General features: G+C 41.7%; 2 protein-coding genes across 4 annotated transcripts in view; both read left to right on the forward strand.

Annotated features, from left to right (window-relative positions):
* Nucleotides 1–21514: 21514 nt before the first annotated feature.
* Nucleotides 21515–77155, forward strand: LOC140465047 (N-acetyllactosaminide beta-1,6-N-acetylglucosaminyl-transferase-like). Of its 2 annotated transcripts, XM_072560871.1 has the most exons (3): nucleotides 21515–22478; nucleotides 49947–50036; nucleotides 75462–77155. In XM_072560871.1, exons 1-3 carry the CDS (start codon nucleotides 21515–21517, stop codon nucleotides 75644–75646), a joined length of 1239 nt encoding a protein of 412 aa, XP_072416972.1. In that variant the 3' UTR covers nucleotides 75647–77155. The 2 variants fall into 2 exon arrangements, with proteins under 2 accessions (XP_072416972.1, XP_072416973.1); XM_072560872.1 differs by lacking the exon at nucleotides 49947–50036.
* An 18494-nt stretch (nucleotides 77156–95649) lies between these two features.
* Nucleotides 95650–144179, forward strand: part of stmnd1 (stathmin domain containing 1) — a 57882-nt gene continuing 9352 nt past the window's right edge. The window contains exons 1-3 of one of the 2 annotated variants that reach the window (XM_072560998.1): nucleotides 95650–95806; nucleotides 122268–122430; nucleotides 127509–127666. In XM_072560998.1, coding sequence (XP_072417099.1) covers nucleotides 95729–95806; nucleotides 122268–122430; nucleotides 127509–127666 — 399 coding nt within the window. In that variant the 5' untranslated portion in view covers nucleotides 95650–95728. The remainder of the gene's footprint in view (nucleotides 95807–122267; nucleotides 122431–127508; nucleotides 127667–144179) is intronic. The other variant, XM_072560999.1, reaches the window with a different exon arrangement.

Raw genomic sequence — 144179 nt, forward strand, 5'->3', positions numbered from 1 at the left:
TACAAATATCTCAGCAAACGGCCTAACTTCCCACAGAATTCTAGGGTACACCTGATCAGGTCCTGGGGATTTATCCACATTTATGCATTTTAAGACATCCAGCACCTCCCCCTTTGTAATATAGAGATTTTTCAAGGTGTCACCACCTATTTTCCCACATTCTGTGTCTTCCATACCCTTCTCCACAGTAAACACTGATGCAAAATACTTGTTTATTATCTCTCCCATCTCCTGTGGGTCTACACATAGGCTGCTTTGCTGATCTTTGAGGGGCCCTATTTTCTTCCTAGTTACCCTTTTATCATTAATGTGTTTATAAAATCCCTTTGGATTCTCCTTAACCTTATTTGCACTCATCCACAGATTCAATCAATAAGCACATTGACCTGGACCCAATATAGCGACCACTGCAACGGACAACTGGAACTGACAACCGGAAGCGGCAGATTCAAACACTACAAATGCCGGAGGAAAGATCACAGAAGCGCTTCACAGGAGGCTCCCAAGCACTGAGGATGTCACCTAGACAGGGGACGAAACGTCTGCAACACAAATTCCCAGCTCGGCGAACAGAACCACAACAACGAGCACCCGAGCTACAAATCTTCTCACAAACTTTGATTGCCTAAGCTATGTTCCCTTTGTACCCTCCTGATTTCCCTCTTAAGTATACTCCTGCTGGTTTTATACTCTTATAACGATTCACTCGATTTCTGCTGTCTATACCTGACATATCTCAGCAAAGGGCCCAGCAATCACTTCCCTAGATTCCCACAAAGGTCTAGGGTACACCTGATCAGGACCTGGGGACTTATCCACATTTATGCATTTTAAGACATTCTGACATACACTTTCTTCTTTTTCTTGAACAAAACCTCAATTTCTCTACTTATCCACCATTTCCTACAGCTACCAGCCATTCCTTTCACCCTAACAGGAAAATACTGTCTCTGGACTCTTATGATCTCATTTTTGAAGGCTTCCCATTTTCCAGCTGTCGCTTTACCTGCGAACATCCACACCCAATCATCTTTTCAAAGTTCTTGCCTAATACCATCAAAATTGGCTTTCCTCCAATTTAGAACTTCAACTTATAGTTCCGGTCTATCCTGTTCCATCACTATTTTAAAACTAGTAGAATTATGGTCGCTCGTCCCAAAGTGCTCCCTCACTGACACCTCAGTCACTTGCCCCGCCTTATTTCCCAAGAGTAGGTCAGGTTTTGTACCTTCTTTAATAGGTACATCCACATACTGAATCAGAAAATGTTTTTATACACACTTAACAAATTCCTCTCCATCTAGTCCAAAGATGTGCGGGCCATGTGAATTGGCCAAGGTAAATTGCCCATAGTGTTAGGTGCATTAGTCAGAGGGAAATGGGTCTGGGTGGGTTACTCTTTGGAGGGTCAGTGTGGACTGGTTGGGCCGAAGGGCCCCTTTCCACACTGTAGGTAATCTAATCTAAACCCTTATTACTATGACAATCCCAGTCTATGCCTGGAAAGTTAAAATCCCCAACCATAACTACCCTATTATTCTTACAGATAATTGAGAACTGCTTACAAATTTGTTTCTAAATTTCCTGATGATTATTGGAGGGGTCTTGTACAATCCCAATAAGGTGATCATGGGGGTTTGATTCCCTTCATGTTTCTTTTGTTCTTGAGTTCTTGTGATATTCTGAAAATGTTCCTGAATAAAATGCACTTGTAAATTATGTAGGTCATCTTATTAATCTTGTGAATAGAATCATTAAGACAAATAGTAAATAAAATGAATCACTTAGGTAACTACTAATTAAAGAATTACGGTCACTCTACGGGTGCTCCAACAGAGTCTATAGTCTGCTAACTACTGCACATGTGCCCTTAAAAAAGTGTCTCATGATAGATTGCTGCAGCCTGACTGCTCAGCCTTAATTGCCTGACTCTACCAACCACCAGCTCTTCCTTTAAAATCTGAATGGTAATCCTACCACCCACCCCTGTCAGCCACCTTCTCCATGGTGTCATTCATCTGACTGTGAACCTCCAGCATCATTTAATACAATCATGGGTGATCCTCAGCTTCACTTTCCCCATATCGCTCAATTCTCTGAGAGTCCAAAAATCTGTCTCTCTCATGATACACATTTGGAGTATTGCGTTACAGTTCTGGTCACTGCATTAGAGGAATGTGTGGAAGTTTTGGAAAGCGTTTAGAGGAGATTTACTAGGATGTTGCCTGATTTGGAGGGAAGGTCTTACCAGGAAAGGCTGAGGGACTTGAGGCTGTTTTCGTTAGTGAGAAAAAGGTTGAGAGGTGACTTATTTGAGACATAAAAGATAATCAGAGGGTTAGATAGGGTAGACAGTGAGAGCCTTTTTCCTCAGATGGTGATGGCTAGCACAAGGGAACATAGCTTTAAACTGAGGGGTGATAGATATAGGACAGATGTCAGAGATAGTGTCTTTACTCACATAGTAGTAGGGGCTTGGAACACACTGCCACAACAGTAGTAGACTCGCCAACTTTAAGGCCATTTAAATGGTCATTGGATAGACATATGGACAAGAATGGAATAGTGTAGGATAGATGGGCTTCAGATTGGTTCCACAGGTCGGCGCAACATCAAGGGCTGAAGGGCATGTACTGCACTGTAATGTTCTATGTTCTACATTTAACAATGAAAAACCCACAATTCTCTGTGGTAGAGATTTCCATAGATTCACAATTCTTTGAGTGAAGTAATTTCTCCTTATCTCAATCCTAAAAGATTGAGTCCTAGGGGTTGACCATAAGATGGTCAACCCCTAGGTGAAGGGTTTTTGCCTGAAGGGTTTTTGATGAAGGGTTTTTGCCTGAAACGTTGATTCTCCTGCTCCTCAGATGCTGTCTGACCTGCTGTGCTTTTCCAGCATCACACTCTTGACTCTAATCTCCAGTCCTCACTTTTGCCATAAGACTGTGCTCCCATGTTTCAGATACACCGACTGACAGAAATGTCTTCTCAGCATCTACCTTATGGGGCCCTTAAGAGTCTTGCATGTCTCAGTGTGATTGCTTCTTAGTCTTTAAAACTCCAGAGAATTATAGACACAGCCATTCATCATTGGACAACTCCTAAAGCCAGCAACCAAATTTGTGAACCTTTGCTGTGTGCCATCCAATGCCAGTATATCTTTTCTGAAACGTATTCACAAAACTCCAGATGTTGTTCACAAAAATTCTATGTAATTTCGCAAGACTTCCTTATATCAGTATTAGTGGTCAGGATTCCTGATGAAAGGCTTTTGCCCGAAACGTCGATTTCGAAGCTCCTTGGATGCTGCCTGAACTGCTGTGCTCTTCCAGCACCACTAATCCAGAATCTGGTTTCCAGCATCTGCAGTCATTGTTTTTACTTCCTTATATCAGTACTCTAATTTGCTCAGGTCATCATGGCATTGAATTGATTGCTGAAACTTTCAAACTTTGCAGTTCAGCAAACTCCTGAGAGACTATCTTCCAAACCCACAGCCACTAACATCTCAACAGACAAGTGCAGCAGATACATGGGCACACCACTGTCTGCGAGAACCCCTCCAAGCCACTCACCATCCAGAGTAGGGAATCTATTGCTACTCTGTTCCTTCAGCGTGGCTGAGTCAAAATCCTGAACTTCCCCCCTTAATGGCATTGTGGATCTACGTATTTGACTTCAGCAGTTAAGTAAGGCAGGTCACCACCACCTTCTCAAGGGCAACTAGGGGCGGGCAATAAATGATATCACCCACCTTAACAGACCAAGACACATAAATAAATAGCAAGAGAGAACCCCAGCACTTCACCAGAGGCTCACTGATGATGTCACCGAATATGATGATGAAACATCTGAGAACAAACCTACCAGCTCAGCGAGCAAACATACAACCTGAACCTCAACCTGAGCTACAAATCTTCTCAAAAGTCACAAACACTGCTTTTACAGTGTGTGTTGGCTGTAACATGATTACAGTGGCAACACTTTAAGTGCTGTTTGTAAAGTGCAATTTTTCTATTACACGGAATTGCACAAGAACACAACCATCGGGTTATAGAAAAACTGACTGTAGCCAGGTGGACCTCATAAAATGGGTGTTCACTGATTGGACCAGGATAACAGCTCCAAATAGGGAGCCCAGGCTGACAAATTTAAACAGGAGTGTCAGATGTTCTGAGCATTCAAAGCTGGCTCTGAGAAAGCTGGATCAGTATCAAGGAATTTCGGCGTGTAAATAAAGGGTGACTTGGTAATAGGACACCAACCTCTGTGGAGTTATTTCAGGATGGAGAAAACCTTACCAACTCAGATGATAATATCTTCCATTAAGTTTGAAAAAGCTGTGATTCATTGTGAAACAAGGAACTTAAATTTAAAAATTGTTTAGTTGGAGGAGCAAGTTAGCTGTGTTGGATTGGAGGAAAAATAAAGAATAAATAACACAGAACAGTACAACACAGGAACAGGACCATCATGCCTCCATGCCTGTGTCAACCAGGAAGGTTGATGGGGGCAGGGCGGTCGATATAGTCTATATAGATTTCAATAAGGTTTATGATAAGGTTCCACATGGTAGGCTGCTCTGGACGGATAGATCACATTGAATCCTGGGAGACCTAGCAAATTGGATACACAACTGGCTTGATGGTAGAAAGTAGAGGGTAATATTTGAAAGATGCTTATCGGTTTGGAGGCCTGAGACTCGTGGTGAAACTCAGGAGTCGATGGTGGGCCCACTGCTGTTTGTTATCTATATCAATGAGTTGGATGAGAACATATAAGGCATGATTAGTAAGTTTGCAGATGACACTGAAATAGGTGGTATAGAACATAGAACATAGAAAAGTACAGCACAGAACAGGCCCTTCAGCCCACAATGTTGTGCTGAGGATTAATCCTAATGTAAAATAAAATAACTTAACCTACACACCCCTCAACTCACAGCTATTGATTTGCATGTCCAGCAGTTGCTTAAATGTCCCTAATAACTCTGCTTCACCACCACCACTGGCAACGCATTCCATGAATTCACAACTCTCTGCTTAAAGAACCTTCCTCTGACATCCCCTGTATACCTTTCTCTAGTATCTTAAAACTATGACCCCTCATACCAGTCAATCCTGCACTGGGGAAAAGTCTCTGGCTATTGACTCTATCCATTCCTCTCATTATCTTGTATATCCAGATCAGGTCTCCACTCTTCCTCCTTCTCTCCAGAGAGAAATGTCCGAGCTTATTCAACCTCTCTTCACAAGGCAAGCCCTCTAGTCCAGGCAGCATCCTGGTAAACCTTCTTTGCACCCTCTCCAAAGCCTCTGTATCTTTCCTATAGTATCATGAGGAAGGTTATTAGAAATTGCAGCAGGATCTTGATCAGCTGGGGAAGTGGGCTGAGAAATGGCAAATGGAATTTAATAAAGATAAATGTGAGGTTGCATTTTAGAAAGTCAAATCAAGATAGGAGTTTCATGGTGAATGGTAGGGCCTGGAGGAGTGTAGTGGAACAGAGGGATCTTGGAGTTCAGGTGCACGGTCCTCTGAAAGTGGAGTCACAGCGAGATTGGGCAGTAAAGGAAGCTTTTGGCACACTGGCCTTCATCAATCAGGACATTGAGTATAGAAGTTGGAAAGTTATGTTACAGCTGTGTAGGACGTTGGTGAGACCGCACTTGAAGTATTGTGTTCAGTTTTGGTCACCTTGCTATAAGAGTGCAGAAGAAATTTATAAGCATGTTGCCAGGACTCAAGGGACTGAGTTATAGGGAGAGGTTGAACAAGCTAGGACTTTTTCTTTATAGCAGAGAAGACTGAGGGAAAATTTTATAGAAGTGTATAATTTGTATAGGGTGAATGCACACAGTCTTTTTCCTAGGGTTGGAGAAATCAAGAGCATCCATTTAAGGTTGGAGGAAAAAGAATAAATGGGAATCTGAGAGACAACTTTTTTTACACAGAGGGTGGTACAGATATGGAACGAGCTTCCAGCCAAAGTGGTTGAGGCTGATACATTAACAACATTTAAAAGGCATTTGGACAAATACATGGATGTCCATGACAACTTTTTTCATACAGTATTCTGCTCTGCATCTCATGGAATCATGCTGAAAGAGAGGCACAGTGTTTGCTGATGCTGGGATTTTGTGATATTCACAATACTGGTGCTCTATTTGAACCCCAGCTCCAGAGCACTTTAGGTGCTACATGCCAGGGACTGGTCTTCAGATTGTGGTATTCATTTTAGGACTGCATGCACTCCCTGATTATGCTTTTCAACTGGTTCCCCAAATATTTTCCATGAAGACTTTGTAGTATACTGGATGCAGTCTGTTTAAGGATATCTGAGGTCAAGATGACTCTGATTGGTAATCTGTTGATACGAAACCTCCTAAATGTAGTTCCAAATATAGGAAAAATTGTTGGTTGCTCATCCAGTTGCATCGATTCGAAGCCCCAATCTGAATTAGGTTTTGTGACAACTCTACTTTTAGATAGTTTAACTAACCTTGTATGAACTGTAGACATTAGATACATTTTTCTTGCCACGACTTTGCTGAGTTGTGTAAGGGCAACACAAATTTTATTTTTTTAAAATAGTCATGGGATGTGGGAGTCACTGGCTAGAACAATATTTAATGGCTAAAGGGCAATTAAAGATCAACCACTTTGCTATAGAATCATAGAATCCCTACAGTGTGGAAGGCAGCTATTCAGCCCATCGAATCCACACCAATGTCTGAAGAGCATTCTACTCTGATCCACTCCCCTACCCTAACCCTGTAACCCTCCACTGCTCATGGCTAATCCAGTAAGCTTCACATCCCTGGACACTACTAGACAATTTAGCATGGCCAATCCACCCAACCTGCACACTTTTGGACAGTGGAAGGAAAGTGGAGCACCTGGAGGAAACCCATGCAGACACAGGGAGAATGTGCAAACTCCATACAGTCACCGGAGGGTGGAATCAAGCCTGGTTCCCTGGCACTGAGAGGCAGCAATGCTAACCACGAAGGCACCGTGCCACCCTAACGCCTAATAGGTCTGGAGTCAGATGTAAGTCAGACCAGGGAAGGATGGTAGACTTCTCTCCCTAAAAAATAATTAGTGAATACCATTGCACTCAATATGGCTGCAGACTCAGTTCTGACTTGAGGAGTCAAAGTGAAAGCATTGCCTTATTGCAAAGTGAAACCTCCAGTGATGAGGCTCTCTCAAACCTTGCCCTGCCACCAATATCTGCTGTGGTGCTGGAACATACTTTTCTACAAACAATACTTCTCTTTGACCCCACTATCTGCAGAGGCTCCAAACTTGGATGTCTCTTCTTGAATTTGCTGTTCAATGGGCTAAATTAACTGCTTGTCATTGATCAGTCTCACATTCAATAAAAGGAGGATCAGGGAGCTGAACTGATGCAAGCCATTCTGTCTCCATTCTTATATCCATGGAGCCAGTAACATTCTGCTCTGTATCCTTCTCACAACTTGACTTCTTACATATACCTACAGAGGCAGAAAATTTGGCTATAATTCACTAAGTCCTAACATCTATGCTTAAGACAAACTGTAAATAATAGAGGCCCCAGCTCTGACCTCTTTGACACTCCAGAACTTTCATATTTTGAAAACTGTATGATTTATTTATCACAAGTCTCTTTTCTGGCAGCCATCCAATTCTCTATCTGCACTAATACGTTACTAATAATACGTGTACTTGTGCAGTAATTTTTTACGCAACACTTACAGGAAGATTATTATTAAACTGGAGAGGGTTCAGAAAAGATTTACCAGGGTATTGCTGAGAATAGAGGGTTGAAAAGTAGACTGGATAGACTGGGACTCTTTTCACTTGAGTGTAGGAAGTTGAGGGGTGACCTTATAGAGATTTATGAAATCATGAGGAACATAGATAAGGTGAATAGCAAAGGTATTTTCTCACTGGTTTAAAACAAGGGGGCATATTTTTAAGATGAGAGGAGGAAAATTGAAAAAGGACATGAGGGGCAACCTTTTTTATAGAGAGGGTGATTAGTGCATGGAATGATCTGCCAGAGGAAGGTATTGGTCAGTGCCGGTAGTTGAATATAGGAGTTGGGAGGTGATGTTGCAGCTGTAAAGGACACTGCTTAGGCCACTTTTGGAATGCTGCATTCAATTCTGGTCTCCCTGTTGTGGGAAAGATATTGTGAAACTTGAAAGGGTTCAGAAAAGCTTTACAAGGATATTAAGAGGGTTGGAGAGATTGAGCTATTGGGAGAGGCTGAATAGGCTGGAGTTATTTTCTCCAAAGAGTTAGGGATGACCTCCTAGATGTTCATAAAATCATGAGGGGCATGGATAGGGTGAATAATCAAGGTCTTTTCCCCAGGGTAGGGGAGTCCAAAACTAGAGAGCATAGCTTTAACATGAGAGGGAAAGAATTTAAAAGGTGCATAAGGGGCAACATTTTCACAGAGGGGTGTGTGTGGAACTAATCACCAAAGGAAGAGGTGGAGGCTGGTACAATTACAACACTTAAAAGGCATCTAGACTGGTATATGAATAGGAAAACTTTGGAAGGATATGGACCAAATGCTGGCAAATTAGACTAGATTAATTTAGGATATCTGGTCAGTATGGATGAATTGGACTAAAGAGTCTGTTTCCATGCTGTATAATTCTGTGACTCTATTTAAAAGGCATTTATAAAAGTACATGAAAAGGAAACGTTTGGAGGGTTAAAGGCCAAATTCAGGCAGATGGGATTGGTTTAGTTTTGGGAACATGGTTGGTGTGGACTAGTTGGACCGAAGGGTTTGTTTCCATGCTGCGTGACTATGATTTTATGAATTACCTTTTGAGGGTGTGACAAGAAGGTAAATAAGGGGGTACCAGTGGATATGGTATGACTGGAGTTTCAAAAAGCATTCAGTAAGATCTCATAGAAGAGATTTTTGTGCAAGAGGGGTAAGGTTCATAGGGTTGGGCAATACAATACAAGCATTGAGAACTGAACAGAGAATAGAGAGTAGGAATAAAAGTGCCATTTGCAACATTGCAGTGTCAGAGATCAAATGAACTCTTCTTCTGCCAAGGGTACCTTCAGAAAAAAAGGAAGTGTCTACCTCAATTTTGTGAAGAGTTTCTCTTTGGTTTTCAGGGGCTCCTTTTTTCATTTTCACACGAGTTAAGGATCCATGTCCCCAATGATCCCTTGGCATTTTCTCAGATTTGGATTCTAAATACAATTATCAATTTACAACAATAAACTAAGATCATATTCATCTTAAATTCCAACTATTTGATGCAATGGAACAGAAATATGATCGACATAAGAAACAATTGATGCCTGTTAGTAACAGACCAAATGAATTTCTGCATGGTTTGGTCATGGTACTACATACCATAATCTCTGGAGACTCGAGTAGTGATGATGCAGCTTCACATAACTCATGGATGATGAAATCAAACATTTGTGGAAAGATACAGAATATAGAATTTGGATATGGAGTACAATATCAGAAAAATAATCAGTGTAGCTGGCATGAATGAAATCAGTCACAATTGGAATAAATTAATTATCCAGTAGCTTGTCTGTGGACTATGCAAGCTTTCTAGAATTGGATCACAACAGAAGCAAATGGAGAGTGGTTTCTACAAGAGGAACTTGTTCAATATTTGGAGTTCCTTCACCAGCTGACTGTAGTGTACATTTACACTCTGTAGTATTTACATTATCAGCTTAAGAAAGCTGTTTAAATTCAAGAAGGATCGATAGAGTAAACTGTTTCCAGTGACCTAAGGGTTGGTCAGCAGAAGACACAGACTTAAGATAATTAGAAAAATAATAAAGAATGGCATGAGCAAAAAACCCCAGTAATTTATGATCTGAATGGAAGCACAATAATTAGTTTTGAAAGGATATGACAAATATTAAAAAATAAAAGAATTGCAGGGCTCTAAGAAAAGAACATGGGCACAAGCTTAATTAGATAACTCTTTCAGGGGTTGAACAGGTTTAATGGGTCAAGTGAATTGCCTCAATCTATGAGGCTCTATTTTACCTTGAATGTATTCAACTCACTTCTTCTGCACTTACCAGCACACTTATCACATTTCTATTGAGGAGACTGAATGAATGACTTCCCAGTCATTACATTGATTTGTAATCTCACACAAGACAGCATCAATTGAAACATCTTATTCACATGCTGATTGACTTTTTTTTCCTCTGTATTCTCAGTCAATAAAAGTTACTCAGTTGCTTACTGTGTTTAAGTTAAACATATTCCAACAGGGTACCAACAATGTTATGGCCCAATGTGTAAATATAGAAATAATACTGCCCCTGTCTTAGGGGAAAACTGGGCCCAGGGTGTGGTGGAGGGAGGCTGATGGAACCAGGAGTGCAGCCTCAGAATGAGGGATCATGTATTTACTAACTTTTTTACTCAAAAACTGAGCATCTCTATAATTGTCCATTCAGGAGGGCTGTGGAAGCTTATTCATTGAACAGGTTCAAGACAGAAATTGATAGATTTCTAGATACTAATCTCATCAAGAAAATGGGGATATATTAGTAAAAAGGGCATGCCCACTATTCACTTGAGCTCTCCCATTTTTACAAATATCTCGACCACTCCACCACCACCCCACATTCCCCACTTCAACACCCACACCCCTTCTGGCAGTGATCCCCACTGAGATGCAAAAGAGAATCTCAAAAAGGCCAACCCACTAACAAGCAAGGCATGACAAGCAGGTGCTAAAAGTGAGCAAGTGGGTAGGCAGCAAGTGAGTGAATCAGATGCAGCCTGATTCAATTTGTGAGCTGGGGAACTGTCTGCATGTACAAAGTGGATATGCTGCAGCCTTTCTATCTTAGGCATCAGTTTTTAAAAAAAAATTCATTCATGGGATGACGGCATCACTGTCTGGGCATTTATTGCCCATCCCCAATATCCCAGACAACGGTTAAGAATCAGCCACATTGCTGTGGGTCTGGAGTCACATGTAGATCAGACCATGTAAGGATAGAAGTTTCCTTCCCTCAAAGACATTAGTGAACCAGGTTTTTCCAACAATCGACAATGGTCTCATGGTCATTATTGAATTCAAATTCCACCATCTGCCATAGCGGGATTTGAACATTGTCTGGGTCTTTGGGTTAACAGTCTGGCGATAATTGCACCCTGCATTGCAAGTCTGCACATCATGAGTGGCCTGAAAGTGAGCTGAATCTGTCATGCATCCACCTGTCAAGTTGTCCTGGTGTCATCCTTACCTCAATCTCAAGGAGTCAAAGTAAGTAACTATGTAAATCTATAAAATCAGAAATTTTCAAGCCTCTAATGACAACATTGGTTAGAGACAAAAGAAACTCTGAATGCTGGAATCCAAAGTAGACAAGCAGGAGGCTGGAAGAACACAACAAATCAGGCAGCATCAGGAGGTGGAGAAGTTGACGTTTTGGATGAGAAGAGAGTCGAGGAAAGGAAAGGGATTTTACTTGAAATTGGAGAACTCGGTGTTGAGTCCTCTGGGCTATAGGCTGCCCAGGTGGAAGATGACGTGTTGTTCCTTCAATTTGCAGTTGGTTTGTTGTAGTAATGGAGGAGGCCAAGGATTGTCATGTCAGAATGGGAGTGGGAAAGGGGAGTTAAAATGGGTGGTGACTGGGAGGTCCAGTTGCCCCTGCGGGCCTGGCTGAAATGCTTGGCAAACCCTTCCCTAAGTTTACAGTTGGTCTCCCCGAAGTAGAGAAGACCATATCAGGAGCACCTGATACAGTAAACTAGGTTGGAGGAGAGGCAGGTGAACCTCTGTCTCACCTGGAAGGACTGTCTGGGGCCCTGGATGGAGGGGAGGGGAGTGGTGTGCCGGCAGGTCTTGCATCTTTTCCATTTGCAGGGGTAGGTACCTGGGGGTTCAGGGGGTTGGTGGGGAGAGTGGCGCAAACCAAGGACTGTCAAAGGGAACAGTCCATGTGGAAGGTAGAGAAGGGTGGGGGAAGGGAAGATGTTCTTGGTAGTGGGGTCTATTGGAATTGGTGGAAATGTTTAAGGATGATGTGTTGGATACGGAGACTGGTGGGATGGTAGGTGAGGACAACAGGGATCCTGTCTTTAATGCATTTGGGGGGGGTGTTTAGAGCAGTGTAATGGGGAATGGAAAAGGTGCAGTGAAAGGCTGTCTGGATGACAGAGGGGGGGAAAAGCACATTGTTCGAATTAGGTGGACATCTGGGATACTTGGGAGTGGAATGTCTCCTTGTCTAAGCAGATGCGATGAAAGCAGAAGAGTTGGGAGAATGGAATGAAGTTTTTTCAGGATGCTGTGAGGGAATTGTTACTTCCTCAAAAAAGCTCCAAAAGGTTAGTCAAACATGACTTCCCTTTCACACACTATGTTGACTCTGCCTGATTGCAAACAGATTTTCTTGTGTTCCACTATATCTTCCTTAAGAAAAGATACCAGCATTTTCCCAATTGCAGATGATAAACTAATTATCTTGTTGTTTCCTGCTTTGTCTTTTCCCCACTTCTTCAGTAAAGGAGTTACATTCATGCTTGCCAATCTGATGGGACCTTCACCGAATCCTGACAGCTTTGGAAAATTAAAAACCACAAATCTACTATTTCGGCAGCCACATCTTTTAATACCCTACTTTAAAGTCCTTCAGGATCACGGGACTCATCAGCTTTTAGTTTTAATAATTCCCTCAATACTTTTTCCCTGGTGAATGTAATTTCTCAAATTTCTTAATTCCTTTTCCTCCCAGATTCACAATTATTTCCAGTATATTGTTTAGCTTTATGTTACTGTGGAAGATATAAAGTTGCTATAGTCCCAGAGGACTAGTATCTCATCAGAGAGAGATCATTTAACCCAAGGGTCAGAGTGCATCAGGCAAGAGATGAGGGTGAGAAGGTGGGACTGTCATGGTAACCTTAGTTGGTATGGGAATTGAACAATTTGAAGATGGGAGGACGTGGAGTTTTTGTTGAAACTGCAACAATGATAGGCTGAAAGGCTTTTGACCTTTCAGTATCTTGTAAAGCCATTATTTTCTTTTATTGATTTTCTGACAACTCCCTCTGTGTGGTCTTTCTGTACAATATTAGAAGATTCTGCTAGAAAATCCAGAAAATAATTGTCCAAGATGGCAGTGCCAGCAAAGTAGGTAACATTTGGGCTCCTGGACCTGTCTGCTCCAGACCAACCACTTCCTCCCTTCTTTCCTTATCCTTGTTGTCTTCTTTCTGGTTTTTCATCATCTTCCTGTTGATGCCAGTGGAAAAGGTGACAGCACAGAGGAGGGTGGCCAGAGTGGAACTCTTGGCGAGGTGTTGGCTTGGCCTGGCAGTGGAGGCAGGGCTCCTGGTTGCAATAGGCCCAGACCAGGGCTCCTGGTTATCAGTGAGGCGGTAGCAACAGCAGAGCAAGGGGGTCCTGGTTGTGGGACAAGTGTGGGTCCAGCACAAGACCTGGCATCAGCAGCCTGTTGGCGATGTGGGCCCAGTGACAAAAAGTTGGCACCTGAAGAGTAATGACTCTGACATTGGTAGATTGGGCACAGGCAACAGAGGGATAGTGGTGCAGGTTTCATTGGTGATCCAATTTAGGGCTTATGGCCGAGGCAGCAGAACGATGATGGACTTTCTTTCAGCTATATCGTTTAATATTTTCCATAGAATCCCTGCAGATTGGAAGCAGGCCATTCAGCCCATCAAGTCCACAACCACCCTCCAAAGAGCATCCCACCCAGAACCACCCACTTACGCTATCCCTGTAACCCTGCATTCCCCTGGGCTAATCCACATAGTCTGCACATTCCTGGACACGGTGGGTAATTTAACATGGCCAATCCACCTAACGTGTACATCTCTGGTTAGAGTGCTGCTGGAAAAGCACAGCAGGTCAGGCAGCATCTGAGGTGCAGGGAAATCGATGTTTTGGGCCAAAGCCCTTCATCAGGAATTTCATCGATTTTCCTGCTCCTTGGATGCTGCCTGACCTGCTGTGCTTTCCCAGCACTACTCTAATCTGGAGTCTAATCTCCAGCATCTGCAGTACCCACTTTTGCCTGGAACAAAAATGAGCTGAACACTTCCTGCTTAAGTTGCTTTTTTAAAAATATCTTTCATGTGCAAATTACAAACCAAAATCTGTTCTAGCTCCAAGTGCGATGAATGCAGTGAACAGAATTAGATTATTCAGAGTGAACTATTAATTGCAGTCTATAATTGCATTTATTGATGAAGAGCTGGGTAATTACTATCATCCTATCGTAATTATTCCGTGAATGAATACACATGTATTGCCTTAGAAATCATATCACCTCCAACATTTATATCTTCCTGGATTTATTTTTTGTATGCATAACAAAAACAAAGTTTTTAGTGTTGCAAACTCTAAACAAAGGATGATAATACTTGGTAACTAAAGCACATGTGCTTGTTGCTTAGCGATTTGGTCACAATAGCTGAGGTTGACAACACACCCATGGAATGAACTCTAGAGCCGAGGCGATTTTAACATTTCTTTTAAACTGGGCAGCTCTGTCCTTTGCTTCACGCTCCCACGTGACTCTGCCTCATTTCTGATGACTCCTTACATTAGAACGAATGGGCACAATCTACAAATTACAGCGGTTCATTATTGGCAGCAACAGCCCTACCCGATCCCTTTAGTAACTTCTTTAAAAACATGTCTCCTCTATCATGCTGGCCTCCCCTAAACATGCATCCACCTGGAAAACCTTCTGACCAATGTAATAATTATCTCAGATACGTTAATCAGAAAGTAAATTCACCATAGTCCCAGAGGACCATAGGGTTGCTCTTTCATTAGAGAGATGACTAGTGGTGTTTTACCCGGAGGGTCACCATGCGTCAGGCTAGGGGAGAGGTTCAGAAGGACTCCTTTATGGTAAGCTCAGCTGGTGCAGGAATTGAACCTACACTACCACAATGCCTCTGATCGCAAATCAAACATCCAGCCAACTGATGTTGAGATGTATCCCCTATCAGAATGATGAGCAAAATGTAAACAGAAGACAAATATTATTCGAATATCATAGGTGAGCAACTGGAGGAGACATGTGTGCATAAATATTGTGCTCACAGTTGGGGTTGTATGTGATTGGAGATAAACGCGTGGGTTTTATTTAATGGCAGCGATGGAGATCTTATCCTTGGCTGGACAGCAGTAACAGTACTTCATTCCCTCTTTTTTACAGGATGTAGCATATTAAATTAACTGGACAGCAGCAGCTCTTCCATAGGACCTAGAGTTTGACTGCAGCCTGTTTGATCTTCCCTGCATGCCATTGGCAATGACTGGTTTCCCAAAGGCATAGCACTTCAAGATTGAGATCCTACCAAGCTGTGGACCATTTTTATAAATGTACTTGGAATACAAAGTATAATTCAAATTATCACAGTCCAGAGAGCAATAAAAACTTTTGAAAGGATATGGAAACAAGCAACCAGAATGATTAAGAGGATAGAGGGATTGGATTACACAGGAAAGTTATTTATATTGGGTATATTTTCATCAAAATACAGAGAATAAGTGGTGAAATTATTCCTGTTTTTAGGATTCAGGTAAAACAAGATTACGTAAACCAGAACATAAAGGCAACCTTAAATAAAAACACAAAATGCTAGAAATACTGTTCAGATCACTGATGTGAAACACTAACTATTTTTCTCTAGACTCACCAGCAAGGGGCAACATCCATCTTGTCATGCCCTATAAGAATTTTGTAGGTTTGAATGAGTTTAACTCTCAATCTCCATGCTGGATCCATTCTCCTCATAAAAAATCTTACCATCCAGGGATTAATCTAGTGAACCTCTAATAGACTGCCTCAATTGCAAAAGTATCCTTCCTGAGAAAAGGAAACAAGAACTGTACACAATACTGTAAAGTGAGGTCTCACCAACATAGTTTACAATTGCAGCAAGACATCCTTACTCTGTAATCAAATGCCTTGAAATGAACACCAATGGATAGTTTGCCTTTATAATTGCTTGCCTCAGCAACATACTAGTTTTTGATGACTCATGAATAAGGTTCCAGACCACTTTGGATACCCATATTTCCTATTCCCTCATCATTTAAGCAGTTTTCTTCTGCTTCTCTACTCTTACTAAAGAGAATAACTTTATGTATATTTACATTATATTCCATCATGAGAATGTGGTGCTGGAAAAGCACAGCAGGTCAGGCAGCATCTGAAGTGCAGGAGAATCGACGTTTTGGGCATAAGCCCTTCATCAGGAAGGCTCTGATCTCCAGCATCTGCAGTCCTCACTTTCTCCTATTATATTCCATCTGCCATATTCCAGGCCATTCATTAACCTGTCGAAATCTTATTGAAGCCTCCATGCACCCTTGTCACAACTTACATTCCTACCTAGTTTGGTGACATCAGCAAATTTGGAAATATTAAATTGGTTCCCACACACAAATCATTGGCATTGATTATAAATAGTTGTAAATCAAGCACTGATCCTTGCAATACCTCATTAGAAAAAAGCTATCCATGCAAATATATCCCACGCCCCCCCCCCCACCCACCTCCAATCCTATGAGCTCAAATTTTACTTATTAACCTCTTATATGGAGACATAAGCCTTCTGAAGATCCAAGTACACCACAGTCACTGGGTAATCTTTTTTCTATTCTACAAATAACACCCTCAAAAAACTCCAGCAAGTTAATCAAGCATTATTTCTCTTTCTCTAATTCATTTCGGCTCTCTCTATTTTAGACATTCTTCTCTAAATATTAAATTATTACTTTCTTTATATACACACACTCTTATATTTTCCTTCTAGAACATCAAGCTGAAAGGTCCGTCGTATTCCAAGTTCCCTCCTTTCTTGAGTAGTGTGGTTACATTTGCTATCTTCTGCTCAGAAGGACCTTGCGAGAAGCTATAGAATTGCAAAAGATAATCACCAAGCATCCATTATCTCTATTGCTACTTCTTTTAATACTTCAAGATAAAACTCATTTGGTGCAGGAGATTTATCAATTCTTAATCCAGTTAATTTTTCAATTATTACCTCTTTAACAATATTATTTTCTTTTCATTCTTCAGTTACACAGGTCACTTGGTCACCTAGTATTTATGGCAGATTTTCTGTCCCTTGTTCTATGAAGACAGATGCAAAGAAACTTTAGTTTCTGTCATATTTCCCTGCTCACTGTAAATTTTCTTGTTTTCCACCTGTAACAGACCAAACGTATCCTTGCTAATTGTTTTCCCTTTCACATATAATACTAGCTCTTACAGTACACCTTTACGTTCCTTGCTAACATTAATTCCCTTCACTTATCAATTTCTTGACTTTCCTTTGCTGGGTCCTAAATTGCTCTGAATCGTTGTGGTTCTGTTCACCGAGCTGGGAATTTGTGTTGCAGACATTTCATTCCCTGTCTAGGTGACATCCTCAGTGCTTGGGAGCCTCCTGTGAAGCGCTTCTGTGATCTTTCCTCCGGCATTTGTAGTGGTTTGTATCTGCTGCTTCCGGTTGTCAGTTCCAGCTGTTCGCTGCAGTGGCCGGTGTATTGGGTCCAGGTCGATGTGCTTATTGATTGAATCTGTGGATGAGTGAAGCGGTAATGCAAAGGTTAGAACAAACAGTCTTACCGCAAATTCAACCCAAACTCTGGGTCAGATATGTAGATGACACCTTTGTAATAATTAAAAACACAGAAATAGAGAACACACACCGGATCATCAACGCCACACTCACAGGAATCTGATTCATTAGAGAGGAAGAAAAGGACAACCAACTCCCAATCCTAGACATGATGGTACAGAGAACACCGAACAGAGAATTCACCACAAAGGTTTACAGGAAAGCCACACACACAGACCAAGTCCTAAACTACGAAAGCAACCACCCTAACTCACACAAAAGAAGTTGCATCAAGACACTGTTCAAAAGGGCCACAACACACTGCAGTACACCAAAACTGCGAAAAGAGGAAGAAGAACACTTATACAATGTATTCACCAAAAACGGATACCCCCGCAATTTCATCAACAGATGCCTAAGGGAAAGACAACAGAATGAGGACATGCCACAACCCAAAGGACTACCACACATCAAAAACATTTCTGAACTGACAGCCAGACTACTGCGACCACTAGGACTCATAACAGCATACAAACCAGCAGCCACTCTCAGACAACGACTCACCAGGACAAAGGACCCGATACCCAGTATGAGCAAAACCAATGTAGTGTACAAAATTCCATGCAAGGACTGCACAAAACACTACATAGGACAAACAGGAAGACAGCTAATGATCCGCATCCATGAACACCAACTAGCCACGAAACGACATGACCAGCTATCCTTAGTAGCCACACACTCAGATGACAAGCAACATAAGTTCAACTGGGACAACACTACTATTATAGGACAAGCCAAACAGAGAGCAGCCAGGGAATTCCTAGAGGCATGGCACTCATCCACAGATTCAATCAATAACCACATCGACCTGGACCCAATATACCGGCCACTGCAGTGGACAGCTGGAACTGACAACTTGAAGCAGCAGATACAAATCACTATAAATGCTGGAGGAAACATCACAGAAACGCTTCACAGGAGGCTCCCAAGCACTGAGGATATCACCTAGACAGGGGACAAAATGTCTGCAACACAAATTCCCAGGTCAGCGAACAGAACCACAACAACGAGCAGCCGAGCTACAAATCTTCTCCCAAACTTTGCTCTGAATCTTCAGGCTTAACACTATTTAATATTTTATAAGCTATTTTCACCAATTCCCAATAACATTTGCTTCTCCTTGCTGTTTCATAACTCCATTCAAACTGCTTCTACATCTTAATACTTTAAAGTTCCTCTCTTCCTAATGTAACGATGTCGTCCTGTCTCTGGCTGGCCATGTCTCTGTAACAGCAATTACATCAAATGCACTTACCTCAATTTTGGGACTTGCAGATCTTGATCAGATGGGCCAATGGGCTGAGAAGTGGCAGATGGAGTTAAATTTAGATAAATATAAGATGCCGCATTTTGGGAAAGCAAATCTTAGCAGGACTTATACACTTAATGGTAAGGTCTTAGGGAGTGTTGCTCAACAAAGAGACCTTGGACTGCAGGTTCATAGCTCCTTGAAAGTGGAGTCGCAGGTAGTTAAGATAGTGAAGGAGGTGTTTGATATGCTTTCCTTTATCGATCAAAGTATTGAGTACAGGAGTTGGGAGGTCACGTTGCGGCTGTACAGGACATTGGTTAGGCCATTGTTAGAATGTTGCGTGCAATTCTGGTCTCCTTCCTATCGGAAGGATGTTGTGAAACTTGAAAGGGTTCAGAAAATATTTACAAGGATGTTGTCAGGGTTGGAGGATTTGAGCTATAGGGAAAGGTTGAATATGCTAGGGCTGTTTTCCCTGGAGTGTCAGAGGCTGAGGGGTAACCTTATAGAGGTTTACAAAATCATGAGGGGCATGGATAAGATAAATAGATAAAGTCTCTTCCCTGGGGTGGGGAAGTCCAGAACTAGAGGGCATAGGTTTAGGGTGAGAGGGGAAAGATATAAAAGAGACCTAATGGACAAGTTTTTCACACAGAGGGTGGTACGTGTATGGAATGAACTGCCAGAGGAAGTGGTGGAGGCTGGTACAATTGCAACATTTAAAAGGCATCTGGATAGGTATATGAATAGGAGGGGTTTGGAGGGATGTGGGCCGGATGCTGGCAGGTGGGACTAGATTGGGTTGGAATATCTGGTCAGCATGGACTGAAGGATCTGTTTTCATGCTGTAAATCTCGATGACTCTAACTCATTCACTTTTTTGTGAATGCATTCAAATAAAGTAACAAATTCAGTCTTTTGCCATCATTTTTCATTTTTTTTTCTTGTAATTTCATCTGTCTTTTATTTTTGCTTGCTGCACTTCTGCTTTTGTTTATTAATTATGCTTCCTTTGAGTCTGAGCTGCCTCTTGGGTTCAAACCCACCTCCAGCACAAACATGGAGAAAATAGCTTCCAGGTGCAAGATCCAATGCATGATTGAAATGGGCAGAAGTTCAGGCACAATGGGCCAAACAGCCTAATCCTGCTTCAAATTCTTATCTTCCTAGACTATTTTACTTTGCCCAGAACAGCTGAACCCAAATAGAAAGTGAAAATTCAAAAACAATACTTCAGTGATTTAGTGAGCAGTTTCTGCAACAAGTTCTGTTGGGGGGTGGGGGGAGGAGGAAGGTGGGGATGGGGTTGAAGAGATGGTGGAACTTGACAATATTGGATGTATTCCAATGCAAACAAGATAGATTTGAAAATAAATTCAACATTTTGTGAGTAGATTGTGATAAACGCCTTGGTCTTCGGAGGAAAACTGTGCCCTTTATTCCCACCACGAGGAGTTTCCTCATATGGTATTTATGTTTTCCCCAGCCGACCTGTTCAGGCTCTTATTCGACAATAGAGTAGGTGGGTTAGTGGTGCTGGAAGAGCACAGCAGTTCAGGCAGCATCCAAGTAGCTAATCCAGAATCTGGGTTCCAGCATCTGCAGTCATTGTTTTTACCTTATAGAGTAGGTGGGACATGAACTCGGTCTCCCAGCCCCGATATTGGGACACTATCACCAACTGAAAAATGTGGTGCTGGAAAAGCGCAGGTAGTATCCAAGAGGTAGGAGAATCGACGTTTCGGGCATAAGCCCTTCTTCAGAAGAGCCGGACGAACTCTTCTTATACTGCCTACTTTGTTATTGATTCGAGATTGATTAATTATCAATTTCATTAAATCGCGTGACTACCAGGAAATGGAAAACTGGAGATTTTTTTTTCTCTCCACGAGCGTTTCCTGATTCTCAATTTGGGCATTTGTTCTGTCCTGTGATCACTAATGTTTCTAAATCGAAATTCCCGTTTGTGAGTCTCTCAAACAGTTACTCCTCCTTATTCCTAAATCACATCAACAATAACAATTTTTCGTCCGTCGCCAGCAACGTTTTCCTATTACCCATTGTCCCTCAGAAGATAAAGCACCTGTTCAGGAACCGAGCTGATGTTTTGCCTGGAATGTGTGAAATACAAATTAACCATTTCACGGATGGTGTTTATTTTGGAAGTCAGTGGTTCATTTCTGAGCCTGAATGGATTAAATCGTCACTAAACAAATATGGTCAAGGTTATATTTCTTCCAGCCCCTCGTTGTCTGGTGTTAATAATTTGTTCAGCTATATTGATTAGGTCCAGCGGGTTCAAGAATAACGCCAGCGAATTGTTCCTGAGCGGAAAGTGTTAAAACTGTTAGAATTGAAAAGCAGTAAGCAGACTCTATACAGATTACCTCCACCGCGTTAGTGCTGGCTCATTGGGAGGGATCAGTGTGGCTTATTGGGGCTTCTCTTCCACACCCAGGTCGGTCCAAATGCAGGAAGAGCAGATGTACGAAGGGGCTTCCTTCGCCAGACGTTGCCCCCCTCGGAATAATTAGGTACGAGCCGAAAGAGAGGGACTCCGAGGAATGCAAGTGATGCGCAGGATCCAGATCGGTTTCTTGGCGATGGTGCTGTTAATGGTCTTGAGTTCCTACTGGTTTAATCGGATTCGGTCCGATAGGAAATCGCATAAATCGAAGAAGCGCGGTGGACTCGCACAGCGAGAGCTTTCCAATTGGGAATCAGTCTGCGAACCTCTCTTCAGGGGGGAGAAACTCTTCCTATGGAAGGAACAACCCTCGGCGGTCCTCCGGCCCTCGGACGCTGCAGAGCCCGAGGATTACTGCAGTAACCTGAAAGCACAGCTTCACTATTCCCAGAGCCCGCCGACTGCCGAGGAGATCAGCTTTCCCCTGGCCTTTATCATGACTGTGCACAAAGAGTTCGAGACCTTTGAGAGCCTCCTCAAGGCGATTTACCGACCTCACAACCTCTACTGTATCCACGTGGATGAGAAGTCTCCTGCACAGTTCCACTCGAATGTGCAACGCCTGCAGAGCTGTTTCGGTAATGTCTTCCTCGCTACCAGGATGGAGCCCATTATCTACGGAGGGATGTCCCGGTTGGAAGCGGACATCAGGTGCCTGATGGATCTCTTACATCTCCGGACTAACTGGAAGTACGTCCTCAACCTGTGCGGTCAAGACTATCCTCTCAAAACCAACCTGGAGATCATTCGACACCTCAAAACATTTAAAGGCAAAAACATTACCCCTGGCGTTTTGCCTCCAAACCACGCCAAAGTCCGCACCAAATTTGCATTCAGGCAGGTGCTGTTACCAAATCGATCCTATGTAGCCAAAACCAAAAAGGAAAAATCCCCACCTCCACACAACATAACTATTTACTTTGGGTCTGCCTACTATGCTTTGACAATCGAATTCGTCAAATTTATTTTTAAGGACCAACGAGCTTTGGATTTGTTAGACTGGTCTAAAGATACTTACAGTCCTGATGAACACTACTGGGTGACACTAAACAGAATACCAGGTATGTACAATAGCTTCATTTTCCATACCCACTGTGTGGTAACGGGACTGTACCTTAGATTATGCTTTCAAAGCTTGTTAAAGCAGGGATCTCCCATTTTAGGCCAAACTGATAAAATGGAGTCTTACTGAATGTCAGCCTATGGAAAGTGCATAGAGATGTTACTTCTGCAGAAAGCCCAAGGCTAAATCATGAAGGTATGTGCATACTAAGGATTGATCGTAAAGTGCTGTGGTGAAGTGATAAAACTATAAATGCTTGCACAAGCAGTTGCATCTTGCTCTTGCAGAAATCGCACAGTGGAATCATGAGGGTCTGTTTGCCAAGAACTAACAGAAAAGGGAAGTGGTTGACTGTTAGAACCATAAGTATCTGCATGATAGTGGCAATTAGCACATACACAAGGAGCTTGCATGGACACCGATAACCAAATAAGACCCAAAATAAACATGGGTAGGAAGGGCAATAGAATTAGAGGAAAGGGAGAAGTAAACAGAGGCAGAGTGAAGCTAGGACTTGTGGTAGGTTTGATGCTTTACATGCTAAGCCAATGAAGTAAAAGGGGAGTACTGAGAGACTCCGCTTAACTGTATAACTTGCAATGTAACATACAGATCAGTGTACCTACTTTGGGTTCCCCACTCTTGCAAGAACATATGAATAAAAGCTGCTTCGGAATTTGACTCTGATAAAAATTATTTGGCAGTGAGCTTTATTTCTCCAAGCCATAGCTCACCTGTGGCCCCTCACTTAGAAGATTGTGGATTTGAGTTCCAGTCCAAAGATTTAAGCATATAGTCTTGACTTCATTGCCCTATTAAGAGGGGGATGTGCTGTCCTGACTCTTCCTTTTTGGTGTCTGGGTGGGAGGTGAGATGTAATACTGAGATCTGATCCACACTTAGGTGGGCATAAGATGCCAGGACACTTTCAAAGAAGAACAGTTCTTCCTGGTGTCCCTGGGAGTTTTTATCACGCCCATCATTTTAACGTCTAGATTATTATCATAGGTAATTATTATTTGACTGTGGAAGTATACATGTTGACTGCCATGTTTCCTGTATTATAACATTATTCTTCAAAATGTATTTCAAAGACTGAAAAGCACATTTTTCTTTATAACTCTTAAGCTCCTTTTATAAATGCATGGAATTCTTTTTTTTTAATTTTGCTCCATCTGTTGCATGCTTAGGGGTGCAGTGCAAATGGGACCATGCAGTTTCATTTTGGGTTTGATTGAGTGTGTGTGGACCTAGTCTGTAAAACTCTACTTTTATTCCTCCCAAAAGACCCTAGAATAGCTGGGGTGGGGTGGAGTGGAAAGAGGAGAAAGGTCACACTGGCAGAGTGTAAGGTTGGGCATCATGCATGTTTGACAAATTAAATAATACTTTTGCTCTGTTTTTGACATTGCTTGATCCCGAAGCCAACATTTAAAAATAAGAATTCTATTCTAAGTGCTAACATTCTTCAAGTTCACAATATTTTAGAAAGTGAGTGGGTGGAACAAGAACTTTGGCAATGAGCTCATTTGTTTTCTTAACTCAAAAGTCGAGCGCAGTCGGTGCTTTTACACAAGACCCTCTTTGTAAGGTTAAATTTTCAAGTTAGTAATTGGATTTACTTGCCAGCTATTAGATATATTCTGGATGAGTTTTAAAAAGCCCTCTAATTCCAGAGTCATGATTCCAAGGTGAACAATGAAAAGGCATAGTAGTGTCATGGTAATTTTACTAGATAGTAATCTGGAACCCAAGTTAATGTTTTGGGACACGGTTCAGTAGAATCCAGAAGAAAACTGATTAACAATTTTTTTTGTTGTAAAAGCCTATCTGCTTTAATATCCTTTTCTGATCTGTCCTAAATGTAATTCCACACCCACAGTAATGTGATTGTTTAACTGCCCCCTGAAATGGTCTTGCAAGTCTCTCAGTTGTATCAAATCTTCAGAAATCCTAAAGAAAGGAATGAAACTGGATGGACCAGTGGCATCCACCAAGGTGCCTGAAATAATAACAGCAAGCCTAGTCCTGTTAACCCAATAACATCTTTGCGAAAATTTGACAGATTGTACCAAAACTGGAAGGGCTGTCGCACAAAGCCTGATATTGTTGTTTGCACAAAATTACACCTTTTGCAGACCACACATCTGACTCCAGCACCAAAGATGGTGACAGTGACGTATAGTTGGTGGAGTGTTGCTCGTAGAGTCCTCAACATTGGCTTCAGATTCCATGAAGTCTCATGATGACATCTAGTCAAAAACGAGCAGTCTTCTGCTGATTAACCATGTTTTGCCTCACCACACTTTCAGTAGGAGTGCTACCGCTAGTCATTGTGGAGATGAAAACCCCTCTTCCCATTGAGAAGCCCTCTACTGTGTTGTGTGGCACTACTACTGTGCTAAAGGAAACTTTTTTTGAACAAACCTGGCAACTCAAAACTGGGCATCCATGAGGCATCATGGGCTATCAGGAGCTGAATTGCTTTCAACAACATGTCCCTGTATGGCCCAGCATAAACCCCAATCTGCCATTGCAGGCGATTAACTCTGGTTCAAACAAGAGTATGGGGTAATAATTAAAACATGTACTAGATTATTGTAATTACTGCCATTCATGTTGGGCTCCTTTCCTACTTCCTTTGCATAGATTTTCTATAAATAAAGTATATGTTCTAAACATTTTTTCATTCTGCTTCAAACTGAAATGGGCAGACTATCAGAACCATAAACACTTACAGAATTCAAGGAGGCAATTTACCTTGATGGATTACATTGATCTCTTGGTGTTTGGGAGTAACACGTATGGAATCATGGAATGGTTACAGCACAAAGCAGGCCTTCCAGCCTATTGTGTCTATGCTGATCATAGCTAATCCCACTTCCATGCCCTTCCATCACAGCCCTGAAAATCGTTTCTCTTTTGGTAATTAGTGTTCCTCAGTCTTGCCTTGATCTGTGTCCACCATACTTTGGAAGTGCATTTCCAAATCATAGTTAAACTTTGTATAAAAGCTTTGCCATAAGAAATTGGATCAGGACTAGATCGTTTTAATCTTGAACGATTTCTCTCCTTCAATAAGATCTCACCTAGTCTGTTTGTGGCCTTCATTTCACTTTTTCTGTCTGTCCCACACCTGCATAAACATTTATTCCCTTGTTGATCAAAAATCTATCTACTTAAAAAAGCTTGGTTCTGAGAGCAGAATAAGCACAGCATTAAAAGTATCAAGTGAAATTAGGAAAGCAAAGACAGGATATTAAAACATGGGCAAAGATAACAAAGTTTTTATATAAATATTGAGGGAATAACCGAAAAGATTAGGTGCCAAGAAATTTCAGAGGCGGAAGATGTGGACTTGATTCTTCTTGAATACCTTGCAAAAGACCTCTCAAAGGGTCTCCTACCCTGGAGAGAGAGAGGCTTTCACTATTCACCCTATCCATGCCCCCTGTGATTTTAAGTTTTTTTTAAATAAGATGTTACAATGCAGATGTCAAACCCCTCTGCTAATTAAATTAAAACACTCAGAGAAAATCATCTCGCCTCATAATCTGTTAATGTGAAAGAAAAAAGATCCCTGATGTCTACTGTATAAATAAAAGGTAACAATTTATTTAACCCAAACAGTGAACACTGAACCAAACACACTTCCCCTGAACTAACCACTAGCCCTTAGCTGACCACCATTCTAGTACTATTCTGTTCCAGTAACACAACTAATATTAATGGTAAATTAGCCCTTACTCTCTTAAAGTCCACACAGATGGCCTTCTCTTCTTCCTTCAGTCAGCATTCCCCTTTTTTATTTTCCCTGGAGCTGCTGTCTTCTCCTGGATCATCCTCTTAATTTTTACTGTGAATATTTTTATCTATCAAATGCCTTAGTACCTTTTTCAAGTAGAGAGCTTTTAATGTTAGATGGGTAGTTAGCTCTGAGCAATTTTTAAAATGCCTTTCTTTATGAACCCCATTACTCCTGCCATTCATTGTATTGACAACATTGGACCAATGAAATTTAAATTCAATTGAACGTAGAACATTACAGTACTGTACAGGCCCTTCAGCCCTCGGTGGTCCTACAGGTCAGTGCAACAATCTAAAGCCCATCTAACCTACACTCTTCCATTCTTGTCCATGTGCCTATTCAATGACCATTTAAATGCCCTTAAAGTTGGCAAGTCTACTACTGTTGCAGGCAGTGTGTTCCACGCCTCTACTACTGAGTAAAGAAACTAACTCTGACATCTGTCCTATATCTATCACACCTCCATTTTAAAGCTGTCCCCTCATGGTAGCCATCATCAAAGGAAAAAGGCTGTCACTGTCCAACCTATCTAATCCTCTGATTATCTTATGTCTCAATTAAGGCACCTCTCAAACAGTCTCAAATCCCTCAGCCTTGTCTCCATACCAGGCAACATCCTAGTAATTCTCCTCTGAACCCTTTCCAAAGCTTCCACATCCTTCCTATATTGCTTAAAAATCACAACAGTTTGACTTGGAAGCACTAGCTTTCAGAGCACTGCTCCCTCATCAGGTGGTTGTGGAGTATAAGATTGTAAGACACAATTTATAGCAAAAGTTTACAGTGCAGTGTAACTGAAATTATATATTGAAAAAGACCTGAATTGTTTAAGTCTTTCATTATTTAGAATGAACATGTTGGTTTCAGTTCTTTCATATGTAAATCACAGAGCATTCAAAGTTGCATTCTCAGGTGAATTTTAACAATTGGTGTCATGTTGGCCCAGATAATGCCTTTAATATGTGAGCTGCCTATAATGCGGTGACCAGAACTGTACGCAATACTCCAAATGTGGTCACACCAGAGTTTTGTACAGCTGCAGCATGATCTCATGTTCCGAAACTCAATCCTTCTACCAATAAAAGCTAACACACTATATGCCTTGCCACCCCTATCAATCTGGGTGGCAACTTTCAAGGATCTATATACCTGGACACCAAGATCTCCCTCTGCTCATCTACACTACCAAGGATCTTACCATTAGCCCCGTACTCTGCATTCCTTTTGCTCCTTCCAAAGTGAATCACCTCTCGCTTTTCCACATTAAACTCCATTTGCCACCTCTCAGCCTTGCTCTGCAGCTTGTCTATGTCTCTGTAACCTACAATATCCTTTGTCATTATCCACAACTCTATCGACCTTCGTGTTATCCGCAAATTTACTAACCCATCCTTCTATGCCCTCATCCAGGTCATTTATAAAAATGACAAGTAAGTGGACCCAAAACACAGGATAGCCAATCATCTTCCCTTCTTCAAGAAGAGAAGTAGAGACAACCCTGGAAACTATAAACTGGTGAGCCTTCGGTTGAGGGTAAAGTGTTGGAAAGGGTTATAAGAGAGAGGATTTATAATCTTCTCGAAAGGAAGAAGTTGATTAGGGATAATCAATATGGTTTTGTGAAGGGTCGGTCATGCCTCACAGGCCTTATTGAGTTCTTTGAGTTACGGTACCCCACTAGCAACTGAATTCCAGAATGAATATTTCCTATCTGCCACCACCCTCTGTCGTCTTTCAGGTAGCTAATTTCTGCTCCAAACCACTAAATCACCCTCAATCCTATGCCTCCATATTTTGTCCAATAGGCTACCATGGTGAACCTTATCAAACGCCTTACTGAAATCCATTTGCACATCAACTGCTTTATCCTCATCCAGCTGTTTGGTCACCTTCTCAAAGAATTCAATAAGGTCTATGAGGCATGACCTACCCTTCACAAAACTGTTGACTATCCCTAATCACCTTCTTCCTTTTGATAGGATTTATAATCTTATCTCTTTTATAACCCTTTCCAACACTTTGCCCTCAACCAAAGGAAGGCTCATAGGTCTATAATTTCTAGGGTTGTCTCTCTCCTCTTGAACAAGGGAAGAACATTTTGCTATCCCCCAGTCTTCTGGCATTATTCCCGTAGTCAATGATGACATAAAGATCAAAGAAAAAGGCTCTGAAATCTCCTCCCTGGCTTCCTAGAGAATCCTAGGTCAAATCCCATCCAGTCCAGGGGACTTATCTATTTTTATACTTTCCAGAATTGCTAACACTTCCTCCTTGTGAACCTCAATCCCATCTAGTCCGGTAGCCTGTATCTCCATATTCTCCTCGACCACATTGCCTTTTAATGTGAATACTGACGAAATGTATTCATTTAGCACTTCCCCTATCTCCTCTGATTCCATGCACAACTTCCCACTACTATGCTTGATTGGTTCTAATCTTACTCTAGTCATTCTTTTATTCTTGATCTACCTATAGAAAGCCTTAGGGTTTTCCTTGATCTTATTTGCCAACGACTTCTCACATCCCCTCCTAGCTCTTCTTATCTCTCCCTTTAGGTCTTTCCTGGCTAACTTGTAACTCTCAAGCGCCCTAACAGAGCCATGATGTCTCATCCTAACGAGCTACCTTCTTTCTCTTGACAAGAGATTCAACTTCCTTAGTAAACCACAGTTCCTGCACTTGACAACTTCCTGCCTGCCTGACCGGTACATACTGATCAAGGACCCGCAGTAGCTGTTCTTTGAATAAGCTCCACATTTCAACTGTGCCCATCCCCCTGCAGCTTCCTTCCCCAGCCTATACATCCTAAATCTTGCCTAATCTCATTGTAATTGCCTTTTCCCCCAGCTATAACTTTTGCCCTGCAATATATACCTATACCTATCCCTTTCCATCACTAAACATTAAAGGAATTGTGGCCACTATCACCTAAGTGCTCACCTACCTCCAAATCTAACACCTGGCTGGGTTCATTACCCAGTACCAAATCTAATGTGGCCTCACCCCTTGTTGGCCTGTCTACATGCTGTCGGGAAACCCTCCTGTACACATTGGACAAAAACTGACCCATCCAAAGTGCTTGAACTGTAGTATTCCCAGTCAATGTTTGGAAAGTTTAAAGACCCCACTGTCACTGTCACTCCCATCGAGGATCATTTTTGCTATCCTTTCTTTTACAACTCTGGAACTATTTGGAGGCCTATAGAGAACAACAGAATAACTTTGCCTTTCCTTTCTAATCACAGCCCATACTACCTCAGTAGATGAGTCCCCAAATGTCCTTTCTGCAACTGTAATACTGTCCTTGACTAACAGTGCCACTCCACCCCTCTTTTCCCCCCCTCCACTTTTTTTCTCTGTTCTTACTGAAACATCTGAATCCTGGAATAACCATTCTTGTCTCTGAAATTACCACAACATCGAAGTCCCAGGTACCAACCCATACTGCAAGTTCACCTACCTTAATCCAGATGCTCCTGGCATAGATGTAGCCACACTTCAAACCGACTTCTTACTTGCCGGTGTTTTCTTGCGATCTTGAAATCTTCATTTTGACTTCACTACACTCAACCTCCTGTATACTTTAACTACAATATCCTTTCTCATCCCCCTGCTGAATTAGTTTAAACTCACCCGAAGAGCATTAGTAAATTTTATTCCCCCCAGGTTATTGGTGGTACTCTGGTTCAAGGGAAGACCATCCTGTTTGTAGAGGTCCCACCTACCCCAGAAAGAACTCAAATTATCCATGAACCCAAAACCCTCCCTCCTGTATCATCCCTGTAGCCATGTGTTCAACTCCTCTCTCTCCCTATTCCTCACCTTGCTAGCACGTGGCACAGGCAACAAACCAGAGATGGCAATTGTTAGTTCTAGCTCTAAGCTTCCACCCTAACTCCCCTGAATTTCTGCCTTAAATCCTCATCTTTCTTCCTACCTATGTCGTTGGTGCCTATGTGAACCATGACCCTGGGCTGCTCCCGCTCCCCCTCCCCCTCCCCCTCCAGGATCCCAGAAATATGATCAGAGACATCACTAACCCTGGCAATTTCATAACACAGGTGAATTCGCCATGCTAAGTTGCCCGTAGTGTTAGGTGAAGGTGAAGGAGTAAGTGTAGGGGAATGGGTCTGGGTTGGTTGCTCTTCAGAGATTCAGTGTGGATTTGTTGGGCTGAAGGGCTTGTTTCCACACTAAGTAATCTAATCTTCCCCCACCCCCATAAAAAATTACCCATCATAATGGAAGGATGGCTTCGTTTTTTTTTCTGTAAATATTAGCTCCATTATTACGGACGACATGTCGTAATCTAAAGTTACAATCAGTTATGTACTGGTTCTATCTGATCTATACCTAGTTATTTTAAGTCTGGTAATACATCTGCAATAACACTTCTGACCCGCAACATGTACAATTTGTAAGTTAAAAGCCTGTAACATCAGACTCCATTGAAATAGCCTCTAATTTTTTTGTCTTCAGTCTACCCAAAAAAAAGGGTTGTGGTTGGGATACACAATTTTTAATGGTGGAATATTTTCTTTGAGAAATAACCAATTGGCCTTTCAATTATATCACTATCTCCTGCATCAATTGCTGGTGTTGATAGCAACTTTAAAGGGTTTTACAATTGTGGCTAAAACTGGTGTAGTAGTCAGTATAACTTTTTAAATTTTCACATGTCTCTTGGTAGTGTTCTTTCCACCAAAATTGTGTTTTTCAGCAAATCTGTTAGCGATGCCACCACACTGCTGAAGCTTCTACCAAACATTCTGTAGAAGCCCCTCCGTTCTAAATGTCAAAGCACCTCTTTTGAGGATGGTTGTGGAAATTCCTCGATGGCCTTTGGCTTCAACTTCTTCAGGATCATCCTTCCACATCTGACGTTATGTCCAAAGAACATCACCACTGCCTTCACAAATTCGGTTTTAGCTAAATTTATAACCAGTTTTGTCTTCCATAATCTTTCCAAGAGCTCTGCCAAGTGCACCACGTGATCTTGCCATAAATGGTTCAAGATCACTAGGTCATCTGGGCGACACGGTGGCACAATGGTTAGCACTGCTCCCTCACAGCGCCCGAGACCCAGGTTCAATTCCCGCCTCAGGCGACTGACTGGAGTTTGCGCATTCTCCCCGTGTCTGCGTGGGTTTCCTCTGGGTGCTCTGGTTTCTTCCCACAGTCCAAAAATGTGCAGGGGAGGTGAATTGGCCATGGTAAATTGCCCGTAGTGTTAGGTGAAGGGATAAATGTAGGGGAATGGGCTTGGGTGGATTGCACTTCGGCGGGTTGGTATGGATTTGTTGGGCTGAAAGGCCTGTTTCCACACTGTAATCTAATCTATTTAGATGACTTAATCAGCCAATCCTGCCACACCTCTGTTCATGTCTTTGAAATGTGGCTGGTGGTATTCATGCCAAAGGGTATTACTTTAAATTGATATAGAGGTAAAAACAATGACTGCAGATGCTGGAAACCAGATTCTGGATTAGTGGTGCTGGAAGAGCACAGCAGTTCAGGCAGCATCCAAGGAGCTTCGAAATCGACGTTTTGGGCAAAAGCCCTTCAGGAATAAAGGCAGTGAGCCTGAAGCGTGGAGAGATCTTTAAATTGATATAGCCCATTTGGGTTTGCAAATGCAAAAACTTATTTTGCTTTCTCTGGTAAAGGTACCTGCCAATAACCACATTGTAAGTCCAACTTTGTGATGTAAATGGCCTGTCCAACTTTTTGTACACAGTCTTCCAACTTTGGTATTGGTATGAGTCCAATTTCATTATGGCATTGACTTTCTGGTAATCCATGCAGAACTGTTGAGAGCCATAAATCTTTGGAAGCACCAGATCAGCGAACTCCACTTAGCATGACCGGGCTTGCTGATGTATTCTCGAAGCATCACTTCCACTTCTGTCTGGTTTTAAGAGGATTAAGCCTGTTGGGGGGGTGGTTTATCGGAACCGCATTCACTACTTCAGCCTCATGCATAATAGTTTTAGGCCTCCCCATTCTAATCCTACATATGCCCTCATACTGCTGTAACAAACCTTTCAACTCAGTTATTTTGCTTCTGAGAGACACCGCTCACTCTTTTATCCCATTGTCTAATGGCTTCCTTATTATTTAACTTATTTTGAGGTACAACAAAATAAAAAGATTCAGTTTCTGATTCCTCCCTCTGCGGGACAGTAACTAATATCTGTTTCTCTGGTCTCTTTTCTGTAGGCACTGGTATTATTGCTGTCTGAGGTTTTCCGATTACTGGCACATATGACATGTTTGACAAAATTTCAACCACATCCTGATGTCATCCAGGCCAATAGAAATGCTTTTGTATTTTAGCCTGAGTCTTCCTCACTCCTAAATGACCACCTACCGGTAATTTGTGTGCTACACTTAATATTTCCTGCTGGTATGCTTCTGGCAATACAATCTGGTGTACTGATGCCCACTTCCCTTCTGTACTAACCTGCCGTGGTCTCCATATTTTTGCCTCCAGATTCTATCCTTAAGATAATCCCCTTCAGCAATACATTTTGATTCCTTTTGAATATACTTGATATACATCTTTTTATCATCTCATCTTTTTTTTGTTGTAACTCTTAGGCTATCAAAACTAAATACCTCTGCCTGGTCCTCTACCTGTACAGGCTTTTCCTGTAGCATTTCAGAAAACAGGGTGTCAGCTAACTGGACCTCACCTCCTTTTGTCTTTCTGTTTTAGTTTTTTCCTTTCTGCAACTTATGACAATGGGATCTTGTTACTACACAGCCTGAAAGAATTCGAGTATTTTTCTTTTAACTCCATTCCCTGGTTTTCCTTCGGCGTTTCCACTATAAAGGGTTTGAGCCTACTAGGTTGTTTCCAAGAACAAACTGTATTGCTGGAACTGACCTTCTTAATCACTCCAACTTCCCAGTCTTGAGTGGACATTCCAACCTGATCTTACACAGGGGAATGCTAAATCTGTCTATCTAATCCACAAATTGCCACACTCTCAGGTAACATGTCAGCAAGAATGCAAATACTTTCATCCCTCTCTAATAGAGGGACTGATTTAGCTCCTGTATCTCTCAATATGGTAATTTCTTTACCATCTCGCCCATTCTTCCTGAGTAAACTTCGCCCACAGAGGTGAAGTCTTTGTAGTGATCAGGCACTATCTCTCTATCCAGCCCCTGACTAGGATGTGCACTCTCCTGCAGCACCTCCACTAATCCCACTGGTTTAATTTTTTTTACCACCTCCTTTTTCCCAGTGCCTTTCTTCAATGACCAGCACTGTGATCTAGTATCCCACCATCTGGCAGTGAAAACACCTTTTCACAGTGCCTTTCTCAAACCACTGGCACTGATTTTTGTCCCATTCCTTTTCTTCCACCCTCTTGGGTTTCCTTTTCAACAGTGGTAAATTATTTCCAGTGTGATCTAAGTTTTGTTTTGTAGTGAAGGATCTCCTCCTCTTCCAATTTCTCTCCCTCCTGGAATGAAATTCCTGTCAGAAGCTAAATTCCAACTTGTGCACCAATGCATGTTCATCTGCCATCTTTGCTGCTCTTCTCATGTCTTGTTCGTCCACAATTCTTATCTCCTGGAAGTGACTTTAAACTCCTCCAGCAGAATAATCTCAAGAGTGCCTCTCTCTTTTTAAGGCCCACACCCATCTATCAAAATTACTGATTAATTCTTTCAAATTCAACAGAAGTCTGACCTGGTTCCTTCTTTGCTTCTGAATCACTGGCTATACACTTCTGGTACTAATTCATATGCACGCAAAATAGCCTGTTTGACATCTGCATAGTCTCTTGACCCCTTACTTGACAGTGCTGCAAACCACTCACTAGTCCTGCCTACCAGCTTAGTCTAAATTAACATTACCCACAAGTTCTCTGGCCAATCTGTCAAGCCAATTTTTCAAATGAAATAAAGTCTTTACCACATTTCAATGAAAAAAGGTAGTGTTTTAATGTATTTACATGTATCCCATCTTCTCCCTTCATCTCCTTTTTTAAATTGACTTTCTTGACTACTTTACAACTTCTGAAGTTCAAACTTTGTTTTTGCCTTTTTGCTCAGCTAAGAATCTTCCTTGCTTTCCATATCCTCTGCTTGTAAATATAATTAAAACCATTTTGCTTCCTTTTTTCTTTTCCTTCTTTTTGCCTCTTACTCCAGCTGTTTCACTTTCTCAGATTCTGAATTTTCCAGCACATTTTTAAATGTCAAGCTATTTCTGTAATTACTATGTATGTCTTCATGGACACCAGCAACCCCAACCCTAGCTTGTCTGTCAACTCTAGCAGCTTTTCCTTGCTTACTTTTTGTAAAGCTCCCAAAGTCACTACTTCCATCTGCAGAAGTGTGTGTGTGTGTCTCTCTCTGAGCTCGCTCTCTCACGCTCACGCTCTCTCACTGATGCTAGAGATCAGAGTGGAGAGAGTGTGGTGCTGGAAAAGCACAGCAGGTCAGGCAGTCTCCTGAGGAGCAGGCGAATCCATGTTTCAGGCGTAAGCCTTCCATCAGGAAATCACATTATTCCTGATGGAAGGCTTATGCCCAAAACATCGTTTCTCCTGCTCCTTAGATGCTGCCTGATCTGTGCATTTCCAGCACCTCACACTCTCCACTCTGATCTCCATTTATGTAACATGAGCATGAACAAACCGATCAACAAACTAAACACACTTTTTCCCCGAACTGATCACAGATCTATTTAGTATTCTGTTTCAGTAACACAATTATTATAATGGTAAATTAGCACTTAATTTCTTTTAAGTCCACACAGATGGCCTTCTCTTCTTCCTTCAGCCTTTTGTCCTTTTTTCTTTATTTCCCCCTTTTTTTTCCCCCCCCCCCCCTCCCTTTCAAAACTCCCTCCTTTATAAATCCCATTACGCCTGTCATTGCATTGGTCCAATGTTGGCAATTCAATCAAATTTAAATTCAGTTGGTTTTTGGTGTCCTGGGTATATTTTAAATTGATTTGGTTAAAGTCAACTCAATTTCAAAATAGTAATCCAACCCAAGCTAATGTTAACCCTACTGCCAATTATTACATTTCAATTCTTTAATACTCTGACCATCAACTAGAGAATGTGGCACTGGAAAAGCACAGCAGGTCAAGCAGCATCCGAGGAGCAGGAGAATCTATGATTTGGGCATGAGTCCTTTGTCAGGAACAACGTGATTCTCTGATGAAGGGCTTACACCCAAAACATCAACTCTTCTGCTCCTCGGATGCTGTCTGACCAGCTGCAATTTTCCTGCGCCACACTCTCGCGCTGATCTCCAACATCTGCAGTCCTCACTTTCTCAGACTGTCAGCTAATCTTACACACACGTGCTGTATGAAATCACTCTGTTGGAAAAATGCCCTCTCTCTTAAAGGGACCATACACGCTTTGGATTTCATAACAAAGGTCACCCCTCAGCCAGTGGGGGGGGGGGGGGGAATAGGCCCCAGCATATTCAACCTCTCCATATTAGCTCAAATCCTCCAATCCTGGCATCATCCCTTGTAAATCTTTTCTGAACTCTCTTCAATTTTAACATCTTCCCTATAATAGGGAGACCAGAATGGAATGCAGTATTCCAAAAGTGGCTTCACCAGTTTCCTGTACAGCTGCAACATGACCTCTCAACTCCTGTACTCAATGTATTGACCAATAAAGACAAGCGTGCCCCACTTTTGCCACCTGTCTACCTGCAGCTCCACTTTTAATGAGCTATGGACTTGCATCCTTCAGTCTCTTTGTCCAGAAACACCTCTCGGGAAATAAGGTTTTATATTCCATCTTTATTTTAAGAGTTTAGATTTTTGAACAAGTGGCGAGTGTCTGGTCTGTCTGTCTGTCTGTCGGGGTTTAAGGATTAACTAGTTAAGTATAGTGATTTTCTTTCCAATAGTGAAACACAAAACTGCTTTCTCTCTCCCACAATCTAATTAGACAAAACGCAATTCCTTTGTGCAAGCATGTACAAGGAAAACACAACCATCCCACTGAGGGTTGGGGATAAATAATTTCCAAACATTCCAGGGTTGGTACCATTCTACTCTCACTACTCTAATATACTACCCAATCATAATTTACTTGACCTGAATCATTATATCACTACTTATAAGGTTCTGGCTACATTCATGTAATCATTTAACCTCTCTTTTGCCATCCAGATAGTGATAACATACTGGTCTTAAACAAAAACAGAAATTGCTGGAAAAGGCTCAATAGGTCTGGTAGCATCTGTGGAGAGAAATCAGTTAATGTTTCTGGTCAAGTGACCCTTCCTCAGAACAGATCTGGTCTTAACTAGTTTTAGCAGCTTGTATCGGAAATGTTTCCGAACCTTGCTTATGTTCCCACTTCAATTCCCCTTGTAGGCATTGGCAAAGCCCAATCAAGCCGTAATACGTTTGAGAACTGCTCCTTTTGCTTCAGATGGCCAATCTTTTGGATATTGAGAGGAATTCTAAATTATCATCCTCTGATAGCAACACAAATGAATAGCAGAATAACTCCAGGAGCTGTTGTGGTTCCCTGCTCGTAATTCCTAGCCAAGTTATTCATTCTCCAGTAACCAATGCCATCAGTGATTTCTTGCTGCTGCTTCACTTTCCCATTGTAGCACAAGCTCTTTTGATGTCACTATGTACTTTTTTTTTGTGGTGATCTATGTGTGGCTGTTGATGAGGCTAATTAAACCATTTTGCTAAGAGTGTGGTCTGTGGAAAACTTTATTACCCTACTGACTTTCCAAATAAATTGGAGTTTCCAATTGTAAAGGAGTGATCCACCTGGATGCAGAAATTTACATTAGTCACACATCCAGGTTACCAGAAGTGTTTCAAGACTTTTTTTTAAAATTCTCTGACATATTTCTGATCTCTTAACCCCCAGTTGCACTTCCCTGGCCATTTTGTGTCCACCCAAGTAGCACTGTTATTAATAGAAAACATTCTATAAGTTTCAGGTCAGAATTGGTATTAAATCAAAAACATCATCTGTTACTTCAAATGTGACCATGGTAAAGAGTAATCCTATACTAATAACCTGAGCTCCCCTATCCTAATTATTCCATTTGGTGTTAGATTTACAATTGTCAGGTTGCATGGGGTTCTGAGAGAACAAAGATGATGCTATATCCTTACAGTCCTGTTGATGTATTTCATGTTTTCGGAGTCCTTGGCAATACTACCCCTTTATATTCTCAATTAATAAACCTAACTGATTTAAGACAAGTCTTTTAAGATTTAAATTAATTAGTCATGTTATTTTTCTGCCTGGGTCTGAAGACTGGGTTATCACCTTGTCTGAAAATCAAGATCTGCTCTCCAGTTTCTCCCCACTGCAGTTAGACATACTGCACCAGGTCTTTCTGGGCTGCCAATCTAATCGCACTCTGTTGGCTCCTCCCTGAAACCTTCAGAATACCCTCTTCCATTTGCAGATCTTTTACTGCTGCTACAAACTCCTGTCCTTCATTGTTGATCATATCCACCAAAGCCTTAACTGGCTATTTCCCAACTGTTTGGATGTATCAGTGTTAAATATTCACCCTTGTCTCGAATTTCTAAAGAACATTTCACCAGTATGGATCAAGAATATACAAACATTTGGTCTTTTTGTGAAAATGCAAAAATGTTTTTTTTTTTGGAGATCCTGATTCCTAGAATCTTGGCAATGCTGTAAATAGCAAGGTCAACGCAATTTAATAATATTTAAATAATTTTAAAGTTTCACGTTGCTTTAAGTTCTGAATAAAGTATTTGACAGTTTTTAGGGGGGGGACAAAAGACTGCTTAATGACTTGTCAGAAGTGCCTGTCCAAAAATTTAGTTTTATCCCACATTGACATACTTATACAATAGAAGGGGGGGACTTTAAATCCAATGCAATCTCACTCGAGTGGTTTAACTAGCATTGGAGGTTGTGGTTCTGACTTTGCCTGTATATTTATACACATACTTCCTACACTGCTTGCCTTTACCCAATAGGATAGCATTTATTTCCTTGGTCTGTTAATGTCATTGAACTTCAATCACTTTCTAAATCATAAATATAGATGCACATGATTGAAATCTGTTCTTCCATGAAATATTTCCCATTCTTTTGAACAAGTCTATTTTTAAACAACTGTCCATTGCGAAAACTGAGTACTGCTGGATGTTGACTTTGATATTAGTATTGCCAAGATGCTAAGCATCAGGATCTCCAAAAATACTATGTACATTTTCACAAAAAGACCGAATGTTTGCATATTCTTTAGCTCCAGTATAGAGGAACCTACTGGAGTAGAGCTGAGAAACTGTAATGATATCATTGGGGAAGGCATTAAATATGAATTATAGATGTAAGCAATAAAAGCTCAGTTGTGATTGTGGGTGACTTTAATGTACATGTAGATTGGGCAAATCAGTAACAATAGCATGGAGTAATTCCTGGAATTTGTACGAGATGTTTTCTCGATCAATACAGTAAGGAACCAACTAGACAACAGGCCATCCTGAACTAGCTATTGTGTAAGCAGAATAAAATTGACAATTTTCTATGCAAGAAAATGGCCATAATATGATAATTAATCATACCATTGTAGTTCCCTTTTAAGTTACTTAAAAGGAAGTGGGAACTGAAATTGTTTTCTGCTTCATGTTTCTCGGCTCTACTCCAGAAGGTTTCTCTGTACTGGAGCTACTATCCTTCCTCACTGTTGCATTAATTTTAACTTTATAACTAGCAATGTTATCCCACCAACTTTTATTCTTTCTTTTTACTCCCTGGATGTTCAGACCCTATCTCTGGTCACCCTGCAACCAGTCTTCATTTATCCCAAACGTATCATACTGGTTTCTATCTGTGACTAATTTATCCACTTCCTTAGTCTTTTTCATGTTTTGTAGACCCATTGGCATTACTTTACACTGACTTGTTTTAATTGTAGCCCTTAGAAAAGAAACATGATAGGCAGAGAATCTCATAATTCTGTCGTTTTGTTTTTGCCTTTATTACCCTCTCTTCTGTCTCCTCATGCAGTTCTCAACCCTCAACCCTTTTAGATTAAACTCTCCCCAACTACACTAGCAAATACTAACCCGAGAGCGACAATTCCAGTCTTGCCTGGATGCAACCTGTCTGGTTTGTATTGCCTCACTTCCTTGGAACTGGTCCCAAAACCTCAGCTATCTGAAACCCTGCCCCTTGCACCATATCTCCAGCCACCTGCTGATGTGCTTTTGCCTGCTATTTCTATTCTGACTAGCATGTGTCACTGTAGCAATTCTGAGATCACTACGTTTTTGAGATCCTACATTTAACTTGCTTCCCAAGTCCCCACCTTCTACTTCTGGGACCTCTTCCTTTTTAAAGAAAACCCATTCCCTCCTTGCCTGTGGAATGAACACCACCTATGCACTAGCTATCATCCTCTCAGCCTAGTGGATGCTAGTGTGTTCTGTCACTACTCCAGCTCCAAAACTCCGTTTCAGGAGCTGTTGCTGGAGATGCTTCCTGCACTTATCTGGTACTGGACACTACAACTATACCTGTCTCTCGTAGAGCAGGAGCAGCACATCTTGGCATAAGCTGTCATTTGACTTTCCCCTCTAAATAAACCCTTGTATTGCTCCTGATGTTTAAGGGCAGTTAATTGCTCCAGAGCCCTTCTGTGATCTTCCAAACTAAAGGAGTATAAACCTCACCTGACTGTGTAAACTCAACCAGCTGCTTTCTTTTTTTCAAAATATAATCTACTTATAAATCATCCATAGGTACATAGATTCTAAATCATCTTGGTAGTTGTATAGAGAAACAAAAACATTTGAAATTTTAACATTTCTCAGTTTCTCTAGAGTTTGCTGAGGGGGGAAAAAATATTTCTGACTTATGCAAGAAACTATTTGTTCCTTTTTGAGGTAGTAAGAGGGTCTGACAACTAAAGAGACCCTCGCTAAACTTTGGCAGAAAGACCTCGACAGGAATCTCCACCACTACACCTTGACAGCAGCTGCCCCAATCTCTTTGCTCAGCTTGGAATGTGCCAAGTCTGCAGCACTTGGTCGAGGTCAACCCTTTTACTCTGGAAGACAAAATTTCAGAGAGGCCAACGAGTGTCTTTTACAGAGTTGATAGTCCTCCAGGTGCAGTTGATGGTTATCTGTTTGTCTTTTAGTGTGCGCTGTGGGGAATGGACCATAGACCATAGTGCTCCATCACCTGAGTTCCTTAGAAGGAACCTGGGCACAAAATAACTATATTTCTCTTCAGACCTTGTTGTAAAGGCACATTCCAGAAGAAGATCTGTGAAAGTCTCTTTTCTAATGCAGCTGGTTCAAGGGTACCATGTGGTGCTGCAGCGAAACCAAATGTGTATGAAGGATTTGACTGGCAATGCCCTTCTCACCACAGCCAAGTGATGTCTTGGTGCTTGTTGTAAAATTCTGATGATGAGGCATTTTGCCAAATTATTTTGACAGTCTGCTCAGGAATCTTCCAACAGGATCCACCATTTCCTTTTTCTGCAGAGTTTTGGATGTTACGCAGTGAGCATTGCCTGATGGACTTGTTTCTCCTTTTGCAAATTTTTCCACAAGGGACAGATTGCATGTATGAAATAGTCTAACGACTTGCAGTATTCCACAGCAGCTAGGCCTGGTCCATTCTTCATAACACTGGGGACAGATAGAATCTTATAGTGACACTTGGTGTTTGCATACCAAGAAACTGCACACAGCTTGCTGCAGCTGCACACAAGGGTGGCCATCAGAATGAAAGCAGCATTGGGTACTTCCTTCCCATAAGCTCAGTGCTCTCATCTGTCCAGTTTCTGACTCATCATGGTGATGCACTCCATTTATATTTTGGCGCACGTTCTGGACCATCCAAGTTTACTCCCAACTCCTTCAGATAATCTGCCCTGACAGTGAAGGGGATAACCGATCAGTTGGTTATGTTTCCAAAGAACTTAGCCTCGCACTTGCCTTTGTTTTTACCTAGTCAAGGTAAACCATAACTGCAGATGCTGGAAGCCAGATTCTGGATTAGTGGTGCTGGAAAAGCACAGCAGTTCAGGCAGCATCAGAGGAGCAGTAAAATCAACGTTCTGGGCAAAAGCCCTTCATCAGGAATACAGGCAGAGAGCCAGAAGGGTGGAGAGATAAATGAGAGGAGGGTGGGGGTGGAGTGAAAGTAGCATAGAGTACAATAGGTGAGTGAGGGTGGGGATGAAGGTGATAGGTCAGGGAGGAGGGTGGAGTGGATCAGTGGAAAAGAAGATAGGCTGGTAGGACAAGTCATGGGGACAGTGCTGAGCTGGAAGTTTGGAAATGGGGCGAGGTGGGGGAAGGGGAAATGAGGAAATTGTTGAAGTCCACATTGATGCCCTGGGGTTGCAGTGTTCGGAGGCATTCTCTTCCTCCAGGCATCGGGTGGTGAGGGAGCGGCGGTGAAGGAGGCCTAGGGCCTCCATGTTCTCAGTAGAGTGGGAGGGGGAGTTGAAATGTTGGGCCACAAGGTGGTGTGGTTGATTTTGGTGTGGGTATCCCAGAGATGTTCCCTAAAGCGTTCTGCTAGGAGGTGTCCAGTCTCCCCAATGTAGAGGAGACCGCATCGGGAGCAACGGATACAATAGATGATATTGGTGGATGTGCAGGTAAAACTTTGGATGTGGAAGGCTCCTTTTAGGGCCTTGGATGGAAGTGAGGGAGGAGGTGTAGGTGCAGGTTTTGCAATTCATGTGGTGGTAGGGGAAGGTGCCAGGATGGGAGGGTGGGTTGTAGGGGGGCGTGGATCTGACCAGGTAGTCACGGAGGGAACAGTCTTTTTGGAAGGTGGGAAGGGAAATATATCCCTGGTGGTGGGGTCTGTTTGGAGGTGGCGGAAATGTTGGCGGATGATTTGGTTTATGTGAAGGTTGGTAGGGTGGAAGGTGAGCGCCTGGGTGTTCTGTCCTTGTTACGGTTGGATGGATGGAGTCTGAGGGCGGAGGTGCGGGACGTGGGCGAGATATGTTAGAGGGCATCTTTAACCATGTGGGAAAGGAAATTGCGGTCTCTAAAGAAGGAGGCCATCTGGTGTGTTCTGTGGTGGAACTGGTTCTCCTGGGAGCAGATATGGCGGAGGTGGAGGAATTGGGAATATAGGATGGCATTTTTGCAGGAGGTAGGGTGGGAAGAGATTTAATCCAGGTAACTGTGGGAGTCGGTGGGTTTGTAAAAAAAAAAGTCAGTGTCAAGTCGGTCGTCATTAATGGAGATGGAGAGGTCCAGGAAGGGGAGGGAGGTATCAGATGGTCCAGGTAAATTTAAGGTCAGGGTGGAATGTGCTGGTGAAGTTGATGAATTGCTCAACCTCCTCGCGGGAGCAAGGAGGAAGAGGTGAGGAGTGGTGCCGGTGTAATTGCGGAAGATGGACTGTTCTACATAGCCAACAAAGAGACAGGCATAGCTGGGGCCCATACATGTGCCCATGGCTACCCCTTTGGTCTGGAGGAAGTGGGAGGATTTGAAGGAGAAATTGTTAAGGGTGAGGACCAGTTTGGCCAAATAAGTGTGTCGGTTGAAGGGTACTGTTGGGGACGTCGGGAGAGGAAGAAACTGAGGGCTTGGAGGCCCTGGTCATGGCGGATGGAGATATAGAGGGACTAGAAATCCATGGTGAAGATGAGGTGTTGGGGGGGGCCAGGGAAACGGAAGTCTTGGAGGAGGTGGAGGGCATGGATGGTGTCTTGAACGTATATGGGGAGTTCCTGGACTGGGGGGGGGGGGGGGGGGTAATAGGACAGTGTCAAGGTAGGTAGAATATGTAATCAGTGGGGCAGGAGCATGCTGAGACCATGGATTGGCCGGGGTGGTCAAGCTTGTGGATCTTGGGAAAGAGGTAGAACTGGGCAGTGCGAGGTTCCTGGATTATGAGGTTGGAAGTTGAGTAGGAGATCTCCTGAGGTGATGAGGTTCTGTATGGTCTGGGAGATGGTTTGCTGATGGGGGGGAGGGTCATGGTCGAGGGGGTGGTAGGGGGAGGTGTCCTCGAGTTGGTGTCTGGCTTCAGCGGTGTAAAGGTCAGTGCGCCAGACTACCACTGCGCCCCCTTTATCTGCTGGCTTGATGGTGAGGTCGGGATTGGAGGGCTGCGCAATGAGGGTGAGAGATTGGAGTGGGGTAGGGGGGTAGATAGGTTGAGGCAGTTAATGTCCCGGCGGCAGTTGGAAATGAAGAGGTTGAGGGCAGGTAATAGGCCAGCACGGGGTGTCCATGTGGATGGAGTGTGTTGGAGGTGGGCGAAGGGGTCCTCGGAAGTTGGGCGGGAGTACTGATGATGAAAGTAAGCTTGGAGGCAGAGGCGGCGGAAGAAGTGTTCAACGTCACAGCGTGTATTAAATTCATTGATGCGTGGGTGAAGGTGAGTCCTTTGCTGAGGACTGATCGTTCGTCCTCAGTGAGGGGGAGGTCTGGAGGGATGGTGAAACCTCAGCAGGGCTGGGAGCTGGGATCTGGTGTGGTGGTGGTGGGGGGAATAGGGGTAGAGTCAAGAGCAGGGTGGTGTTCCCCTCTGGGTTCTGGGGGGCAGGGATGGTGACAGTGGGATCTGTGGGGGGCATGTTAGCAGAATGCAGGTGAGTGGTGTTTGGTGGGGGTGGAAGTGGTGGTAAAAATTGCAGTGGGGGGGGCAGAAGTCATTGAGTGTATGACATCAGTGATGATGTGAGGGGCGGAAAGTGATGTCACGTCACGTGTGGTGTATGAGGGATTGAGGGACGGAAGTGGCCATGATAGGGGTGGAAGTGATGTCATCAATCAGCGTGGCAATGGGACCTTGACTCCCAAGGCTAGTTTGAACTGATTGCAGATGCTCAGGAGTCTGCGCGCTGACCAGTGAAACCTAGCAGAGATAGGCAATGTCATTCAGTGTACAAGTAGGTTTTGACCTCCAACCCTCCACTGCCTGGAATAGTAACCTCTGTCAGGCTTGTATCTTTTCTGATGAACTCAGCAAAAGAGCTTATGCAACCATAAGCAAGGCAGGAGAGCGTGGGCAGCCCTGCCTGATTCCTGATCTGTTTGGGAAGTTTTTATTCCCATCGGTTGATTGAGACTGCACTACTGGTGTTGGTGTAGAGCAGTCTGATTCAATTGCAGATTCCTTCCCTAAAGCCCATTTTGAAAAGCACATACCACATATCGGTGTGTGATGTCCTGTTAAATGACTTCTCCTGGTCCAGGCTGATCAGGCCGTCATTCATTTCCCTGTCCTGCACGTAGGTGATCACGTACCTGAGGACTGTGAGGCTCTGAGATCATCCTGCCTGGTACAGCACAAGTTTCGTTGGTATGAATCACTGGAACCAGAGCAGACTTGACCCTGTTGGTGATGACTTTGGACAGAATTTTATAATCCACATTCAACAATGAAATTGGTCATCCAATTTCTAACTTCCTCCCTTCTGCTTGCACATGATGCCCTTTTTTTCATGGATTCACACATGCTTCAAACCAGAAACATTATGTTGTAAACCTCCAGCATGTCCTGGCCAATCATGTTCTGCAGAGTTAGAACATAGTAGTTAGAACAATACAGCAAAGAACAGGCACTTTAGCCCTCAATGTTGTGCGACCCTGTGAACTAATCTAAGCCCATCACCCTAGACTATTCCTTCATTATTCATATGGTTATCCAGGGTATGGCCCATACCACGCTGAGTGACAAACATTCCTCAAACATGTCTTATATCCACCTCCCCTCAATTTGCAGCTATGCCCCCTCATACAAGCAGATGTCATCAGCCTCGGAAAAAGGCTGTCACTCTCCACCCTATCTAATCCTCTGATCATCTTGTATTCCTCGACTAAATCGCCACTTAGCCGCCTTTTCTCCAATGAGAACAGACCCAAGTCCCTCAGCTTTTCCTCATAAGACCTCCCTTCCAGAACAGGCAACATTTTGGTAAATCTCCTCTGCACCTTTTCCAATCCTTCCACATCCCTCTTGTAATGGAACGACTGGAACTGCACACAATATTCCAAGTGTTTTGTACAGTTGCAGCATGACATCATGGTTCTGGAACTTAATCTCTCTACCAATAAAACCTAACACACTTTATGCCGCCCTACCAGCACTATCAACCTGGGTGGCAACTTTCAGGAATCTATGTACATGGACACCAAGATCCCTCTAAACATCCACACTACCAAGAATCTTTCCATTGACCCAGTATTCTGCCTTCCTGTTATTCTTCCCAAAGTGAATCACCTCACATTTATCTGCATTGAACTTCATTTGTTACCTTTCAGCCCAGTTCTGCAGTTTATACAAGTCTCCCTGCAACATTCTTCCACACTGTCCACTACTCCACCAACTTTAGTATCATCTGCAAACTTACTACCTGTCCACTTATGCCTGCGTCCATGTTGTTTATAAAAATAACAAACAGCAGTGGTCCCAAAACTGATCCTTGTGGCACGCCACTAGTAACTGGACTCCAGGCTGAATATTTACCATCAACCACCACTCGTTGCCTTCTTATAGAAAGTCAGTTTTTAATCCAAACTGCTAAAACACCTTCAGTCTCATGCCTCCGCATTTTCTCCAGTACCGTATGTGGAACCTTACAAAGGCTTTACTGAAGTCCATGTACATCACGTCAACTGCCTGATCCTCATCCACATGCATAGTCATCTTCTGAAAAAACTCAGGTTTGTGAGACACGGTCTGCCCTTGACTAATCCATGTTGACTATTTCCAATCAAATTGTTGTTTGCTAGATGATAAATCCGTTCCAAATTTCTTACAATCCTTTCCAAAGCTTTTTCATACAACAGACATAAGGCTCACTGGTCTATAGTTACCTTGTTTATCTCTACTGCCCTTCTTGAACAAGGTTGCAACTTTTGCAATCCTCCAGTCCTCTGGTACTAAACTGTAGACAATGACGACTCAAAGAACAAGGCCAAAGGCTCGGCCATCTCCTTCCCAGAGAATTCTCAAAAATCCCATCTGGCCCAGGGGACTTGTTTACTTTCACAACACCTCCTTACTAACATCAATCCTTTCAAGGCTAATAGCCCATATCTCAGTCTTCTCCTCTACAACATTCTCCTTTTTGCTGAGTGAAAACAGATGAGGAATATTTGTTTAGCACCTCCAATTTCCACAGAGTCCCTACACAATTTCCCACTTCTTCTGTCTTTGACAGGCCCAATTCCTACCCTCAATCCTTTTATTTCCCCTCATATCTATAGAAAGCTTTAGGGATCTCCTTTATTCTACCTGTTACAGACTGCTCATGTCCCCTCCTTGCTTCTCTTTAAATCCATCCTAGCTACTCTGTAACTCCCCATCGCCTCATCTGAACCATCTCGCCTCAACGTCACAAAGCCTTCCTTTTCTGCTTAACAAGAGGTATAATTTCTTTAGTTAACCACAATTCCCTTACCTTACTACTTCCTCCTTGCCTGACAGGGACATACTTATCAAAGAGATGCAATATCTGTTCCATAAACCAGCTTCGCATTTCGATTGTCCCATGCAATGCCCCCAAGTCTTGCCTAATTGCATTAAAATTGCTTTCCCAACCCACCTATAACTCTTGCCCTGTGGCATGTACCTATCTCTTTCTATCGCTAAACTAAACATAACCAAATTATGTAGGAGAAAGTGAGGACTGCAGATGCTGGAGATCAGAGCTTAAAAATGTGTTGCTGGAAAAGCGCAGCAGGTCAGGCAGAAAGGCTTATGCCTGAAACGTCGACTTCCCCTGTTCCTTTGCTGCCTGACCTGCTGCGCTTTTCCAGCAACACATTTTTAAGTTAACAACCGAATTATGGTCACTCTCCCTCCCAAGTGCTCACCTAATCACTAAATCAAACACCAGGCCTGGTTTGTTACCAAGTACCAGATCCAATGTGGCCTCCCCTCTTGTTAGCCCTTCGACATACTATGTCAGGAAACCCCCTTGCACAAATTGGACAAAAACTGATCCATCCAACATATTAGAGTTGAATACAACTTGGCTGGTAAGCCATTACGTCTTGGAGTTTTACCCTTCTCAAAGGATTTGGGCCTTGGTTGGCTCATCCAGAGATGGTGGCTGGTCCAGTATCTTCCGTGTATTATCGTTTAAGACCTTCATGATAGAGGACAGGAATGTATGGGAGGCTTGCTGTTCTGTCGGCTTTGTGTCATACAGTCTGACAAAAGGATTTGCTGATCCTCAGGATGTCGGACTGAAATGAAGGAGGTCTCTAAGGCAAAGAGTGAGGCTTGCTGGGACTTCTTCTGGAGATTCTCTTTGACACCTATGTATGTCTGCTGTGATAGTTGAACGTTAATTAGTCTATATCTCAGTGCGATTGGTAGTAAGTGAAGTTGTATGTAGGGATCTTGGATATCCACAGCTATCCAAAAGGTAGCAGGGCAAGTAGTTAAAAATGCTTTCCTGCACTATCTGTGGCTAAACTGTGCCAAGGACAAGGTGTGTGGAATGTGAATAGAATAGTTCTAAAATGGATGCTGTTTATGGAACAAGTATTTGTAATCGTGACTGTAATTAACTGCAACTAGAATACTTTATTCTTCTTTCTTTATTATGGGTGTCACCATTAATATCCGCATTTGTTGCCCGTCTTTAATTGCCTTTCAACTTTAATGCAATGGTGAAACAAAAAGGGTCTCTCCACAATTGATGATCATTGTCATGGTCAATGATACTGGCTTTAAATTGCAGATTTTATTTTCTACCTTTTTTATAATTAACTTACTCGGAGGTGTTTTGACCTGCCTCTGAAGTAGTTCTGCCTGGTCCAGACATGGAGGTTAGTACCACTCTGCTACAACAGACCCTAGCGCATTCCTGATTTGTATTATTTAATTTTTTAAATATCACTGCAATGATGGGGTGTGAATCGATGTCCTTTTGGGTTTTAGTCTGGGCCTGTGAATTACTGAAAGAACTGTGGATGCTGTAAATCAAAAACAAAAATAGAAATTGCTGCAAAAGATCAGGTGTGGCAGCATCTGTGAAGAGAAATCAAAGGTAACGTTTTGGGTCAGATGACCCTTCCTCAGAACCTGAACCTAAAACGTTTACTTTGATTTCTCTTCACAGATGCTGCCAGACCTGCTGAACTTTTTCAGCAACTTCTGTTTTTGTTTGTGAATTATTTTTTGGTCTAGTTAACATTTTATGTCTCCCCCGAAAGTGTAATTATTTTTTTCCAAAATTGAAATACACTCTCTCATTGAAACAAATCAGTTTATTTCCAATCTGAGTGTTATAGGCCAGGCCCCCCTCAAAACACTTCAAGAAGGGAGCTCTGATGGCTGTTTTAAGCAGGTGGAAAGTGTATACTCCAGCAATGATGCAGCTGGCCTGACCACTCAATTGTAAACCAAGCAGAATTTATTTGCAGACTTGTGAATGAAACACGAACAAAAGAGAATCCAATTTAGAATAACTTTAACCTCCCTGAAAATTCAGTCGACTCTTGAAACTTGATGTTCCTGTTGCAAATACTTGCAACATCCCCATAAATACCCTCTTGGCAAAAAAAAAGGTAAAATCAAACACTGGGTTTTTACAGCACAGCTGTCTGAGAGAGAGGATCAGCATGGAGCTGCTCCTTGGCTAGCAGCTTCAAACAGACTGTTGGCTAAAACCAAGCCCAAATCAAACCAGACCAAACCCTGAACTGGGGGAACTGGCCACTCCCGCTTTCATTATACAAATGTTTTCAAAGAAAAACTTAAGTGTTTTCAAGTAGATATTTTCAGACATATCACAACTCCAACCTTTTATGACTCCTCTTGAAAGAAACTAAAGACACCATAACCTTGTTAGAGAGGTAATATCATCACAAGAGGAGCTTCTGTTGAAGGTCACTATCCTTTTTGATTTCTTTACCACAGAAAAGTATGGAAGAGGGTCATTGAATACATTGAGGATAAGTTAGACAGGTTATTGGTGTAGATTTCTTATCTGCAAGGAAATAGTTTATTGGGCTGGGTAGAGGGAAAGAGGGGGAGCGAGGGGATGGGGAGGGTTGCAATTGTCAAGTAATATCTTCCAATCCATATTACTACTGTATCAGCCATGATTTTATTGATTTTGGTAGAGCAGGATCAAAGGGCCAAGTGACCACCACCTTCTCATTTGTGTTGTGGAGAAACACAACTTCTGAATTTCCGATGTGAAAATGTAAATGTGGCTTGCAGACTATTTCTGCTGCCTGCAAGTAAAACCACAAACTTGTCGCCAGATTCTAACTGCCGTCAGGAAAGAACAATTTTATTATTAGCTGTTTTATCTGTTGAGGGCACTTCCCTTTTTGAGAACATCAACAATGGCTCTTGCCTCATCACTTCTGAGGCTGGGCCACCGTTTTTTTTCCACACCCCCCCCCCCCCCCCCCCCCACCCCGGGATTCAAAAGCTCAATCTTTGAGACATAATTGAAATTTCCTCAAAATACCTTATGAAAACTGCACATTTACAAGTTAATTGCCACTAATCTGTGCTTATCATTAAACTTTGTGGAAATTTATAACCTAAGAAATTTAGTAATTCTCCTACCTCATTTAAAACAACACAAAATGCAAGATTTGTTCCTAAATACACTAAATAGTTTTCAGTTTTTGTAATTGCTGCAATTAATGATTAATGTTGGATATCCATCCTTCAGGTGTACCTGGTTCAATGCCATCTGCAGGCTGGCAAGGAAATTTGCGTGCCGTAAAATGGAGTGATCAAAAACACCATGATGGTTGCCACGGTAACTCTTTCTAAATTTTAACTCTGAATCCTATTGCACATTATTTGACTATTTGCATAGAATTTACTCTTGAACTTTGCTGTTACCAACAATGAAAGATGACAGTTTAATCACTCTCTAAATACAGACATGATACTGCATCTGTTAATTTTAATGAAACACTATATTATTTCTGTGCTCCTGTTCTTTGTCATAGAGTTGAAAGCAGCCTTTTATTTTCAGTTAATTTTGTATATTACACATTCCTGGTGCTTTTTCCCATCTGATTTCTGTCTTGAGGTGAAACATTGACCAGGTGAGCACTTGTATTGAGAGCTGTATTTGCATGGAAATCGTAGTGCAGGTTCTGATCAGTTATCCGTCTGATGCGTGCCTTGGTGTAATTTTTTTTCCCTGCATTAATCAGCATGAAACATTTGATAAGGTTCTTTTATTATATAGTACATGCAGTTGTTGCTAAATATATACTTAACCCACAGTACTTAATAACCTTGTAAACAGCGATTGGGTTTTATTGAATTCATGCATGTTGCAATTTTCAGCTCTGTTTCCTAAGCCTTTATGATTCTAAAGTACTCATTACAAATTGTAATGGACCAGGCCAGACCCCCTCAAAATGTTTTAAGGTAGCATCAACCCTAACTTTTTTTCTTATTTTTAAAAGTAGATGTGAAGTGGGTGTTCCAGATGTGATGCAGCTGGTCAAACCACTTGGCTTTAAGCCAAACAGAATTTATTTAAGCACTACAGTTGAAACCCTAACACAAGAAAGTGGAATATAGAATAACAACTATCGGAAAACGTAACCAACTTGATAGAGCAACTTACTATATTGGAACGGTTAATAAGTTAATATCCCATAAACACACTCCTATACAAAAAAATGTGAATTCAAACAGATCTTGCAGGAGGGAACAGCATCCAGAGAAATTTCAGAAGGAAGTCAGGAACTCTTTACTGAAATTTACAAATCCCCTGAATTCTGTTTGTCTGTCTCTTTCTGCACTTCCTCATAAAACAAGCTAGTAAAAACCTGAATTGGCTACTCTCCTTCCATTTTAATCTAGACACTTCAGTACCTCTGCCTTTACAACCTCCTTTTCAAAAAAACACCAAGGATAAAGTAACCTTTTTTAAAGTAACAGCATTGTCACTCCTTCCCACCCCACCCCCTTTAAAAAATACATCGAGATGGTTTCATTTAAAACCCTTCAGTCTTATTCTGTTCATACACACTACAATACATATTCATTGATTGTAAGCATCCAAATATTCACTCCTATCTTCTATTTCAGTCTATTTACTCGTACCACCGAACCCCTCCACCTTTCTTCATCCGACTCTCGACAATGGGTCAGCAATTACGTTTTCTTATCCTGCCACATGTATAATTGTCAAATTGAATGGCTGCAGTATCTAAAGCAGTTGTATCTAAACATATGGGAATTTTTGTCCTTTAAATTTCTCCAAAAACTTCATATATATGGGTCTCGGTGGGTTGCTCTTCGGAGAGTCGGTGTGGACTTGTTGGGCCAAAGGGCCTGTTTCTACACTAAGTAATCTAACCTAACATTACTGACATTACTGGCAATATAAATGTTGAAATATTGTAACGCTGTCACCAAGCTAATGGTCTCCTCCATTATGGAATATTTCTGTCGATGAATATTCAGTTTCCTGTAGAAATATCCGATAGGCCTTTCTATCTTTTTCATCTTGTGAGAGTACAGCACTGACACCCACATGCTGCTTATCGATAGCCGCCTTGAATGGCTTTGCATAATTAGGTGTGGCTAATACTGGAGCAATGGTTAACACAGCTTTCAGGCTGTCAAATGCCTTCTGGCATTCATCTGTCCACTGAAAGTTTGTGCTTTAAGTCAGTAAGTGAAACAACCACACCACTAAAATTTTGGCATGAATTTCCGATTTAAAAACCTATTCAATTCCAGGAATCATAGTACTGCTGTCTTTTGGTATGGGAAACTCCCCAGAAACTTTTGTTTTCATATTCTGTGGGGTTATCTATCCATGTATGATAACATGGCCCAGGAATGTGGCTCAGACTTTGGCAAATTCACTCTCTCTTAGCCAGATTTATCACCAAGTCTGCCTCCCAAAAACCTGTCGAATAATTTGGATAAGTATTACAAATGTTCCTTGCATGTGTAACTAAAGATTGCCAAGTCATCAATTTTGTCTACTACACGATTGGGTAATCCAGAAATAACATTATTGGTTAGCCTTTGAAATGTGGCTGGTGCATTTTTCAAACAAAAATGGTAGACTTTAAATGGATACAGTCCCTTTGGTGTTATGAAAGTTGAAATTGTCTTCACTCTCCTTTTTTGGATAAAGGTACCTGCCAGTATTATCTCGGTAAGTCCAACTTAGAAATAGAAGTTGCTTGTCCCACCTTCTCAATACAATCTTCCAAATGTGGAAACTGATACGAATCAGACTTTGTAACTGCATTGACTTTGAAATAATCTACACACAACCATTGAGTACTATCTGGTTTTGGCACCATTACTATGGGTGAGTTCTAATCACAGCAACTAGTTTTGAATACATACTCAATCTACACAATTGGTCTTTTTTTTACTTGTCCCAACTCTCCTGATGAAAGGCTTATGCCCGATATATCAATTCTGCTCCTCGAATGCTGCCTGACCTGCTGTGCTTTTCCAGCACCACATTCTTGACCCCAACTTTGAGAGTTAAGTCTAAGAATGTTGGGTAATTGAATTTATTATCACGTGTACTGAGGCACAGCGAAAAGCTTTGTCTTGCAAGCAGTACAGGCAGATCAGAGTAAAGTAGCAAAGATAAGTAAATAGGCAAACAGCGGCAAAAACAAAATCACAGGTAGAGATGAATGCTAAGAGTTTGAGTCCATTCAGTATTCTAACAGTAGAGTAGAAACTGTTACGAAACCAGCTGGTGTATATGTTCAGGTTTCTGTACCTTCTCCCCGATAGTAGAGATTGTAGAAAAACGTTGCCAGAGTGGGATGGATCTTTAAGAATGCTGGTGGCCTTTCCTTGACAGCGGGCCTGTTAGATGGATTCTATAGATGGGAGGTTGGCCTTTGGGATTGTCCAGGCAGAGTTCACCACTCTCTGTAACTGTCTCTGATCTTGAATGGTACAGTTGTCATACCAGGTAGTGATACATCTAGACTGAATGCTCTCTGGCGCACCTATAAAAGTTGGCAAGGGTATTCGCCGTCATGCCAAATTTCCTCAGCTGCCTGAGGAAGAAGCGATGTTGTGCATTGTGTCCACATGAAAAGTCCAAGAAAGTTTGTTGTGGATGACCACTCCCAGGAGCTTGACACTCTCTCCACTTTGTTCCACCGCTGTGCTGTTAATATGTAGGGGGCATGAGTGACTTTCAGCAGAATGTTAATGAGCTCCTAGGTTTTGCTGGCATTGAGAGCGAGTTTGTTCTCAGTGCATCATTTTTCCAGGTCTTCCACTTCCCATCTGTAGTCTTTCGTCGCCATGTGAGATTCAACCAACTATGGTGGTATCATCAGCGAACTTCTAAATGGCATTAGAGTGGTATTTGGCAATGCAGTCATGGGTATACAGTGAGTACAGCAGGGGGCTGAGTACACACCCCTGGGGGCACCAGTGTTGTGTTATTATGGATGAAATATTGTCCCTATTCTTAACTGATTTGTGGCCTATGGGTCAGAACAGCATTTCTTATATCTACATTATAAATAATTAGATTAGTACTTTCCAGCTTTATTCCCACATTTATCTCCCCATGTGATTAATAATAACTGTTTCAGATCATTGGAAGGTAACTCTGTTTATCCCAATTTTTAAGAACTTTCTCATCCTCCATTCAATTTGTGGAATGTCTGAACTTGGTTCTTCACTTTGTCTTGTAACCAGTACCACATCCTCCTTTTGCTTTCCTTCACTATCAAAATTACCTTTTTAAACATATTCACATGAGACACAGACTTCTTTCTAACTGGAATCTTTATCAAATAGTTCACCTCACTCAGTCACCTTTTGATTTGAATAGGGTCCACTAAACCTTTTAAAAGTTCACCAATCACTGGAAATAATACTAACACTTCATCTCTGTTGGAAAAGTTGTGTGTTTTTGATTTTCCTGTTTGCTTCCTGTTTCATCATATGCTGTGATATTTTTAACTACTGTCTGGCCAACTCTCCCACTCTTTTGTCCATTCCCTAATATTTGACACACACAGTTCATATATATGGTCTCTGAATTCTGACTTGCTAATTTCTTTTTAATTTCAGTGAGCCTCTCACTTCATGCCCCCACCCAATTCAAATGGACTGAATTGGGTTGATTCAAGTGGTCTATCCCTCCTGGCAAAAAACAAGTACAAAAGGAATTCCTTTTTTCCAATCTGGATCGTCTTCGTTTTACTTTAAGCCCTCATGTCTTTAATGTCTGATCCCTTTTTAACACTCCTTGCGATTCCAGATGGTATGCAGTGGATTTGAATTGTTTTTGTTCCTAAGCTATCCAGAGCTTCCTTGAATAATTTTCATGTAAAATTTTGACCCTTTATCTGATTGTATATAGTCCGTATCTAATGAACAGAGATACAATCAGGTCAATTCCTCTACAATCCTTTTTAGCTGTGAATGTTGTGTAACGGAATGGCCTCTGGAAATCTGGTAGACACATCCATTATTGTTAACAAAAACTGATGCCCACTTTTTGTTTTAGGTAGGGGTCCTATGTGATCAATTAAGACTCTTGTAAAAGTTTCCTCATATGCAGGAATAGGTGTTAAAGATGTGGGTTGTATTACTGCCTGTGACTTTCCAATTACCTGACATGCCTGGCAAAACTCAGTTACATCTATATGCAGTCTTAGCCAATAAAAAAAAAATTTGTATTTTAGCTTGAGCTTTTCTTACCCCTAAATGACGACCTACTGGTAATTCATGTGCTTCCCACGACGACATGTTTCTATAACCCACTAGTAATATAACTTGATGAACTTTTGCCCATTTCTCATCTGCCTGAATATGTGATGGTCTCCATTTCCTCAAGGCATCATTTTTAACATGATAACATTTCAGGAATACACTCAGATTCTTCTGTGAATGCATTTTCTTTGATGCAATTGCTTCAGTTTTTCATCTTTCTGTTGTAACTCAGTTTATTTCTCTGAGCTGAAAATATCCACTTTGTCCTCCTGTTCCTGTTTTGGCTCAACCATTCAATCAAACATGGTCTCTGATAATTCTACTTCAACTTCCTTATCTGTATTATTTGATTTCTCCTTCTGCTTCAACTTTGTGCTCTTGTTATCACACGGTTAGGAAAAATCTCAGGGTATACTAGCTGTAATGCCTCAGTTGCCTGATTTTCAACTGCAATAGGCAGCACTGCTACTTATGATCCAACTATATATTTTTTTACCAAGGACAAATTGTATTCCTGAAGTCAAAGATTTCTCCAGTACTCCCACCGCCACTTCTCTTTTCAGCAGACACTCTAACCTCATTCTATGTAGTGGAGCACTTTTTTCAGGTAATAGTCCTCCACATCTCTCAACATCAGAGATTGACATAATCCCATATTTCTTAATACTGTAACTTGTTTAACTGCTGCTCCTTGCCTATGCAAGTAAACCTTACCTTCGCACGTGCAGGTTGTTCTGTGATAATGTGACAGTTGTATTCCTTTGCAACTTCACATGATGGCAAATCATGCTATGGAAAACTGCTATAGAAAATTATTCTATAAAAGATTGCTAATAGAAAGTCACTATAACCAGTGTCCACAATTTATCAATTGTCATTACCAATTCACACAAGCGTGTGTTATACCAGAAGGTCCTGTAAATGGTTTAAGATCTAGCACTTCCTTTTCAACCAACCTTCGACCAGGTTTTACGCTCTGGTACAGCGTTTTAGCCACCACTGAGCTTTCCTGTACTTTAACAAAATTTACTGGCTTTTCATGTTTTTCCTACATCTGTCTTCCCAGCATGTCTTTGTTTTCTAACCTACCTACACTGTGTGACTTCATGTGACCTACTTTATTGCCGTAAAAACACCTGAGCTTTTTAACTTTTCTTTCCTCTTCATGGGTTTCCTTTTTACCCTGTGGTAAGCTATCTTTATTATCTTCAGAGATCTACTTTTCCCTTACCACGGGAGGAATTCTTTTTCCCCAATTACTATCCCCCTCTGATTGAAATTGATGTTAGAAGCCAAACTTTGATTTATGAACCAACTCCTAATCATCGGCCATTTCAGCTGCTAATCTTGCAGTTTTAACTCTTTGCTCTTCCACATGAGTTCTCAATACCTCAGGAAGTGAATTTTTGAACATCTCCAAAATAATCATCTGAGTGTCCTATATTTGCTCAAATGTTTAATGCCCTTATCCACCTACCAAAATTATTTTGAGTTTGACAGAATCAAACTGTTTAACCAGAGTCCCTCCTTGGATTGTCTGTAGGTTTCTGGCACAAACTCATGTGCACTTTGAGATGGTGAAGAAAGCCATCTTTATGCCCCAGATACTGCCACCTAATAGTAATGCAAATACCTCACTGGCTCTACCTAGAAGCTTTGTTTGGATCAATAAAACCTATATGGTCACTGGCCAGTGCATCTGTTTAGCCACTTTCTCAAAAACGATGAAGGCTTCTGCATGCTTCTTGTCAAACTTAGACAATGCTTGGATATATGTACACAGATCCCCCACCAAGCTTTGGTTATGATGGGATTGCTCATCATCACTATCCTTCTCTCTAAGCCTACCTTCTACCTTCACTTCCATCCTTTTAAGCTAACTTTCCTGTCTAATTGCCAACTTCTGAAATTTGAACACACTTTCTCCCTTTTGTCTGCTTTTTACCATAACTGAAACTGTTTCAGTTCCTTTTCATGTTCAATCTGTTTCATCTGCAATTTAATTCTTTAAAGATGCCAATGGTGTCTCCAGCAAATTAATTACAGCAATAGCTCAAAATTTACCTTCTTTCCTCACAGATGAAGGCAACCCCAATCCCAGTTAGCCAATTCCAACAACTTTTGCCTTGCTCATCACCTTTTTTGTAAAAACCCCAAAGTCACTTCTTCCATGCCAGTCACTACTTAGTGACTGAAAGAGCCATTACTACACAAAGCACTGCTTTAAACCAACTGAAGTCAACACCTGGACACAACACTAACATCTACCACTGTCTGCCTTTGAGTCCAACAGCCCTAAACCCAAATTGGAATTATTGAACAAATCCTGACAAAAGCCAGGAACCAGCTCCAACCCCCTCAAAATATTTTAAGGTAGCTTAGACCCTAACGTTTTTTCTTTATTTTAAAGGCAGATGTGAAGTGGGTGTTCCAGGTGTGATCCAGCTGGTCAAACCACTTGGCTTTAAGCAAAACAGAATTTATTTAAACACTACGGTTGAAATACAAACAAAAGAACGGAATTTTAAAAATTTAACTATTGCAAAACTTAACCAACCCGATACAGCTACTTAACTAATTAACTGTTCCAAAAAGTAACGTCCCGTCCCTTGGCAAAAAGGTATATTCAAACAGTTTCTTACAGACAGGAGGGAACAATATCCAGTGAGAGAATTCAGGAAAAAGTCAGGAATTTTATGCTGAAGGTTGCAACTCCCCTGGATTGTCTTTTGATTGCTACAGCTACAACAAGCTAGAAAAGACCTGAACTGGGAGAACTGGCCATTCCCCTTCCATCGTTAAATTAGACACTTCGGAGCCTCTGCCTTGAGGATCTCTCTTCCAAAACAACCCAAGGACAAAATAACCTTTTTAAAGTGAGAGCATCATCACAAAATGCATGGCTTTAATACATGTGTCTGAGTCCCTTTTACGTGCTGCCCATACAATATTGTCACTTAGCACAATAGAAACTAAATTCAACTCCATCTGAGAGCTTAACTAATGCCTTTTATGAATGGTAACTGACTGAATTGCTGGTATGTGATGCAGAGTGACACCCACAGTGCAGGTTCAATTCCCATACCAGCTGAGAGCACCATGAAATGATTGCCTCTTCAACCATACTCCTTGCCTGACCAACCCTCCAGTTAAATTCCTCACCAGTTAGCACTCTCGCGAGAGCAGCCCATGGTGCTCTGGGACTTTGATGATTTTCACCACTATTTTACTTATGTAGCTAGTGAAGCTATATAGTTATGGCAGGGAAACGATTATCACATTTTCTGAAGGAAAGAATATCTATCAATGCCATGATGTCCCAGGTCATTGAGGGCCAGAAGTCACAACTGACTGAATTAAGGGACTGGATTGGTGGCCAGAAATGGGAAAAGATTTAAAACATTATGTCGAGAATTGTATCATTTACATCCAGAATAATTCAGATCAGGGTGGCAATAAAGGAGAGTTAAAGCACTGGGCCAGCAACTAGGACCATGAACTAGCCTTCAAATAGACTACACTATCTCCCTATCATCCTGAAGAGGGCACTTAAGGATATTGGGTCAGCATGGACACTTCTTATCGAATGGGTAAAGGACTGTCCACTCTAACACTGCTGATGTTGCATTGAAGACATCTTTATTAGGAATTTTCATTAGATGGGATCATCCCCACAGTATAAATTTGGACAAGGGAACTTACTTCACAGTCCAGGAATGCGGGTATGATGAATATGCTTGGTATCAGACACAAGTTCCACAACGCCTACTATTGCCAATTCAACGGGATTGTCAAGAGGATGAATCTCACCTGCAAAGGGATGCTGCAAAAGATTGTCCAAACAAATAACTGGACCCGGAACATAGTTTTACCCTGTGTCTTCATGCTCTGTAAGGAAATCGCTCTCCAGTTCAACTGGATTGCTTAGACCATAGGAGACTGAGGGGGTGACCTTTTGTAGCGGTTGGTAAAATTGAGAGGCATACATAAGGTAGATACCATGCGCAAACGCTATTGGCTAGGGGAGTCTAAAACTTGATGGCATAGGTGTAAGGTGAGAGAGGAGAGATCCAGAAGGGCAATTTTTTTTCACTCCTAGTGTCTGGAATGGGCTGCCAGATGTTGTGGTGAAAGTGAGTACAATTTCATTTTAAGAAACGTTTTGACAGATACATGCTTGGGATAGGAATGGAGGGATATGGACCAAACACAGGCAAATGGGGCTAGATGAATAGTGAAAACTGGGTGGCATGGACAAGTTGGGCCAAAGGCCTGTTTCCATGTTGTAGACCTCTGACTCTAACCTCTATTAAAAGGCAAGGTTTGATCAGGGATAGTCTAGTTCTAGAGATCTACAGCACAGAGAAAGGCCCTTCAGCCCATGTTCGTGCCAGTCAAAAACAAGTATCAACAATTCTAAACAAAAATTCAAAAGGCCTGCAGATGCTGGAAATCAAACAAAAGCAGAAATTGCTGGGGTGTAAAAAAAACTCAGCTGGTCTCACAGCAAGATGTGAAGAAAGGACTCTGGACCAAAAGCATTAACCCTTGCTGTCCACAGAGGTTGCGCGACTTGCAGAATTTGCCGAACTAATCTGAACCCATTTTGCAGCTCACAGCCTTGTATGCATTGGCATGACAAGTGCATATCTAAACATGTCTTCAATGTTGAGGTTTTCTGCCTCTACCAGCCTTGCAGGCAGAAAGTTCCAGATTCTGTGGATGCAAAAGGTTTGTTTTTCTCATTCCCTCTAAATCTCCAGTCCCATGTCTTGAATCTGTGCTCCAAAGGACTTCTCATCAAGGGGAGAAGTTCATTCCTGACTGCCCTATCCTCGTACCTCCGTTTTATACATCGGTCATGGCCTTATTTTGATCTCCCTGCTTTAAGGAAAACAACTCCAGTCTGTCCTGGAGCTGCAAATATTTTCTACAGAGGTGTTCACTAGATCACTTTGGTGTCCAGAAGCTGCTACATGCTGCACCAGCAACACGTCACCTGTTCTGCCATCACTCTCAAATCTTAGTTAACTATTATTAATTACTCTAGTTACCATGTCCTTTATTTTATTAAAATTGATGATGTAGAGACCCAAAAATAAACCAGACTTCTTTGTTTACTTAAGACTAGAAATATTCACTAATCCAACTGACCAATAAGCTGTTTTCCCTGTATTTGCCATGCAGTGGTTTGAGATGTCACTCTGCTGGTTTTACTGTAGATCAGCCTCTCCATTCACACCTTTATTTTCTCCCACTTGCCCCTTGTGCTGAAGAGTTTACTTTTAACAGTAAACTCTAGTTAAAGCATCTACAGCCCCTCAATCAAATTACTACTCTGAAACAAATTCCTAGCTATCTGCACTCGCCTTTTATCTCTGTCAGACAGTTTTCAGTCATTAAAGTGACCATGCTGTTGTCACTACTTAGCTGCAATAAGCAGCACCTTGTTTAGACAAGGTAATTCAGGTTCTTGAATACTAACACACTGTCATGCATTTGTTTCCTTTAACTGCAAACACTTAGTACAGATATGCCCTTGATCCCAATGGTATCCTTGAGCTCTTGCACACTACAGTTTTGACACCTATCTGTGCTGCTATTGAGTTTTTTAATTTAGTTGTTAGAATATTCGCTTATGTTGCTTTTTATGCATTATAACTCCAATGCCAGTGTGTACATTGGTTAAAGCCTATTAAACCTGAAGTTTTAAACAAACAAGTCTCACTTAAGAGTCTTTGAGTCAATCCACATCCAACAATCTGCCCTCAAAGCTCTGTTCAAATGAATTTCTCCTGTTTTGGTAGTGGAGGCAATAAGGAGCAAACATCAGAAGCAATTATGCTTTGAACAATACTCTCTCTCATTTCCTTACATCTTTTCTCCTCCTCAGGAAAACAATCCCAGCACCTACAATCTCTCCCATTTGCCTGATTTTAAAATCCATGGATGGATTGCAGGGAGTTGAATAAATAATGGACACCCTCCCTTCAGTACCATTGAGGGATCATTGGTTTTTGTCTTGCGTGAAATTGTACTCAGCTGGATGTGAAGAATTCTATGACAGAATTTAGGTGGGGGAGTTCTCCCCAGTACACTGCCCAAAGGTTAATCTTACATATTATCTGTCTTTAACCAATCATCCAGTCATACCTCATTGTTACTGATGGCATCCTGACATCGGTTTTTTTTCTGACAGCAGTGACTGCACTTCAAAAGGCAATACTATTGTATTGTACACTGGCTTAATCTGCAGCAATGTAAAGTATTAAGTTGGCTTCAAAGCATTGTGGGATTTCTTGAGGACGGTGCTATTAAATGCTTGTTTGCTGTTAATGTCAGATAAATGTGGAATCTCTTATTGGAAAAGAACTATTTCCAAAAATTGCATTATGATATTTTGTCCAAATATGGCCAAACCATTATTTAGGATTCTTTTAACTATTCAGAAATCACTAGGTAAAGGTATTGTTGCTTCATTCAAGTATTGCAAGTAGGACTATAGGAAAAGAACAGCATGTTTGGCCTTTGAGCCTGTTCCACCTTTCAACTCGATCATGGCTGGTCTTCGACTTCAACACCATTTCCCTGCTTCCTTCATATGTTCAATACCTGGAGATCTATCCATCTTTTTGTCTTGAATATACTGAGTGAACTAAGCCTGCAGCAGCCCTCAGGCTGCTATACCTTCTGGAATTCCCTAGGCCAAAATGAAGTAATGTTTCCTAATCTGTGTCCCCGGTTCTAAATCCTCCATCCAGGGAAACCTAAGCTTGATTTTGATTTTGTTTATGAAACACGTTTGTTATTGCAGCATAGTCACAAGGCTGCAGACATTTTGCAATGAGTCCCCACTATGTTAACCAATTGCAATAGTTAGACACTAGGTATCAAACCAGGTTTCATTCTAGAATCTGACTTGTCCTAGAGTCAGCTGTACAGCATAGACACAGATCCTTCAGTCCAACCAGTCTGTGCTGATTACAATCCCAAACTAAATTAGACCCATATATCTGTTGGCCTATATATCTCCAAACACCACTAATTTATGTACTAATCCAAATTTCTTTTCAACATTGTAACTCTACCTGCATCTATCACTTCCTCTGGAAGTTCATTGCACACATGAACCACTCTGTGTAAAAATTGTCTGATTTATTATCATTAGGTGGGGTCATAATATTAGTATCAAGATTAACTAAAAAAGCAAGGATTAGTAGAAACTAAAGGATTATTTCAAAACATTTCCCAAAAAGTGGCTTAAAAGATAGAAATTTGAGTATGAGAGAAAATAAAATCCTTTTTAACACAAATGCTAACAGTTAGCACATTTCCCAACATTATCCTTTTTACAAATACTCCATCCCTGAGAACATACATTCCTACCTCAACAGTTCTAGTGGTATAAACGTTCTCAGACCTAACAGGCCTAAAGATTTTTGTCTGTACTTGGAAGTTACAGACTTGAGTGGAGAACTGTTTCCTCTCAGCTGAGAACTTGATTCTCTTGCTGGGAGGAACAAGTAGTTCAATTTAGTTTCTCTGAACTAAAACATTTACCATTCTGTTCTGAAATCAGAATTGAATGAATGGCCTTGACTGATCATAATCTCAACAGTATGAACATTTTTATCCATTAGCATAACCAGGATTCTCCTAGGTACTTGATTGCGGTTGCATGCTTTCTTGGAATTGATGTATTTTGGTTAATGTTCCAAAATATTCAAGTTTTTTTAAGATGAAAAGACTTCACAGGCTTACCACACATCCAGTGGCTTTATTTTGAAACCTAAATTCCAAAATGTGTTGTCCACCTTTTATCACCATTCTTAACTTCCTTTGTTAGGCATGAATGGTGTGTCCTCCTCTCTTTGCTCAAAATAGGAGCTATAAAATTTCTCCTCTAATATTTTTCACTGCTTCTCAACATTTTATTACTTTTCAGCTCATTTTCCCAGTCTATTATTGGCCACTTTTTAAAAAATCCTTTTATATATCTGATCATCTCTCGTCCTTTTTTAATATGTAGATAAGAGCCACAACTTGAATTGTTTCTGTTAGTTCAGCTTGTCAGCTGAGAATTCACTTAAATCTTTCTCGTGCACTTTTTTTCAGAGCTTCCTTTTTACATTTTCGAGACAATAACTAACTCTGTGTGCACAGATTGCTGACTTGGAACTTTACCTCCATTCCTTCATTGCTGATTCAAATGGAAGAGCTGCGTTGTGGCTGTACCTATACCACATGGCCTACAATGGTTGAAGAAGGCACCTCGATGACATTTTTAGTGGGTCTGTGTATAGAACTAGGGCTGGAGGATGTTTGGAGGTGTCGCCACTCCACAGTCAGAGATTTTACATTCTTCTCCAACCTGCACAGGTGCCACACCAAGTTTGATTTCTTTCTAACCCCTGCAGCACACCTGGATTTGGTGGCAATCCTGCACAATTGGGAATATTACCATTTCTGATCATACAGCAGTATACTTGTTAAGGTTAAGAGCAATGTAACTGGTCTGGGACACTGGCAAAAGGATCCCTTCGTTCTTAAGGATAGTAAGTTCACTGAGGATTTTTCCAATGAATTCAGGCTCCCTAGCCATTAACTCATCCATCCATCCATCCATCCATTCTCTGGGAAACTGCTGAAGCTTATGCCAGGGGGATGATTATTTCCTACTCTGCCAGTAAGAAGCAGCAGACGAAGAGACAGCAACACTTGTTTGAAATATGGTTGAAGGTAGGTGAGAAGGCGTGGCTAAGCTACAGAGGATCACAGTGCTTCGGTCAACACTGAACTCCATGCTCTCTCTGACAGCCAAGAAGGAACTCACTTTTGCAAAACAAAGGCTGTTTGGTGATAAAACTGGGCAAGTAGTTAGCATATCTTGCCAGGATAAAAAATGTGCCCCCCCCACACCCCCCATCCCCAAGCCATTACCTCAATCAGGGAAGAGACCGGAACCCTTATTTGTGACTCTCTAAAAAGATTAAAACAGCATTTTGAAGATTTTGCTGCAAATTATACCAGTCTGAATCTTTTAAAAAGAATCTGGAGCTTCCAGGTGTAACCCCTGAGCAAGAGTCAATTGCTTAGATTGTAAAGAGGGTATGGAGGGAGGGGGGGGAGGCTTTGGACATTCTGTCTACTGTGGGATCCAGGAAGACAATTGAAATCCCCCTGTGATGATGTGTGGGGATGTAAGGTTAATGAGTTTGGAAAATGCATCTACCAGGAATTTAAGTGGGTAGGCTGGGGGAATAGTAAACTTTTAAAATACCATGTTCTTCTTCATATATCGAGGTTTTGAAAATTATGAATCTCCTGTACATGTCTTGAATACAATCCAGTAACTTAATGGGAGATTCTTCCTCACAAGTATGGCCACTCTCCGTCTCCTAGTGTTAAAAGATGAGAAATAACACCAATCAAACCCACTCTATTGTAATTTCAAATGCACCTTATCATCCAGCTGTGTCTTCTGTGTCTTCTAGGGCAATATCCATCCTCTCCCTTTTAAGACTTGAAAGTACCTTTCCTCCTGACTGGCGAATGGCTGCACTTGATGTTCCAGGTGCACATTTAAGTGTGTCATTAGCCATAACACTTATAGTAACATTTGGACTTGAGCGAGGAAGAACTCTAATCATAAATCGCTGAGCCTCAATGAAAGTAAATCCACAAAACAAAAGTTACAAAGACTAAAACAACAGCAGTTACCAAACCTTCAAAACTTACAAAAACTATATACAACAGGAACCCAAAAAAACAAAAAATATAAAGTGCCAATAGTGCTGAAAAGGGGAGCTTACCTTCCACCCAAAGGGGGTACCTAAACATCCCAAAAACATGCCTTCTGCCCTGTTTCCAACATGGTAATTCGGGCATTTGAAAAACTGGGATTGAACTGCCCGTAAATAGGCACCTAGCCATCGTAAACACCTTCCTAACTCTTAGCTAGAGCCGAACCACAGAAACACAAGGAAAAAAGAAAACAAAATGGTAAAGTTAGCAAAGGAATTAAAATGAATATTCTGCGCAACCCCAAGTATAATTTAATGCTGATTAGTACCAGAGAATAGAGGAACAATTGAAAAGAGAGAGAAGTTGAGTGAAACCAAACAAGACTTTATTTTTTAAAAATTGCCTGTATCCATTAAATCGTCCAGTCTAATGTGTCAGCAAAATGTTTTGCTCTCTCTGGAGAGTCGAATGAATGTGTGGAGCCGTTGAAAGTAAGCACTGCTGGGTACCTTTCTTTTTTTAAAAAAAAGTGTATTTGTTCCTGAGCTCCCTTAATCTTTATTGTAAGATTTTCCTTTCCTGACCACCGCTGCTGAGAAATTATGACAAAACATGATCCTGGAGCCATCATGAGTTAAAGGCTTTGGATCTTTTTCCTGGGTTCCAGAGGCTTCTGTGATTCTTTGCCCCCATAGCTGTGAATCCACACGAGGACAGGGCAAAGCTGCTGGGCCAGACCTGACATTTGCGCCATAACCCAGTGAGCTATTTTAATTTTCACCTGCCCTGTTTCAGCTTCCTAATTTGAGGAATCACGGCAGCCAGTCCTTGCCAAACTTTGCTGGCTGATTGCCTTCCATCCCCTCCAGTACACCGACAATGCAAACTTTTTTTTCTCCTGCCTCTCTTCTCGATCGTCAACTTGATCAGTTTAAGTTTCAGACCCTCTTTTCGAGGACTTTGGATGAATCAATCACAGACTCTGCCATTGTGGTTCGGCGCTCAACGTCCGCTCTCTTGTCGAGGCCTTCAAGCTGCTGATATGTTTTTGAATTATGGCTCCAACTTACTGTTCAACTTTTCTTCAATCCCGCCTTTTGTGCATCTTTGTGAGGTCTGCGATAAGAGCCTGATGAGTTAATGGGCCCATCGGACTGGTGGGGGGTTCCACGACCACAGACAAATTTGATGCTTCCAGTGAGTGCCCCATATGTTGGGACTGACTTGACTTTTTTCCTTCTTTTTGTCATTTCCATATGACAAAAGTGTTTAAGATTCTGTGGCTATTTCAGCATTTAGATTTAGTGAAATGGTTTGTGTGGAGTGGGTTAAAGCATTGTACCAGCAAAGCTGTCAATTGAGATCACAGCAGTCATGGATTCCACCCATACCTGCACCCCCATGATTCCTTTTCAATGGCAGAGTGTTTTCTCTGGTGGGTGTTAAGTTTCTTTGAAAGGTAGCCCGTTGGGCATTCAATTCCATCATCATCATCCTGTAGCAGTACAGCTCTAACTCCTATTGCTAGCATCGATTGCAACTTTTTAAGGCTTAGAAAAACAAACTTTGGTGTAGCTAGAACTGATACAGTGGTTAGTATGACTTTAAATTCTCAAATGCCTCCTGGCATCGTTCTGTCTACAAATTTTGTGATGTTCTTTTGTAAATTTGTTAACTGTGCCACCACGCTGCTGAAGTTTGGAACAAAATTCCGGTAGAGTCCACTCAATCCCAAACATCGAAGCACCTCTTTCTTTGAGAATGGTTGTGGAAGTTCCTCAATAGCTTTCATCTTGTTCCTTGGTCGACCTTCCATTACCAATGTTACGACTCCAGAATGTCACCTTTGCCTTCAAATTGTTTTGCTTCTTGTAATCATTCAAAAGACTCTGCCAACTGCCATTCCATTTCCCCTTTGGTTGAAGCATAATGCTCAGACATAGTCTGACTTTACCTCCTTCATCTTTATTCCTGGCCCTGAAGGGGGAGAGGCACAAAGACACGAGTGCTCCGTCTTCTCTTGAACAGCAGATTCGCAATAAATTATATATTTGTTTTATAAGGAGGAGCATCCAAATAAGGTGACATACGTATTGATTGGGTGACCGTTGCATTCAGCGAGTGTCAAAGATTAAGCCATCTGCTATTACACAACAAATTATCAAAACCTTAATTGGCTTCTCATAATGAATACTTTTTCACCTTGTTAAACTGACCTTCCATACTGAATGCTTGCAATATTGTTAAATGGCTCCACTTAATGAATGCTTTTCTGCCTTGTTAATCCATTACCCTTGCCTCCAGCACCCAGTTGTTAACTGCAAGTTCTCATCTGATCTGAGTCCTGCTCAGCTGAACCTCTTGTTTCACAAAACTCAAAACTTAACTCTTGTTCCCTGCCTGCTTATACTCTTTACACATTCTCAACTGTACCATGTGATCTTTCGAGGACTCACTAAAGATGACTACATCCAGGTAAATTGCACAATTTGTTAATCCAGCCACAACTCTGTTCATGAATCCTTGGAATGTGGTTGGTGCTTTCTTCATTCCGAAGGGCATTACTTCGAATTGAGATAGCCCATTTGAGGTTTCAAATGCAGAAACTCCTTTTTGCTTTCTCTGATAAAGGTACCTCCAATAACCGTGTATTAAGTCCAACTTGGTGTTGCAAGTGGCTTGACCAACTTTCTTTTATACAGTCCTCCAATCTAGTATTGGATAGTAGACTGATTTTTGTTAGAGCAATGACCTTCTGATAGTCCACACAATCATAGACTTCTGTCAGGTTTGGAAACTAACACGCTCGGTGAACTCCACTCAATCTGACTTGGTTTGATGAGATCTTCTTTGAGAATCATGTTCACTTCTTTCTGAACCTGTGTGGCTTTAGTAGGGGTGTTGTTTTATCGGAACAGCATTCCCTACTTCCACCTCGTGCACAATAGTATTAGTCGTCCTACTCTTATTCCTGCATATGCTCTCCTACTGCTGCAACAAACCTTTTCAACTCTGTCCTTCTCCCCTGAGAGAGAGCTCACTAACCTGTCCCACTCCTCAATGACTTCCTCATTATTTAATGGATTTTGAGGCACATCAAAATCCACAACGTCTGGATTTGATTCCTCACTCTGCAGGGCAGTAACTAACACCTGTGTCTGTTATATTAGAGTAAGATTTCAACATGACATACCCAATACAGTTTGTTTTTCTATCTGGCATCTTTACTAAAGTGTTCACCTGACTCTGCTTTTTCTCAATTTGAAAGGGATCACTAAACCTGGCTTTGAAGGGATCTCCTACCACCGGTAATAATACAATGGGATACCTTTTATCCCAATCATTTTAGGTAATCTTGACAGTACGCTCTTGACATGGTCTTCAGGGTCTGATACAATCTTTCCAAAGCTCCCTGGAATTCAGAAAAGTATGCACTTGATTTAAAGTGCTGTCTGCCTAAGCTATCCATGACTAACTTAAACAGCCTAGCAGTAAAATTAGACCCTTAGTCTGACTGAAATTTCTCTGGGTAGCCCATATCGGGTTTTAAAAATAAAGGTACTAACTCCTCCACCACCCTTTTTTGCCTTTTATAATCAATTGCCTCCAGAAATCTAGTAGACACATCCATTATGGTTAGCAAATATTGATTTCCCCCTTTTAGGGAGGGGACCTTCACAATCAGTTATAATCGATGTGAAAAGTTCTTCAAATCTGGGAATCAGTAACAAAGATGCTGGTTTTTATTACTGCCTGTAGTTTACCCACCATTTGGCAAATGTAACATGTATGGCAAAATTTAACTGTATTCTTGTGTAGTCTGGGCCAATAGAAGTGCTGTTGTACCTTAGCCTAAGTCTTCCTCGCATTTTGATTACCTACTAGTAATTAATGTTCTACCCGTAACACTTACTTCCTGTCTGAATGCTACTGGTAACATAATCTAGGAGGAGATTCCTGATGAAGGGCTTATCCCAAAACGTTGATTCTCCAGCTCCTCGGATGCTGCCTGACCTGTTGTACTTTTCTAGCACCACACTCTCTCTACTGGCAACATAACCTGATGCACTTCTGCCCTCACCTGCCGTGGTCTGCATTTTCATCATAGGATCCTATCTTTAGGAGTTCTTGAATGCATTGATTCCTTTTGTGTATGCTTCATAATACATATCACTTATTGTCTTGTCTTTCTGTCGTAAGTCCAATAGCCTTTCAGCACTGAACATTTCTGCTTGATCTTTTACCTGTTCAGGTTTTCCCTGTACCATTACCTCAAATAGGGTGTCAGCTAAATGAACCTCCACTCTTTCGTCTTTCTCTTAAGCTACAGCAAGAAGCAAAAACTAATGACAGTGGGATCTTGTTTCTACAGTCAGAAAAGCTTCCAGGGTATTTTTCATTTAACTCCTCAGTTCCCTGGTTTCCTTTTTGGCTTCTCCACTACAAAGGGTGTCACTCGCAGCTTGGATTCTGCCAGGTCATTCCCAAGAACAAAAAATTTTCCTGTAACTGACTCTCTGGGGAAGTAATAATGGGAGCAAATAACAATTTTGAATTGGCTCTCCAATCTGATTTTACACGGGAATGTTAAATTTCTGTCTGTCTATTGCACAAATTACCACTCTCTCGGGTAATGTGTCAGAAAGAGTACAAATACTTTTATCTTTTACTGTTAGACTGATTAGCTCTTGTATCTCTCAAAATTGTATCTTCTTTCCCTTCCCTGTTCTTCCTGAGTAAACTTTACCCACAGAGGTGAAGTCTTTGTAGAGATCGGGCACTATCTCAACACCCAGCCCCTGCCTAGGCTCTGCACTCCTGCAGCACCTTGACATTTCTTAGGGTTTCCTTTACTACTTTCACTAATCCCACTGGTTTAGCCTCTTTTACCACATTTTTCCCATAGTGCTTTTCTTCAAAGACTAGCACTGTGACCTTGTGTCCCACCTTCTAGCAGTGAAAACATTTTTCCCCACTGCCTGCCTTCAGCCATCAGCATTGTAATTTTGTGTCCCACTCTATTACAGTGAAAACGCCTTTTATCTCCTTTCCACCCTTTTTGGGCTGCTTATTTCACCTGTGGTAAACTATTCCCAGTGTGCACTATTCTTTTTGCTTTGTAATGAAGGATCTCCCAATGTCTTTCCCTCACGGGATGAAATTCCTGCTGAAAGCTAAATTTCATCTCTGCACCAATGCATATTTATCTGCTATCTCTGCCCCTCTTCTCTCCTTGAAATTTCGACATCTTTCTAATCAAAATGTGGCAGTATTTTAACATATTTGTAACTGTCACTACCTTCTCCCTTCATCTCCATCCTGTTAAATTGACTTTCCTGACTAATTCACAACTTCTGAAGTTCAAATCTGTTTTTCTTTTTTGCTCAGCTAAGAACCTTCTGTCCCTTTTTCATTTACTTTTTCCTCTAATGTGGCTCTTTTTTTTTTGTCCCCCTATCTTTTTTTATTTTCTAACTCCATTGCCTCAGTTACAATTTAGGTTTTTCTAACTCTAATGTGCTTGCCTATTTCTCTGCTACACCGAAGTGCTTGACCAACTCAATTTACAATTTCAACTTTCCTTTTGTCCCTGATTTAAATCCAATTCTAATTTACTTGCTAATTCTAAAGGTATGCCCTTCCTCTGTCTTTCTAAACTTTCTTGACAAATTTGGGAAGCATTTTCAAACCCCAGAACCCCTCTAGCAATGTTAAAAGCCATTTCCCTCGCTCTTAAAATTTAACTACAAGTAGCCAAAATTAAACACATTTTCTCACTTGAGTTTTGTTTAAAGATCTAGGAGACTAAATGCCAAGTGTTCAAATCTGCTGGGACCTTTTGTGCCTCCAATCTGTCCAAATCCCTGAGTGGATCTACCTAAGCCAGTCCAAACCTCAGACCTGAGCCCCCAAACTGTTACAACACGGAGGTGAATCCCTCTGTTAATTAAATTAAACACCCAGAATAGCTCGCCTCCTCTCGTAATCTGTTAGTGACCGTGAACGCCCAAATTCCACTAGTTAAAGAAAGTAACATAATTTATTTTCTAACTCTATAAAAGTAAACATCAACTATTCTCAACTCTAATCTCCCTTTCTCTCAACTGCTTTCTATCTGCCTCCAACTCTCTAACAAATGCTGTTCCAATAAGACTCTTGTGAAAATTATGTCAACTTAACTTCAAAACCACATAGTCTCTGTCTTCTGAGTTTTCCCACTCTTGGCTGCTGATCTCCCTAGGTAGACCTCCTTTTTACTGCGAGTATGTTTCACATGACAAGGTACCTTCAGTGTTTTCTAATTTCTTCGAGAATAAGATGTTAGATGGGCAATTAACTCCAGGAGTTTGTTTATGGCAGTTGCTCTTTTCAAAATGTCCACATTCTTATACTCTAACATTGGATTATCTCGTTGGTTTGATGTTGGCAAAACGATAAATTCAGACTCTATTTGGGTTTTAGTGTCCTGGGTATAATTTAAACTGGTTAAATTTGAGTTGTCAAAACATGGGTATTTATTTCACAGCCAAATGTTATATTTTTCAATTTTTCAGTACAGTCTGGGACTGCCATCTAGTCATATACACAGGTGCTTGTAATCTCTCTGTTCAGAACAGCATTCTCTCTCTTAAAAGTACATGCCATCAACTTCATAACATTTAATCTCCAGTCATTACATTTCTCATGTCTTTATTAACCTCGTTGTTAGGGAATTTGAGAGATTGGGTCTGTATATGTTTACCTCCTGTTTATCAATGCACAACCACGCTCTGGAAAGTTCATGTGCTGTTCCGGTTTAATTGAAACTTGGCAAATTTTTTGGTTGAGTTAGAAAATGCAGTTAAGGTTAATAGAGGAACTTAAGTTGCAGGGAAAATTGCCCACAAAATGCAGTGTGTAGATAGAGGCTCAAGTTCCTTCTCCAAAGAGCAATACCCATGCAAACTTAAATTATCACTTATATCTGCAGCCTCCATGAAGAACTGTCCTGTAACTCTGACAGCAACCAATTTCTTCAATATGCAGTGTTTGAGCACAAAATCAAAAACTGACATAAATTGTTTGCAAGGGCAGTTGTACGGACATTTCCTATAATATTGATGGCTAGAATGAGGGGTCTGAGTCATAACTCTAACTCTATTTGAGGTACATGCTGGTACTGTACACAAAACAATCCTGTTTTTGATCAATCAGCTGATCTCTGAGCCAGAGGTGCTCTTCAATACCTCCCAGTGAGGGGGAACTGAACAATAGTTGTGAAGTTGAATAGTTTGGAGATGGAGAGGTCGTTTTAGCTTGATGGTTGAAGTCATTAGTTTAATAATCCAGATTTTAGTAATTCAAATCTAATCATGGCAGATGATAAAATTTGAGTTCAACAGAATTTGGGAATTAAAGACTAGTCTAATGGCCACAATATAACTATTGATTAGTGTTGGCAAAACCCGAATATTCACTAACCTTTTATTTTCAGAGAAAGAAATCTACTGTCCCACCTGGTCTTGCCTAGATGTGACTGCAGACCCACAGTAATGTTGTTAACTCTTAATTACCCTCAGCAACTAGAGATGGGCAATAAATGATGGCCTAGCTTGCAATACATAAGCCCCATGAACATTTTTTTAATAAAGGGGGCTGTGGAGGCCTACTTTTTTTAGTGAAGGTAAAGCGTCAATCCAGCCATGTTTGTTGCTACTAGAATATCTTCAGATAATTGTGGTTCAGTTATTTATTGTAGCTACCATTTTAAAAGCACAAGGAATCCAATAAGTCGTCCCATTTTTCTTCCCACCCACCACCCCAACTATCCTATGTATCTCCCGTCTGCAGGTTTTGAGAAGACAAAAATAATTGAACTGTCATAATAAAATTATCTTAATGATCATCCTACTGTCACTGACCAAATTAAGCCACATCAAATGTCAAATATTTTCAAGTCACCTGCAATCTAAATTTCCTGTCTTTCCACCTGAAATTGAGCTACAGATTTGCCAGTTATCTCCAGGAATAGATGTTCTGTATTAGTGAGTTGGACTATCAGTGTGGTCTGCCTCTAGTCTTTGTCCTCCACTGTTGCTTTTTGCACTTCCTTCTCCTAGGAAGAGTTTTTTAAATAAAACTCCCTTAAGAGTAACTGAAGGACAAGAATTCATTTAGTGGATGCATTGCATTTGATGGAAGTCACTAAGGTAAATGCTGTTTATGGATTAAGGGTCAAGTGAATGTGAGTTGAGGGTGAATACGTAATGTGGTAAGGAATTGCACATGAATTGAAAGGTGGAAGTTGCTTAATTTGTATGGGTATAAAGATTGATACAATGGAGTATACTTGATCAGACAGGCTGAGGGAAGCTAGTGGGGATTACACATCGGATCGAGGCAAATGAGCTATCTACTGACTTGTTCTAGATTGGTGAAATTATAAAAACCCATTTGAACTCGACCAGTGATCAGTATTTTTGCTGTTTCCCTCCTTAGCAACTCTCACCAAGCACATCCTTTTCAGTTGTTGTCATGTTGCTGGAGGAAAATTATTTTTTCTCTTCCCAACTCCTGATTCCAGTGAGTCATTATTGAATATTGCCCTTGCTCTGTTCTGAATTTGCCTTCTACATCTCCTGCCTTCTCAATGCACTCCACATCACATCATGCACATTCACTGCACAGTACACTACATAGTGTACTGCTTGCAGATGCAGAGTCAAATTTCTTCCCTGTGGGAGCAATATGGGATTAAAAACTTTGCTTTGACTCTGAATTTAAAATATTTATAGCAGGCAAACAATCTTACATTCGGTTCTACTTGCATAGCAGCTCTTGTATAATCTCGACTATCCTACAAGGAGAAATAGCTCTGTGTGCATACTTTTAGAATAATGAAGAGTTCCTTTGAGAGACCTGCCAATTGCTGTTTCTCTGAATTTAAATTGTTTTTTGAACAAACTGCTGAGAAGGGTTTGGCATTGAATGAAAATTTTTAAGTTGAGCTCAGGTTGCCCTAAGTCACTGATTTCCTCTTGTGGAAGTATTTTGCTTGTCCGTTGAGAGTTGAGACACTGGAACAAAACCACTCTTTAACTTAAAGAATATTCTGCCCACCCTAAGCTCACCGGAGTTGCTTTGTCGAGGCGACCAATCCCTAACACATCCCCATGGCAACATCCTGACCGATCAAGGTTTACTGATTGGGGCTGTGAATTAAGATTGGTTAACTGTGATTACTACCATCTCCAGCCAATTGCACCCTCCTCTGTGTCAAATAATCTCTTCTCCATCTCTTTTCTTACCCCCCCCCCCCCCCCCAAGTTCTCTTATTTCTTAGCTCTGATCTGTGCAAAAATTTCAACTTGCCGTCTTTTAGCAGTGTTTTAAATTCTGTGCTACCTAGTATTTATTTTTATTTTTCAGCATTAAATGTGTTTTGTTTGAGTGGGTGTGTAGTTGATCTTTAAGTTATAGTTGCTAAACTGTTGGCATGGTTGCTCAGTGGTTAGCATTGCTGCCTCAGCACTGGGAAGCTGGGTTCAATTCCAGCCTCTGGTGATTGTGCAAACTCCACACAGACATTCTCTCTTCCCAGTGTCTGCGTGGGTTTCCTCCTGGTGCTCCGATTTGTCTCCCACAATCCAAAAGATATGCAGGTTAGGTGAATTGGCCATGCTAAATTGCCCATTGTGTTCAGGGATGTGTAGGTTTAGGTGCATTGGTTAGGGAAAGCCTAAAAGTAATAGGATAGGGGAATGGGTTTGGGTGGAATACTCTGAGGGTCAATGTGGACCTGTTGGGCCAAATAGCCTGTTTCCGCACTGTAGGAATTCTATGAAGAACATTATCTAAGTTTACAAAGGGATCTTGATCAATTGGGCCAAGGAGTGACAGATGGAGTTTAATTTTGGTAAGACTAACAAGGGCCGAACTTGCACAATTAACAGTAAGGCCATGGGGAATGGTGTAGAACAGCAATCTATGGGTTCAGATACATTGCTCCTTGAAAGGAGCATCATTGGTAGATAGGGTGACAAAGGCATTTAGCATGCTCTCCTTTTATTGCTCAGACCTTTTTTGAATATAGGAGTTAGGATCTCAGTGGTTATACAAGAAGTTAGGCCACTTTTGGTGTATGGTGTACAGTTCTGGTTACCCTGCTACAGGAAGGATATTATTAAATTGGAGAGGGTGCAGAAAAGATTTACCAGGATGTTGCCAGGACTGGAGGATTTGAGTTATAAGCAAAGGCTGGGCCTTTTTTCGCAGGAGCATAGGAGGTTGATGGGTGATCTTAGAGGTTTTTAAAATCATGAAGAGCATAGATAAGGTGAATAGCAAGGGTCTTTTCCCTAGGGTTCAAAAGTAGGGGACATATTTTTAAGGTGAAAGGAGAAGATCTAAAGGGGCCTGAGGGGCAACATTTTCATGCAGAGTGGTTCATATGTAGAATGAACTGCCTCAGGAAGTGGTAGATGCAATTACAGTTGCAACACTGAAAATTTGGACAGGTACATGAATAGGGAAAGTTTTATAAAGGGATATGGGCCAAATTCTGGCAAATGGGACTAGTTCAATTTACGAAACTTCATTAGCATAGACGAACTGGGCTAAAGGATATGTTTCCATGCTGTACAACTCTGATTCTAACTGCAAGAGCCTGGAATTGCTATTGAGATATGGCACAATTTGAGTAATTGAGGGTTTTCTAATGTTATGTAACTTTTGGTCTGACAGTTTATCTCTGAAATCTTATGTCTTGCAGGTCATTATGTCAGAAATATTTGTATCTATGGAGTTGGGGATTTGAAGTGGTTGGATAAAATTGACTGCTTGTTCGCCAATAAATTTGAACTTCATTCCCATCCACCAACTCTACAATGTCTTGAATACCGGATCCTCAAACGAGCTTGGAATCAGAATATCATTGCTCTGCAATCAGCCTCCTGAAAGTGAATGCAAAAGGATCCTAAACATCACGGGACATGAAAACAAGAACATAAACTGATAAACATTCTGGGATGTACTTGATATTTTTCTTGTTTTTTTAAGCTGTTTGAATGTGGTTTTGTTTTATTTCATCCAGTCTGTTTTTGACACCATGGATATGTTGAATATACCTTTTTTAAAACAAAAAATCCATGGATGCACAATTTCAAAAGTATGAGAGCATTCCCTACCATCTTTTTTTTGGTGAGGAAAATTTCACTTAGAACAGTGAGCAAATTTTTTTTTAAGAAGGGTAGTAGAGGCAGAGAAGTAACTAGTTAACATTTGGTTATATGGGAACTTGAATGAATACATTTTATGTACTGTAAGATACAAGTCATTCATGCACAAACCATGTTTGCACTTTCCATGAACACCTGCTCAATAACTAGGAAAATGTTGAACTTTGTTCATGACATTTTATTTGGATGTCACCTATTGTTGTTCTAAAATAAGGTGATCACTTATGTTTATCTGAAGTTGACTACATAAGCATTGAGGGATTGAAGTGCTACTAGGAAATGGGGCTTGAGCTATGCCCAGCCTTGATTCCCTCTGAAGCTTGTACCAAAAGTGGGATTTCTGAAGTACTGTGACAAATGAAAGTGTCTGGAATTACTCGCAAATGTTCTACAAAAGAAGGTGACTACCCTGCCTATTGCAAATCTAGACATTTAAAAACTGACTTGTTTGAGTGAATCCTCTTAAAAGGGGCTGTGAAATTCTTGGAAACATTCTCACATTTAGTATTCTAGAAGAATTCTCAAAGGTAGATGAAGGCAAAGATCAATGAAGCTGAAAATACATTTAATCTCAAGACTATAAGAACACTATATTGCAGATACTGGAAATCACACAAACAAAATGCTGGAGAAATTCAGCAGGTCTGGCAGTATCTGAGGAGAGGAACCAAAGTTAATGTTTTGAGTCTGGTGTGATCCTCTTCCGAACTGCTTGTCAGATCCCCAACATGTATTCTTCCTGAAGCATTTGCCAGCCTACTGTTCAAGATACTGATTTGACTGCGGTGAAATCGATCATCGCTGAATTAAAGCCTTTTTTAGTTTTTTAAAAAATATGCTACTGTAATTTTCAACAATGTGCAGTGACAGCACTGGTTGCAAAGAGATTGTCCTGGTGTTTAGTGCAAGACAAATATAATTTCTTGATGGAGAATAGTATAAACACTGAAATAAACAGCAGCAGCAACTAGTACTTTGCTCATTTCATCAGTATATTGCAGTTGTTAATGCTTTTTCCCCCCCCCCCTAGACATTTGTAATGCTTTAAGATTGCAAATCAGACTGTCTTGAAGCTTTCTTTTTGTATTAGTCATCTTACTGACCTAACTGATTTAAGGAGCTGAATACACTTATGATAGATCATTTGTTTCATTTGGGTGCAATATTCATCATTCACACTTCGATGCAGTGATTACTGTGGTCCCTTGTTTTTTAAGAAATAAAGTTGTCTCTGGAGTTTTGGTTTAGCTTTAAATATGTATATTAAATACCAGTTCATTTTTCCAGCAATTGTTTTCTTCTCCCAAGACACACCTTTTGTTAATTTGTGGGAAGGCAGTTTTAAGTTGTTTTATAAATCTGCTATGTTTGGGGTCACGGTCGGTCGGTCGGTTGGTTAGTCAGTAAATAAAAGTTGTGGAAGTTTCTGGAAGAATGCAAGGTTTTCACCAAACTGGTTGAACAAGTTGTGCACTATTTTGCAACTACAGAATTGCCTTGGAAAGCTTTTCAGGCTTCCCTAAAAGGTGATTTCCTGCTAATCTTAGACTGAATTAAGAGTTTGGTATCCATTTGATCTCTAGTTATAATTAGGCTCTTTTATTGAGGATGAGGCCTTTGACATCCATGACCTTATTTTGGATGACTCCACTTATGTTGGGATTTTTAAAGATTGACCTTCTATAGCACAATCACTTAGTCTTACTCCTTTATGTAGGCTCTACCTACATGATTTTGTTCATGTATTACACACCAACCACAACTGCTGACACTCTCCTTCAAGCTCATTTAGTTTCTTTATCCACACCCAGATCAAAATCTTGGACATCTCACCTGTGGGCCAAACAAGTCTTTAAAACTTCTGCATCTTTTCAACTTGTCCTTTTAAAATCTACTTTTGTGAATTATCTTGATAGCATTCCTGATATACCTTGCAATGTTTCCAAACTACAATGCAGACAAAGTACATTGGGCCACTAAGTCTGTGGGAATACTTTCAGAGAATGGTTATGTCGCTTCTACATGGCTCTTCCCCAATATCCTTGAATTTTTTTTTCCCCAAATGCCAATAACATTTCCTTTTCAAAGTTACCATTACATCTGTATCTATCCCCCTAACAGACTGTACATTCCAAACCTTAAACATTTATTGAATAAGACAACTTTTCTTATTAGTTCATTTGCCAGAGATAGTCAACTTTTTTTGGTCACAGACTCTACAGCCATTGGACACTATTTCTCTTTATTTACTCCATGACTCTGTTTGATATTGGATATTAGAGAAAACTAAGGCCATCAATCCTAGGAGCTCCAGTATATACCTATCATTCCTGGAACCATTTTTTTGTAAATTTCTTATTTACTGTATCCAAAGTCTTTGAGTCTGATTCTCCCTCATTGAAGGTATTAACAAAGGGAAATAATTTGATGTGATGGACCTGAAGGGCTACACAATATCTTCTCACCACCTTTTGGAAATTGTGTTCTGAGCAAGGAGGTCTATGGGAAACCTCCACCTGCAATTAAAGACCTTCAAAGACCTCCACTTCCTATTTCTTTGACTACCTACCTTACTGGTAGGTGAAAAGGTGGCTAGTTCCTGGAGTGGGAAACCACGGTGACTTCCTATTGGGTTAATGGAAGATGTTGGTGGGGTGGGGCAGAACCTTCCATTTGTCCTTCTCTTGGAGGGGAGGCAATAGCCTATTGGTATTATTGCTAGACTATTAATCCAGAAATTCCACTAATGTTTTGGGGACAGAGGTTCGAATCCCACCAGGACAGATGGTAGAATTTGAATTTAATAAATAGTATTTGGAATCAAGAAGCTACTAAAGCCATTGTTGGAAAAACCCATCTGCCTCATTAATATCCTTCGGGAAGAAAATTTGCCATCCTCATCTGCTCTGGCCTATGTGTAACTCTATACTGAGAGCATTGTAGTTGACTCTCAAGTGCCCTCTGAAATGACCAGTCAATCCACTCAGTTTTACTGATTGCTGTAAAGTCTCAAAGAAATGAACCTGGACCACCTGATATCAACTGGGTACAGAAAAGACTAGGCAGAAACAGCCTTGTCAACCCTGCACGGTGCTCCTTAACGAACATCTGGGGGTGGTTAGTGCCCAAATTGGGAGCGTTGTCTCACAGACTAATCAAGCAATAGCCTAACACTGTCGTACGTATGGATTAATTCCTGACACCATCACCATCCTTGTACATGCCTACCAGCAGGACAGACCCAGCAGAGGTGGTGGCACAGTGGTATACAGTTGAAAGTTGCTCTGGGATCCTCAGGTTAAACATGGACAAGGAATCCTGCTGGTTACTACCAACTGTCCTCCCTCCACTGATAATCGGGTACTCTTCCATGTTGAACAACACTTGAAAGAAGCACTGAGGGTGGCATGGGTGCAAAACGTACTCTGGGTGAGGAATTTCAATGTTCACCCCAAAGAGTGGTTCAGCAATAGCACCACTGATTGGGTCCTAAGGGATGTAGCTGCTCACCTGGGTCTGCGACAGATGGTGAGGGAAAACCATACTTGACATTATCCTTAGCAGACTGTTGGCTGTAGATACATCTGTCTATGACAGTATTGATAAGAGTGACCACCACCCAGTCATTTTGGAGACAAAAACCCACCTTTACATTGAGAGTAGCCTCCATAGTGTAGTGTGACACTATCACCATGTGAAATTGGGCAGTCAACAAACAGATCTAGCAACTCAAGGTGGCACGGTGGCTGAGTGGTTAGCACTGCTGCCTCATAGCACCAGGTACCCGGGTTCAATTCCAGCCTTGGGTGACTATTGGAATGGAGTTTGCACATTCTTCCCCTGTCTTTCCTCCAGAAGCCTCAGTTTCCTCCCACAGTTATGAGAGATATGCAGGTTAGGTGGATTAGTTAAATTTTTCATAGCACCCAAGGGTGTGTAGGTTAGGTGGATTAGCCATGGGAAATGCAGAGTTACAGTAATATGGTAGGGGGGTAATCTGGATGGGATGCTCTTCAGAGGGTTGGTGTGGACTTGTTGGGCCACATGATCTGTTGCATGCTGGAGGGGATTCTATTCTATTCAACTCAAAACTAAGCATCCATGAGGTGTTATGGGTCATCAACAACAGCAGAATTGTACTCTAGCACAATTTTCAACCATATGGTCCAGCATATTCCTCACTTAACCATTACCATCAAGCCAGGGGATCAATCCCTGGTTCAGTGGAGAGTGCACCAGGGGCAGCACTGGGCGTACCTGAAAATGAGGTGCCAATCTGGTAAAGCTACCAAACTGGACTACTTGTATGCCAAAGCAGCAAATGATAGCTAGAACTGAGCAATCTAGCAACCACTGGGTCAGATCAAAGATCTGCAGTCCTGCCACATCCAGTTGTGAATGGCAATGGACAATGAAACAATTCACTGGAGGAGGAGGGTCTGCAAATATTCCCATCTTCAATGTTGGAAGAGCCCAAAACATCAGTGCAAAAGACAATACTGAAGTATATGCAGCAATCTTCAGCCATAGGCACCAAGTGGATGATCCATCACTGCCTTCTCCAGTAGGCTCCAGCATTATTCAGCCAATCTGATTCACTCCATGTGATATTAAGAAATGGTTGGAACCTTCGGATACTGCAAGGGGGTTTGGGCCCTGACATCATTCTGGCAATACTACTAAAAACATGCTGCTGCCCTAGCCAAGCTCTTCCACTACAATTACAACACTGACACCTACCCAACAAAGTGGAAACATTCCCAGGAATGTCCTCTACAAAGTTGGGCAAATCCAACCCAGCCAATTACCGCCTCATCAATCTACTCTCAATTATCAGTAAGGTGATAGAAAGTGTCATCATCAGTATTATCAAGCAGCCCATGACCTCATTACACTCTTGGCTCAAACATGAGCAAAAGACTGAATTCCAGTGGTGAGATGAGGGTGACAGTCCTTGATTTCAAGGCCACGTTTGACCAAATGTGGTATCAAGGACCCTTAGCAAAACTGGAATCAATTGGGGGGGGGGGGATAAACTCTACGCTGGTTGGAGTCATACCTGGCAGACAGGAAGATGGTTGTGATTGTTGGAGGTCAGTCATCTCCGTTCCAGGATGTCTCTACAGGAGCTCCTCAGGGTAGTGTGCCAGGCCCAACTATCATCAACTGCTTCATCAACAGTCTGCCCTCCACTATATGGTCAGAAGTGGGATGTTATGACTGCACCATGTTCAGTACTATTTGTGACTCTTCAGATATTGAAACAATCCATGTTCAAAAGCACAAGATCTGGACAATATCTAGGTGCGGGCTGACAAGTGGCTAGTAACATTCATGCCACACCAATGTCGGGCAATGACCGTCACTAATAAGAGTCAAACTAACCATCATCCCTTGACATTCAATAGTGCTACCGTCACTGAATCCCCCATTATCAACATCCTTCAGGTCACTATTGACTAGAAAATCAACTGGACTCCCCACATAAACCCAATGGCTACAAGAGTGGGTCAGAGGCTAGGCATATTGTGGTGAGTAACTAACGTCCTGACTCCCCAAAGCCTGTCAATTATCTACAAGACAAAAGTCAGGAGTGTGATGGAATACGTCTCATTTACCTAGATGGGTGCAGCTACAACAACACTCAGGAAGCTTGACACCATTCAGGACAATGCAACCCATTAGAATTGGCACCACATCCACTCCCTTCAGGACCAATGCTCAGGAGCAGTGCTATCTACCGGAAATTCACCAAAGCTCCTCAGACAGCACTTTCCAAACCCATGACCACTTCCATGTAGAAAGCAACAGATACATGGAAACACCACCCTGCAAGTTATTCACCATCCTGACGTGGAAATATATCCCCGTTCTTTCACTGTCACTGAGTCAAAATCCTGGAACTCCCTCCTTAAGGGCACTGTGGGTCAACCCATAGCACGCAAACTGCAGCGGTTCAAGAGGAATATCACCACCACCTTCTCAAAGGTAACTAGAGACAGGCAATAAATCCTGGGCCACCAGCAATGCCCATATCCCATAATACAAACTGGGAGGCATGGATGAGGACCAAGGAGGTGACCTCTGAAAGCTACTCTACTGCACTTGTATCTAACTCTCCCTGGCTTTCTGTCCCCATGACTAGAAGGTCAAGGAGACTTGCTCCTTGCTCCTGAATCTCCGGAGGAATAGGCTAACCAGCAGTCTTTATGATCTAGAAGCTGCCAGCAGCTTCTGGTAACCTGAATGTGGGTGTCAAGGCCAAATGATAGGTTAAGAATCTACCCTATGATTGCCAGTCAGCTCTTAAGGAGTTAATTAATGTGTGATAGATAAAGTTTTTTTTTGGAATTGGGTGTGGCATGCTTTGGTTGCCACACAGTCAGAATCTCAGGAAATATTGTGCCTCAGTGTCTTCCGTAAAATTGCATTAAGAACTCCATCTACAGCAATGCTTGCTTTATATAAGTTCAGTGATGCTTCATGGCTTTTCTATTCTATGCCTCTTTGGAAAGTTCAGGATCCTGAATATTTTAACTAAGTGCTTTGTTAATCTGTCCTGCTCATTTTACAGAACAGCGCATAAGCTGGTGTCCCTTATAATTGGCTCTGAATGATCTCCTTCGGTACTATCAAGTTCATTTCAATATCTACTTTAAAGTGATATAATTTAGCATGTATGATTTCTTCTGCTTGCTATAAACCACCAACTTCCTTTTCTATGTTGAATTTCATTTGCCTCCTGTCTGGTTATTTTACCAGCCTGCCTATGTCCTTTCTGAATAATTATTATTTTCCACATAATTTATTCTGCAAATTAATCTTTAAATTTCTAAAGTTATATCTGGTACCCCCACATTCCTGATGAAGGGTTTGTATCCGAAACGTTGATTCTCCTGCTCCTCGGATACTGCCTGACCTGCTGTGCTTTTTTTAGTGCCACACTTTTTGACTTTGATCTCCAGCATCTGTAGTCCTCACTTTCTCCTCCTCAATAATGTGTATGAAAACAGAACTCTAACAACATAGCTGTTTAACTCAATCCACCTCAAAAATCAACAGTTCATCACAACTCTCTCGCCCCTTAGACAATTTTAAATCTATGCTGTTAGTACCTTTTTTTAATTAAGCTAATTTTCTAGTCAGCCTGTCCAGAAATTTTGTTACACACCTCTGGAGTAGATGGGAGTTGAACACAGGCCTCCTCATTCATGGATGAGAACATGGCCGCTGGACCCTAAAAGCCCCCTTACTGTCCCTTTTTTTTATTTAACCTATTTTTCTAATCAACCTGTTCAGAGATATTATTACGCACTTCTGGAGCAGGTGAGACCTGAACCCGGCCTCTTGGTTCAGCAGTAGGTACACTACCACTGTGTCCCTTACTGCCCCTTTTATCCCATGATCTTCTATTTTGTTCACCTGCCTATGATGCAGTAAATTGCCACATGCCGTTCGAAAGTGCACGGACTCAATATCAACTGCACTTCTCTCGTCCATCTTCTTAACTCCTCTAAAATCACAACCAAGTCAGTCAATCACAATTTTCCCTTAAACAATAACCAGCAAAACTTTGTTATTAATCCATGCTTGTCCAAATGGCTGTTAATTTTCTCCAAGGTTATTGTTTCTAAAAGCTTTCCCATCACCAGCTATACTGACGTGTACTTACCAAAATTCATTATTGTCTTTGTTTCAGTGTCAAATTCCACAACTGATGCTCCTGTGAAGCACCTTCAGATAGTAACAGGAGTTAGCTTTCCAAATCTATTTTATCATTCAATAGTTTGTTTCTTTGTTGTTTTCTTTAGAACAGTGAAGGTTCGGGGGGTTGGGGGGGGAACATGATACAGGTGCATAAGGTTGAAGCGCAGGGACAAGGTGGATAGAAAGCAACTATTTCCCTTATTCAAAGGGTCAAAAACACACTTTTAACGTGAAAGACAGGATATTTATAGGGCTTTTGAGGAAAATATTTTTCACCGAGATAGTAGTGGCGATCTGGAATACACTGCCTGGGATAATAGTTGAGACAGGTAACCTCTTAATCTTTCAAATGTTCATCCAAGTATTTTTCTAGGCAATGGGCCTAGTGCAGGAAAGTGGGACTAGTGTAAGAAGTTTTGCATTGGTGGTACAGACATGATGGGCTGTAGGACCTCTTCTGTACTGTATGATCCTATGAACATGGTTGCTGTGTGATCTATCTTCATATTCCTCCATAGTTCTTAATGTCTTTGGAAGAGATCTAAAGAATTAAAAATTAACAATTAATCTAGCTTCAATTGCTCTTTGCAGAAGAGAGTTGCAAGCTTCCACCATCTTTTAAGTGTTTTCTAATTTCACTGTTTGAAGTTTTAAAACTATACCCCCTTTACAGAACCCCCAGCCATCAGAAGTATTTTTATTTGCCCCATTTGTTCCCTTACAAACTGGGAATTTTGATTGAAGCATCCAGAAACCTTCTAAATTCCAAGGAAATCCAAGTTAAGTCCTGATAAAACAAAAGTTGAAATACGGCAGATGCAGAAAATCAGAAACCTGGTTCCTTCCTTTTGACTGTAACATAACCGTAAGACGTAGGAACAGAAGTAGGCCATTCAGCCCATCAAGTCTGTTCTGTCATGAAACGTGGCCGTAACTAATCTGATAATCTTTAACTCCATTTTCCTGCCTTTCCCCTATAAGCCTTGATTTCCTTACTGATTAAAAACCTGTGTCTCAGCTTTGAATATACTTAACAACCTGGCCTCAACAGCCCCTGCAGTAAAGAATTCCACAGATTCACTACCCTCCAAGAGGAGAAATTCTTCATAATCTCTGCCTTAGATGGGTGACCCCTTGTTATGAAATTATTTCCTGTGGTCCTGGACGCTCTCACAAAGGGACACATTTCTACATTTATCCTGTCAATTCCCTAAGAACCTTGTATGTTTCAATATGGATGCCTCTCTTTCTTTTATATTCCATCAAATACAGGCCCAACCTATTTCACTAACCCTGATAAGACAGTCCCTCAATTCCTGCTGTCAGCCTAGTGAGTCCTCCCTAAACTACCTCCAGTGCTATTTCATCTCCCCTTTGGTTAGGGGTCCCAATACTGTTCACAGTTTTCCGACAGTGGCCTGAGTAGTGCCTTGTATAATTTTAGCAAGACATATTTGATGAAGGGCTGAAAAGATCATTAACTTACTGTGTCCTTTACATTTCAGTACCTCATATCAAACAGCATGAAGTAATATTCAACAAGTGATTCTTAATGTTTGAAATGCAATGCTTTATATATTGCGTTTAACATCATTGGTAGAGACCTCAGGAAGAGTTAGATGGACTTAATTCATCAGTTGTTCCGTTGCCTTTCTGTTGAAGTTATAATTTCTGCTTCTTCACTCCTTTATTAATGTTAACAAGATGAGTGTAATATTGAGGCTTCTGTTGACTTTGATAGAGATGGAAATGATTTGGAGCAACCTCATCCTCTGCTGTTGAGGTGGTAGGGCAATCTTATTTCCTCTTTCTGTTCCCCCTCTGTCTTGGAAAATCACTTCCGCTTCCAGCCAGTGAAGCCTGAAAAAGAAAGCATCATGGCATCAACATGGTGGCTGGGCCTGCACAGTGTTTGGGGAGAGAGCGAGATGAGCCAATTGGCAGCCAATTGGCCAAGCGGGAGACCTTTCACAGTTTCTTTCTCCCTCCCTTCCCCTGGGAATTGGGGTGATGGTGGGAGGCCCTACCACCCTCACATCAGGCAGAGCCTGGTATACTCCATTTCCTTCGAAATAAAGGCCAAATTTCCATTTGCCTTTCCTATCACCTTCTGAACTTGGATGTTAGTTTTGTGAGAGTCATAAACAAGGGCTCTCAAATCCCACTGTTCCCTTGCTGCCTGCAGTCTTTCACCATTAAAAACTAATCAGCTCTGGTATTATTTCTGCCAAAGAGCTTAATCTTTCATTTCACCAAATTACATCTCATCTGCCACGTTTTTGCCCACTCGCTTAAACTGTTTATGTCCCTCTATATACTCTGTTCATCCTCACCACTTGTCTCTCCACTTCCTTTTGTGTCATCCTCAAACTTGATGATAGTATATTCACTTTCCTCACCCAAGTCATTAATAATTACATACTGTAAATAATTATGTTCCCAGCACTAATCCCTGTGGCAATCCACCAACTACAGCTTGCCATCCTGAAAATGCCCCTCTCACATCCCAATTCTCTCTTCTATTAATTAGACCATTTAGCTTCTCCAGATCTTCACACTGAGGCCTGCCAGTATGACATCACATGTCTACATTTCCCTGCAGCCTTACTCACTTCAACCTAAACCCTCCTATGTACCAGTGTCCCTTACCTGCAAACAGCCTCCCCTGATCAACTTTTGAAAATTCTTGTCTAATATCATCAAAGTTGGCCTTATTCCAATTTAGAACTTGATCTTTCAGTTCAGACTTATCCTTTTCCATAACTATTTTGAAACTAATAAAATTACGATCACTGGTCCCAACGTGCTCCTCCTGTAACACCTCAGCCTTGCCTTATTTCCTAAGAGAAGGTAGAGTTTTGCTCCTTTTCTAGTTTGTAACCTACATATTAAATAAGAAAATTTTCTTGTACACACAACAAATTCCTCCCCATCCAAACCCTGTATACAATGGCAGTCCCAGTCTATGTTTGGAAAGTTAAAATTCCCTACCATTACTTTTATTCTTACAAATATCTGAGATTTCCCTACATATTTGCTCCTCAATTTCCTACAGATTATTGGGGGCATAGAGTACAATTCCATTCAGGTGATCATCCCCTTCTTATTTCTCAGTTCCACCCATATAACTTGATTGGATCATCCCTCAGGAATATGGTCTCCATGTATAGCCATAATGTTGTCCCTAATCAAAAGTGTTACTCCCTCTCCTCTCTTTCCTTCCTTTCTCTCTTTCATATAGCATCTATACAGTGGAATAATGACCTGCCTGTCTTGAATCCCTGCCTCCTGCACCAGCTACACAGATATGCATTTATCCTCCCTGTCCTCATCCTACTGTCATAATCCAGAGATTACTACCCTCGAGGTCCTTCTTTTTAACCTCCCGTATTCTCTCTGTTGAACTGTGTCTCCTCCTCTACCTATGTTGTTGATACTAATGGCAGAACAATCTCCGTCTTTTCACTCTCTCCTTCAAGCATTTGCAGTAGCCACTCCGAGACGTCCTTGACCCTGCCACCAGGAGGAAAACACATCATCCTTGCCATGCTCATGACCACAGAAACACCTCTCTGTACCCCCTGAGTAAAAAAGTCCTCTATCATAATTGATCACTTGGATCTTGACACACTCATCTTAACAGCAAAGTCAGTCATGGTGTCAAAGACCTGGCTGTCATTGCTATTTTCCTCTGCGAGGTCACCCAACATAGCAATATCTAAAACTGTACACTTATTTGAGAGGGAGATAGACACAAGAGGCTCCTGCACTACCTGCCTACCTCTCCTGACAGTAACCCATTCACCTCCTGTATCTGCAGTGTGATCACCTCCTTGAATCTACTATCCATCACACTCTCTTGCTCCTTTAAACTCCTCAGTGCCTTCAACTGGCTCTCCAACTGATCTGTGTGGTCCAATAGAAATCTTTGTGTCTTTTTCTCTCTTTGTCTGAGCAGCTACCTCTTGAACATGAGTTCCAAATCCATCAATTTCCTCATTTCCCCCACCTGAATGGTCTGAGACCTCTTCACCTCTTCCTTGAACAGAGATCTAACACTTCTCCTCCTCTATCTGACTGAACATGTTCTCATATTGAACAACAACTTCAAATAAAAAGTGGTGCTCCGGCTAACAGCATGGCTCCTCGCAATGCCCATTTTTTGCAGGCTATCCTGATACAGTTTATTCCAGTCTGCCTCAGATCCTTCTTCATTTCCTTAACGTTTTTTATGATTCTAAAATTACTGCTTCCTATTCCTGCCCTGACCTGTTTCTAATTTCCCCCCTCTTCTCTCCTTCACCTGATCTGACACTTCATTCCCTTCCCTAACATTTCTGTCTATCCCCAGTTAAGTTTCCACTTAATAATAACTGACTTCCTGAATTCCCAGAGTCTTTACAATACTTTCAAGATGCAGGCCAAGAGTTGATGGAACACTGTCCACTTGCCTCGGTGGATTCATTAAAGAACAACATTAAAGAAGCTTGACACTATCTAGGATAAAGCACTGTGCTCATTGCAATTTCCTCCACCACCTTAATTTCATGTATCATTTGTGCACTGTAACTGTGTGTGCATCATGTACAAGGTGCATTTTAGCAATTTGCCAAACAATCTTTAACGGCACCTTTTAAATCTGTGACCTCAACCATATAGAAAAAAAAGAGGCCAGCTGCTGCCTAGGATCACCACCATCTTTAACTTCACCTTCAAATTAAATATAAGCTTGATTTGATCTGAAGTCTTTGTGAGGGGTTTAAGTTTTACCACAAAAGCTCCAAGGATGAGAGATTACAGAGAATCTGAAGTTGCTCTTCTTGGAGCTAAGAACCTGAAGAGATTTGATGGAGATGTGTAAAATTATGTAGGGTTTCAGTAGAGTAAATAAATCTGCTTCCAAAGGCTGAAAGTTTAATAATCAGAGGACCCAGATTTAAGTTAATTTAATGTGTTTGGCAGAAGTACTAAAGGTGACACAGGAAAAATATTTAGACAAAAACAGCACCTAGGATTTGGAATGTGCATCCTCCAGGTTTTGAAGGGAGTACAGATTCAAATTAGTGTTTGTTCAGAAATTGGCTAAATAATTGGAGGAAAAGCAGGATGGTCTTCATCTGAACCAGAGGGGTACCAATATCCTGGGGGGCGGGGGGGGGAAGTTCGCTAAGGCTATTGGGGTGGGTTTAAACTATTCCAGCAGGGGGATGGGAACCAAAATTGTACTTCGAGTACAGAAAAGGTTGAGAGTAGGGAGGTCTGAAATCAAGTTTCAGGGATGCAAGATGGCACCAGCAAACAAGAAGTTGTTTTGAAGTGTGTCCACTTCAATGCCAGGAGCATCCGGAAAAAGGTGGGTGAACTTGCAGCATGGTTAGTACCTGGGACTTCGATGTTGTGGCCATTTCGGAGACATGGATAGAGCAGGGACAGGAATGGTTGTTGCAGGTTCCAGGATTTAGATGTTTCAGTAAAAACAGAGAAGATGGTGCAAGAGGGGGAGGTGTGGTATTGTTGATCAAGGACAGTATTACAGTTGCAGAAAGGATGTTTGGGGACTCGTCAACTGAGATAGTATGGGCTTAGAAACAGGAAAGGAGAGGTCACCTTGTTGGGAGTTGTCTATAGGCCTCTGAATAGTTCCAGAGATGTAGAGGAAAGGATAGCAAAAATTATTCTCGATAGTAGTGAGAGAGACAGGGTAGTTGTCATGGGGGACTTCAACTTTCCAAATATTGACTGGGAACACTATAGTACGAGTACTATAGATGGTCAGTTTTTGTCCAGTGTGTGCAGGAGGGCTTCCTGACACAGTATGTAGACAGGCCAACAAGGGGCAAAGCCACATTAGATTTGATACTGGGTAATGAGCCCGGCCAGGTGTTAGATTTGGAAGTAGGTGAGCAATTTGGTGATAGCGATCACAATTGTGTTATGTTTACTTTAGTGATAGAAAGGGATAGGTGTATACCACTGGGCAAGAGTTACAGCTGGGGTAAAGGCAATTACGATGCGATTAGGCAAGATTTAGAAAGCATAAGATGGGGAAGGAAACTGCAGGGGATGGGCACATTAGAAATGTGGAGCTTATTCAAGGAAAAGCTCCTGAATGCCCTAGATAAGTATGTACCTGTCAGGCAGGGAGGAAGCTGTAGAGGGCGGGAGCCGAGGTTTACGAAGGAAGTAGAATCTCTGATCAAGAGGAAGAAGAAGGCTTATGTTGGGATGAGATGTGAAGGTTCAGTTAGGGCGCTTGAGGGTTACAAGGTAGCCAGGAAAGATCTAAAGAGAGAGCTCAGAAGAGCCAGGAGGAGACATGAGAAATTGTTGGCGGATAGGATCAGGGTAAACCCTAAGGCATTCTATAGGTATCTAAGGAATATAAGAATGACGAGAGTAAAATTAGGGCCAATCAAGGATAGTAGTGGGAAGTTGTGTGTGGAGTCAGAGGAGATAGGGGAAGCACTAAATTAATATTTTTCGACAGTATTCACTCTAGAAAATGACAATGTTGTCGAGGAGAATACTGAGATACAGGCGAGTAGACTAGGTGGGATTGAGGTTCATAAGGAAGAGGTACTAGAAATCCTGCAGAGTGTGAAAGTAGATAAGTCCCCTGGGCCAGATGGGATTTATCCTAGGATCCTCTGGGAAGCCAGGGAGAAGATTGCTGAGCCTTTGGCATTGATCTTTAAATCGTCATTGTCTACAGGAATAGTACCAGAAGACTGGAGGATAGCAAATGTGGTTCCCCTGTTTAAGAAGGGGAGTAGAGACAACCCTGGTAATTATAGACTAGTGAGCTTTACTTCAGTTGTTGGTGAAGTGTTGGAAAAGATTATAAGAGATAGGATTTATAATAATCTAGAAAAGAATAATTTGATTAGGGATAGTCAGCACGGTTTTGTGAAGGGTAGGTTGTGCCTCACACACCTTATTGAGTTCTTTAAGAAGATGACCAAACAAGTAGATGAGAGTAAACCGGTTGATGTGGTGTATATGGATTTCAGCAAGGCGTTCAGTAAGGTTCCCCACAGTAGGCTATTGTACAAAATACGGAGGAATGGGATTGTGGGAGATATAGCAGTTTGGATCGATAATTGGCTTGCTGAAAGAAGACAGAGGGTGGTGATTGATGGGAAATGTATATCCTGGAGTCCTGTTACTAGTGGTGTACTGCAAGGGTCGGTGTTGGGTCCACTGCTGTTCATCATTTTTGTAAACGACCTGGATGAGGGTGTAGAAGGGTGGGTTAGTCAATTTGCAGACGACATTAAGGTCAGTGGAGTTGTGGATAGTGAAGAAGGATGTTGTAAGTTACAGAGAGACATAGATAAGCTGCAGAGTTGGACTGAGAGGTGGCAAATGGAGTTTAATGCAGACAAGTGTGAGGTGATTCACTTTGGTTGGAGTAATCGGAATGCAAAATACTGGGCTGATGGTAAGATTCTTGGTAGTGTAAATGAGCAGAGAGATCTCGGTGTCCATGTACACAAATCCCTGAACGTTTCCACCCAGGTTCACAGGGTTGTTAAGAAGGCATACAGTGTTTTAGCTTTTATTAATAGAGGGATCGGGTTCTGGAACCGTGAGGTTATGCTGCAGCTGTACAAAGCTCTGGTGCGGCCACACTTGGAGTATTGTGTACAGTTCTGGTCACCGCATTATAAGAAGGATGTGGAAGCTTTGGAAAGAGTGCAGAGGAGATTTACTAGGATGTTACCTGGTATGGAGGGAAGGTCTTACAAGGAAAGGCTAAGGGACTTGAGGCTGTTTTCGTTAGAGAGAAGAAGGTTGAGAGGTGACTTAATCGAGACATACAAGATAATCAGAGGGTTAGATAGGGTGGACAGGGAGAGCCTTTTTCCAAGTATGGTGACAGCAAGCACGAAGGTGCATAGCTTTAAATTGAGGGGTGATAGATATAGGACAGATGTCAGAGGTAGTTTCTTTACTTAGATAGTAGTAAGGGTATGGAATGCTTTGCCTGCAACGGTAGTAGATTCGCCAACTTTAAGTACATTTAAGTCGTCATTGGACAAGCATATGGACGTACATGGAATAGTGTAGGTTAGATGGGCTTCAGATTGGTATGACAGGTCGGCGCAACATCGCGGGCTGAAGGGCCTGTACTGCGCTGTAATGTTCTATGTTCTATCAACAGGGCTGGGGAAGGGGAGGTGACGGTGGTAGGACTGACTGGAATTTTTGTCGAAGAACTAGCAGAGACCCAATGCGCTGAATGGCCTCCTCTATTGTATTTGACCTAAAATGTATCAGAAAGATAGTCAATAGAAGCAATTGAAGGTTAAAAGCAGGGAGGAGTTAGATATGGCACCCAGAAATAGGAGAAGCACGATTTGTCTGCCTGCACCTGGGTTCATCAGCTTCTCAGTGAAAATTAAGAACAGGTAATTACTGCTAAGCGATTGCACAACAATTGAAGAAACAGGTTGAAAGGAAACTCTAATTCTTTATGCACCTATTTTTGTTAAACTCACATGGGGAACAGTGTCAAATATTTTCTGCAAGTCCCTTCCTAGACTTAACAAGTCAGCCATAAGTCACTTTTATAAACCCCATACTAATTCTTCTTGATTAGCTTAATTTTGGCCAGGTGATTAGTAATGTGTTTTGAGGATATGATTGTGCTGTATTTTTCATTCTTTTAATTAGTACTACAGAATGGGTGTGGACTGCAACATACAATGTATTGAGCTTTTTCATTTTGACATTAAATTGGCTGTGAAGTAATTGGTTTTGTTCCACCCTTAGTTATGGTTTACCATACTCTGACCTGAAATTTCGAGTTCTTGAAGCCCTTGGAGAGATAGAAATCAGGCAATTTTTTTTTGTTGTGGCTTCACCTTAATAAGACCAGCTGGCTGGGAAGGAGGAAACTGTGTACTGAATGTGATTGAGCCTGGACTTTGGATGAGGGCAACACCAGGTTTCAACATTGTGGTCCATGTTCGGATACTGCTACTGTTCTATACTGATTTTCTAGACTCTTGGACAATATTCCACAAAGTCTACTAACTGCTATAGAGCCACTTTTCATGGGCATGTTTATACCCACACATCAGCAGGACCTCACAGCTGCATGTGGCTTTGTATTACCATCTGGTGGTCAATAATGTTATTGCTGTGTGATTTTTCTTACAGAGTAGACAAGGCTTTCTTTACAATGCTGAACACGTCTTTCCTGTATCAGTGAATTCCTGTCTCTCCGGTGACTGGGTGAATATTAACTGAGTTGTGTTCTTCATCTGTGTAAATTTGGTCCTTGGAGGAAAACTCTTTACTAAAACCCGTCCTATTCACAATGACTATTTTTGCTGTAGCATCAGAGGCTGAGGTAAGTAACGTTACGAGAGGAATGGGTAGGGTGGATTGTTGGAATCTTTTCCCAGAGTGGAAATGCCAAATACTAGGGGCTTTTAACGTGAGAGGGGGAAAGTTTAAAGGAGATGTGCGAGGCAAGGAGATGCAGTCACTTTGAACCGCAAAGGAGGAATTAATATTCTCAAAGGGTCATGAGCCTGTGGAATTCATTACCCCATTGGACAGACTACGGAGGAGATAGGCAGATTTTTAATTAGTAATGGGTTGGAGGATTATGCAGATTCGGCTGGAAAGTGGAGTTGAGGCTCGAGATGAGGTCAGCCATGATGGTATCAAATAGTGGAGCAGGCTTGAGGGGCTGAACAACATAATCCTTATGTTATTATGTTCTATAACACATCAGTTAGTGCTGCCTCAGCAGTATCAAGATTCGCTGGCAGGGCATCATCAATCATATAAGTCATCCAAAGTTCTTGAATTGATCAATATCACCAGTATCAAGGCTACCCTCCTGCAAAGCCAACTATATTAGGCAGATTACATTGCTCAGATGTATGATAGTGACATATTTATCTGCCTTATTTCTATACTCTTTATCATATGGCACTGGGAGTAATCCAAAAATTAGCTACCTTTGAGGTAGGGCTTTCCTGTGGAGACATTTTCCCCACAGAGCCTTTGCAGGCTGACTATCTCTCATTAGGGGAGGTATTAACGTAGTGGTATTATTATTGGACTGTTAATCCAGAGACCCTATGTAATGTTCTGGGGAACCGGTTCAACTCCCACCATGACAGATAGTGGAATTTGAATTCAACAAAAAAAAAATCTGGAATTAAGAGGCTAATTATGATCATGAATCCAATCTTGATTATCAGGAAAAACCCATTTAGTTCACTAATGCACTTCAGGGAAGGAAACTGCCATCCTTATCTTGTCTAGCCAACTTGTGACACCACAGCAATGTGGTTGACTCTTAACTGCCCTCTGGGCAATTAGGGATAGGCAATAAATGCTGGCTCAGCCAATGATGCCCTCATTGTGTGAATGAATAAAAAATGCTCCATAGAAAATGTTCAGCCTTGCATACTGAGAATCCTCAAGTTTATTTTCAATCTACTAGAGGCACTTTGTGAGCTCAACGTTATCTTACACACATGGAGTATCCTGAAACTCCCATGTGGCACAACAACGCTAGGCAAAGGGTTGCAATTGCCCCATCAGTTTGCTTCAATGTTTAACTATTTATTGTTTTATATGTCTTTCAGTTAGAATCACCTAATTTCCATTTATGTGCTAATTATTTATCCATACCAGATTTTTGATTAAAACAATGTAAATCCCTTTAATTTTGATATCCTCAATTAGTTTTGTGCTCACAAGTCATGTCACAGAGAGGTGTTGTGCCATATAACATGCTGCGCGTTAATATGGCATAACAGATCTCTGAAAAAAAAAGACAAAAATTGTGGTTTCCTCCTACAATTGTTTTTTCTCATCTTCATCTTTCTCAAACACTGTCTTACATCTCGTGGATTTTTTTTTAAAGATTAGATTCCTACAGTATGGAAACAGGCCCTTCAGCCCAACATGTCCACACCCACCCTCCAAAGTGTAACCCACCCAGTCTCACTCCTATCCTATATTTACCCCTGACTAATACATCTAACACTATGGGCAATTTAGTATGGCCAATTCACCTGGCCTGCACATCCTTTAGATTGTCGGACAGACACAGGGAGAATGTGCAAACTTCATACAGACAGACGCATGAGGTGGGAATCAAACCCAGATCGCTGGAGCTGTGAAGCAGCAGTGCTAACCACTGAGCCATTGTGCTTTTAGAAACTTTGTGTTATGGTGCCTACTTGTTCTTTCATCTCACCTTTCTTTTTTCTGTTTGTTTAGGACTTGGAACTGTCAGTGGGAATAGGTGTTGGGAGCACAAATATAGTGAAGGTTTTGGGCAAAGAATGGGGGAGTTTGGGTATGTTGAACTGGAGAGGGCAGACTGTGTGTGAAGTTGGGAGAAGTTAACTTTTCATTAAATGGATTGATCAGAATTTTAAGACTTAGGATGACAATCTAGGCTAATAATAACAGCTACAATGTGCATGCATTTAGCATCACCCAAGCTACTCTACAAGAGTAAGACAAACATGTTAGACAGAATGAAACTGAAACAAAGTTGAAGCTGTTGGAATAGAAAAGGTGGTAGGTTTTAAGCAGCTTCTTAAAGGAGTTATAGTTGTCCAACAAACAAAGTGGGAAATGCACGGGAGGCTGGAGGAGGTTACTTAGATAGGCCCTGAAGAGATTTGGAAACAAGGTTGAGATTTTTCTGTTTGAGGCACTAATGGAGCCGGAACCAATTCCAGAGATGAGCGAATGGGTAAGACATCACATAAATGAAAGCTGTTTCTTCTTATCTGTTGCGTTAATAGATAATTGGACGAATATAGAGTTGTTATTAATGTAAAAAGGACCCTACTTTTTCTACTGCAGAGACATGTGCTTTTAGAATTTGCCTCATCGCACACTTTGGGGGACTGGGCAGAAAGACCACTCAAATTCCATCAGAGGGAAACTCTCAGCAGGTCCTGGAACTGCGCACGCAGCTGCTGAGGGTACAATGACGTTTGGTATTGTAGTAACGCGCCATGGCAACGACAATGGATGGGCGGAGGGAAAGCGCCTGGGGATGTAACGAAAAGTGGCGAGGGAGTTCAGAAGCAGCGTGCCAGTCGGAATGGGATGCGGCACTTCGAGAGCGGTTTCCACACAACCGGAGACCGGAACCGAGGACAGTCTGGAAAGAAAGCGCAAGGTAACCCGGCCCCGGACACACAGCAAATGGCTCCATTGGTATGGAGGCATCAGGCCAGGTCTCCGAGGGGTGGGCAAGGCATTGGGCATCACTGGTTCTTCTTTCCAAACTGATACATTGATTTGTCAGGGTAAAACATTACCGAGAACATGCAAAAAAAAAGACAGTCGTTGTCCCTTTCTTTCTCCGTTTCTGCCATCTCACAGCCCCAACCCACCAACAACCACTCCCACCAACCATAATAAGCCGGGGATACAGTCTAGGGATCTATATTATATGCTTTTTATAAAGTCACGTCAAACAGTTTCAGTAACTGCCCTTAACATTGCACTATCTTCGTAAAAATTTACTGTTTTATCTATACCAGTTCTTTAAGAATGTATACTAGGAGAAAGTGAGGACTGCAGATGCTGGAGTACCAGAGTTGAAAAATGTGGTGCTGGAAAAACACAGCAGGCCAGGCAGCATCCGAGGAGCAGGAGAATCGACTTTTCGGGCATAAACCCTTCTTCAGGCTTATGCCCGAAACGTCGATTCTCCTGCTCCTCGCATGCTGCCTGGCCTGCTGTGTTTTTCCAGCACCACATTTTTCAACTTTAAGAATGTATACACATTTGTAAGATATGTAAATGAATGTGTCTAAGTATCTATAAAGTTAAGCATCACGCAAGACCAGGTTATAGTCTAACGGGTTTATTTGTAGGCACAAGCTTTCGATAAGCTAACTAACGCCTCCAAATAAACCTGTTGGACTATAACCTGGTATTGTGTGATTTTTAACTTTGTCCACTCCAGTCCACACCAGCTCCTCAATCATAAATATCTCTAAGTTTCTTTGAATACTTAGATAGCATATACCTATATAAATGTACTGTGTATCTATAAATATGTCTATATATATATATATGGTAATGTTTATATAAAACTGTGCGTATGTGTTTGCTTTAATATTATGTCTAATATTTAGACTTGTAATTTCCTTTGAAGATAGTGTGACTGCAAGGACATGTATAAACTATATATATTTCACTCCCTACTTTAGTGACAAAAAGGAACCAAGGAGCAAATAATGTGCAAGCCGTTTGGTGACATATTTTCACATTTATGTCAATGTGTTGCGTATTTGAAAACATTAGAGGAATTAAAGCTTGGCAAGCACTTTTTTTCATGAAGTTCATACCCCTTTAACTATTCAGATGACAAAAGTTTACCTTTCCTCAGCATGCATACAGTTTGCAAAACAAATCAGAGCCAAAACAAATCTTTCTCCTGTCCCAATTACACCTTTAAAACAAAGGACAGTAGAGGGAACCAAATTGCAAATGAAATTAAACCACCAACTTGCCTGTTAAATTAGAAAGATGAACAGCCACATATTTTGCTCACGCATTCCAATGATTCCATCGTGAGCAGGCAAAATTATTTACCTAGGTCAGAAGTCCGACAACACCAGGTTATAGTCCGACATGTCTATTGGAAATCACAAGCTTTCGGAGCATTGTCCCTTTACCAGGTGAAGTCACCTGACAAAGGGCCAACACTATGAAAGCTTGTGATTTCAAATAAACCTGTTGGACTATAATCTGATTCATCTGACTTCTAACCTTGTCCACCCCAGTCCAAAACTGGCACCTCCACGTCATATTTACCTAGGACATACAATGTAGAACATAGAGCAGTACAGCAACATGCTGTTCGGCCCATCGTGTCTGTGCCGACCATAATCCCCTGTGCCTGCACAGTATCCATAGCTCTCTGTTCTCTGCCTGTTTCTATGTCTGTCAAAATGCTTCGTAAATGTTGCTATTCATCTGCTAATTCTACCTTGCTCCCAGAATAACGTTCAAAATCTGCAAAGCATCACACGTACATTGGCAATTCTTGAATGTGTCTTGATATCAATATAGTCAAATTGAGAAAGTGTGCAGAGGCAGAAACAGTACTTCAATTTTCTAGGTGCTGATTGTAAATCTACAGCATAAACTTTGTTTCCACAGTGCAACATCAAAAAACAATATCCTCCAGGAGAAATTGCAGTGCTGTTTAAAAGCTTCTTTAAAGATTAATGCAATTACATCTCAATTATAAAATGATCTGCTATCAAAGGAGTACTACTTTTTTTCTAGCCAATGTAACTCCCAGCAGAGGTGTTGTGACACTGTGGTTGGTGACCCTACCCCTGAGCCCTGAAGCTCCAGGCTAGAGTTCCACTTGTTATGGACCAGACCTAGCATCCCAAAGTATATTGTGTAGATAGCCTAGACCCCAACTTCTTTATTTTTTCAAAAGACAAGTTAAGGCATTGTGTTCCAGATATAAGTAGATTGGTCCACTGCTAAGCTTCACTCAAAACATACTTTATTCTTACAAAACAATTAAAATGTGAGAAAAAGAAGAATTGGCATAACTTTACTCTATTGAAATACTTAACAAGATAATGTATTATTTAATTCCAAATCATCAACTGCTCCAATTTAGGCAGCATCTCATAAATACTTCCTCTGGCAATGACAATTCAGCAAAACAGTTACAATTTATCATGTACTGTCTCTCTCCAGTCTAGAAGAAAGAAATAATCTGCCCCTTTTGATTTTAAGTGGATGTCTCGCTGTCTAAGATTTCACTGTAGCAGCGAGAACTCAAGCTTTTAACTCTAGCAGCCAGCAGAAACCTTCCCAAAGGGATAACATTACTGTTATACTTTGGGAGGATATTTCTGGGAATACGATCAGGGAAAGGCAATTATGATGTGATTAGGCAAGATTTAGGATGCATAGGATGGGGATTGGCAAGGCAGGGGTTGGACACACTTGAAATGTGGAGCTTATGTAGATGGACAAGGGAGAGCCAGTGGATGTAGTGTACCTGGACTTTCAGAAAGCCTTTGATAAAGTCCCACATAGGAGATTAGTGAGCAAAATTAGGACACATGGTGTTGGGGGCAAAATACTGACTTGGATTGAAAATTGGCTGGCTGACAGGAAGCAAGGAGTAGTGATAAATGGGTCCCTTTCGGAAGGGCAGGCGGTGATAAGTGGAGTACCACAAGCAGCTGTTTACAATATACATTAATGATATAGATGAAGGCACTAAAAGTAATATTAGCAAATTTGCTGATGACACAAAGCTCGGTGGCAGGATGAAATGTGAGGAGGATGTTATGAGAATACAGGGTGACTTGGACAGGCTAGTTGAGTGGATGGATGCATGGTAGATGCAGTTTAATGTGGATAAATGTGTGGTTATCCACTTTGATGGCAAGAACAGGAGGCAGATTACTATCTAAAGGGAGTCGAATTCGGTAAAGGGAAAGTACAATGAGATCTAGGTGTTTTTGTACATCAGGATGAAAGTGAGGACTGCAGATACTGGAGATCAGAGTCAATATAGGAGTGGTGCTGGAAAAGTACAGCAGGTCAGGCAGCATCTGAGGAGCAGGAAAATCGACATTTTGGGTAGGAGCTCTTCATCAGGAATCGTGAACATCAGTCAACGAAAGCAAGCAGGCAGGCACAGTTAGTGAGAATATGGAGATACAGGCTACAAGATTAGGTGGGTTTGAAGTTGACAAAGAGGAGGTCTTAGCAATTTTGGAAGATCAGAAAATACACAAGACCCCTGGGCCGGATGGGATTTATCCAAGGATTCTCTGGGAAGCCAGAGAGGAGATTGTAGAGCCTTTGGCTTTGATCTTAATGTCATCATTGTCAACAGGAGTAGTGCCAGAAGTCTGAAGGATAGCAAATGTTGGTTCCTTGTGTAAGAGGAGTTGGCTCAACCCTGGTAATTATACGCCAGTGAGTGTTACTTCGGTTGTGGGTAAGGTGTTGGAGAAGGTTATAAGAGATAGGATTTATAATCATCTGGAAAGGAGTAATTTGATTAGGGATAGTCTATGTGGTTTTATGAAGGGTAGGTTGTGCCTCACTAACCTTACTAAGTTCTTTGAGAAGGTGACAAAACAGGTGGATGATGATAAAGTAGTTGATATGGTGTATATGGAATTCAGTAAGGCATTTGATAAGGTTCCACACGGTAGGCTATTTCACAAAATATGGAGTTTTGGTATTGAAGGTGATTTAGAGGTTTGGATCAGAAATTGGCTCGCTGAAAGAAGACGGAGTGTGGTGGTTGGTGGGAAATGTTCATCCTGGAGCTCAATTGCCAGTGGTGTGCTGCAAGGATCTGTTTTGGGGCCACTGCTGTTTGTCGTTTTTATAAATGGTCTAGATGTAGGTGTAGAAGGATGGGTTAGTAAATTTTCAGATGACACTAAGGTAGGCAGAATTGTGGATAGTGCTGAAGTGTGGATAGTGTTATGGGTTACAGAGGGACATAGATAAGATGCATAGCTGGGCTGAGAAGAGGCAAATGGAGTTTAATGTGGAAAAGTGTGAGGTAGTTCACTTCAGAAGAAGTAACAGGAATGTGGAGTACTGGGCTAATGGTAAAATCCTGGTCAGTGGAGATGAACAGAGTGATCTCAGAGTCCAGGTGCATAAATCCCGAAAGTTGCTGCCAGGTTAATAGGGTTGCTAAGAAGACATATGGTGTGTTGCAGTTTATTGTTAGAGGGATTGAGTTTCGGAGCCATGAGGCCATGCTTCAGCTGTACAAAACACTGGTAAGGCCGCACCATGTAGTTCTCGTCACCGCATTATAGTAAAGTTGTGGAAGCTTTGGAAAGGGTTCAGAGGAGATTTACTAGGATGTTGCCTGGTATGGAAGAAAGGTCTTACGAGGAAAGACTGAGGGAACTGAGGCTGTTTTCGTTGGAGAGAAGAAAGTTGAGAGGAGACTTAAACGAGATGTATAAGATATTCAGAGGGTTAGATAGGGTGGACAGTGAGAGGCTTTTTCCTCAGATGGTGAAGGCTAACACAAGGGGACATAGATTTAGGACAGAAATCAGGGGTAGTTTCTTTACTCGGACAGTAGTAGGGGCGTGGAATGGCCTGCCTGCAACAGTAGTAAACTCGCCAACATTAAGGGCATTTAAATGGACAGTGGACATACATATGGATAATAATGGAACAGTATAGGTTAGATGGGCATCAGATTAATTTCACAGGTCGGCACAACATCGAGGGCCAAAGGGCTTGTACTGCGCTGTAACATTTTATGTTCTGTGTTCTAGGTTATTTAGGTGGAACTGAGAAATAGGAAAGGGATGACCACCTTATTGGATTGTACTATGAACCCTCCAATAGTCTGCAGGAAATTGAGAAAAATATTTGTAAGGAGATTTCAGTTATCTGTAAGAATAATAGGGTGGTTATGGTAGGGAATTTTAACTTAGTGTTAAGAGTTCAGATGGAGAGGAATTTGTTCGGAGTGTACAAGAAAATTTCTGATTCAGTATGTGGATGTACCTATGAGAGAAGGTGCAAAACTTGACCTACTCTTGGGAAATAAGGCAGGGCAAGTGACTGAAGTCAAGATTAGAGTGGTGCTGGAAAAGCACAGCCAGGTCAGGCAGCATCCGAGGAGTAGGAAAATCGACTTTTTAGGCAGGAGCCATTCATCGGGACTCTTGATGAAGGGCTCCTGCCCGAAACGTCGATTTTTCCTGCTCCTCGGGTGCTGCCTGACCTGCTGTGCTTTTCCAGCACACTCTAATCTTGACTCTGATCTCCAACATCTGCAGTCCTCACTTTTGCCAAGTGGCTGAGGTGTCAGTGGGGGAGCACTTTGGGGCCAGTGACCATAATTGTATTTGTTTTAAAATAGTCATGGAAAAGGATAGACTCAATCTAAAAGTTAAAGGTCTAAACTGGAGGAAAGCCAATTTTGACGGTATTAGGCAAGAACTTTCAAATGTTGATTGGGGGCAAATGTTTGCAGGTAAAGGGATGACTGGAAAGCGGGAAGTCTTCAAAAATGAGATAATGAGAGTCTAGAGACACTATGTCCCTGTAAGGGTGAAGGGCAAGGATGATAGGGAATGGTGGATGACTAGAGAAATTGAGGTTTTGGTCATGAAAAGGAAGGAAGCATTTGTCAGGGATGGGCAGCAGAAATAGACTGAATCCTTAAAAGAGTATAGTGGCAGAAGGGGTTTACTGAAGAGGAAATCAGGAGAGCAAAAAGGGGACATGATAGCTTTTGCAAGTAGGGTTAAGGAGCATCCAAACGGATTTTCTAAGTACATTAAGGACAAAAGGTAACAAGGGCCCCCTCAAAGATCAGCCAGGCAACCTTTGTGTGGAACTGCAGGAGATGGGGGAGATACTAAATGAGGATTTTGCGTCAGTATTTACTGTGGAAAAGGACATGGACGATATAGAATGTCAGAAAATAGATGGTGACATCTTCAAAAATGTTCATATTATTGAGGAAGAGGAGGTACTGGATGTCTTGAAACGCATAAAGGTGGATAAATCCCCAGGACCTAAACACGTGTACCCTAGAATTCTGTAGGAAGGTAAGGAAATGATTGCTGGGCCCCTTGTTGAGATATTTGTATCATTGATAGTCACAGGTGAGGTGCCAGAAGACTGGAGGTTGGCTAATGTGGTGCCACTATTTAAGAAAGGTGGTAAGTAGAAGCCAGGAAACTACAGACCGGTTTTGTCTGACATTGGTGGTGGGCAAGTTGTTGGAGGGAATCCTGAGGGATAGGATGTACATGTATTGGGAAAGGCAAGGACTGATTAGGGATAGTCAACATGGCTTTGTGTGTGGGAAATCATTTCTCACAAACTTGATTGAGTTTTTTGAAGAAGTAACGAAGGGGATTGATTAGGGCAGAGAGTGGACATGATCTATATGGACTTCAGGAAGTGTTCAACAAGGTTCCTCATGGGAGACTGGTTAGCAAGGTTAGATCACATAGAATACAGGGAGAGTTAGCCATCTGTCTAAATCACATACAAAACTGCCTTCAAGGGAGAAGAGTGGTGGGTAGAGGGTTGCCTTTCAGACTGGAAGCCTGTGATCAGTGGAGTCCCACAAGGTTCTGGATTAGTGGTGCTGGAAGAGCACAGCAGTTCAGGCAGCATCCAAGTAGCTTCGAAATCGACGTTTCGGGCAAAAGCCCTTCATCAGGAATAAAGGCAGTGAGCCTGAAGCGTGGAGAGATAAGCTAGAGGAGGGTGGGGGTGGGGAGAAAGTAGCATAGAGTACAATGGGTGAGTGGGGGAGGGGATGAAGGTGATAGGTCAAGGAGGAGAGGGTGGAGTGGATAGGTGGAAAAGGAGATAGGCAGGTAGGACAAGTCCGGACAAGTCAAGGGGACAGTTACTGAGCTGGAAGTTTGGAACTAGGGTGAGGTGGGGGAAGGGGAAATGAGGAAACTGTTGAAGTCCACATTGATGCCTTGGGGTTGAAGTGTTCCGAGGCAGAAGATGAGGCGATCTTCATCCAGGTGTCTGGTAGTGAGGGAGCGGCGGTGAAGGAGGCCCAGGACCTCCATGTCCTCGGCAGAGTGGGAGGGGGAGTTGAAATGTTGGGCCACGGGGCGGTGTGGTTGATTGGTGCGGGTGTCCTGGAGATGTTCCCTAAAGCGCTCTGCTAGGAGGCACCCAGTCTCCCCAATGTAGAGGAGACCGCATCGGGAGCAACGGCTACAATAAATGATATTAGTGGATGTGCAAGTAAAGCTTTGATGGATGTGGAAGGCTCCTTTAGGGCCTTGGATAGAGGTGAGGGAGGAGGTGTGGGCGCAGGTTTTACAGTTCCTGCGGTGGCAGAGGGAAGAGCCAGGATTGGAGGGTGGGTTGTTTGGGGGCGTGGACCTGACCAGGTAGTTGCGGAGGGAACGGTCTTCGCGAAGGTGGAAAGGGGTGGGGAGGGAAATATATCCCTGGTAGTGGAGTCTGTTTGGAGGTGGCGGAAATGTCGGCAGATGATTTGGTTTATGTGAAGGTTGGTAGGGTGGAAGGTGAGCACCAGGGGTGTTCTGTCCTTGTTACGGTTGGAGGGGTGGGGTCTGAGGGCGGAGGTGCAGGATGTGGACGAGATGCGTTGGAGGGCATCTTTAACCACAAGGATCAGTGCTGGGTCCAATGCTTTTTTCATTTATATAAATGATTTCGATGTGAACATAAGAGGTATAGTTAGTAACTTTGCAGATGACACCAACATTGGAGGTGTAGTGGACAGTGAAAATGGTTCCCTGGGAGTACAATGGGATCTTGATCAAATAGGCCAATGGGCTGAGGAGTGGCGGATGGAGATCAATTTAGATAAATGTGAGGTGAGACATTTTGGAACGGCAAGGTCCTAAGGAGTGTTGCTGAACAAAGAGACCTTGGAGTGCATGTTCATCGTTCCTTGAAAGTGTAAGTTGTAGGTAGGTAAGATGGTGAAGAAAGTGTTTAGTATGCCTTCCTTCATTGGCCAGAGCTTTGAGTACAGGAGTTGGGACGTCATGTTGCAGCTGTACAGGACATTGGTTAGGCCACTTTTGGAATATTGTGTGCAACTCTGGTCTTTGTCCTATCAGAAGGATGTTGTGAAACTTGAAAGGGTTCAGAAAAGATTTACAAGGTTGTTGCCAGGGTTGGAGGGTTTGAGCTCCAGGGAGAGACTGAACGGGCTGGGGCTGTTTTCCCTGGAGTGTCAGAGGCTGAGGGATGACCTTATAGAGGTTTATAAAATCATAAGGGGTATGGATAGGGTAAATAGACAAGGTCTTTTCCCTGGGGTAGGGGAGTCCAGAACTAGAGGGCATAGGTTTAGGGTGAGGGGGGAAAATTTTTAAAGGCACTTAAGGGGCATCTTTTTCATGCAGAGAGTGGAGTGTGTATGGAATGAGCTGCCAAAGAAATCGGTGGAGGCTGACACAATGACAACACTTGAAAGGCATCTGGATGGGTATATGAATAGGAAGGGTTTGGAAGGATATTGGTGAAGTGCTGGCAAATGGGATCATATCAGTTTCGGATATCAGGGTGACATGGACCAGTTGGACAGAAGATTCTGTTTCTGTGCTGTACATCTCTATGACTCTGTATGAAAATGAAAACAAAATTAAAAGCCCGGGTCTGTGAGATCCCTGACCCTATCGACTCGCAATTCTTCTCTCATGCAAAAAAAAAGATATTTACCAACTGCTTGGCTGAAGGAGTCATTTTGGCATCACTGTGACAGCATCCCTCTGCAGCAGAAACAACATTCCATAAAGGCACGGTCTCATCACACACTCCAGAATTTGATTATAAACCTGTAAATCCTTCCGAAATGGATGCTGGCATGGAATAAAAGGAGAGTTTCTTGGTCACTTTTGGTGAAGAACGCAATAGCAAATAACTGCAGTATTTTTCCAAGAATAATCGTGAATACGTAATTAAAATGGAGGTCTGTGGTCACCAATGCCCTCTTACAGCGTGATCTGAGGAGAGACAGAGAGACAGAATGTAACCCATACAAAAATGCATTACTCCACTATTGTTTTTTACAATGAAAATTGCACATATTTCTTCTCCATTTTGATGAAGTTGTTGTTTTGAATCTGTAATGGATTCTTATGTTTTTATAGGTATAACAAGTTTTTAAAAATAATTTCTGTGATTTAAACACACTGTTTCTGTATCACTTTAATTACCTTTTCTTTCACCATCTATGGGAGCATATTTAAAAATGTTGACATGGTACATGCATCAATCGTTAACTCTCATAGTGCATTATCTTATATAGCTTCATAAATCTCTGAATTTAAATACTTTTCAGAGATGATGCCTTATTCTATGCTCTTTAGTTAAAGAAAGTAGTCTGTTTCTTATGTTCTCTATTCCAATCTATTATAATTGCAAACACTTCTATCAAATTGCTTATTTATCCTCTTTGTTCTCGTGACTGATTAGGGAGAGTCAACATGCCTTTGTGTGAGGGAAATTGTGTCTCACTAACTTGAGTTTTTTGAAGAAGTGACAAAGAAGATTGATGAAGGCAGTGGGGTAGATATTGTCTGTATGGACTTCAGCAAGATTCTACACAGTAGACCAACGTTGGCAAGGTTAGATCACATTGCATCTGTAGAGAGCTAGCCAATTGAATACAAAATTGACTTGAAGATAGGAGACAGAAAGTGGTGGTGGAGGGTTGTTTTTCGGACTGGAGGCCTGTGACCAGTGGTTTGCTGCAAGGATCAATGATGGGTCCACTGCTTTTCATAATTTCTTTGAATGATTCGGATGTGAACTCAGCATTGAACACAGGAGGTATGGTTAGTAAGTTTGCAAATGACACCAAAATTGGAGGTGTAGTGGGCAGTAAAGAAGGTTATCTCAGAGTACAGGGGGACCTTGATCAGATGAGCCAATGGGCTGAGGAGTGGCAAATTGAGTTTAATTTAAATAAATGTGAGGTGTTGCATTTTGGTCAGGCAAAGCAGGCAGGATTTATACACTTAATGGTAGGGCTGTGTGGAATGTTGCTGAACAAAGGGAACTAGGGGTGCAGGCACATGGTTCCTTGATAGTGGAGTCTCAGGTAGACAGGGTGGTGAAGAAGGCATTTGGTATGCTTGTCTTCATTGGTCATTGCATTGAGTATAGGAATTGGGAGGTCATGTTGTGGCTACATAGGAGATTGGACAAGCCACTTTTAGAATATTGCATTCATTTCTGGTTCCCCTACTATAGAAAAGATGTTGTAAAACCTGAAAGAGTTCAGAAAAGGTTGACAAAGGTGTTACCTAGTTTGCACGGTTTGAGCTATAGGGAGAGGCTTAATAGGCTGGGCTTTTTACCCCCGGAACGTTGGAGGTCGAGGGGTGACTTTATTGAGATCTACAAAATCATGCAGGGCGTGGATAGGGTAAATACCAAGGTCTTTTTCCCAGAATAAGGGAGTCTAAAACTAGAGGGCATAGGTTTAAGGTGAGATGGGAAAAATTTAGAAGGAACCTAAGGGGCAGAAGGTAGTGCACATATGGAATGACCTGCCAGAGGAAATGGTAGAGGTGGGTATAATTAGAACATTTAAAAGGCATTTGGATGAGCATATGAATTGGAAGGGTTTAGAGGGAAATAGGCCAAATGCTGGCAAATGGGACTAGATCAGTTTAGGATATCTCGTCTGCATGGGTGAGTTGGACCAAAGGGCCTACTTCTATGCTATATATCTCTATGATTCTATGTTTAATTGTCTCATCAGTTGTATAGTGCAGCATACAGTGTTATTCATCCCAGCATATGTTTCCCACATAGGAACAAAAACATCCTCATCATTGAGTTGGTTGAATTTACTCTGCTCCTCTTCATTCTTGACATCATGTTCAGTTCTTAGCTTGTTTGAACCCAGAATCAGTCACCATCTGCCAGATTTCCACAAAACAGCTAGTTGTACTTCTGCCTTGATAATCTGTTGGTTGTTGAGAATTGTTTTTAAGTTCCTAATCCTCTGATCCATTGGCTGTGATGTTGAAAAGTAAGATTATTATCATGTTGCTCGAGACCAGTGGTATTTGGTAGTGTGCTGATGTTCATAAAGCAGCATGGCTTCTTGGACTTCCCTACTACATGTAGTAATAGCTTTCTGGTGCCACCCATGGTGGTGTGGACCACTGGGAGTGACACATTGATTGATTGCTTCGCTTTCAATATTACATGTTTCATTCATAAACATCAAAGAAGACCTGATAAAAGATGGTAAAGCCATCCAGTTTCATGCACGGCATATATTCGTTCAGGATGTGGACAGAAACATTTTGCTGTCAACCATCTGTCATTGTTGCTGTAAGTGCTGCACCTGCACATTTTACCTCATAGACGACCGTACCATGTCTTGTCATGAATTGGGACAGCTATCCATTGCCGCAGGTGAACTTCTTGTGATCCAGCCTATTTGCCAGGGCAACTCCTTTTCTTGCAGGATTGGACCAAAGATAGGAATGTTCTGTACTTGGGCCACCTTGAACCATGTTACCAAAGCCTCTTTGATACCAGAGTTGACGACTGTCCTCATCCTATTCCTTGCTGGAGAGAATGCAAGCCTGTCAAACTCTTCCAAGATTTTTGCCTTATGCTTCAAAGTGATTGGCAAACCCTGTAGTGAAATTCCCCACACCTTGGCATTTTCCATATTTCACTTCAGACTGCAGCTTTCGATTTACTGCATCAATGTCACCTTGTCTGTAATTAACAATACTTTTAACTTTGTCACACATTAGTCTATACTTGGATTTCACAGAGAAATTTCGATGTCAGCTGGTTGATTGGCTGTAATTTTGTGCTATATTTTGGCGTAATTCTGCTCTGATTATTTGGCACAGTCATATGACAAGCTTTTGCAAGTTCATCTCCTATTGTGGGAGAAAAAGTGTTGTGGTGATAATGTTGCTGGACTGATGATAACTCCAGAGCTGAAAATGTGTTGCTGGAAAAGCGCAGCAGGTCAGGCAGCATCCAAGGAGCAGGAAAATCGACGTTTTGGGCATGAGCCCTTCTTCAGGAATCATGCCCGAAACGTCGATTCTTCTGCTCCTTGGATGCTGCCTGACCTGCTGCGCTTTTCCAGCAACACGTTTTCAGCTCTGATCTCCAGCATTTGCAGTCCTCACTTTCTCCTAGATGATAATAACTCCAGGCTAATGTTCTGTTGTAGCTAATGATAATCTAATGACAGCCATGTCACAGAGTCACATAGAGGTACGGCATGGAAACAGACCCTTCGGCCCAACTTGTCCATGCTGACCACATATCCCAACCCAATCTAGTCCACCTGCCAGCACCTGGCTCATGTCCCTCTAAACCCTTCCTATTCAGATACCCATCCAGATACCTTTTTAAATGTTGCAATTGTACCAGCCTCCAGCACTTCCTCAGGTAGCTTATTCCATACACGTACCACCCTCTGTGTGAAAACGTTGCCCCTTAGGTCTCTTTTATATCTTTCCCCTCTCACCCTAAACCTCCCCCACCCCAGGGAAGAGACTTTGTCTATTTATCCTATCCATGCCCCTCACTCAGAAATACATCCAGGGGAAGTTACTTGGGTGGAACTGAGAAATAAAAGAGGGATGATCACCTTATGGGATTGTATTATAGACCCCCCAATAGTCAGAGGGAAATTAAGAAACAAACTTGTAAGGAGATCTCAGCTATAATAGGGTACTTATGGTAGGGGATTTTAACTTTCCAAACATTGGCTGGGACTGCCATAGTGTTAAAGGTTTAGATGGAGAGGAATTTCTTAAGTGTGTACAAGACAATTTTCTGATTCAGTATGTGGATGTACCTACTAGAGAAGATGCAAAACTTGACCTACTCTTGGGAAATAAGGCAGGGCAGGTGACTGAGGTGTCAGTGGGGGAGCACTTTGGGGCCAGCGACAATAATTCTATTCGTTTTAAAACAGTAGTGGAAAAGGATAGACCAGATCAAAAAGTTGAAGTTCTAAATTGGAGAGAGGCCAATTTTGACGGTATCAGGCAAGAACCTTGGAAAGCTGATTGGAGACAGATGTTCGCAGGTAAAGGGACAGCTGGAAAATGGGAAGCCTTCAGAAATGAGATAACAAGAATCCAGAGAAAGTATGTTCCTGTCAGGGTGAAAGGGAACGCTGGTAGGTATAGGGAATGCTGGATGATTAAAGAAATTGAGGGTTTGGTTAAGAAAAAGAAGGAAGCATATGTCAGGTATAGACAGGATAGATCGAGTGAATCCTTAGAAGAGTATAAAAAGAAGTAGGAGTATACTCAAGAGGGAAATCAGGAGGGCAAAACAGGAACATGAGAGCCACAGAAAATGGGGGAGATACTAAATGAATATTTTGCATCAGTATTTACTGTGAAAAAGGATATGGAAGATACAGACTGTAAGGAAACAGATGGTGACATCTTGCAAAATGTCCAGATTACAGAGGAGGAAGTGCTGGATGTCTTGAAATGGTTAAACGTAGATAAATCCCCAGGACCTGATCAGGTGTACCCGAGGACTCTGTGGGAAGCTAGAGAAGTGATTGCTGGGCCTCTTGCTGAGATATTTGTAATATCAATAGTCACAGGTGATGTGCTGGAAGACTGGAGGTTGGCAAACGTGGTGCCACTGTTTAAGAAGGGCGGTAAAGACAAGCCAGGGAACTATAGACCGGTGAGTCTGACCTCAGTAGCGGGCAAGTTGGAGAGAATCCTGAGGGACAGGATGTACATGTATTTGGAAAGGCAAGGACTGATTCGGGATAGTCAACATGGCTTTGTGCGTGGGAAATCATGTCTCACAAACTTGATTAAGTTTTTTGAAGAAGTAACAAAGAAGATTGATGAGGGCAGAGCAGTAGATGTGATCTATATCGACTTCAGTAAGGCGTTGGACAAGGTTTCCCATGGGAGACTAATTAGCAAGGTTAGATCTCATGGAATAAAGGGAGAACTAGCCATTTGGATATCGAATTGGCTCAAAGGTAGAAGACAGAGGGTGGTGGTGGTGGAGGGTTGTTTTTCAGACTGGAGGCCTGTGACCAGTGGAGTGCCACAAGGAACGGTGCTGGGTCCTCTACTTTTTGTCATTTACATAAATGATTTGGATGCGAGCATAAGAGGTACAGTTAGTAAGTTTGCAGATGACACCAAAATTGGAGGTGTAGTTTACAGCAAAGAGGGTTACCTCAGATTACAACAGGATCTGGACCAGATGGGCCAATGGGCTGAGAAGTAGCAGATGGAGTTTAATTCACATAAATGCAAGGTGCTGCATTTTGGGAAAGCAAATCTTAACAGGACATATACACTTAATGGTAAGGTCCTGGGGAGTGTTGCTGAACAAAGAGATCTTGGAGCGCAGGTTCATAGCTCCTTGAAAGTGGAGTCACAGGTAGATAGGATAGTGAAGAAAGCGTTTAGTATGCTTTCCTTTCTTGGTCAGAGTATTGAGTACAGGAGTTGGGAGGTCATGTTGCGGCTGTACAGGACATTGGTTAGGCCACTGTTGGAATATTGCATGCAATTCTGGTCTCCTTCGTATCGGAAAGATGTTGTGAAACTTGAAAGGGTTCAGAAAAAATTTACAAGGATGTTGCCAGGGTTGGAGCATTTGAGCTATAGGGAGAGGCTGAACAGGCTGGAGCTGTTTTCCTTGGAGTGTCGGAGGCTGAGGGATGACCTTAAAGAGGTTTACAAAATTATGAGGGGCAGATAGGATAAATAGACAAGGTCTTTTTCTTGGGAACGGGGAATCCAGAACTAGGGGTAGGTTTAGGGTGAGAGGGGAAAGATATAAAAGAGATCTAATGGGCAACTTTTTCATGCAGAGGGTGGTATGTGTATAGAATGAGGTGCCAGAGGATGTGGTGGAGGCTGGTACAATTGCAACATTTAAGAGGCATTTGGATAGGTATATGAATAGGAAGGGTTTGGAGGGATATGGGCCGTGTGCTGGCAGGTGGGATTAGATTGGGTTGGGATATCTGGTTGGCATGGACGGGTTGGACCGAAGGGTCTGTCTCCATGCTGTACATCTCTGACTCTATGATCTTATATACCTCTATAAAGGTCACCCCCAATCACTGACACTTCAGGAAAAGCAGCCCCAACTCATTCAACCTCTCCCCATCGCTCAAATCCTCTAATCCTGGCAACATTAAACTGCTGTGGAGAGCCCTTGGAGAGGGACTGGGATGTTTATAACCATTATCAATTGTCATGGAATCCTGTTTTCTTCATTAATATCCTTTAGGTAAGGAAATCTGACCTGGCCTGGCCCGCATGTGGACTCCAGACCCGTAACACTGTAGTTGATTATTAACTGCTGTCTGAAACGGCCTTGAGCCAATCAGGTTAAGGATAACTAGAAGTGAGCATCAAACATCAAATGCCAAGCTTGCCTACATATCATACAAGAGTAAGAGAGAAAAGTGCTAATGCAGAGTTATGATTCTGGAACTTCAGTATATCATAGACATCTTTCTATTGGCTTTCCTGTGTTGCTGGCAAGAATCGCTGACAACATCAACACAGGTCGAGCTTTGATTTCTTTGTACTTTTACATGAAAGCTAGGTAATCATAGCAACACTGTTATTCAATCTAAAAGCTAGTATACTCTTTTGTAATTTATTTAAGCCTTAATTTGGCAACCTTTCTTCCAACAATATGTTTCAACAATCTCCCCAGTCTTCCAGGTTTGAAATCTTTACACTCCATAATTCCACTCTCAACATCATAAATCATAACTCTTCCATATCCACAAATAGATAATCATTCATGCATACGTGTATAGACACAAGATGGCAGCAGTATACATGGGCTGAGTCCAGGGCTTGTCCATTACCATCAGCTTGGTTTCTCTTTCATTTAACTTTTGTTTTTTACTTCTTTCTTTTTCATTATTTTTTCTGTTAATCCTCTGTCAGCAGTGGCTGGACATGGCTCCACCCCAGCCTGGAGTCTCCTGCTGAACGAGGAACATGTCCTGGGCTGACTCTCGTGGCCCGGACTCCCAGGCTAGGCCAAGGCTCCAGATCTGCAGCTGGACCTGGCAGCCTGAAGGAGAAGAGCGGTCTCGGCCCAGCATGGCGGTCTCCCTAAGTGGTGGTCTTGTCCTTATGTGACAACCTTGTCCCAGCATGGAGATCTCGCTCCCATGTGGAGGTCTTCTTTGTCTTCAGCATCCAGGTATTCCAGCGACCCGTAAGTGATGTTCTTTGCTAGAAGCTTCTAGACTAGCATCCTGTGGCCCGCCATTGTGGTGCCATCCCAGTTGTATATTCCGGGTATTCCATCATTCTTAAATCAACCTCCTCTGAGCCCAGAAGCCGTTAACTGAACTTTGATGGACTTTGTCTTAATTTTATTTTTTTTAAATTATTATTATGTATGACCTCTGTTATTGATGTCATCACCTTGGTGGGGTGACTTACAAAACTTTACACTGTATTTTTCATGTATTTTTCTTTTCTGTTCTTTCTATTCTATGCAAATAACTTGATCTCAGACCCATTTTAAGATCTTGTACCTTGTTATAATTTTGGTGGTTTCCCTTTTGGCCATTGATTGAGTTTGGTTTCATTTTTGGTATTGAGTTAAAATTGGAAAATAGGTTGAATGAGTAATGAAGATGCAACAAGCTGCAAAATTTTGACTACTAAGTTGAGTAATCTGAATGATTTAGTGGCTTCAGTTTGCCAAACAATGATGCTAGCAGGTTAATTGGGTAGGCAAGAGGGAGAATCAACTTTATTTGCATTTCTTTTACCCCAGAACTCCAGTTAACCAGTCCGGCATTGATTCCTCCAATATTTTGTTCACCTCTGGCATTATATTTGATATCCATGGAGTAAGAAGCCCTGGGAATGGGCTGCAGAATAGAAATGGTCCTTCGAACTGCCTGCCTGTTAGTCCTGTACAGAAGACAGACCAAGAGCCAACATGGACATAATGGGCCAAATGTCTTTCTTCTGATAGATGTCATTCTATTATTCATTGAGTGGGATTTCTGCACTCAGATGAAGGGCAAAGATTAGTAGCATTGCTGCTGTTTGGGTTTTTAATTTGAAAAGTGATATTAATAGAACCTTAAGCTGGGGGAACCCCCACCCCCCATCTCTCTCTCTCTCTCGCGCGCCTGAACTGCCAGCTACAGCTGCTTCCATTCTACATGGCCTCCTCCTTCCCCTTCGGCCTCAAAAACCCATGGTCTGTCCTTAATTAAATGGTAAACCTGTCCTCTGACCACAAATTGGCTAATTTATAGAAAATCACTCCTGAGTGATTATTTTCCTCACAGTGCAGGGTTATGAACCTGTTTGACTCCGTGTCAGGGACATGGAAACATAGAAACCAGCAGCAGGATTAGGCCATTCAACTCTTTGAGCCTGTTCCATTATTCCATATGATCACTGTTGAACGTTGACCTTAATGCCATATTCCCATTTTATTCCCATACCCTTCAATGCCTTTAATATCTAAAATTGTAATTGTCTCTTTCTTGAATATATCTTAGAATTATCTACCACAGGGTGGTGTGAAGGCCAAGGTTCACTATCCTTTAAATCAAGAAATGTTTCCTTATCTGAGTTTTAAATGGCCTACTGTATATCCTCTGGTTCAAGACTCCTCTACCAGGAAAAAGAATACTCCCTGCATGTACAGCCCTGTTAAAATTTTATATATTTCAACCAGATTCCCATTCACCCTTCTACATTCTAGTGAATATAAGCTCAGTCGAACAAATCTCTCCTTATAAGATAATCCTGACATTCCAAGTCTCAAGCTAGTGAATTCTGCTACACACTCTTTGGTAAGTATATCCTTTCTTAGGTAGGGAGGCCAAATTCCATCAATACTTTAGGTGTGGTCTCACCAAGGCTCTGTATAACTGCTATAAGACATATTCAGAATCAAATAAGCTTACAATGTACTATTTGCTTTCCTAATTACTTACTGCACTTGCATGTATACTGTCATTAACTGGTGTATGAGGACACGCAGATCTCTCTATTCATGCACATTTCCCAATGTATCACCATTTAAATAGTACTCTGCTTTTCTGTTTTTCACACTGACGTGTATAACTTTGCATCTAGCCATATTCTACTGCAACTGCATGTGCTTGTCCACTCTCAACTTATCTAACTTACCTCGAAGCCTCCTCCTTTCAACTCAGATCTGCCAAGTATTGTATCGTCAGCAAACTTGAAAACATTGAATCAAGACCTAAAATCCAAAATCCTGCCCTATGATTTGAAGCTTAAGAATCCAGTGGCATAATTGATCACTCTCCAGGTGTTCAAAACAAAATTCTTCTCTCAATCAGGAACACTGCAACCATCTCATTTCTGTCTTTTGGATCTTTCTTTAAATTGTGTGATGTATTGTTGTACTTTCTCACCAAAATGTACTAGCAATTCAAAAAGATAATAATTGTTTGTGAAGCACTTTGGCCTGTGATAAATCCAAATTATTTCTTTTTATTTCTCCTAAGGAAATGGTAAATTAGGGTGTCAAGTCTTGGAAAGGCATGTATTTGTTCTTGGAATGTGTGGTAAGGCCATGGGATTTTCCAAACTGCAGTAAAATGTGAGAAGGCAGTGGTGGTAAACCTTCTCCTTGAACTGCACATGGTGGCTAATATTTGTAAGTTATCAGGTAGAGAATTTCAGGGTAGTGACCGAATTATTATAAAAGAACAGTCATATGTTCAAAGTCTGGGAGAAGATTTGCAGCTCGGGTGCTCGTTGTTGTGGTTCTGTTCGCCGAGCTGGGAATTTGTCTTGCAAATGTTTCGTCCCCTGTCGAGGTGACATCCTCAGTGCTTGGGAGCCTCCTGTGAAGCGCTTCTGTGACATTTCCTCCGGCATTTATAGTGGCTTGTCTCTGCCGTTTCCGGTTGTCAGTTCCAGCTGTCCGCTGTAGTGGCCGGTATATTGGGTCCAGGTCGATGTGTTTGTTGATAGAGTCTCTGGATGAGTGCCATGCCTCTAGGAATTCCCTGGCTGTTCTCTGTTTGGCTTGCCCTATAATGGTAGTGTTGTCCCAGTCGAATTCATGTTGCTTGTCGTCTGTGTGTGTGGCTACTAAGGATAGCTGGTCATGTCGTTTCATGGCTAGTTGGTGTTCATGGATATGGATCGTTAGCTGTCTTCCTGTTTGTCCTATGTAGTGTTTTGTGCAGTCCTTGCATGGGATTTTGTACACTACATTGGTTTTGCTCATGTTGGGTATCGGGTCCTTCGTTCTGGTGAGTTGTTGTCGGAGAGTGGCTGTTGGTTTGTGGGCTGTTATGAGTCCTAGTGGTTGCAATAAAACCTTTGTAATAATTAAAAACACAGAAATAGAGAACACACACCAGATCATCAATGCCACACTCACAGGAATCCGATTCACTAGAGAGGAAGAAAAGGACAACCAACTCCCATTCCTAGATGTGATGGTACAGAGAACACCGAACGGAGAATTCACCACAAAGGTTTACAGGAAAGCCACACACACAGACCAAGTCCTAAACTACGAAAGCAACCACCCCAACACACACAAACGAAGTTGCATCAAGACACTATTCAAAAGGGCCACAACACACTGCAGCACACCAGAACTGCAAAAAGAGGAAGAGGAACACCTATACAAGGTAGAACATAGAACATAGAACATAGAACATAGAACAATACAGCACAGAACAGGCCCTTCGGCCCACGATGTTGTGCCGAACCTCTAACCTAGATTAAGCACCCATCCATGTACCTATCCAAATGCCGCTTAAAGGTCGCCAATGATTCTGACTCTACCACTCCCACGGGCAGCGCATTCCATGCCCCCACCACTCTCTGGGTAAAGAACCCACCCCTGACATCTCCCCTATACCTTCCACCCTTCACCTTAAATTTATGTCCCCTTGTAACACTCTGTTGTACCCGGGGAAAAAGTTTCTGACTGTCTACTCTATCTATTCCTCTGATCATCTTATAAACCTCTATCAAGTCACCCCTCATCCTTCGCCGTTCCAACGAGAAAAGGCCGAGAACTCTCAACCTATCCTCGTATGACCTACTCTCCATTCCAGGCAACATCCTGGTAAATCTTCTCTGCACCCTCTCCAAAGCTTCCACATCTTTCCTAAAGTGAGGCGACCAGAACTGCACACAGTACTCCAACTGTGGCCTAACCAAAGTCCTGTACAGCTGCAACATCACTTCACGACTCTTGAATTCAATCCCTCTGCTAATGAACGATAATACTCCATAGGCCTTCTTACAAACTCTATCCACCTGAGTGGCAACCTTCAAAGATCTATGTACATAGACCCCAAGATCCCTCTGTTCCTCCACCTGACTAAGAACCCTACCATTAACCCTGTATTCCGCATTCTTATTTGTTCTTCCAAAATGGACCACCTCACACTTGGCAGGGTTGAACTCCATCTGCCACTCCTCAGCCCAGCTCTGCATCATATCTAAGTCCCTCTGCAGCCGACAACAGCCCTCCTCACTGTCCACAACTCCACCTAACTTCGTATCATCTGCAAATTTACTGACCCACCCTTCGACTCCCTCATCTAAGTCATTAATAAAAATTACAAACAGCAGAGGACCCAGAACTGATTCCTGCGGAACTCCACTTGTAACTGGGCTCCAGGCTGAATATTTACCATCTACCACCACTCTCTGCCTTCGACCGGTTAGCCAGTTTTCTATCCAATTGGCCAAATTTCCCTCTATCCCATGCCTCCTGACTTTCCGCATAAGCCTACCATGGGGAACCTTATCAAATGCCTTACTAAAATCCATGTACACTACATCCACTGCTCTACCCTCATCCACATGCTTGGTCACCTCCTCGAAGAATTCAATAAGACTTGTAAGGCAAGACCTACCCTTATCAAATCCGTGCTGGCTGTCCCTAATCAAGCAGTGTCTTTCCAGATACTCGTAAATCCTATCCCTCAGTACCCTTTCCATTACTTTGCCTACCACAGAAGTAAGACTAACTGGCCTGTAATTCCCGGGGTTATCCCTATTCCCTTTTTTGAACAGGGGCACAACATTCGCTACTCTCCAGTCCCCTGGTACCACCCCCGTTGCCAGTGAAGACGAGAAGATCATTGCCAACGGTACTGCAATTTCCTCTCTTGCTTCCCACATAATCCTAGGATATATCCCGTCAGGCCCGGGGGACTTGTCTATCCTCAAGTTGTTCAAAATGTCCAACACATCTTCCTTCCTAACAGGTATCTCTTCTAGCTTAACAGTCCGTTTCACACTCTCCTCTTCAACAATACGGTCCCTCTCGTTCGTAAATACTGAAGAGAAGTACTTGTTCAAGACCTCTCCTATCTCTTCCGACTCAATACACAGTCTCCCACTACTGTCCTTGATCAGACCTACCCTCGTTCTCGTCATTCTCAGGTTTCTCACATACGCATAAAATGCCTTGGGGTTATCCTTGATCCTATCCGCCAAGGATTTTTCATGCCCTCTCTTAGCTCTCCTAATCCCTTTCTTCAGGTCCCTTCTGGCTATCCTGTATCCCTCCACTGCTCTGTCTGAACCCTGTTTCCTCAACCTTATGTAAGCCTCCTTCTTCCTCTTTACTAGACATTCAACCTCCCTCGTCAACCAAGGCTCCCTCACACGACCATTTCTTTCCTGCCTGATAGGTACATACATATCATGGACACGTCATATCTGCTCTTTGAAAAAGTTCCACATTTCCACCACATCCTTCCCTGACAGCCTATGCTCCCAACGTATGCTCCTCAAATCCTGTCTTACAGCATCGTAATTTCCCTTCCCCCAATTATAAAATCTACCTTGTTGTGCGCACCTATCTCTCTCCATAAACAAGGTGAAAGTCACAGAATTGTGGTCACCATCACCAAAATGTTCACCCACTAACAAGCCCACCACTTGTCCCGGTTCATTACCGAGTACCAAGTCCAATATGGCCTCCCCTCTGGTTGGACAATCTACATACTGCGTTAGAAAAGCTTCCTGGACACACTGCACAAACACCGCCCCATCCAATCTACTTGATCTAAAGAGCTTCCAATCAATATTTGGGAAGTTGAAGTCGCCCATGACTACGACCCTGTTGTGGCTTCTGCACTTTTCCAAAATCTGTTTCCCAATCTGTTTCTCCACATCTCTGCTGCTATTGGGGGGCCTATAGTAAACACCCAACAAAGTGACTGCACCTTTCCTATTTCTGACTTCAGAAATACTTTGGTATTTGCCAAAAACAGATACCCTCGCAATTTCATCAACAGATGCCTAAGGGAAAGACAATGGAACGAGGACATGCCGCAACCCAAAGGACTAGCCACACTACCGTACATCAGGAGCATTTCCGAACTGACAGCCAGACTATTGTGACCACTCGGACTCATAACAGCACACAAACCAACAGCCACTCTCAGACAACAACTCACCAGAACGAAGGACCCGATACCCAACATGAGCAAAACCAATGTAGTGTACAAAATCCCATGCAAGGACTGCACAAAACACTACATAGGACAAACAGGAAGACAGCTAACGATCCATATCAATGAACACCAACTAGCCACAAAACGACACGACCAGCTATCCTTAGTAGCCACACATACAGATGACAAGCAACATGAATTCGACTGGGACAACACTACCATTATAGGGCAAGCCGAACAGAGAACAGCCAGGGAGTTCCTAGAGGCATGGCACTCATCCAGAGACTCTTATCAACAAACACATCGACCTGGACCCAATATACCGGCCACTACAGCGGACAGCTGGAACTGACAACCGGAAGCGGCAGAGACAGGCCACTATAAATGCTGGAGGAAACGTCACAGAAGCGCTTCACAGGAGGCTCCCAAGCACTGAGGATGTCACCTAGACAGAAGACGAAACGTTTGCAAGACAAATTCCCAGCTCGGCGAACAGAACCACAACAACAGTCATATGTATCAAATATCAGCATGGTGTATTGGTTGAACAGGAACTTGGGAGTAGTAATGGTGTTCTCACAACACTACTGGGCTTGTCTTTCTCAGTGGCAAATGCCGAAAGGGAAGGAAGGATCATCTCCTTACTTTGTTGTTGCATTAAGTGGATGATAATACTGTAGTTACATGTTATTCCGATCTTGTAGCGACCTGAAAACTAAAATAACCAAATTTGCCAAACTCTTAAACGAAGAAATTAAAGGAAAAGATTTAATTTTTACCACTTATACTTTAAACATGAGCCAGAGGAAACATAAATGAGAAAACAAATCCTGCTTATTATCAACAATAAATTACACCATGGAATAGCAGATACAACAGATAATATCTAATAGATTTGGATTTTTTTTGATTTATCATTGTCACATGTATCTAAGATGCAGTGAAAAGTTTTGTTTTGCATACAGTATAGGCAGATCATATCATGCAATGTCCATAGGGTAATAGAGCAGAGTGAAGAAGACAATGTTAATTGCAGAGAAAGTGCACAAGAAGCAACATCAGTATCAGATTTAAAAATTGAGAAGTCAATTCAGAAATTTAAAAACAGTAGGGAAGAAGCTGTTCTTGAATCTATTCATACATGTCCTTAAATATTTGTATGTTCTGCCCGACAGAAGAGGATGGAAGAGAGTGTAACCGGGATGGAAAGGATCTTTGATTATGTTGGTTGCTTTCCCGAGGCAGCAAGAAGTGTACATGAGTCAACGGATAGAAGGCTGGTTTGAGTGATGGACTGGGCTGTGTTCACAACTCTCTGCAATTTCTTGCGGTCTTGGGAAGAGCATTTGCCAAACCACACTGTGATGGATCCAGATAGAATGCTTTCTATGGTACATCTACAAAAATTGATCAGAGTCCTCATGGACATACTGAATTTCCATAGTCTCCTGAGGGAAGGAGAGATGTTTTTGTGCTTTCTTGACCATTGCGTCAACATGGTTTAGAGTTAATATGCAATCCACCCTGCCTGTATGGTCCCAGTTTCAGTCACATAGTTCTTCTAAGCGGAATTCTACTCCATTTACTTCAAGGATTTAGCTGATTCCCTTCAAACATTAGCTTCCTCATTAGCAGGGTTCCATCAGTGCAATATTCCCTGTATGGCACAATTCTTTCCAAAACCTTCACAACACCCTTTGTCGTGGTTGAATGGAACTGCCAGAATGACTTTTCTCTCTCTATCTCTCTACCTTTCCCCCACCTCAAGCTCTCTCCATTCTTCCTTATGTCCTCCTCATGTAGCTGCCATTATTGAATTTCCTTTCTGTTGTATTGCTTTCAGTATTTCTTGTAAATCAAAAATGATAATTGGTCCCTTTACAAAGAAAAGAAGTTTTAAAAGTGCTTATTTTCAATCATTTTTAAAAATTACAGATCTCCTCAATTTCCTCAAACTTTTTCAAGTAATTGCATTTTTTCTTTCTGTTGCCATGTTTGAGTCAACGGCTGTCTCAAAATGTGCTAGAGGGAGTGACAATTGAGTCTGGTTGCATCAGGCACCTTGATACCCTAGAACTTGTTTGCTTCATTTGGGAGTTGTTTCCATTGTCCCTTGCCTGTTGTTGCTGTCTTTTGAAATCTTGATTCTTTTCCTCTGAAGGTACCAATATTAACAGTGAGTGGGAAACTGGTAAACAGTGTTACAGATCATTTGGACCAGGTTGGGGGAGCCAGTCTCAGCTTGGAGAACAATATAGGAATGCAGTTCAAATTGTCTCCAAACTTTTGTGGGCCCATTCCCCCACAATGATCGTTAGCTGGCCCTTATTTTCAGCCAGTTGTTACACCTATTTGAGTCAAATGGAAGACTCATTAACTCATGCAGCTCAGGATCTCATGCTGTCTTTAGCACTGAGATTTAAAACCTCATGCGGCTGCTCTGTTCCAAGAAATTTAAACAGTGTTTAGAAGTTTTGTTTGTTCTTTGGAATCCACAAGGATATCCTGGATATTTACTGTCTAAAGTTTCAGCTTCCACACCTCTCCCATGCCTGACAATTTACCTGAGCTCCTCCAAACACCTGCTTCTTTCCACTTGTTTATGGTGGCCTGTTGGCTGGTGGACAGTAAATTGCAATTAGGATTTAAAATAGTTCCCACTTCAAATTAATCATGTCAGAAAATGGGAGAGGTATTGAGAGAGATTGAGGAGTTCATGTCCACCGATCTCTGAAGGCGACAGGATAGGGAGGTAAGGTGGTAAAGAAGACATATGGGATGCTTTCTCTCACTGGATGGGTGATGTACGGAAGATGAGGTCAAGGATGTAATGCTGGAATTATATAAGATGGGTTATGCCATAACTAGATATTTGTGTACATTTTTGGCCACTGCATTCCAGCAAGGACATAATTGGTCTTGAGACAGTATAGAGAAGATTTACGAGAATATTGCTAGGGCTTAGACATTGCAAGAATGAGGAAAGATGTAATAGGCTAAGGTCCTTGTGATTTAATCAAGGCGTACAAAATAATGAGGGACTTTGGATAAAGTGGACAGGGAAAGGCAGTGTTCCCTAATGGAGAGGTCAGTTACCTGTCAAACGTGTTTAAGGTGATTGGAAGAAAGATTTAGAGGAGATATAAGGAAAATGTTTTTCACCCAGAGGGTGATGTGTGTCTGGAATTCATTTGGTGATCGTGGTGGAAACCCTGAACTCATTTAAAAGGAACCTAGATTTGCACATATTGCAGTATTGCAATACTACAGGTCATATGCTGCTAAATGGGATTAGAATATGTGGCTGGTCTACATAGTGGGACCGGGTATGACCTCTTTCAGCACTGTAACTCTTCAATGATTCTATCATTTTCTGAAAACATTCACCCCATTCCTCAACTGATATACATTCAAAGTTAAAGTCCCTCTCTTTTTCCCAGTAAGTATATATGTGCCTATTGGTTTATTTTCAGTTTTTCAATGGTTCATATGGCAGCATTTTATATATATATATAATGCAGTCAATTACCAAAACCGAAATAGTCTACATAAGTGCATGCAGAAGCTGCCAGAGCAAAACAGGTGAATAACATCAGAGCTTGACATACAACACTTCAGCAACAAACAGATTCACTGAAACAAAATCTTTTATTGTCCTTTTTAGATTAAGAACAATAGGAAAAGCAGCAAATTAAACATCATTGACGACTCACCTGGATCCAAAGTATCAGAAGAAGATTTAATAACATTGCCAGGAGCAGTGCAACAGTCCTTGCCACCTTTAAGGAAAGCAAATGGGACATTACTACAAAATGGATTTAATGATGGTATGGAGTGACCATATTAGCACAGTGAATCAAAAGTATTGTATTGGGGCACTGTGATCTGCTTGTTCATACCTAATTTAGATCGACAGAACATCCAGGTCAGTCTGGCCTTGCTGTCAAGCAGATGTATGGATATATAACATTTTCTTTATTCACTCATGGAACATGGGCATCACTGGTTGGTCCAGCATTTATTGCCCATCCCTAGTTGCCCTTGAGAAGGTGATGCTGAGCTTCCTTCTTAAACTGCTGCATGAATTTCATTTTAGGGTATTTAATTCTATCTTTAGATCACATAATGCGTAAAGTACACAATTATTTCCAAAGTTTGGCTGGTTTTGATGTGGATTTAGTGTACAGGTCCTCACTTAAAGTAAGTCATCTGTTCTGAATTCAGCAGCATCGCTTCATGAATAATTACCAAATATACTCATGTAAAGGTAGAATTTTTTAGACTATTTTTAAAGGTTCAATTTATAGAGTCAACTAATACATGGGGACTAGTTTTGAGGGGCTGAAATTCATGCTGCAGTTTAAAATACCATGTTATTAACAGAAGTTGATTTGACTGCACAGCTAATCCCAGATAAAGAAGAAAAACACCATGAAGTACAGCAAAGGTAATTACGGGATAACAGCAAGAGAAACATACCAGTATGGAAATATATAAAATAAATAATTTTTGGGGTGGCATGGTGGCTTAGTGGTTAGTGCTGCGGCCTCACAGTGCCAGGAATGCAGGTTCAATTCCAGCTTCGGGCAACTGTGTTTGTGTGGGGTTTACACGTTCTCCCTGTGTCTGCGTGGGCTTCCTCGAGTGCTCCACTTTCCTCCCACAATCCAGAGATGTGCAGGTGAGGTGAATTGGCCGTGCTAAATTGCCCATAGTGTTCAGGGATGTATAGGTTAGGGGGTAAATGTAGAGGAATGGGTGGGATACTCTTTGGAGGATCGGTGTGGACTTATAGAGGCAAAGGGCTTGTTTCCACGTTGTAGGGATTCAATAAAATTCTATATCTCACTTTTATTCAGATACAATGGCACAATTAAAATGATTAACTTTTTAACGTTAATAACCTTTTGGATGTATAGTGAACAAATGCAATAAGTACTGATAAACTCAGTACCATGCTGTAGTAAACCAAGTGGGCTAAGGAGAGGAATGAATGAATGAATGGACGGACGAACGGACATGTAAACAAAGAGTGATGACTGGAGTTACTGGTATGAATGCGATTTTGTTTTAAGTTGATTAATGGGAACATGCGGTTTCCTTTGTAAGAGGATTATAATGCGATATAGTAGGGTCAATTTTTACACAAGATATATGGAAAATACAAGATTTTTTGGCCAAACTTAAGGGGTCGACTTTTACATGAGATTGACTTTTACACAAGTACATATGGTACACACAACTAAATATGCTGTTGAACTCCAATATGACATTGGGCACAATAGCCTGAAACCACCGAAAATCTTAATCTCAAAAAAAACCTTTAATGTAGTAAAACCTCCCAAAGTACTTTACAGAAGCATTATCCAGCAACATTTGCTAACCCACCACAGAGGTGTTATTAGGGCTGCTGCTCAAACACTTGGTCAAAGAAACAGATGGTTAGAAGTTTTTCAAAAGAAGAAAACGATGCAAAGGGAGGAGGTACAGAGCTTCAAGTCCAGTCAGGTGACTGAGTGGTAGCACAGCTACTAATGTAGGAGCAATGGAAATTGAGGCCATTATGGGAGATGTATAGAGGGTTATAGGGCTGCAATAATTTAGAATCCTTAATTATGCTGATGCACTGAAATAGCATGTGCTGTGTGGCCCTGACCATAATGCTGAGCACTTTGCCAGGGTGGTTCCTGTGGTTGATCAGGAAGATGGATCCATGATTTTGATAGCATGGAATGAGCCAGATTACAAAGGCAAGTTAGACAGTGATTTATTGAGGACCCTGGAAATAGAATCTTTTTAATATGAATTTGAGTTGGTAGCTGGGCCATAAGAAAAGTGCAACTGAAAAGTAAGCACAGCAGCAATTGGAAGAGAATAATCTTTCTTTGGCAAATAAATAGAAGTCAACTTTGTTACTGATTTGTGCCAATCAAAAGGTTGAGCAGAAAAGACACGTGACTGCTATTGACATGGAAGTTTTTAGAAAGTGACTGCATTAATTGGAAAGATCAACTATTGGCTGCTCAGGCTGCTAAAAAGGGACTTTTTTTGTAGATATAGGTTGATGTGCCTCATTTGCACTAAGATCACAATGTAAATCATCAAGGCCACTCAGCTCCTGACTGCATTACAGCCATGATCCAGACCTGGACAAATGAGCTGAATTCTAGAGGTGAGATGATAGTGGTTGCAATTGATATTGAAGTCGTATTTGACCAAGTCTGGCATCAAGGAGTCCTGGCAAAACAACAGTCAACGGGGATCAGGGGAAAACTCTCTGCTAGTTAGAGACACAGATGACACAAAGAAGAATGGTTGTAGTTGTTGCAAGTCAGTCACCTCAACTCCAGGACATCTCTTCATGTGTTCCTCAAGGTGGTGTCCTAGACTTAACCACTTTCAGCTGCTTCATCCTTGATCTTCCCTCCGCCAAAAGGTCCGAAGTGGGGAATAGTCACTGATGACATATTGGTCAGCACCATTTGCAACACCTCAGATTCTGAAGCAGTGCATATCCTGAACAATATCCTGGTTTAGGCTGGTAAGTGGAAAGGAATACTTGTGTCACACAAATGCAATACAATGACAATCTCCAACAAAAGAGAATATAACCATTGCCCCTTGAGATTCAACCTTACCTTAACATCCCAAAAGTTGCCTTTGACCAGAAACTGAGCTGGACTAACCCTGTAAATATTATGGCACTCAAGAGCAGGTCAGAGGCTAGGAATTTTGCCATAATTAACTCAACCCCTGACTACCCAAAACCTGTCCACTATCTAAAAAAGCTCAAGTCAGGAGTGTAACGGAATTCTCCACATTTATTTGGATGTGTGTAGCTGCAACAGGACTCTAGAAGCTTGACACTATGCAGAACAAAGTAGCCTACTTGATTGGCAGCACATCCAAAAACAAACATTCACACCCTGCAACACCAACGCTCAATACTGTAGCAACAATGTCTACCAACTGCATGATGCATTGCAGAAATTTCTCAATCTTCCTTAATACTTTCCAAACCCATGACTTCTACCATCTAGAAGGATAAGGACAGCAGATATCTTAGACCATAAGACATAGGAGCAGAAATAAGGCCATTCGGCCCATCGAGTCCACTCCGCCATTCAATCATGGCTGATGGGCATTTGAACTCCACTTACCCACATTCTCCCCATAGCCCTTAATTCCTTGTGACATCAAGAACATCTTGGACATCTGTTTGCTCGCTGAGCTGAAAGGTTCATTTCCAGATGTTTTGTTACCTTACTAGGTAACATCTTCAGTTAAGCAAAGCAATGCTGAAAATTCCTGCTTTCTGTTTATATGTTTGGGTTTCTTTAGGTTGGTGATGTCATTTCCTGTGATGAAGTCACTTCCTGTTCCTTTTCTCAGGGGGTGGTGGATGGGATCTAACTTGATGTATTTGTTGATAGAGTTCCAGTTGGAATGCCATGCTTCTAGGGATTATTGTGTGTGTCTTTGGTTGGCTTGACCTAGGATGGATATGGGAGGATACTAGTGAGAGACGGTCATGACTTTTTGTGGCTAGTTGGTGTTCATGTATCCTGGTGGCTAGTTTTCTGCCTGTTTGTCCAACGTAGTGTTTGTTATAGTCCTTGCATGGTATTTTGTAAATGACATTAGTTTTGCTTGTTGTCTGTACAGGGTCTTTCAAGTTCATTAGCTGCTGTTTAACGTGTTGGTGGGTTTGTGGGCTACCACGATGCCAAGGGGTCTGGGATGTCTTTTATGTAGGAGAGAGTGGCTAGGGTTTCTAGACGTGTTTTGTTTGCTTGTTTGGGTTTGTTGCTGAGAAGTTGGTGGATTGTATTCATTGGGTACCCATTCTTTTTGAATACATGGTATAGATGAATGGGTACCTAATGAACCCATTCATATGAATTGTCCTGCAAGCAATTAATTAAATATGGTAGTGTCTGTGGTAGGACAGATTGTCTTTGATGGACTGACCAGCCTTTCCCTGCCCTATGCTTTGTATTTTTGTATGTATTCTATTTATTCCATGAGCGATTCATCCTTTAAAAAAAGATTTGTTTCCCATCAGGGTGGTAAGAATGAAGAAAATATTGTACCCAATATCTTCTTCAATTATTCTATAATGTGGAATAAATTATCCTGACTACTGCCTCATTCCCCTCAACTATTACTTTCTGCTTTAACATCTTCCCTTAACCCGAGAAAGACAATTCATACTGTGCTGTGTGCTTGTAACACTTCCAGTAGTCTTGAGCATTGGTTTTCCTGAATGGACTTGAGATTTTAGCCATCTTTGTACTTTGGGCTTGGGCGGGCTGGGCACTGACCAAGAGCCTTCCCTGTAAGACCTTTATAGATGAAGAAAAATAAGTGTTAACTTCTTCGGTCCAGACTGCATTGAATGCATGTTCTAGTGCAAAAGAGTAATATTTTAGTATGAACCCTGAAACAATCTCAAGTAGCTTTCCCTGCCCCTTCATTTGGCAAAGTAAAGTGATGCCATGATTAAATACTTAATGACCCCCCCCCCCTTCCCCCGCCCAAGCTAAAAGTGAATATCTGTGGCAAACTTATTAAATAACAATTGTTGCATTGGAATTGACAAAGCATTCAATATGGAGCAGTGTCTGATGGTCACAGGCAGCTTTCAGTGAAGCTATGAACACAACATGTTTTTAATCTGTGATAACATGAAATAGCCAGTCAGTAAGAGACCCTCCATGACAATCTTGCACAACTTGAGTTGGATCCTTAGTGAAGTTAGATGGCTGTGGTTCAACATAAGTTCCCATTCCAAAAACATACTGACAGGTTTAAAGAGAGAGTCTGAGGGGTGAAATGCTGCTATTTGGTGTTCTTAATAAGTTGACCTCTAATTATTACTAATTAGTTTTGTTTCAACCTGCAGATTTAGCACTTACTGCAAATAGCTTGCTGAAAAAGAATGGACCAATACAAGAAATAAGGGACAGACCGAGGTCTGTTGACATTCTACAAGAACTTTTAGTTCAGGGGATCTTAAACCAGGCCCACAATGAAGAGTGGCAAGAGGTTCATAGTCCTATGGTATGTGTTAACTTCCATCTTCTGACATGAGGATCATAGAAATCAAATGTAGTTTTTACATTTCTGTTAAATCAAAAATTAATTGTAATTTGTTTTAACACAACATGAGCAACAGAGTAGCATCTGGAAATACGTTATCTTGCCCGAATATAATTATTCAAAACTTGTGATCGTAACTTAGTTAACTTTTTGACTATAAGTCTTAGTCAGTGCCCTCAGAAGCACCACCAGCATTACTTATTTGAAGGAGTGTCATGCATTCGGAGTTTGAGTTATCCCAGTTCTTTAGCTTTTATTATGTTCTAATTTTTTCAAATTTACCGTTATAATTATTATGTACCCAATTCCTGGTCTTAGTGATTTCTGAATCTTTGTTCATATTAAATTTAATAATTTTGTGGTCACTGTTCTCAAGAACTGTTCCAACTTCTATTCCCTAACATTACCTCTTGTGGCTTCTTTGGCAAACTGAATCAGAAAGCATTCGTGTATCGACTCATGAACCACTTGGGTTTTCCCAGGTTACAATTGTTACTCAAAGTTATCAATTAATTTCTTTTTTGTTCTTACTTAAACTTCTCACCTCTTTATGGAGGAAGCTTTCTGTTTTAGATGTTCTTGACAAATTGTTAGAAGATTTCAGGAGAACAGGTAATGATCATTTATTTCATATGGACGTATAAAGAAGAAGCCTTAACATCGAAAATTAAAACTCACTGTAGTGGGTTACAAAATACCTCTAAGCTTTATATATTACAGTATGCATATGCAATTCCTGCACTTCAACATTCTTGTGACACTTATTAACTTTGTTTCCCACAGTCTTTCATTAGCGTTGTCTGTTCTTTCACCCAAGGCCTCTGATAGTATAGCTTCTATGCTACTCTCCCTGACAAAGTTAAAAATCACACACCAGGTTATAGTCCAACCTGTATATTTGGAAGTTCAAGCTTTCAGAGTGCTGCTCCTTTGTCAAGTGGCAGATGGGGTTTAAGCTAGATAAATGTGAGTTGCTGCATTTTGTGAAAGCAAATCTTAGCAGGACTTATACATTTAATGGTAAGGTCTTAGGGAGTGTTGCTGAACAAAGAGACCTTGGAGTGCATGTTCATAGCTCCTTGAAAGTGGAGTCGCAGGTAGATAGAATAGTGAAAAAGGTGTTTGGTTTCTTTCCTTTATTGGTCAGAGTACTTAATATAGGAGTTGGGAGGTCATATTGCAGCTGTGCAGGACATTGGTTAGACCAATGGTGGAATATTGCGTGCAGTTCTGGTTTCCTTCCTATCGGGAAGATGTTGTGATACTTGAAAGGGTTCAGAAAAGATTTACAAGGATGTTGCCAGGGTTGGAAGATTTGAGCTATTGGGAGAGGTTGAATAGGCTAGGGCTGTTTTCCTTGGAGCATTGGGGGCTGAGGGATGACCTTATAGACGTTTATAAAATCATGAGGGAAATGGATAGGACAAATAGACAAAGTGTTTTCCCTGGGGTGGGGGAGTCCAGAACTAGAGGGCCTAGGTTTAGGGTGAGAGGGGAAAGATATAAGAGAGACCTAAGGGGCAACTTTTTCATGCAGAGGTTGATACGTGTATGGAATGAGCTGCCAGAGGAAGTGATGGAGGCTGGTACAATTGCAACATTTAAAAGGCATCTGGATGGGTATATAAATAGGAAGATTTTGGAGGGATATGGGCCAGGTGCTGGCAAGTGGGACTAGATTAGGTTGGGATATCTGGTGGGCATGGACAAGTTGGACCAAAGGGTCTGTTTCCGTGCTGTACATCTCTATGACTCTAAGTAGCTAGTGGGACAGGATCATAGGACACAGAATTTAAAGATGAAGGTGTCATATAACTGATGCGATGTATTGAACAAACCTAGATTGCTGTTAAGTCTTTAATCGCTTTGAATGGGGTTGCAGGTTTTGATTCATTAATACGTAAACCCCAGAACTTCTTTCAAGTCACATTCCTGAGATAACTTAAGGTTTTAGTTTAAAAAAGGAAGGTGACATCTCACCTCAGACAATACACGAAAGGCATGAGATTAGAGTCTGTCTGTATCCCAACCTTGGGTTCTGTTTCCAAAGTAGGAATTGATAAAATGTCACATGGACTGACTGCCTGCAGATTGTGTGCTTTTTGAACAAAATAGAATGTACCTGCAAATGCAAATTCACCCCATAGACTGAAATTTGTGTGTGTGTGCGTGTGTCTGTGTGTGAGAGAGAAAGAGAAAGGGAGAGTATGTGTGCTTGTGTGTGGGTGCATGTGTGAAGTGTACAGTGTAGTGGCATCACCTGTAGTGTGACACAAACTCAAGATCCCAGTTGAGGCTATCCTCATGGGTACCAAACTTGGCTATCAGCCTCTGCTTGGCGACTCTGCTTTGGGGTACACAACAAAGTCCACTTGGAGACTGGTCATCCGAAGATGCAAGATCGAATGTCATTGACCATGAAGGACATTTGGCCTTGGATTTTCAGGTGACCAGCCTCCAAGGCGGACTTCGGAATACCAAAAATGCAGAGTCACCAAGCAGAGACTGATAGCCAAGTTCGGCACCCATGAGGATGGCCTCAACCGGGATCTTGAGTTCGTGTCACACTACAGGTGTGTGTGTGTGTGTGTGTGTGTGTGTGTGTCTCTCTCACTCTCTCTCACTCTCTCTCACTCTCTCTCACTCTCTCTCACTCTCTCTCACTCTCACTCTCTCTCACTCTCTCTCACTCTCTCTCACTCTCTCTCACTCTCTCTCACTCTCTCTCACTCTCTCTCACTCTCTCTCACTCTCTCTCACTCTCTCTCTCTCACTCTCTCTCACACTCTCTCTCTCTCTCTCGCTCACTCTCGCTCACTCTCGCTCACTCTCGCTCACTCTCGCTCTCACACTCTCTCTCTCACACTCTCTCTCTCACACTCTCTCTCTCACACTCTCTCTCTCACACTCTCTCTCTCACACTCTCTCTCTCACACTCTCTCTCTCACACTCTCTCTCTCACACTCTCTCTCTCACACTCTCTCTCTCACACTCTCTCTCTCACACTCTCTCTCTCACACTCTCTCTCTCACTCTCACTCTCTCACTCTCACTCTCTCACTCTCTCACTCTCTCACTCTCTCACTCTCTCTCTCTCTCTCTCTCTCTCTCCCCCCCCTCACATGCGCACACACACCAGCATGCACACATACACATAAGTCTATGGGGTGAATTTGCATTTGCAGGTACATTCTATTTTGTTCAAAAAGCACACAATCTGTAGGCAGTCAGTCCATGTGACATTTTATCAATTCCTACTTTGGAAATAGAACCAGTCTGACTCAAGATTGGGATACAGACAGACTCTACCATCACACCTTTATAATGCATTGTCTGAGCTGAGATGTCACTTTTTTTAATAAAACCTTAAATTATCTCAAAATGTGACTTGAAAGAATTTCTTGATTTTACATATTAATGAATCAAAACCTGCAACCCCATTCAAAGTGATTAAACACTTAGCAGCAACCTGGGTTTGTTTTATACATCGCATCAGTTGAATGACATTTGCAGCTTTTACTATACATTCTGTGTCCTGTGATCCTGCTCCACTAGCTCCTTGACAAAGAAGCAGTGCTTTGAAAGCTTGTACTTCCAAATAAACCTGTTGGACTATAACCTGGTGTTGTGTGATTTTTAACTTTGTCCATCCCAGTCCAACACTGCACCTCCTCATCAAGACTATCCTTGACAATCTGAATGCTTTGCTTGTAACTTTTTTTGTGCATCTGTAGTTCCCACATGCTTTGTTAGCTTTGATTATTACTACTACATGGCTACAGCCATTCTTAACTAATTTGACCATTCTATTGACTCTCTGGCTACAGCTAGTGTGGCATGGTGGCTCAGTGATTAGCACTGCTGCCTCACAACACCAGGGACCTGGATTAGATTCCAGCCTCAGGTGACTGTCTGGGTGGTGTTTGCACATTCTCCCTGTGTCTGCATGGATTTCCTCTGGGTGCTCCGATTTCCTTCCACAACCCAAGAATGTGCTAAATTGTCCATTATGTTCAGGGATGTGTAGGTTGGGTGCATTAGTCAGGGGCTAAATGGAGGGGAATGGGTCTGGGTGGGATACTCTTCAGAGGGTCGGTGTGGACTTGTTGAACCAAAGGGCCTGCTTCCACACTGTATGGATTCTGAGTTTTAATCCTCAAATAACCTAACTCCTTCAATCTTCCCAACTTTTGGTCCTCAAGGTAGCCAATTTGATGGTAATGCTAAACCTTTTATTCTCCACTACCCATACATAACGGCCAGATATTGATCTGAGGTTTGTAGAGGTACTTACCTACACCATCTGTATAGGTCGGTCTGGTGCTATACACCCCACTCCTTGCCATCTGACCTTGCAATCTCCAACTCCTGTACTCTTTTTACCATCTCTGTATTCTTCTGGTGATGTAAACCAAGTACATTAGGTATACAACCAGTGGCAGCTGGGTGATAACTGGAACTTGGGAGAGGATCCTAATCCATGGGTGTATCTACATATTAAATCTCCAGTGCCACAGCTCCTCCCACCAAGTGGCGGTATCTATTTGTCTGTCTGGAATTCAGGTAACGTCCTTATTTGTTGCTGCAGTGTGAAATAAATTCTGTGCACTCCTTATGTCTTATCTCAGATACCTGTAAGGAACTCAAGCAGCAGTGGGACTGTATATGGGGACTGGCTCAAATATTGTCAGGTTTTCGCTAATGTCCTTCTTCACCTGCAAGTTAACTGTCTTTTGTAAATTTCCACCAGTTTTACTTTTTCCATCCTAGCCAGTACTTGTAGGTATAAACACACCACATTATGGGTTATAAGATAAGATCAGTTGTTCCCATGTTGGTACTCCTTTTGTGATGTAGTGATATTATATCTCCTTGTACGTAGATATGCGATATAAGTTGGTTTCATTGTAGCCCATATAGCTTCCATTGTATTAACGACCATTGCATTAAATCTGAACCATGCTTTTTCTGTCTCCTATTTTGGATGTGGACAAAGTACTGAAGAGTCTTCTACGCTGCGCCTATCTAAACTAGGACTTGTTGTATTTACCCCATCTCTACTGCATATGGTGGTTTATTATGTTATTTAATTAACCCAATGTTCTCTGTCCTATATAATGTCGTGAATGATATTTACTCCAGTATAACTGGGATTGCTACAATGACCAATGCATTATCATGCATAACACTTTCAGCATCTGTTTTACATACACTTCTTGAGCCCCTGACTGGCAAGCGGTCAGACCGTGATCTGTGTGTCATGACAGGTTAAGCAGCTGTGCATTAGTTATCCAGAGGGGTAGTTCACCCTCAAGAATTTATCTCAGGTTTTCACTTGTCTGATCAAGTATCCATGAACCATAGATACTGCAGACATCATATCTGATGCATCTTTTGAAATATTTTCCCATATCTTTATTAATTTATTAATTATTTATTAATGGACTAAATAGTTGACTCTTCCCTAAACTGGGAGTACAGAAAATAACTGACCTCCATCATTAACCCAAGCTGCCTATGTTTGACCAAAGCTGTATATAGCACTGAAGTCTTACCTGAATATCATTCTGGCAAGCCAATATTGCAGATAGTTAGGACAATGGATATCAGGTCATGGTGTACGTTATCTTATGAAATGTATTGACTTTTATCAGCACGGGTCCATTTTCTGGACTGGGGCTTAAAGCTGGACTTGATTTGGTGGGTTGTTTAATCACACTTCCAGTTCCATACTCCTGCTGTATTATGGGTATTATGTATTCATAAAATTCCTCTGGTGTGGAAGCAGTCCACTTGGCCCATCGAGTCCACACGGACCCTTCGAAGAGCATCCCACACAGACCCAACCCCCTACCATAACCCTGTAACTCTGCATTTCCCATGGCTAATCCACCTAACCTACATATCACTGGACACAATATGCAATTTAGTATTGCCAATACAGAGGGTCAGCATGGACCTGTTGGGCCAAAGGGCCTATTTTCATACCGGAGGGAATCTAATCTAATCAATCCACCTAACCTGCACATCTTAGACTGTGGGCAGAAACCAGAGCACCCAGAGGAAACCCATATAGATACAGGAGAATGCGCAAACTCCACGCAGACAGTTGTCTGAGGGTGGAATTGAACCTGGGTCACAGACTGTTTCGGACAGTTATGGCTAGCCATTCGTTTAAATGGTGCACCTAGAGTGTTAAGGGGAGTCATTCACCAATTAAGAGAAAAAAGATACTGTCAAGCCTTAGAAAAGAGAGGGTCGATGTAGCCTTGTTACAAGAAACACACTTAACTGAGAAGGAGTGTTTGAGTTGCAGCAGGGAGGGTTCAGACAGGTATTTTTCTCATCATTCAATTCAAAAAGTAGAGGAGTTGCTATTCTTATCCAGGAGAATCTCCCATTTCAAATGTTAGACCAAATTAAGGATGGATATGGGCGATTTATATTTCTTAAAGCTTTAATATGTGGAGAGGAGTATGGGATTTTGAATGTATATTGCCCCCCGCCACATCCCCTCAAACTTTTAACGGATGTGCTTTCCAGGTTGGTGGCCCTTGAGGCATGTCATACAATTATAGGGGGAGACTTTAATTGTCTTATTGACCCCAAAGTGGACAGGATGCCTAGGGGCCTTGCAGGTATCTCCCCGCAATCCAGGCAGTTGGTGAACCTGAACAGGGAGCTGGGGTTGGTGGATGTGTGGCAATGTCTTCACCCCAAAGGGAGGGATTTCACCTTTTTCTCTAAGTCACATAAGTGCTATACTAGGATTGACATTTTTTTTGCCCCGTCCACCTTTTTGAATTCAGTGCTGTCTTGCACTGAATCGGGAACATAGCCATCTCCAATCATGCAGCAATGTACATGGAGGTCAAGGCTGGTGGTAACGGGACAGGCTCACAGCACTGGTGCATGGATCATTTCCTCTTGAAGGATTGCAAGTTTATAGTGTTTTTTTTGCGGGAATTTAAAATCTTTTGGGACATTAATTTAGGTATGGCCAATAATCCATTGGTGCTCTGGGAGACTGCCAAGGCCTATGCATGGGGTTTGATCATTTTCTTTTTAGATTAGATAACCTACAGTGTGGAAACAGGCCCTTCGGCCCAACAGGTCCACACAGACCCTCTGAACAGTAACCCACCCAGACCCATTTTCCTCTGACTAATGCACCTAACACTATGGGCAATTTAATATGGCCAATTCACCTGACCTGTACATCTTTGGACTGTGGGAGGAAACCTACGCAGACATGGGGAGAATGTGCAAACTCCACACAAACAGTCGCCCGAGGCTGGAATTGAACCTGGGACCCTGGTGCTGTGAGGCAGCAGTGCTAACCACTGCCGCCCCTTTCTTACTCTGCAACCTGGAAACAGCAGAGGGGAGAGCAGCAGCGTTTGCTCAAGGCTCGCCTGAAGGCAACTGAGACAGCATACTTAACAGACCATCTTTAGCCAAACTGCAGTGGATTACAGCCCTCAGGACTACCTTGAATGCTGCACTCACCCAGACAGCAAAGAAGGAAACCGCTTTTATGAAACAGAGGTTATTTGAGTACCATGATAAACCAGATAGGTATCTAGTATACCTGGCCAGAAAAAAGAATGTCCCCCAATCTATCACATCCATTAGGAGAGTGTGCTGGTATTCTTACTTGCAAAGCCAAAAAGATTAGTGCAGCATTTAGAAAGTTCTACTCTGAGCTGTACCAGTCAGAGGGCTGAGAGGACAGACTAATGTAAATGGAATCCTTTTTACATCCTTCCGGGTGTAACTTCAGAGCAGGTGTCCTTTCTGAATGCCCCCCTGACAATCCAGGAATACAGGAGGCAGTGAGGCAGCTCCAGTGTGGTAAAGTGCCCAGCTCAGATGGATTTCAAAGTGAGTTTTACAAGGAGTTTATAGACATGTTGGCAGGACCACTGTTGGATATGTTCAACTACTCATACAGTTGGGACTGCCTCCCATCCTCTTTGAGAGAAGCAAATACTTCTTTTCTTCTTTAGAAAGGAAAAGCCCCAGAGGATTTGCTCTTCCTGCAGGCCCATATCGTTACTGAACGTGGACTTTAAAATTCTGTCAAAAATGCTGGCATTAAGTTTGGAGAGGGTTTTGCCTTTCATTGTAACGGACAACCAGACAGATTTTAGCAAGCATCATAAGTCTACTAATAACATTAGAAGAGTATTAAACATGGTCCAGGTATGCCAGTAAGGGTTGATTCCAGGCTTGGCAATCTGCCTGGATGCAGAGAAAGCATTTGACCAGGTGGAGTGGCCATATCTCTTTTAGGTCCTAGACTGGTTTAGTCTTGGAGGGGTTTTTGCCAGGTGGGTGGCAGTGTTATATAGCGATCTGAAAGCAGTGGTTCTCACTAATGGCATAAGGTCGGATAATTTTAGTATCAGCAGAGGCAGCCGACAAGGGTGTCCCCTCTCGCCGCTATTATTTACATTGGTGAATGAGCTGCTGGCACAGGCTATCCGGAGAGATCCCAATATAAGTGCTCCGGAGGTAGGATCAGGTGGGCATAAGATCACCCTCTATGCAGATGATGTTCTTCTCTTTTTAACTGATCTGACAACATCTGTACCGTTTAATACCAGTAATTAATCTGTTTGGTTTGTTCTCAGGGTATAAAATTAATTTCAATAAGTTGGAGGCCATGCCTGTGGGGAACCTTACTAGAATATCCGATTTTGGGGATGGAACCCATTTCCCTTTCAGGTGGTCACAGGGAGGTTTCCTGTATTTAGGTATTTTTATTACCCAGCCTTCAATTAATTATATAAAGCTAACTGTGTGCAGTTGCTAGAGAAAATAAGGCAGGACCTTCAGCACTGGGAGGATCTTCCGATATCCTGATTGGGTAGAATAGCTCTGGTCAAAATGAATGTTCTTCCTCACTTATTATATCCCATGAGAATGTTCCCTTTGCTGCCTAGGCAGGCACTACGCAGGCTTGGATCTTCCATCTGGCATCATAAGCGGCCTCTTATTAAGCTTGCCAAATTGCAGCTTCTGCACGGGATGGGAGGTTTGGATTTCCTAGACTTTAAGAAATATCAATTGGGTTCTTTACTGTCCTATGTACTTGACTGGGCCTGCCAGGACCCAAGATCAATTTGGTTAGACATTGAGGCCTCCCAGGCAAAATGTCCCTTCATCAATTTGTTGTTTATGGACAAGATGAGGACTGTTATGGACCATTGCAGAAACCCGATTGTCCTTAACATAGGTAAAGCACAGGGAATGGTGCATAAGGTGAGAGCAACTTACAAAAAACTTCCCCTTTCAATCCCGTAGTGGTAATGTTAGGATTCTGGCCACGGTCGATGGACTTTGGTTTAAGGTTCTGGGAGTCTAGAGGAGTCTCCTGTTTGGGAATTTATTCAACGGGGAGGTCATGATGTCTTTCGAGCAGCTGAGTCAGAAATATGAGCTATCTAGGAGGGACCTCTTTCGTTACTTTCAGGTTAGGGACTTTATACAAAAAAAGACTGCATTGATGGTTAGTCCCTTTAGGTCGGATATGGAAAGGAGAGTCTATGGGCGCTATCTCAGTTAGTTACCTCCTAACAAGTGATAAAGGGTATGTTTCCAAGGACATTGAGCGGCTATGCAGAATCTGGACTCGGGAATTGGGTATGGAAGTCTCATCAGAGGGGTGGGCGGATATTTGGGAGAACGTAAAGAAGATTTCAATTTGTAACAGAACACAGGCTATGCAATTGAAGGTACTCCACAAGGCTCATCTGGCACCGGATAGGCTTGTGAAATCTAAGACAGGAGCATCCCCATTGTGCCCCAAATGTAAAACAGCTGTTGGCACTCTTACTCATTGCTTGTGGTCATGGCACAAGCTTCGTAGGTATTGGGATGCCATAGCGAGTGTTTTGGAAGGGGTCTTGGGAACCGAGGTTAAGGTGGATCTTGGGTCTTCCAAATCGTCCCTGTTTGAACGTAAATGGGAAGAAATTGTTTAATATTCTTTCAGTCTGTGCGAGGAAGACATTCTAATGAGCTGGGTATTGGAGAATCCCCTGCGACTCTTAGGGTGACATGGATTAGTTATGGAGCACATCCCCCAGACCTCCATACGAGTATGGTGTACCAGAAAATGGAACTGCTTTATAAAACATGGCGGCCCTTTCTGAATTATGTAGATGCAGATTTGTTGGCTATATTGATCAGGATGTTTCGTGTAGTCATGAGGGCTATGTCTAGCGGTCCGGGAGCCCCGGGGGAAGAATCCCAAACCAGTACGGGTTTACCTACTAATGCTCCTGGTGGTGGGGAGCTTTGGTGGGATTGCGCTGAGTATAGTAATTTAACTGAATATAACTTGTTACCTTGGTATAACTTGGTTTAATGTTAATTTTTTCTTAGTTGTTTATTGAATTGTAGTTTTTGAAGTTGTTTTTCTCTCTCTTTCTCCTCAGTGGATGGTGGAGTAGAGTAATAGTTTGTTTTCTGTTATTGTCATTATATTATAAAGTTGTGACACTATTTCGTAGTGATTTTGTAAAAAAAAATTAATCTTTTTTTTCTCAATAAAAATATTTACAAAAAAAAGTTGAACATTTCACTTCTCCATTTTTACCATGCTTACTTTAAAATCTGCTGCCTTCAGCAGTTCTAGAAAGTGCAATAAGATTTTTCTAGTCTCCCTGATGGTCTATGAGCTAATCAACAGGACATCCAAGTATTGGATTACTATACGATCTTCTTCTATATTTACCTGACACTCAGTATCACACAATACCTGAAGAAATATCACTGGGCTATGGTGGGATTTGTAAGATCATCGTGAACAGGTGTACTGTAGGTGTCTTAATGTGAATGCAAACTGGTCTGGGGACTTATTATCTAATAGAATGGATGAAAACCCATTCACTATATCAAGCACAGAGAAATTTGTATGATCTGGCCCAAAACATTAAATATAGTAGGAGGGCTAGGTACAATCAGGTAATCATAGGTGCGTCATCAATAGTCATTCAGTAACATCTGTCAGGCTTCTGTACTGGCCAAGTGGGGGAGTTAGTTGTGGACTGAGTTTTCTGTACTATAGCCCCCTGCTTGCAGGCTCCAGACTATGTTCTCACACATTGACTTCTGTACCACCAATTTAAAGCTATTATTTCCTTGGATAATGCCCTGGTCCTGGTACATTGGTCAGTGTCACATTAACTCTTCCACAGTCCTGCTTGTGTCCTGACTCTTGTGATTTGTTGACACACAAAGTTCCAGCCCCCATACTATTCCTGTCTCAGTGTGGTGTAGGTCATGTCAGTGTGATATAGATCAAGACAGCTCTTTCACTTGCAAACACAGGGGTCTTGTTTCTTTTAAAAAAGGCTTTACATTATTATTTTACTGTTTGGTGACCTAAATAAGCCTCTTAGTTTTGGTAAGTGTCTATTCTGAGAATACTTCCTTTGGTCATTTTACATGTCCATATCAGGATAGAGATCGTTAACTCTCCCACTCCCAGAGGAATTATCTCAGTGCTTTACTCTGAGAGGTGTGCTCCCTTCAGTCTCAGACACAGTTGTAGTATTAATATGCAGGTATGCAATTGAGACAGGACCAATGTCTTTTAACACTGCCATCCCTGCACATCAATAAACTTATGGGGTCTCCAGTCCTGGGTGATCTGAGAGCTGGTACTACCTGTTCATCCCAAACAAGTCCCTGACCAGTTGTCTGGTCCCATCCACTGTCAGAAACCTCTGTTCTAGTCATTATTGTATGCCTGTTTCGATCCCTGCTCCTGCTCCTTCTTTCCTCCTCCCAGTGCTCAAGTCATCACGTCCATGGCCCAGTTTCATACAATGTTTACTAGTCTGTTCTCTCCTTCGGGCCTGATAATCCACGCAATGGTAACATCCTTCCCGGGTTCTTGCGTCCAATTTTACTCCCAGTTTGCTCATCTAAGCCTGTTGACCACTGCATGATATCTGTATGAGTTCAGCCTACTGACAATCCATTTTCAACAACCTCTGATGTCTGGCTTGAACCCATGCTTCATCATCTAGAGAAATATATCATCATTTCCCAATAATTGGACATAGGTTTCCCACTTGCCTTCCATATTAATCGACTGTTGGCTATCCTTCCTTTTATGACCAGCAGCAGTGAATCCCCATTAAATTCATCGTTCTCTATGACTCCCTTTACTGCTTCTTCAAATTCCTCATTAGCATCCCTCAGGTCGGTCCCAAGGCTGACTTTTCAATGTTATGGACCAGGTCAGTCCCCCTAAAAATACTTTAAGAAGGTAGCCTAGAGCTTAACTTTTTTCTTATTTTAAAGGCAGATCTGAAGTGGATATTCCAGGTGTGATGCAGCTGGTCAAACCGCTCGGCTTTAAGCAAAACAGAATTTATTTAAACACTACAGTTGAAACACACACAAAAGAAAGTGGGATTTCGAATAACTTAGCTACGGGAAAACTTAACTGACTCAATACTGCAACTTAACTAAGGAGCTGTTTCAATTCCCGTACCATCCCATAAACACACCCCTTGGCAAAAGGTAAATTCAAACACAGGTTCTTACAAGCAGGAGAGATTTCAGAGGGAAAAGTCAGTCCGGGATCATCTGCTGAAGCATGGAACCTTTTTCTGCACTGCAGCAGTTTCTCTGCTTCTAGTAAACCAAACTAGAAAAAAACCTGAACTGAGAGAACTGGCCCCTACCATTGTTAAACTAAGGTTTTTTCAGACATTTCAGGTCCTCTGACTTTACGACCTCTCTTAAAAAAAACTCAAGGACAAAATAACCTTGTTAAAGTGACAGCATCGTCACACCTCTCCCCTTAAGAAAAAAGAACCATCAATATACAAAGATGGCTTCATTTTAAACCCCTTGGTCTTACTTTGTTAATACACTAAAATACATATATCTTAAATTGACTATAATCATGCAAACATGCACTGTTACATTCTGTTTCAGTCTGTTTGCTCCTGCCACCAATCGCCTCCATTTTTCATCCAAGACTCGACAATGCACTGCAATTACACTTGCTTGTCCTGCCACGTATAATTTTCAAATTGCGTGATCGCAATAATAAGCTCCAGAGTCTGGAATTTTTGTCCTTCAATTTCTCCAAAAACTTTAATGGAATATGATCAGTATATATGATTGTCTCAGACACATTACTGGCAACATAAATGTTTAAAGTCAACACAAAGCTTAGTCTCTTTCTCAATTGTCGAATATATTTCTATGGACGAATGTTCAATTTCCTGGAGAAATATCCGATAGGACTTTTTATCTTCAAGAAGATGATGGTCATCTTGTAAGAGTACAGCACTGACACCCATATCACTTGCATTGATAGCCACCTTGAATGAATTTGTGTAATTAGGCATGGCTAGTACTGGAGCAGTGGTTAACACAGTTTTCAGACTGTCAAATGCCTTTTGACAGTCTGCCATCCACTGAAATTTCCTGCATTTCCTCAGTAACTCAGTGAGTGGAGCAGCCCACATTACTAAAATTCAGTACATATTTCCAATAAAGCCCACTCAATCTCAGGAATCATAGTGCTGCTGTCTTTGTCGATGGTATGGGGAACACACCAAAACCTTTGTTTTCACATTCTGTCGGGCCATCTGTCCATGTCCAATAATATGACCCAGGAACGTGACATGGGCTTTGGTGAATTTACTCTTCATCAGGTTTGTTACCAAGCCTTCTTCCCGAAGTCGATCAAATAATTCTGATAAATGCTGCCAGTATTCCTTCCATGTGTGACTAAAGATCACCAGGTCATCAATGTATACCACACAATTGGGTAATCCAGAAATTACTTTATTGGTTAGTCTTTGAAATGTGTCTGGCCCATTTTTCATATCAAATGGCATGACTTTAAATTGATACAGTCCATTTGGTGTTATGAAAGACAGTGTCTCTGCTCTTTCGGATAAAGGTATCTGCCAGTATCTTCTGAGTAAGTCCAACTTAGAAATATAAGTTAGTTGTCCCACCTTCTCAATACAGTTTTCCAAATGCAGATTTGGATATGATTCAGACTTTGTAACTGCATTGACTTTGTGATAATCTATACATAACCATTGTGTACCATCTGGTTTTGGCACCATTACTATGGGTGAGCTCCAGTCACTTCAACTCACTTTGATTATGTTGTCTTGGAGCATAGGTTCAATGTCTTTTTGAACCTGTGACAAATTTAGAGGGTTAGGTCTATAAGGATGTTGCTTAATTGGAACAGCACTTCCTATATCTACATAATGCATAATTAGATTAGTACTTCCCAGTTTATCTCTTTCAGGTCATTTCGATTTTCCTCTGGAAGGTCACTCAATAATTTATCCCAATATTTGAGACCTTCATTATTGTCCAATTTTATTTGAGGAATGTCCAATTCAGAGTCCTCTGAACTTTGTTCATCAATCTGTGTTGTAACCAGTAACATATTCTCCTCTTGCTTTCTTTCCTGATCAAAATACCTTTTGAGCATTTTCACATGACACACTCTGTGAGATTTCTTTCTGTCTGGCGTCAATTACACCACCTCACCCAATCTCCTTTTGACTTGATAAGGTTCACTAAACCTCACTTTTAAAGGTTCACCTATCACTGGAAATAACACTAACTTTATCTTCATTAGCAAAGTTGCAAATTTTTGATTTCTTGTCTGCTTCCTGTTTTATTGTATGCTGTGATATCTTTAAATGCTATCTAGCCAATTTCCCTGCTCTATTCAACCATTGCCTAAAATTTGACACATTGTCAAAATATGTGATCTCTGAATTCTGACTCACCAATTTTTCATTAATCGATTTTAGTGGCCCTCTCACTTCTTGCCCAAAAACTAATTCAAATGGGTTGATTTATTTAGTGCAGCTCTAATGGCAAAAAGTACAAATGGAATTCCTTTATCCCAATCATCTGGGTAGTCTTGACTATAAGCCCTCAACATCATCTTTAACTTCTGATGCCATCTTTCTAGTGCTCCCTACAATTCTGGATGGAATGCAGTGGATTTGAATTGTTTTATTTCTAAGCTGTCCAGAACTTCCTTGAATAATTTTGATGTAAAATCTGACCCTTGATCTGGTTGTATCTCTGTGGGAGTCCGTAGCGAAAAATTTGAGTAACTTTTCTACAATCCTTTTAGCTGTGATGTTGCATAACGGAATGGCCTCTGGAAATCTAGTAGGCTCATCCATTAATATTAACAAATACTGATTCCCACTTTTGTTTTAGGTAAGGATTCTATGCAATCAATTAAGACTTTTGTAAAAGGTTCCTCAAATGCAGGAATGGGTATTAAAGGGGTGGGTTTTATTACTCATTGTGGTTTTCCAATTATGTGACATGCATGGCATGTCTGGCAAAATTCAGCTACATCCTTATGCAGTCCAAGCCAGTAAAAATGATTTTGTATTTTAGCTCGAGTCTTTCTTACCCCTAAATGACACCCTACAGGTTAATCATGTGGAATCTGCAAAACCTCCTTTCTATAACCCACTGGTAATATAACTTGATGAACATCTGGCCATTTCTCATCTGCCTTAATATGCGATGGTCTCCATTTCCTTAGTTAAAAATCACAACGCCAGGCAATAGTCTAGCAGGTTTATTTGAAAGTATTAGGTTTCGGAGCGCAGCTCCTTCATCAGGTAACTTTGGAGCAGGATCATAAGACACAGAATTTATAGCAAACAATCACAGTGTCTTGCAACTGATATGATATATTGAACAAAACTAGACTGCTGTTAAGTCTTTCATCTTTTAGAACGGGTTGCAGGTTTCACTACGTTAATATGTAAAACCCAGAAATTCTTTCAAGTCACATTCCCAAGATAACTTAAGGTTTTGTAAAAGAAGGTGACATCTCCACTCAGACAATGCATTAAAGGTGTGAGGTTAGAGTCTTTCTGTACCCCAATCTTGAGCCAGACTGGTTCTATAGCTACCTGATGAAGGAGCAGTGCTCCAAAAGCTAGTACAGGTACTTCCAAATAAACCTGTTGGACTATAACCTGGTTTTTGTGTGATTTTTAACTTTGTCCACCCCAGTCCAACATCAGCACCTCTACATCATGGCTACCATAGAGTCCATTTTCTCAGCAAGACATCATTTTTACAATAGTAGAACTCCGAGATACACTCATTCTTCTTCCATGTATGCTTTTTGATAGAATTGCTTCACTTTTTCATCTTTCTGTTGTAACTCAGTTAATTTCTCTGAGCTAAAAATATCCACTTTGTCCTCCACCTATTCCTGTTTTGTCTCAACCATTTGATCAAACATGGTCTCTGGTAATTCTACTTCAATTTACTTATCTGAATTCTTTGATTTCTCTTCCTTATTCAACCAGTGTCTTTGTGACTTTGTTCGCACACAGTTAGGAAAAATCCCAGGATGTACTTCCTGTAATACCTCGGTTGCCTGATTTTCCACTGGCTTTTCAACCACAGTAGGTAGCATTCCT

This window comes from Chiloscyllium punctatum, chromosome 41, assembly GCF_047496795.1.
Source record: "Chiloscyllium punctatum isolate Juve2018m chromosome 41, sChiPun1.3, whole genome shotgun sequence".
Taxonomy (NCBI): domain Eukaryota; kingdom Metazoa; phylum Chordata; class Chondrichthyes; order Orectolobiformes; family Hemiscylliidae; genus Chiloscyllium; species Chiloscyllium punctatum.

Bases quoted from the DNA above. Each gene is read 5' to 3' on its own strand.
- LOC140465047 (XM_072560871.1), top strand. From the start codon at position 21,515: ATGCAAGTGATGCGCAGGATCCAGATCGGTTTCTTGGCGATGGTGCTG. The intron at 22,479-49,946 runs GTATGTACAATA...TCCATCCTTCAG, and splicing joins GACACTAAACAGAATACCAG to GTGTACCTGGTTCAATGCCA. The intron at 50,037-75,461 runs GTAACTCTTTCT...TATGTCTTGCAG, and splicing joins ACACCATGATGGTTGCCACG to GTCATTATGTCAGAAATATT.